General features: G+C 44.0%; 7 protein-coding genes across 8 annotated transcripts in view; 3 read left to right on the forward strand and 4 right to left on the reverse strand.

Annotated features, from left to right (window-relative positions):
- The window catches only part of anos1 (anosmin 1), a gene marked incomplete at both ends in the record, with an annotated part of 42908 nt that extends 39715 nt beyond the window's left edge, over window positions 1–3193 (reverse strand). Inside the window, one exon of the mRNA XM_084442907.1 lies at window positions 3002–3193. Coding sequence (XP_084299033.1) covers window positions 3002–3193 — 192 coding nt within the window. The remainder of the gene's footprint in view (window positions 1–3001) is intronic.
- A 10807-nt stretch (window positions 3194–14000) lies between these two features.
- On the forward strand, window positions 14001–41170 carry tbl1x (transducin beta like 1 X-linked). The gene is made up of 15 exons (XM_084442808.1): window positions 14001–14129; window positions 31270–31374; window positions 31878–32023; window positions 32326–32542; window positions 33329–33461; window positions 33977–34118; window positions 34256–34319; window positions 34532–34629; window positions 35109–35169; window positions 35319–35440; window positions 35585–35659; window positions 35978–36105; window positions 38016–38181; window positions 38277–38378; window positions 38616–41170. The coding sequence occupies exons 2-15, from the start codon at window positions 31317–31319 to the stop codon at window positions 38640–38642; spliced, it is 1539 nt and encodes a 512-aa protein (XP_084298934.1). The 5' UTR covers window positions 14001–14129; window positions 31270–31316; the 3' UTR covers window positions 38643–41170.
- Window positions 41171–42272: 1102 nt separating this feature from the next.
- gpr143 (G protein-coupled receptor 143) lies at window positions 42273–52077 on the reverse strand. 2 transcript variants are annotated; one of them, XM_084443303.1, is made up of 9 exons: window positions 48442–52077; window positions 46977–47086; window positions 46349–46443; window positions 45746–45838; window positions 45108–45217; window positions 44816–44924; window positions 44432–44549; window positions 43959–44217; window positions 42273–42912 (listed from the first exon to the last, which is right to left on the reverse strand). In XM_084443303.1, exons 1-9 carry the CDS (start codon window positions 48695–48697, stop codon window positions 42809–42811), a joined length of 1254 nt encoding a protein of 417 aa, XP_084299429.1. In that variant the 5' UTR covers window positions 48698–52077; the 3' UTR covers window positions 42273–42808. The 2 variants fall into 2 exon arrangements, with proteins under 2 accessions (XP_084299429.1, XP_084299430.1); XM_084443304.1 differs by lacking the exon at window positions 48442–52077 and adding an exon at window positions 47220–47433.
- Window positions 50257–55108, forward strand: LOC311313213 (ankyrin repeat and SOCS box protein 9-like). The gene is made up of 7 exons (XM_084443305.1): window positions 50257–50360; window positions 50484–50563; window positions 50929–51036; window positions 52115–52265; window positions 53844–53978; window positions 54237–54428; window positions 54625–55108. The coding sequence occupies exons 1-7, from the start codon at window positions 50267–50269 to the stop codon at window positions 54780–54782; spliced, it is 918 nt and encodes a 305-aa protein (XP_084299431.1). The 5' UTR covers window positions 50257–50266; the 3' UTR covers window positions 54783–55108.
- A 2949-nt stretch (window positions 55109–58057) lies between these two features.
- mospd2 (motile sperm domain containing 2) lies at window positions 58058–83982 on the reverse strand. Its single transcript, XM_084443326.1, has 16 exons — window positions 83820–83982; window positions 78834–78928; window positions 78635–78692; window positions 77741–77896; window positions 77002–77088; window positions 76678–76832; window positions 75223–75283; window positions 74942–74980; window positions 74707–74831; window positions 74277–74435; window positions 64829–64962; window positions 60853–60946; window positions 60566–60662; window positions 59171–59294; window positions 58772–58874; window positions 58058–58636 (listed from the first exon to the last, which is right to left on the reverse strand). The coding sequence occupies exons 2-16, from the start codon at window positions 78864–78866 to the stop codon at window positions 58484–58486; spliced, it is 1578 nt and encodes a 525-aa protein (XP_084299452.1). The 5' UTR covers window positions 78867–78928; window positions 83820–83982; the 3' UTR covers window positions 58058–58483.
- On the forward strand, window positions 78877–86781 carry fancb (FA complementation group B). The gene is made up of 8 exons (XM_084443325.1): window positions 78877–80474; window positions 80696–80851; window positions 80979–81071; window positions 81330–81458; window positions 81550–81725; window positions 82784–83181; window positions 83401–83641; window positions 83846–86781. The coding sequence occupies exons 1-8, from the start codon at window positions 79539–79541 to the stop codon at window positions 84276–84278; spliced, it is 2562 nt and encodes an 853-aa protein (XP_084299451.1). The 5' UTR covers window positions 78877–79538; the 3' UTR covers window positions 84279–86781.
- Window positions 86782–93103: 6322 nt separating this feature from the next.
- Window positions 93104–106697, reverse strand: glra2 (glycine receptor, alpha 2; the record flags this gene model as incomplete). The annotated part of the gene is made up of 9 exons (XM_084442908.1): window positions 93104–93385; window positions 93659–93808; window positions 96148–96362; window positions 96481–96618; window positions 96729–96811; window positions 100216–100439; window positions 101849–101916; window positions 105747–105871; window positions 106630–106697. 9 exons carry the CDS (start codon window positions 106695–106697, stop codon window positions 93104–93106), a joined length of 1353 nt encoding a protein of 450 aa, XP_084299034.1.
- Window positions 106698–144179: the final 37482 nt, after the last annotated feature.

Genomic DNA, 144179 nt, shown 5'->3' on the forward strand with positions numbered 1-144179 from the left:
CCCCTATTCATGCTCTGTCTTCGCTAATGAAAAACTCCACACATGAGACGAGTGGTGGCTGTGGTTTGATTCCATCCCAAGTTGTTTCATATCAAAGACGATGTAAGGGTGACACAGAAAAACGGCTTGCCCATATTTTTCTTTCCTTTGCTGAAAACACAAGTCTGAAGTGTGATACTTAAGCTTCAATACTCTGCACATTGGGAATGAAAGGGTGAATTTAAAATGTTTTTTTTTTTACACTGTTATAACAAGACCTCATGGACACACCTTGTTTTAGCTTTATAGCTTCACTCATAAATAATCCAACACATGGCTGATACTTTCAGAATGCATTAGTGAACAGAGACCCCAGTTCACTCTTAATATTTAAAAATGTCCAGCAGGCATATTTATGACTGGGTGTTCCCCTCTGTCTATTCTGAGAGGGTGACAAGTCCCTCATAAATTAAGTGTCAATAAATGCATGTATTTGGAAATAGTTCTGCATCAATAAATCTGTAGTTGCCATACATTTAAAAACAAATACTCAAGTCTGTTCCAACTCTGAATCTCCACTGCTTGCTCCTACCTCTCAATAATTCATGATCAGTGCGAATCAAAACAAAAAACCTCTTGGATACTGATGTAGCCAGATTCAGGGCACGGGAGTTAACGGCTGGGAGTTACAATCCCTCCAGTTACATTTCAATTGCTAATAGATTTAACCAAATCTAACAATATTATTAAAGGAAATAAGAAAAGCAGAGAAATTTGAGCTGTTGAATGAATTGTCTGTTGCACAATAGTCACAATAAAGAGCACTCCATACATAATACTTTGTTTGTTCTTATGAGAAATTTCAAAAATCACACACTACATGTCCTTCCACTTGACATACTGCTGAAAGGTTTCATTATCATCAAACATGAAATGTTGTACGTCTTGGTTTCCTTATCCAGTATTAAATGACCCCAAAGCATGGATGCTTTCCAAGTTGAACTAGGAGGTCAGCCTTCTTGGTCATCTGAGTGGAGCTGCTCGCTATCTGCCTGCCGCTGTAACTAGATCTGGCCAGTGGAAGCACATCCACCTGTGGGTGGTGCTGACAGAGCATGCTCCAGGGTTGTGGCAACAGCACATTAGAGCTTATCACATTTAGCCCGAGTGGACGCCTGCATTTAGCAGGAAGGTGACCTCACAGGGACAGCATCAGTGGGTCAGTGTCTCCTCTATGAGTCTACAAGGTGTGATGCTGCAGGGGCCTGGGATAAGAGCAGGGGCCAGGGACAGAAGCAGGGGCCAGGGATAAGAGCAGGGGCCGTGGACAGAAGCAGGGGCCAGGGACATAAGCAGGGGCCAGGGACAGAAGCAGGGGCCAGGGACACGAGCAGGGGCCAGGGACAGAAGCAGGGGCCAGGGACACGAGCAGGGGCCTGGTATAAGAGCAGGGGCCAGGGACACGAGCAGGAGCCTGGGATAAGAGCAGGGGCCAGGGACACAAGCAGGGGCCAGGGGGGGCAGTGGGGTGGTGGTGGTGGTGGGGGGGGGGGGGCATGTGTTTTTGCAGCTGACCAGACCTCCTATTTCCATATGAAAGGCCTGTTGAGAACACAGTGCATTTGACAGTCTTAAAAGAGTATCAACAACAATTGCCTTCTATTCTTAGACCAAGCTTGCTCAACCAGCCCCTTACCACCGGCCAGTAACGCACCTCTCTTTACATAAACACTTCCTTTTCATTTCCTCCACCCTGAATGTACCTGAGGTCAACCACAGCTACTCAAGCACACAGTCAATTATCTAGTCAATGATCTCTTCATTATCGGTGCGCTTCTTCAATTTCTCTTCTGTTGTATTGAGAGAGTTAGCCAGGACAGTGAGTGAGATGTTGCTATTTCTCTTTAAACAAACGGATCAATACCCGATTGCCCTATTCCACCTGTCAAAACTAAATATATTGTTTTTGTGTGTTAAAAAAAAAAAAGAATGTCTTTAAACATAAACTTATCCAATATAGTGATTCTTGGAACCAGCTACTTAATTAAAGTTTCACATTCCTTTGCAATGATTCTTAACACATGCCAATTACCAATAAAGGAAGGGCCAGATAGAAAAACAGAATGAAAGGCTCAACTTCTTCATCCTTGCAAATGCAAATGCAGGGCGGAAAGAAGGCAGCAGATAGAGGTGAAAGAGAGCCGAGAGGAGGGCTCCGCGGCCAGCTCTTTGACCGGAGTCTTCACAGAGAACAGTGTGTCCAGTGAAGGGTGAAAAACAACTTCTGACACCACATACCAAATCACCCAGAGGACAAGGCTAGATCTTCACAAAAAAACTACTGCAAACATCAAACATAGACAGCTTCACACGTCGTAGAGGGACATTATTGTGGATTTATTGTCTGGGTTTTGAAGGTTCTCTGTGAGGCAAGTGAATATGTGGTGGGGAAGTGTCTCATATGGGTAGTAGACCTCAGCTTTGAGAAACAATATACTTCAACCATGGGGTCACAGGTCACACCACGACGTTCTCACACTTCATATAAAAAACATCTCTCAGATTTCTCACACTGGAAAACAAATAAATCATGAAATGTGAACAATAATTTCCATCTGGCCTATGTATATTATCCATGCACATGTTTATGCAATGTTATTTTAAGTGATATAGTTGAATAGACTAGTGCTTACAGAAGAATGCAGACATCAGCCACCATTTGGTAATAATTTAATCTGACACTTTTCTGGAACAGTTTCCTTAATATTAATGTTATAGGAAAATATCACCTGGAAAAAATTATCCATGCTGCTTACTCAAGAATATAATATTTCAACACCACTTAATTATTGTTGTCTATTCGTGTGATGAGCTGCAACGCTTATTTACAAAAGGACAAGTAGTGTGGTACATAGTCGTCTATAAATATACATTGCAAATGAAAGGAGGGTGTACATTTTTTTGTTAGGAAGCATACACAATTGAGTAAAACTTTTACAGACTGTGAGCAACATGCTCCTACCTGAGAGTGCTTGAAAAACGCGGAGATGCGAGTGATGTGCAGGCTGAGACATCTCGAGGCGCATCTCGCTCTGTAAATGCTGCCAGTGAAGAAGGAGTCATCGTGCTTCCTCGCGGACACGTTTCCCTGAGTGGACAACACTATAATCCAGAGACACAGGGTCACACACGCATGTACGCTCCTGGGAAACATGGTCCGATGCTTCTGGTTTTTTATCCCTCCACAGATCGGACTACACTGCGTGTGGACTCCGCCGGAGAAACTAAAGAAACTTCAATTATACACAGGGGAGGAGTCACTGGCTCATGTGCCCTGCTATTGGATGATCGCGGGGTGATTGGCGAATACAGCGGGTGCCGCGGAGCAGGTAGACTAGGCTACTGTCGTAGTCCTGTAGTCGTACTGTAGTCCTCTGTATTGAGGAATAATGTAAATAGAACGATTTATTTTACCTTTAACCTGTTCTTCAATGACCTATACAATCAATAGAAAAGGCACATTATTTCCCAACTTGGGAAATTATTTTAACTATTCAACATCATGATGAGCATATAGGCTATCTAAGGTAGACTTTAACCTGTTTTCATGTAAACTATTTAGGACATTTCGTTCGAATACACTGTATGTGAGGTCTTTTTCCTCGAGATTAATTAACAGAGTTCAGGGCAACACTCATGCCACCAGGTGTAAACTGTATAGCACAGTGAACTGTTATCTGAACAAAACATGCATCATAGATAGTGAGAAGTCAGACCTACTGCTACCTACTGATGACAAACACACCAAAAAAACGCAGAGCAAAGCACACGGAGAATGCGGAGTTGACAGGTTTTCTATAGGCTAGCCTACCAGGCTTCCACATATGGTCCCGGTGCCGTTGCCAGCATCCCAGGGAAGCCCCTCACTCCAGCTTGTGCCTCACCGTTTAACGGTAGCTTAGAAAAAACAATTATATCTGGAAAACAATTAAAACCATCCTTAAACAAATTCCTCAACATGGACTCCCAACATGGCATTGTTCCATAGCCTTAGGAATGGAGAGAATATGACATGTAGGAAAAGGTTGAAATCCCTGCCATTTATTGAGAGAGAAAAAGAGCCTGTATTTAATAAGAAAGTTCCCTAGAGGGTTTACAAGACACTCTTTCTTGCTCTGTTTTTCTCAGCTTATAGACTACTTCCCTGCCACACCATTACAGCAGCGATGTAATGAGCTTTTATAGGTGTTGCTCTTAAACTGTATGCAGAGTGGGACAGAAATGGAGCCTTACTCCATCATTACATTTGGCTGAGGCATGCCAGTATGCCTTGGGTCAACAACACTCCGTGCCAATACTTCAGAACGCTGCCTCTCCAAGGAAATTAATCTGTTAAGATACCCAACCAAGAACGTCCTGGAAAGCACAAGCTGTTTGTGCCAAGGATGTGGATCTCCCTCCCACTCAGATATTTACATATGCTACACTGTGCATGAAATCCCTAGCCTCTACCTGGACCTGCTCAGAGCATCAGAAAGAGGACTGCCTGTAAAAGCAGGCTCTCACAGGTAGGTCCTCCTACCGGACTGTGATAGTGGTCTGACGCTGTTCATTTCCCTGGTGGTCTCAGACACACAATGTAACTCGCGGCGAGAGATCCCTCGCTAGTCTTAAAATATTTAAACGCGGATGTCTGTGTACCTTAAAAACTGTGTAATGGCTTAATTTGTTGGCTTATTACAGCCATGTGTGGTAGGGGGTTTTATGGTGTGTGGTGGAGGAAACGCGGAGCCTGTGTGCGGTCCTAATGTCTCCTGCAGCCTGTGGGACACGCATCCCTTCCACTCCACTGTTTCATTGACTGGGAAAAACCTCTGCCAATAGTGAACTCAGGAGGCCTTAAAGCCGGCACAGGAGAGGAGGTGTTTGTCTGGGCCGAGGTGGGGCTTCACTTGCCCACGTCACTAATCCAGACCATTATTACCGTGCGTCTCTATGGTAACGTCTGTTTACAGGTGTAAACAGACATGCATGTGAGTTAATGTAACCCATGTTAAGGGCCTGGCCAGGGCGGGGTTTGAACCCACATATGACGAGCTCTCCCGCTTGTGAGAGAAACTCTCCGACAGTTAGGCCAATAGGAACGTCCCTCTTGGAGGGACTGTCAGCGCTCCTTTGAGGATGAGTTTCACCAGCTACTCCACGTTTCACTCGGTTACACTCGCCCCTCTAAACTCACTCCACACTACTGGACATCCGGGTCACAGCACCATTGTAACCTATGTTAAGGGCTTGCCCAGGGCGGGATTCAAACGCACGTTCGACAAGCTCTCCCGTTTGTGAGGCGGACACGCTGACAGTTGCACCAATAGGGACGTCCCTCTTGGGAGGACTTTTCAGCGCTCCTTTGAGGAGTGAGTTTCACCAGTTAGGCTACTTCACGTTTCACTCGGCTACACTAATTGGCTAAAGATTTTGTAAGATATGCATGCTAACAGCATTGGCTGCAGTAGATAAGTGTGGAGACACGTTTCTGTTGTTGGCTAAACAATGATTTAAGTCTGTGCCATGTGGTCGTTCTGATGATCTAGAATCTTCGGAAACCTCTTGGACAGTTTACCTCATTATACTGCAACTGGTCGCTGATATTCTTATGAAAGTAAACCAACGTAAAACATCCCCCATTAGCCCAACACATTTTCAGATACCTTAATTCCCCATCACCTCTGGGTGGCCTAATCCCATAACCTGACCCAGAATGACCCCATGCAGGGCTCCTTAACACAAACAGCACATCAGTGTTAACCCAAACATTTAAGATTGATCTGACGTCCCTTATACCTCTAATTGGTTGTGGGGTTCCTTCCCTGGAATGTAGAACGCGCGTGGCTTCACTCAGTTGAGAGGAACCCGCTGTCGTCACACAACAGGCTGTAAATCAGTTTCTCTGGATGCATTTCTCAAGGCGGCAGATTAAGACGTCAATGAGATCCACGGCAGTCCACAGGTTACAATAAATATGGGCTTTTGTCATATGATACGGTAAGACGTATTTGAATTGAAAACACACCAGCAGCAGTCGACGCCCTGTATTTATAGCAGAGGGAAAAGATGAGAATCACATGGGTGCTCAAACACTCAGGAACCTTTGATCCCCAACGGTGCAGGTGTACTCGATGTCATAAACATACACACCTGTGTAGACAGGCAGCTCAGATCAGAGGAGACAATCAGCTATGTTATGGATATGAGCAGACAAAGTAAATATGACTCTACCATTCAAACGGAAGCACGCGATGTATATGGGCAGCATATAGCTGGAACACCTGGCAATTGGCCCTGTTTTTGCTATAAAACCGAGGTGAGATCAACTCAGACTTGGTGTGGTCAGTGGACGTTATAGCGGATGTATATCTCTGAACCAGAGTGCCCTCTGCCACGACCATCAGGGAAACAACATGCAGAACATGTGCGTATGGAATGTTTAAGTCATCTGTGTGGACACCAGTAATAAATACTTCACTTCCTGTGCATGTGTGTGTGTGTGTGTGTGTGTGTGTGTGTGTGTGTGTGTGTGTGTGTGTGTGTGTGTGTGTGTGTGTGCGCGTGTGTTCCTGATTAGGCCACATTAGGGGACAAATGTTGGACATGAAACCAGTTGATTGGGGATGGCATGTCAAATTGGGGACAAAATTGGTGTACCAAATTAGGTTTTGGGGTTGGGGTTAGGTTAGATTAGGTTAGGATAGGTTTGTGCGTGTGTGTACGTGTGTGTGTGTGTGTGTGTGTATGTGTGTGTGTGTGTGTGAAAGAGAGAGAGAGAGAGAGAGAGAGAGAGAGAGAGAGAGAGAGCGTGCCTTCGTGAGTGTGTGTGTGTGTGTGTATGCATATGCACGTGCATGGTCAACAGATTTCTGAAACCACCCACAGAGCATAGGAACATGAACATACAAGCCCTTACTTGTCTGAGAACATCATGAGAGCACATTGATGACGTCTAGATGATATGGAGATACTGTGAAGCGGCACAAAAGCTAAACGTATCAACAAACATTTCTGAATGGTTGACATCATTACGAAAGATATCCATCTACCAAATGAAAGCAGGCAGGACTGAAACCTTGCCATTGAAAACACTGACACAGCAGTGGATTACAATCTGTACTGGGTTAGCCAAGCCAAGACGTCTCTCAGTCCCAGCATGACAGTTCCATTGCCTGCCAGCAGGTGGGATCATTAGCCAGGACAAGTACATGCATGGATGCCTTTTATTTGGCTCCCAAATGTCTTGCCAAATAAAAAATAAACCGGATTGTTTCCCTCATGGCCTAACTATACTCTAAGTTATGTATATATTTATGTGACCAGATCCTATAGTAGTAATTCTGTAATTCGATTGAGGGTTTTGAGGGTCTACGTTTTAATAATGAAAGAATTGTTCATGTGTGCCTCAGTTTCATTCCTGTAAAACTTCCCATTCAAGCGGTTGTGTGTCGTCCCTCAGTGACTCTTCAAGGCGTGTATGTCTCTCTTCGCTTCATTGTTCATTCATGGTTATATGTCAAAAGGACTATATGGACTTAATATGTTCCCAGGAGTTTCCATCATTCGCTATGAAAATATTTATCCTGTATATGAGGCTGGAGAAATGGCTGAGTGTGGAAGAGCATAAACATGGGTGCCCGTGGAACACGTTCCTCCTTTCACCACCTCTTGGAACAATACAGCACTCATGAAGGGACTGGAATCAGCATGAGCTCCATCGCCTCTTCCCAAACGTGGACATTTCCGTTTGGTTCTCAAATAGAACTGTCCATTGACCATATGCAATGCATGAATGTCCCTTAGTGGCAGTTAGCCAGGTAGACAGAGTCTGCGTGTTATTTTACTGGGTGGCCTAATCTTGTATTCCCGTGATGCCCTTTAGCACTCCCTTCATAGAGAAGTTACAGAGACACGGCCAGACACTCAGGCTGGATTCCCATTTCATTTCACTTCATTATGCAGCCGCTTTCCGAGATGGGCGTTGCCGAAGAAGTCCTCAGTGATAAGTTCATCCCCTAACCAATCATGTTGCACAGTTTAATTCAAAGGACACATTCAGAGGACGCTGATTGGTCTGGTTGGAATTCCAACCAAGAGGTCACACTGGACGAGAGCCTTTCCAGACCCTGAATCACTTAAAAAATGGGAAAATTCAGATTCAGGGGCTGGAGCCAAGCCAACACAGACATGCATTTAGTTTCAAGATTCAAGATCCATTTTATTGGCCATGTTTATGGCTCACACATACTAGGAAGGTACAAGGGTAATGGTATAGAGTAGACTGTTGCAGACGACATAGTGCAGGACATGACAGTGCAAATGTAATACAAAAAGCAATGCAAAATACAGTCCAAACAAAATACAGTACAAAATACGATATACTGTTAAAAGGGGAGGCACAAATATAATTTATGTAATATATATGGAATGTGGTGAGTGTATGTACAGTGTGTGTGCACAGTCCTGCCAGAGTTGAGTGGGTCAAAGAGACCGTGGCCGGGATGGGAGGGGTCAGCCATGATCTTTCTAGCCCATTTTAGAGTCCTGTCTTGCCACACTGTCTGTATATTGATATTCAACCAATACACGCGTATCTTATGCTTTACCACTGACTTAATTATATCATAGCATATTAAGGGATACAGTTGTATAAACAAAGCAGGTTAAGATTTTAGTGAGTTAGTAGGCCTACAATGTTTAAAACATGTTTGACCAAGGTTGAATTTTTTTAGGTTGAGGTAATATACAGTACATGTAGTATCCTTATTGACCACTAGATGACAATGTGGCCACACACAACCTTTGGGCCCAGAGGTTCCTGTCTAGTTCATGGCTTTTTCCCTGTCTTTTTTGGACATAATGTGTTCCAGGAGATAATCCACCATTAATTCCCAACAGTGGAGAATTCAGCAGGGGGGGGGGCTCTCGTCGGAGGTAAACAATGTTCAGAATAAAGGATATGATGGAAAATTGAGCAGATTTTGGTGTTTGAATGTGTTCTTACTGCCCCTCCCCCATTTCACGGCTTCCCTTCTATCCCCTTTCCATTTCCTTTTCACACGCGCGCGCGCACACACACACATATTACAGCATGATTTCCGTGATCTATTTTGCAAATCAGATTACATAAACACGATATATTGCTCTCACAGTCATTATATCTCTTACTGTTAAATGATAATCAGGAGAACTTGGAAGCCTCATATGATGACCTGTATCATGATGTAATAAACATGGTCATTTCCTGTGCCTCATACACCCCCTCCCTCCTCACTGGCTACTCTCCCCTCCTGTGCACACATCAACCGATGTGTGTGTTTGAAGGTTGCACAGCCAGTAGAATCAGGCAGGTGCCGCACATGCAAACAGTCCTGTAGGGCAAGTGATTGTCGGGGGTGACAGTTCACTGGGCTGCATAACTATTGTCATTGGCTGAGTGGATGGGCCCATTACACAGCAACTGCTGATATGACAAAGCATTAGCAGGCCGAATCCACCGACACACTGCACAGCCGTAACTAAAGCAGACACGCCCCTCCCCCATCCTTCTGGCTAACAATATAACATCATTCTCAGCCCACATTTTCATCTCCTAGTTTCAGATGATTCGTAGCTGCTGGGTGAGAATCATATCCTGTGGCCTGGAATTATCACTCCATTACAGATATGAAATAGTATATGCCTATTGCCATGTAACACAATAATATAATGTTACTACTACAATGTTATTACATAGCTATTAAATAATAATTATAACTGATATAGCCTACTTGTTTGTTAACATTCACTGTGTATGTTTCACACCAGTTTGATAAGCCTGAACTGGTAATCACCATTTCTATTAAGCAACTGAGTGTGTAGGATGTACACATAACACCCCCGCATTCACTGATGCCAGGATCTCCATGGAAACCTAATCGCTGACATTTCAACAAGCAGCACTTAAAGTCATCTCTATTATATCGGCTGTAGCACACTTCCAGGTGCCAACTGTCCTATGAAGGCCCTGTGCTTTTCAGACCTATTCTGTTCCATCTGTTATGACCATAGGTCAGACATTGCGAGAACGCAACAGAAGATGACTAGCTGCAAATACCTTTTTGTGTTAACCCAGGAAGAATTTTTATGATGAAGCCACTCAATGTCAAGTTTATGCACATTTACTTAGCTATCCACACACTTTATTTGGCATAAAGCTGCATTGCAGCTAGATTCTCAGTTAGGCTACTTGCATACAAGAATGGTGTCAAACATTGACATTAACAGCAATAACATTTTATGTGCACTACTCGGTCTAAAGCATGAAGGGAAATGAAAATCATTCATCCTTATTTGAGGGCATAGTTATTTACTGTAATGAATGGCTGTTCTGTCATTCTAAGGCACTTTACTGTGTGAGTAGATGGTTGAGGGGGAGGGGAGGGAGGAGGAGGGGGGGGGGGGGGTGGATCCACAGGTCATCAACCCTTGACCCCTGACCTCAGCCTGTGAATCTCTGACATCTGTCTGCTTTTCCCGCCTTTCCCTCCTCCCCCTGGTCGGTGAGGAATGTGAACGTAGCTTAGGAAAGAATGTTCTAGACGCCCATGGAGGTATTATCATAGTAAGTAGAAACCCAACAGAGATACTCATACACCAGTGTCAAAATGGTAAAACGCTACGTGAAAACATTGGATGAGCAACTGAAATGCTATACTTAAAGGGAAGGTCAGAGTAAAGATATAATATAATAATCCCCACACGTGAGCTAAGATAGATTTGGCATCTGTAATTATGTTTGTTTTTCTCATATAGTCTGTTGCTTTGTCTGAAACATGGGTGTGAATAAAGAAAGCGTGTCTCCTGCTTGTGCTGGTGGTTGCAGTGGGGGAGGGGAGGAAAGGAGTGGGGGAAGGGTGGTACAGTGCTACAAAGTACACAAAGCTCTCTCTCTCACACTCACACACACACACACACACACGCATACACCTCCAACCATAGAAGGTGTATGTATACACACACACACACACACACACACACACACACACACACACACACACACACACACACACACACACACACTCACACTTCCTGTGTTGGTGTTTTCTTGACTCACAATCTGCTACACCCACGCACACACACACACACACACACACACACACACACACACACACACACACACACGCACAGAGAGAGAGAGAGGCTGTGCTCACATTCTCTTCATAGTATAAATAAGGCAGGAGATCTCAAGGAGCTAAATCCAATATGTCGATGGGCACTGCACAAACGCACAGACACAGACAGACACACACACACACACACACACACACACACACACACACACACACACACACACACACACACAAGCTGGATATTCCCCTACTACAGGCAGAGCTTTCCCCGCGCGCTTCCCAGGCCCTAATAACAGCCCGGCGAGAGTCGTGTGACTGGCGGCGCCCTTCCCCCACAGCTACATATTACCATCCCTGCTCTGTGCTGTCTAGAAAGGTCATGTGACCCTCATCAGTCTCCCGGGTTGGGGGAGGGGAAGCAGATTGAACCTGTTCTTTGTTAGGAGGTCAGCCCTAGCTCCATGGCAGGAAGGGCGCCTACCACACACACCCTAATAGCGGAGCAGCAGGCTCTGAATGTGGCACAGCTCACCTCATACTATGGAGAAATATTGTCCAATTGTGAACAAAATGCCTATAGCCTGTAACGAGAAATAATGAGAGTATAATATCTGCATAATGCAAGGCGACCATTAGTCTCTTTTTACATCAAGAATGTAGATAGATGTCTGGGAGCTCCTAATGGTCAAAGTTGGCCAGGGTTCGGCATCAGGGTTTGTGTCTGGTCAAGGTTTGTATGATAATAATTAATAATTACTGGACCTTGGAGGGTTGTTTATTTACCACGTGGCAATTGCACACAACACATGCGTGAGTGAGGGGAAACACACGACACGCACAAACACATGCATGGAATTCTGGTGGAATTAATCCTCTGCATTTCTCCCATCCAAGCCTTCCTCCTCCTCCTCCTCCAGCCAGGAGCAGTGGGCAGCCTCGTTAGTGGCGCCAGGGGACCAGTCCAAGTCCTGCTCAGGGACAGGACTGAAGAGCATCTGTTCTTCTGCATGTTTTTCATATTGGGGTTCTATGTGGAGGGAACCCGAATCAGCACGGGGAAATAAGCAAACTCAGAAAGGCCCGGGAATCGAACCCAGGACCTTCTTGCTGTGAGAATGATGGTGTAACGCACCGAGCCACTGTACACCCAGCTTAACCTGCTATTCCAAAATTGGTGGATGGCACGCTACTGATGGACACCATTACTCCTTCATCACCCATAGATAGATAAGAACTTTAATAATCCCCGTTGGACAAAATAGCATGTGGGGTATAGCTCTGATCCCTTCACTGCCACTGAGGTTGGCCTGATGTCGGTCATGCTGTGTTGCTGTCATCGTACATTTTGTTTTGTGAAACTTAAGATGACTGATCATTCTAATCCTCACACCTGTCTGTGTTTAAGGCATTTTGTCTTATCTTGACTTTCACATAGTTCTCCAACATGGCCCTTTATTCATTGAAAAACAAGGAAGACTTCATTTTCTGTCTTTGCACTGTCCTGTCTAGTCCCTGTATCCTGTCCAATATCATCTCCATGTTGACCGAAAGCAAATTCATAGTATACGTTGAAAAACTGCATGGCAATAAAACAAATTCTGATTCTGATTGTTTTTCACCACAAGCTAAATTGATCTTTCTTCCTCATCGTGGTATCATTCATGTGGAAACTTGTAACATTAGCCTACTTCATTACCATGTATCTTGCTATTGTGGCCGAATATGTGATTTAGACCAATGTAGAACAACTCACTCCATGTAATTTTAATGCTTTTTAAGATGCATAGTGATCAAATTGCATAATTCTAAGCCCTCGAGTTTCATGTGCGCAAATGTTGCAGCTTTTACGGTAACCAAAGGAATGTGTCACACCAATGTAGAGCCGTAATGATGTCAACTTGTTATTTACTTTCCAAATCTGAATGACTGAGCAAGGCGAAAGGAGAATTAATCAACCACTACGTGACCAGGCAGGCGAAAAATACGGAACCGTGGGGGAGGGGAACCGCCTCATCTCACAGGCCAGATACATGAGTCGCTTTTGCCTCATGCGAGCTATCAGCTACTGTAACCTTCTCTTATATACAGTACAATGTTTCTGTAACTGTGCATTAGATAAAGACTTACATGTTAATTTCAAGAATATATAGCAGGTAGGTTACCTACTGTAGTATACCTTTTACTAGTTGATTATCTTTGGCTGTGATAGCCAAGACTTACAAGAGCTAACCTTGACGATTAAATGGACTATAGACTACATTTGAAGGAACGACATAAATTATATTTAGTGATAATTATCATTACTTAGCCTACATTAAATACACATCTCTGATACAAAATAGTGCCCAAAATAAACACGAGCACAAAAAGATCCCAGTGAGCAGGATACACATTCTGATTCTGATTGACTTTTTATGTCCTCAGACAGTGATATGTAGGCTGCTTGTTTTACAGCAGGTTTAAGGTCATGTACTGATATTTGTGGGTCTCTATCTCTTTCTCTTTCTGTCTCTCTAGCACACGCACACACACGCGCGCGCGCGCACACACACACGCACGCACGCACGCACGCACGCACGCACACACACACACACACACACACACACACACACTCTCTCTCTCTCTCTCTCTCTCTCTCTCTCTCTCTCTCTCTCGGTTTCACCCCCACACCACCACCACCTCTGCCGATGAGTGTCTGCTGCTGCTGTCTCTTACGTTCCATTCTCAGAAACGCTGAAAAGTGCTCTCAAGCCGACATCCTCGGCTTCATAACTTGCTTTAAGCAGGCTTGGCCTCACACGATTCATTAGTCGAGGTGAAATAGAGCAGTTACCGATATAACGTAGTTGGAGACAATACCGGCAGGCTAAACCAGAACTTGAATTATGATAAGCAAAATGGGAGGAAAGTCGCCGCTCGCTCACTGAAGTTGGGGGTTGTTCCTGGGGAAGAGGACTAGGTGGCGGTACTACGAGCTCACTCTCTCAGAGAAAGGTAACTTACAATATCTTGCTCAAGTGTCAAAAATGCATTGTAGCCGTGCAGTATTGTTGTATGGAAATCGCACCATTATGTGGGTTATAGGCTATTCTGTTTATACCGGCTCACACTGCTGTCACTTTACACGTGTGTAGAACCCCCTCCTCACTGGATAATTATATTGTTAGTTATACAAACATCTGCCTTATAATGTCAAGTAACGATCTTCTATTGAATGCCTGAACGCAAGTCAAAGGTTTCACCACTATCACACTTCAAAATACAAGCAACTTTTGGTGGCACGTTGTAGTTCTCTTTTGTAGTCTAATCCGTAAGTAGGCTCTTTTGCCTCATAAACTTTAGATTGAATAACTATAATCGTTTATTTTTAACGTAGCTTTGATTAATTTTCTCTCATTATTAGTTTCAATGAATAACAGTCAACATTTTAAGGGTATTGCCCATGCAGATAGTTCAGAAGTGTACGAGTGGGGGAGGGGCAGTACACTCACCACTATAGTCATTGGTTTCACCAGTAGCTTAGGAAGGGACAGTTATTGATGTTACAGTATCAGTCAAATTTATTATGGGTCTATTTATCATATGCTATTATCAGTCTACCCGATGTCTACTGAGGGTTTGGCGCCACATGCAACTTGGACATTCGTTTGGAGAACATTTTAACATGTTTCAAGTTGAATGGGCAGTATGGCTGACTTCATAACACTAAACTGGCTTCAAATTCTGTATGAAAAAGAGTTGGTGTGTTTTTTCAGACCACTGAAATGTGTTATCTCTAACGGCATGGCAGCCCCCATGATACATTTCACCTGTTGATCAGGTTGCTATTGATTATCATCAAACACTGATTGTATTGCCCTTCATGGAAGTCACTTCAGGGGAGTCCATTGTGTAGGCCTATGTGCTGTAAGTTCTGTTGTCTGACACGTGTAACAATCAGCTCTTTCTGACTCCCCCACCTGGGTTTGGTAAGGAGCACTCACACAAAGTCTACTGACACCCACAAACAGGCTTCATAGGTGTCAACAATCTGGAGGTTCTGCGTTTGCCATGTCTCAGTATGGAGATCTACCACTGTCAAACACCCTGCCTAGGATGAAAAGGAACAACCATGAGCTACTATCCTGCACGTTTTCTTTCCAACCCTAACCTAAAACCCCTGATTGTACTAATTAGTTACTTGTTGAGACCTTGTTTAGCTGATCAGGTGTTCTAGGAAGTTAGGGTTGGGTTAGGTAGTCTTGCATGGCCAGACATATCTCTTATCTAGTTAGTTTACGCTGTGCCAGCACTGGAGATAGGTCTGGCTTGACTCATTACCATTCTGTGATATGGGGGGAAAATTGGTATTTATTTAAATCAAACACAGTTGTCTTCGTCAGAGTGGTTGTTATGTTGTTGTTTCGCATAGTCTGGATTGAATCTGATTGGGCGGACAACAGATTTTGGAGCCACTGATTGGGCAGTAATAAACGAATGACGAGGCTTATCCCCGAAACCTACATCCGTTGAGTCAGACTAGGATTGGAATGAAAACCTGCACCGCTATGGTATCTCTGCACCCCTGAACTATGACCTCTTACTTGTTTTTTATGGCCTTGTTGGGTAGTGGTGAAACCAAATTACAGTCTTAAGAAAAACTGTTTTAGTACCATCTATTAAGAACAATGGATTTTTTATTGCTTAATTGCTTGTCATGGATTATTCTGCGGAATCCACTCTTTTCTATTTCAGGAATTCTAAAACTACTTAGGGTCGTAATGTTAAAAACCATTTGTATGTCTTTAAACGCAAGCCTGGTACAGTAAGTAAACCCTGTGTTATGGTAGTGAGCTACAAACTCAGAACTCTCAAACATCCAGGATACTCCATAGACTTTGAATTAGTTTATGCCCCAGTGAACATTAGGCTCTGGGAGATTATTGTTTTGTTTTGTTTCCCCCCAACAAGCTGTTTCAAAAGATGTTTCACTCTTGACGGTTTACTTTTGAATTTCTTAGAGGGCATACATGGAGAGCACAGTTGGGATGTGGGGTTGAATATGTCTTCCTCAATTTCAATGATCTGATTGGAGATTTAATCATTCGCCTTTGGCTTCAATGGTGATAGTGTTTAAATTTGAAATTAGCTAAAGGGCAACATCGTGTTTCAAATGGACTACTATGTCTTCAGACACATTGTAGTACTTTTTCATTTTGGTCTAAATAAGTCTTTGAAATATATTGGTTACATTTTAACCTTCTATAATTGATTGAGGAAATCAACATGCCATACACTGTGTTGAACATCCCCATGTGTTTAAAGCAGAGATCTATTCTTTTGTTAACAGCAGAACCTGTGGTGAGCCCCATCCAGGGTTATGTGACAACTGATTTGGAGCTCTTTATCTGACTATCCAAATATTTCTGCAGCAATATTTATTTATGATAGAACATGGAAGGAGACGAGCCATTTGCTTCAAGAAGGGATTGCCGTTCACGTAGGCTACTAGCCAACCGGCACACCCATAGTTTCACAGAAATAAGACCCACCAAAGCACAGGCTGGTTCACAGCTTTAGTTATTTATTTAGATTTATTTAGGAAACTATGTTGGCTCTGTTTGTGGCTGTGTATGCCAGTACCTGGACATAACGCTCTGTCTTTAGGCCACATGCGTTGAGACAAGTTGGGACTAACTGCTCTCCTACTGCAGAATCAAATACATTTCTGTTATCGGACCTAAACTGCAATAATTGTGAGTGCCTCTGTAGACAATATTAGACCATCCCTCCTCTTCCCCTCTGAGGAACAAAAGGCATCTAGCCATATCTAATCAGCTGCTCTGTGAATTGGGTTTCTCAGAAGATAGCAGAGCGATGAACACGCCGTGTTAGGAAATGCCAGGAACAGGAAAGCAGGAATCAACTGTGCTAAGGAACAAAAATGTTTGACTATATTATGTACTAATGTTTTCTAGTATCTTATTATCCCTCTCTCTTCTTTGGTGTACCATAACTGTACTATTCCCATGCATATCTAGTTTGTTGTGAATAGACTGCCTCAGTGATTTTAAAGCGTCATCATTCTCAAATTTAGTATCATTGCTACAGGAACAAAATTAATCTAAACTATTCCCTTTAGTAGAAGTAGGATATATGGCCACAGTAGTTAGATAGATAAAATATTGCTCTGGTTAATAATTAATGTTATATTTGTAAAGATTTCTGCTGTTAGTGTATTTATGTAGGTCAGCCGTCTGCGACCTTGTTCATGGACAGCTTCGGTTGAGGTTATCTTGTTTTGAGGAAAACCATGAATAGTGACTCTGAGAACTCTGCTCCGGATACCAGACTGTCTGTAGGATGCCAGTGAAAGTTTCCTTTCTGCTTTGGTTAGCCAGCCTTAATCTCTACCATTTCCTGACATTTGTAGTTGGAAGACCTCTCAGTGCAACAGTTAACACCTTATACTCTGACTCATTTGAGAGACTTGAATTTGAATTAATTTCACATGTAATATCACAAGGAACATCTATACCGATCTGATAAAACATTTTGATCTTGAAACTTATTAAACTGCGCACCTTATAGAGTGTCTGATAAAGAGAGCTGTAAAGCAGTTATAGTTCCTCTACCCTTACAGTGAAATACAGACCTTGTTCTGACAGTGGGATACCTATATAAATAGCTACAGAAATGCATAGATAGTTGTAAATCATTAAAGGGAGGCTTGGTTAATGATTGAGTGAGACAAAGGGGACTGAATAGTAGAAACATTCAGAGGAGGTGCATCCTCCTGAAGTCCCCTTGTTCTTTCTCATAAGCTGCTGCTGATCTGGTTCCTGATGACTCACTGGATACTGAGTGAATTCAGTGAAAGCTGCATGTTGTTAAAGGTAAACTTTCAAGGTCAGTTTCCTGTTCAATGAAAAGAAGTGACACTTTGGCAGGGCTCCAGAGTGCGACTGCGAATACGCAGGTTGCATTTGCGACCATTTCTCTGTTCAATGCAACTGAAATGTTTCATTGGTTGCACTAGTAGTCTAGCTGGCCATGCAGATTCACATTTTTGTGTCTTTTCTTTTTTGGCCTCTTAATTCGAAAACAGTGATTTGGTCAAACAACAACGTTGTGTGCATTATTCTTTTTATGAGTGATTCATTTCAGGCCAGTGACTTTGAAAGCCAGTGGCCCAGGTGGTCAGTATTAAATTGACCTTAAAGAAAACATCTATCGCAGAACATTATTGGGCTCAAAAACGAGATCCACATACAAAATAAATGTGATAGTGGTTACCTTTTCTTCACTTACTCCAAGTAAACAAAATATGTTCACACAGTCGCACTTCCGGCCAGGGACTTTCCACGTCTAAACGTGTCGATACGTTCTGGCATGAAATACTGCAAGGCTACGACCTCTAGGGGGCCGGGGGCTCCAGGCAGACATGCTCGTTATGATTGACAGCCATGATTGCAAATTAGGACCTTTATTTTGGAGCTTGAGAACCATGACAGGATGTGCTGGAGGAGAAAGCGCAGGGCTTTGAGCTACTGTCTGATGTTGCAAAGCTGTAACTGTTCTTCTTGAAGGATACCTTTCGGAAATAAATGTTTCATGGACCACGATTACTGCCTGACTGAGCTAGTCATAAGTAGGCTATGCCCACTGCCTGACAATAGCTACTCACAAATCAGTCTCTAAACACTGCATTCAACTAGAGACTGAGGTCATTCCTCCAGATTTTGTTGCTAAAAGTGGGTGGAAACAATTTGAGAGATTGAAAAGAGCCTGCATTGCAGGCTCCTCCTAATGGGGCGGTGACATGTTTTCATTTCAATGTTTTGATTCTCCACTCCAGTTTGTTTGTGGTAAGGTGGGTCCTTTACCCTATTGGAGTTGGCATGGCTCTGATTGGTAGCGTCAGTTTTCAAACACTGAAGCAACATTGTCCACCGATAGAAGTTGGACATCACTGTGTGTATGACTGATTTAATGAGACACAAATAGACAGATGCACTAATAGACAGTTTTCCGACAGCTTTCACTTATTGTTGATAGGTGGAGCAGCCATCTTGATTTGAGTTCGGTGGTAAGGTCGGGGTAGATTTTCCTCTGTGAATGAACACGGCGGAAATCCCAGTTCAGGGAACGTTCCAGATGACATTTTTGCTGGGGAACTAGGAAAGTCCCAGTTCCCGAGGCAACTGGACCGCAGCATGATATGAGATGGAAGGCAGGCTCCAGGAGAGTGGAGGTTGAGGGTGGGTGTGCTTGGGGGGGGGGGCACTTAAGAATGGCATGCAGCTGTTGACAAAGAAGCAGGATCTTCTAGTCACCATAGCAACATTTTTATTGCCCACAATGGTGTATCACTGTGTTTACAGCTTTTTTATGAAATGGTCAATAAGCCTCTGAGTGAAAAGGACGGGCTCTCACATTGACAAAATGAGGTCACATGGATGGTGTACTGCTTGCTGGAGCAAGGTCTCTATAAGATCCAGTGGAAAATGATTTGTCATGGTTGGAATCAAATTAATACTACTTCATTAGTTTGCATTCTTCTACTTCAAATGGTTTACCTGATCTTTTAGTACTGTAGCCATCATATGTCCTGACAATTGCTTAGGCCACCATTATCCATGGATTGCGGTTGCCGTCGTCTGACGGTTACTTTTTGAACCTCAGTGATGCGTAGATCAAGACCGTCACTTTTTTGTGTGTCTGAGAACTATATATCCTCCTTTATTGAATTTGTTGGTTGGTGCTTGATTGAGTAAAATGCTAATCTAATCAGAAACATTGTAGTCTGGGATTCGTATCATATCATGCAATACCTGTGTTGTAGCCTTTTAATGTTTAAACTTTGCTTTGGTTGTACTGTGACAGATGCATGGCTTATGATCTGAGAGGGAATTAACTTTTTGTTTCTGACTTTACTCCCCTGACTAGGCTAGTAGCTCTTTGACATGGACCTGAGTAGGCTACTACTAGTTCTATGACATGGACCTGAGTCTACTACTAGCTCTATGACATGGACCTGAGTCTACTACTAGCTCTATGACATGGACCTGAGTCTACTACTAGCTCTATGACATGGACCTGAGTCTACTACTAGCTCTATGACATGGACCTGAGTCTACTACTAGCTCTATGACATGGACCTGAGTCTACTACTAGCTCTATGACATGGACCTGAGTCTACTACTAGCTCTATGACATGGACCTGAGTAGACTACTACCGTTTTGACATAGACCTAAGGTGTACATGTGCTCCAAAGTGAAAGAAGATGCATGAATACAGCCTAAAGGGACTTTGACCATGTCAGTTCACATTGAGAAATTATACTTACAATGATCAGCTGCAACATTAAAAAGCACCTAACTGATAGCGTGTAGGTCGATCAGCTGCAACATTAAAATAACCTACCTGATAGTGTGTACACTGTAGGTCCCCTTTGAGCCGCCAAAACAGCTCTGATCTGTCGAGGCGTGGAATCCACCTCTGCAGGGGTCCTCTTTGGTATATTTGGATTTCTGTATCTACAGTATATTTGTATCTGATATTTTGTTATCCACTTTAAATTTGTATCTGATTGTATTACTTGGTTGTCTTTGATGCTGCAACAGTGCAAATTCGCTCGGGGATCAATAAAGTACCCCTACTACTACTACCACTACTACTACTACTACTACTGCTACTACTACTTATTACGTTATTGTTTTTTATTATATAAAAATGTTAAATGGACCACAATATTGGTAGTTTATTACATTGTTAGTTGCTACAGGGCTATTAAAAGCAAAAATATTGTTAGAGGGTGAATAATTTCCACATGATTTAAAAAAAAAACTTGATGGGCTTTGACGGCATGGAGGGGGGACCTACTGTACACACTATTAGGCTGGGGATTTTAATGTTGAGACTGATCAGTGTACATTTGCAATACATTATTGTAATGCTATGTATTAAGTTGAAATAACAACAGTCAACAGAAGGCACCTTGATTGCTTTGTTAATTCTGTCCTGCAGTAGCCAACATGGAGGAGGCTGGCTATGGTTACTGTGTTGCAGTGAGCATTACTGTTCTCCCATTAAGAAATATACCTCATCTCCTGATCCCAGCCCCACAGCCCATGTGAGACTGGGTATTTAGACGGACACTACCCATAGAGAATGATGGATTAAAATGACACGGCTGACTCCAGAGGCTGTAATTGCCCTGTTGGTACTCTTGTCAGGACTTAAGAACGGTTAGCTGTCGGCCTCCCTTGGTTGTTCCGTCAAATGCCAAACGATTAGAAAGGTTGTTGCCGTCACTGTGGGATGCCATCTTAATAAGATGCTAATCAGTTGTGGAGGGTGGTGGATCGCAGGTCCTCCTCGTAATAATAAGTCATGGTGAACCCTTTCAATTAGCCAAGTCACTGTCACTGTTCCCGACATTCTCCTGGGAACAAGAGAAGACAAACTTGTCAGGGGTCCACTCAGGCAGTAAATGGGTCTATCGTCCTATGTATTTTTTTGTGAAGAATGTAGATTATAAATTACATGACAACTGGGTCTTGTATTATGTGTGATTTTTTTTCTAAGAGTGAGGGTATAACAATGCCTAGCCGGACATGGGGAGAGACCTGAAGCAGGGGTGCATCCTCACTGTATCAAGGCTGATTTATTATGGCTCTTGGTAGTCACGTCACTTTGGATAAGATGATATGTTGCAAAGTTTGTCACTTCATCAATGGTTGAAAAGCAGCTGCAATGCTGCTTCAGTGTTGCCCTAGTCATTGTACTACTACTACATAATTATGAGGGGAAGATCTGAAAACAAGCCCTTTAACCTTTACAGTAATGTATCTGTTGAGAGAAACAGTCATGTAGAAACGGTCAGCTCTAGCCAGGTGGGGGAGAGGAGGTTCCCAGGGCCCAGAGAGTAGAGTGGTTTCCAATCAGAGAGTGAACCACGTCTGTAAGTAGAAGCAACCTGGGCAGACCACAATGAGTGAAAACACTTTCCCCAACCTACATTGGCTGTCGCTAAGTGACTCATTGAGAAGGTAAATAACAATGCATAAGTAGTTGTTGTGGCGATCTGTTAGTTGGGTCATTATCTACTACCCCCCCACACACACACACTCACACACACACACACACACACACACACACACACACACACACACACACACACACACACACACACACACACACACACACACACTTCCCAACAGTCCCCCCCCCCTCCCTCCCATCCCCCATGACTGCAGCCCAGGCATAAGCTTCAAAGACTGGTTTTTACTCAGCAGAGCAGTTCAAGAGAAAATGGCTGCTGTTTCCAGGTCTTGTTTGTACATCTGTCAGGAGGTGACTGTTCAGGAGAAAATGGGGTCCTCTGCATGTTAGGATAGATATGCCTTTGCCTTCCTCTCTTTTTTGAAACTTTTTTTTTGTAGTGTCCTGTTTTTCTACATCAATCATGTTCAAAACCTACACATGAATGGTTGGCTGGAGAGTTTCTTTTAGCCGCACTGATCCAGTTTGTTTTCATGTTAGAATATGCAAAGCTCAGTGTTTTCTGACCTCATTTCTGCATTCTTTTATTTATATATTCATTAAAATATTTTTACTTTCCTCTGATAATATTGTTGTATGTATTGTTGTTAGTGAAACATTGTTGTATTGTATGTATGGTGAGAGACATGCACCACACAAGCTGCTTGAAATAGAACAGGCCAGACTACAGCGTCGATGGCAAACACAAGTGAACCAAAGTAATTTGCCTGGGTCTTCCTTTTGTCTCTATGTATCAATGTGGTTATGTTTCCTGTTGTAGTTTTATAATCAGTGCATTCCAGAGAAATGCGCTCATCTGGGAGCGCATTTCTCTGTCCTTGAGTTCCACACCACAAGCCGTCCAGAATCCACATCTATTTTTAGGGAAGATTAGCCAGCAAAAATCGTCCCTTGCGGCTGAGTTTTTACTCTTATTACACAGATTTATAACCTTGGACTCAACAGAACATAGCAGTCATCCTGTCCTGCTTTACAGTTTTAGGGCTGGATTCCCGCACACAGAGGTTAAAATTAGGACTCTTCCTTGACTGACAACAAGATTGTCTGTGAAAACTGTCCCCTTTAGAATAGATTAATTTGTTTGTGTGCTTGATCTCGGAATTAGCTGGTGTGATGACGTGGGCTGTCTCCACAGCCTCAGGCGATGAACTCAGCCATGACCTCGGTTGAGCGGTGGCTCGGAAGGTTGTAGTGGTTTGACGTTGTAAAGTAATCACGGTTACTGTGGTGTAATGATGACCCTAATGAGCCAGAGGCCACGGTTGGGAAGCTCATCATTGCCCAGCAGGATGTGTCTATTTGTCCCTCCCAATCCACTGCTGTTCTAGTGCAGCCAAATGCTTTTATATGGAATGACATGGCACTGTTGGGGTACATGCTGCATAGATGTACTGTAATGCATACATGCATGGAGTAAACTCATATAAATCCTTTGGAAATGGGAATGGCTATACTTGTGCAGTAATTTATTCTCTGTGAATAAGCTCATGCAATCTCACTGCCTACATGGCAATATAGTTTGTGAATATAATCATATTCACAAACTTCCCCTGGGAATTAACAGGAATTTATGGAAATTAATGGGAATAAACTGGAAAACAGAATTTTATTCCCATAAATTTCCAGTTTATTCCTGTTAATTAGAAAGGGTAGGCACACTGGAGCATATAAAGAATGGACTGTTCCATTAGTTTATTTTAATGTTTCGATCATGCAATCTTCATAAGAAGAAAAAATATATTTATAAATTCCCATTGGGAAATTTGGGAAGTTTGTGAATATTCACATAATTTTGCAACCCTGCTTGTGAGGTTAATGGCATTATTATTATTATTATTAATATTATTGCTACGTGCTTATATATACTTGCTATTGCATGAAACAAGTGCTCTAGCATTTGTTGCTCTATGCCCCTAGCTGATATCCCCTTGTGGCAGTAAATAAATGATATGATGCCATTGTGGATTAGCTAGAATGTTTAGTCTCAGCAGTCCGGCCAGTGTCAATACCACTACTGTGTCCTCTACCCCCGCTCCATTCATCTCTGCTGTATTTCTTTCACCGGAAATGAAAGCTTACGATTTCAAACGCAAAAGGCACTTGCCACCAAAGAGTAGATAAGCCTGCCAAACAGCACAAAGCCAGCGTTTGTCACGTTCCCTGGAAGAGGCAGTGATCTGATCTGCCAGGGGAGAGCCTGGATGCCCAGGGGGTGGAGTAATGGATGGTGGCGTCATGTGCTCATCTGATGCATGGCTGCAGTGCTGCTGCTGCGTCCCCGTCCCCCACCCCCGGTGACACTAATGCCCCTCCAGACTCCCCACTAATTATGTTTCCAGATGTTTGGTGTGGAGTGGTGGCGGGCATGGGAGCATGGGCTCCCAGCTTTGTTGCAGATGGCTCTTCCAGGTCCCTATTGTTATCTAATTAACCAAAGAGAAGCAGCGAAGCACTGGTCTCTGTGGGCCACCCTCCCCTCCCATGCCATGGCTGCTGTCTGGAAGAAACAGATGGGTTTATGCCATGTTATTTTTTGTAATGTAGCCCGCTGTTTATGCATTTTCCCACCCACCATAATGTTCATGAAAAAAATTGCCCATGTGCAACTCTGGAATAAGTTCATTCTTTTTCATTTTGAAAATGCTGCATTGAAATGCATTCCTGCCACTGTGAGTCCATCTGAAGAAGGCATGTCTCACTGACTGAGATTGATTCTCACTTTCTCCTAAATTAAAGAACCATATCTTTCGGTTGGAGAATTCATGTGGAATTTCACAGTCCTGCTCTGCCAGTTTTTAAGGGGGATTCATCCAAGGCCAGGTCTGCTGTGGGGCAATAAATCTCGAGTCCATCTGAAAGAATCTCCCAAGGTGAAGGAGTGAATTATTCATGTTGAGTAACATGTTCAACCCTGCTGGCAGTTTGCCCACTTGTAATTGGGACAACACTATTCTTGCTCTATATTGTGCAGATTCCTGCTTGTTGCTATGCTACCAAAGGGGAACTTGAGTGAGGATGTAGAGAGTTGGCAGAGAGGAGGTATGGAGGTGGAGAGGAGGTATGGAGGTAGAGAGGTGGTGTGGAGGTAGAGAGGTGGTGTGGAGGTAGAGAGGAGGTAGAGAGGTAGTGTGGAGGTAGAGAGGAGGTAGAGAGGTAGTAGAGAGGTAGTAGAGGTAGAGAGGAGGTAGAGAGGTGGAGAGGTGGAGAGGTAGATAGGAGGTAGAGATGTAGAGAGGTAGAGAGGAGGTAGAGAGGAGGTAGAGAGGAGGTGGAGAGGTAGAGAGGTGGTAGAGAGGTGGAGAGGTGGTGGAGAGGTGGAGAGGTGGTGGAGAGGTGGAGAGGTGGTGGAGAGGTGGTAGAGAGGTGGAGAGGTAGAGAGGAGGTAGAGATGTAGAGAGGTAGAGAGGAGGTAGAGAGGAGGTAGAGAGGAGGTAGAGAGGTGGTAGAGAGGTGGTAGAGAGGTGGTAGAGATGTGGAGAGGTGGTGGAGAGGTGGAGAGGTGGTGGAGAGGTGGTAGAGAGGTGGAGAGGTAGAGAGGAGGTAGAGATGTAGAGAGGTAGAGAGGAGGTAGAGAGGAGGTAGAGAGGAGGTAGAGAGGTGGTAGAGAGGTGGTAGAGATGTGGAGAGGTGGTGGAGAGGTGGAGAGGTGGTGGAGAGGTGGTAGAGAGGTGGAGAGGTAGAGAGGAGGTAGAGATGTAGAGAGGTAGAGAGGAGGTAGAGAGGAGGTAGAGAGGAGGTAGAGAGGTGGTAGAGATGTGGAGAGGTGGTAGAGATGTGGAGAGGTGGTAGAGATGTGGAGAGGTGGTAGAGAGGTGGAGAGGTGGTAGTGAGGTAGAGAGGTGGTAGAGAGGCGGTATGGAGGTAGAGAGGTGGTATGGAGGTAGAGAGGTGGAATGGAGGTAGAGAGGAGGTATGGAGGTAGAGAGGTGGTAGAGAGGTGGTATGGAGGTAGAGAGGTAGAGAGGTGGTAGAGAGGTAGAGAGGTGGTATGGAGGTAGAGAGATGGTATGGAGGTAGAGAGGTGGTATGGAGGTAGAGAGGAGGTATGGAGGTAGAGAGGAGGTATGGAGGTAGAGAGGACGTATGAAGGTAGAGAGGTGGTATGAAGGTAGAGAGGTGGTATGGAGGTAGAGAGGAGGTATGGAGGTAGAGAGGAGGTATGGAGGTAGAGAGGTGGTAGAGAGGTAGAGAGGAGGTATGGAGGTAGATGGGAGGTAGAGAGGAGGTATGGAGGTAGAGAGGTGGTAGAGAGGAGGTATGGAGGTAGAGAGGAGGTATGGAGGTAGAGAGGTGGTAGAGAGGTAGAGAGGAGGTATGGAGGTAAAGAGGTGGAAGAGAGGTAGAGAGGAGGTATGGAGGTAGAGAGGTGGTATGGAGGTAGAGAGGAGGTATGGAGGTAGAGAGGAGGTATGGAGGTAGAGAGGAGGTATGGAGGTAGAGAGGAGGTATGGAGGTAGAGAGGCATGCGTTCCTAATGCCTGGCTTGGCCCCCAGTCTGGTCTGAGAAGACACCTCCATTTTGATCCCACAGGTAAGGCTGAATTAAGCACACAAGACCCGCGCCATGCAACAGCCTCTTGTCAACGGTTAGGTTATAGATACTACACAGGATATTCCAGAAGTCCAAGATGACGCTGTGCTAGTGGTAGTCATTTCAGCAATTCCTTTATTGTTTTTCTTTTTTGCACTCTTGTATCTATTGTAAATTTGTATTTTGATTTGAAGTCTTGATTTTTCTTTTTTGATGTCCTTTATATGCATCTGCTGTAACAGTACTATTTCCCCTGTGGATAAAGTACCTAGCTACCTATATAGCTACCTAGCTGACTACCTAGCTACCACCCACCCACCTACTGTACCTACCTATTAAGCTAAATTGGCTGCTTGAGGTGAAACATTGTAACCTGACGCACTTTCACACAGCCATCTGAGGAAGCTTCGTTGGAAACTGTTTAGAAAAGGGCAGGTTCTTTCAAAACTACTCGGCAGGGGATTGGATGAACCCCGTACATCGCGGGTAAATCAAATTCTTACCGAGGCCAGTCCACAGAGACCTTCAGTGTTCTTCTATTCTTTCAGTTAAAAATCCTGTCCAGTTCAGATATAGCTGATGTTGTAGCAGCATCTACGCTAACCTCTGCCATTGTTGTTTTAGAATGAACAGTTGCTTCTCTCTGTCATCACAGTCCCACCCGGTGTAGCTGATAGTATCTCCTCATAGAACACTGATTGGCTGATCATTTTCTGACCGTGCACAAACGAGCTTTGTCAGACTGATGTGTGGAGTGAAACAACGTGAGCTCGCGAAATCAGGATGGTCTCACGAAGCTAGAAACAATGTGGTTTGTTCAAGACTAGGGTTGCAAAATTCTGTGAATATTGAATATTGTGAAGTTGGAAACTTTCCACAGGAATTAACGGGAATAAACTGGGAATTTTGGGGTTATTTAGACCCAACTGTTTTTACCTTGTTATATACAGACATAAATATAAACATTTTGTTTTGTCATAAGCAGACATTTCTAATACAATTTTTAAAAATGACATTTTTTTTAACTTTAATCTATTTGTGAGTAGAACTGTAATGGATTCTGCTGCCCTTTTAGTGTACAGGGTGCTAGGAATTAGCTGTGCATACTGTATGATGGAAAAATGCACTGCACATGCAATGGAGTAATTCAGTGTAGAGTGGAATTTCAACTGAATTTGCATTAAACCAGGTTGTTTTAACTAAGATCATGCTGCAAAATCTAGAATTGCATTTCATATTTTCCCCCCCAACTAGGCTACATTTAATTTCCATTTTTATAGGGGTCCACGGTGGTGTAGTGGTCTAATGCAGCGTGTTCCGCTGCCCATCTGGTGGTCTCGCCGGATTCCGGAGGGAGTGAAATTTACCGGATATTTTCCACCCCTTTGCAACCCTGTTCAAGACTAATCAACAACTCCAACGACTTTATTAGTTCCTTAATTGTTGTTTTTAAATTCTGAATCGGCATCCATTTTCCATACGGATGCATCACACACAGACATGCTGCACAGTCTAGGAGGCGGGACCAGGTGCATGAATTGATGTCCAATTATAGCCATTTGAAAAAAAAAAAAAACCTGCAAGCAAGAATAGCGGGGGCCAAGTGCAACAAATGGTGCTGGTGTTCCATCAAACTGTTCAGGAGTCATACTGTGAAAAGACGCAAGCTCAGAAATTTTCCTTAGTGCATAGTGGCTCTGTCTTTTTACTTTTCAAACTTTTGCAGAAATGGAACTTTAGATATTGGTCCCTAGATTGTGTCTACCACAGTCCATGCAGATTGGTGAAACTTGGGTTCTTGATGCAGATTTGTTCCCCCTAAGGAGAGACGTGTGTGCAAAGTTTCACAACTCTAGGTCAAATGGGGCATGAGATGTGCCTGTTCAAAGTTTGCCATTTCAAACGGTTGCTATAGCGCCCCCTGTAAGACTTGTTCCATGGCCTCTTCGCGTGATCCTCTACCCATAGGCGATTTTACCCTCTGAGAGTAGGGGGGGCAACATTTTGACGTGAGAAAAAACAAAAAACAGTTCTGCCATCCCGTCCCATTTATTTACAAAGAATGCCAGTTGTGAACAGTATGCTAATAAGAAATCTGTATGACAATTCAATATGCACAACGATTCAAACTTCATCTAGACACCACAAGCATGTCAATATGACTTTATGACCGAGCACTAGGCCATACCCAACAGCACAACATCAAACTGCAACTGCCTGCTGGTGCTAGCTTCCTTGCCGATGGTGATGGCTAGCTTCGATAGCCTCTGGAGCACTTCTGCATTCGATTGCACTTCTGCATTCGATTGCACTTGCTGCGGGGTCATTTCGAGTGGTAGCTTCTTCATTAGCATTGCCAGTTTTATTTTCTTTTTTTATGAAGAAGTGGTCAATTGTATTTATAGCTCTTTTCGCCATTGTGAGCAGGTTGGCTAGTTGTAGCTTGTTGAGCACTGAGCAATACAGTCAGATCTCATTTTTTGCGGTAACAGATCAAACCGGAAATAGTTGAGGTAGACGGACGAGTTGTGCCATTGGTGGATTATAATTATTTTTTTTTAAGGTAGCCTAGTTTAAGTAATAAATACACTTTTAAAATGAATGATGACCTAACACAAACTGGTACAAACCACAATTATGTATTTAATAATTGTGTTAATTAGTAAAAAAAAAAAAAAAAAAGGTTTTCATTTTTTTCTCAATTTTTTTATTTTTAGAATTTGAGCAGAGTTGGGCTGGCCAATCAGGGGGGGCACTTGACCCCCCCCCCCCTATAAAATCGCCCATGCATCTACCATTGTTTCAAAGTTTACAGTAACATTTAGAGTTGATTTTAAGGTCCTCCTCCTTATACAAAGCCCTTAATGGGCAAGGACCTAGCTACATTGCTAACTCCCTTGTCAACTATGTGCCTTCAAGAACACTGCAATCATCCACTGCTGGTTTACTATGATTCATGTTTTTATTTGTATTCTTTTATGTAAAGCACTATGTGCTACATTGATTTGTATGAATGTTGCTATATAAATAAAATGACATTGACATTGATAGAAGTTTCCAGCAATAGTCGGAAGAAGATTGTGAGTGCAGCCTTTGTCAATTATGGCCCAAAGCTATGGAACACAAAATGTATATCAGGGAAGTCAGTTCGCTGAATAGTTTTAAAAGAAAGCTTAAAACGTATCTCTTCACTTAAAGCCCTACTATGTTGTTGATTTCATCTCAAAATATCAGTTTCAAAGTTGATCTATTGGTGTGCTGGATTATTATAGCGAGAACAGCACCTCTTCCATTCCCACAGAGCGGTCTGGCGGCCTGTATTTGCACTATGTAACTTTTGACCGCGAGCCGTGGTTTTCTCTCACATGAATGTTCTGCTTTACCTTTAGCTCTCCTCTTCGAATTTGCCGGCAGACTCCGTGTTCCTCAGCTTGTCAGTTGTCAAAAAATGCACGTGAGAGGCGTAACAGGCGTCTCAGCGTTTTACGACAATGGTACTGCGGTTGTAATGGCTCTAGTGGCCTTTAGTGCCGCTAAAGTGCACAAAACTGGACCGCTAGCCTACATAATGGGGCTTTTAACTAGCTCCTTTTGCACTTGCGGTTTTCATTCATTTTTACACTGTGTTTTACTTGATTTCTTATCTTGATCTTTTATCGTGTTTTATCTTCTATCTTATTTTCCTGTTTTTGGTTTGTCTATTTTTATGTGAAGCACTCTGTGCATGCACATTCTCTGTTGTAAAGCACTTTGAGCTGCATTTATTTGTATGCTTTTGTACAGCTCCCTCATGTTTTGTCAGAATCACAGTTGCAATGTTAATGTAATGGAGGTGCCAGTAAAGTTTTCTATCAGGAAATTAGAATGAAAAAGAAAGTATTTTTCCCCATCTACATAAGCATTTCGTTTTGAAATATACAAAACATAACCCATATTTCCTATAAACTCTCTGTGATTTTAGACTACTGGGGGACTCTAAAAAGACTCTGTAATGTTGCGGTATTGGTTTGACTGAACACCAAGTCTCAGTGACTAATTAGCCCTCTGCTCCTCTCTGTCTTCTGCTGGATCACCCTAGCCCAACATTTAATGACCCCATCACTTTAACTAGGCTTCCCTCCATCTAGATCCTTGGCTGGGACACTAATGGAAGACGGCAGGAACTAGAAATGGAAGTAGAGGTTGTCTGGCCAGGGCAGAGAGAGACCAGGGCAGAGAGCTGGGAAATACTGGGCTCCAGCCGTGGAGCTGGATTGGCTGGTTAAATGACCCAGCTGCTGACATTGTCAGAGAGGGTAGGATCATGCAGCGATGGGCAAAGGGGGGATCCATACTAATGGTGGCAGGAAGTCAGGAGCATCCCAGGTGCTTTTGTGAGCGCACGACTGCACTGCTAACCACGGGTAGAGACAGAGATTTATGGCGGGGCTTTATCTCGCCAAACAGCAAACAGTGTGGGTGTCTTGTCATCAGCTTGAGCCCACTGGGGACCTACAGAGAGTGTGGTAAATCTAAATGACTAAAATGCTTCTTTGTCTTGTGTCGTGTTCCTCCAGAGTGGGCCCAACCTTCCTACGTACCTCATCCACTGAGGTGGGCTAAAATGAGTATAACCAGTGACGAAGTGAACTTCTTGGTCTACAGATATCTCCAAGAATCAGGTATTACTACCAGCCCAAACAGTAAAGCAACGCCTTCTTTCTGCATAGTATGAAAAGCATGAACATGAACCCCCTAGGTGGCTTGTTTGGAGAGTCAGATTCTATCTCTCTTTCTTTTCTGCATGTCTAGTGGATGCTCAGAATATCTCTTTCCCTTCATGTGTATAGGTGTCAACACGGCATTCATGCTAACCCATTTTTTAGGGCATGAATGAATTATTGAGATCCCAGCTTCTGTATTTCATTACTCTTTTGTTGGGTCAGTCTTTGAAGCTTGTCATTGGAGAAAAGCAGCTCTGATATTTCAACATGTCCCTCCCCGTAAATGTAGACCTGGCATGGTTTGTTGACTTTGGAAATGTTTGCTTTTATTTTTTGTTTACATTGACGTTCAAATATATGATATGACACATCAGACCAGGATTGGATGTTCTTGTTTGCGTAATACACAAGGTCTTTGCTGCTTTCATTTTAGCAAGTATGTGTTGTGTTTCTGTGTCAAGGGTTCTCCCACTCAGCATTCACCTTTGGCATCGAAAGCCACATCAGCCAGTCCAACATCAATGGAACACTAGTGCCCCCTGCTGCCCTCATCTCCATCCTACAGAAGGGCCTCCAGTATGTGGAGGCAGAGATCAGCATCAATGAGGTGAGCTAAGAGACTCAAGGAGATGTTTGTTTTGTTGTCCCCGGATAGTGAAGCACTCTTGTGTGGCTCTCTGCTGTATAAAGTCCACTGCAATCAAAGTACAGATACACACCTCTGTAACATCAGAATCACTGGTGCTGTTCACACGGAGCTGCTCGTACTAACACGCTGCCATGTGTACATTTATCCAAATGGTAAATCTCTAACTAAGACTTTGCTTGCGATGTATTGTGGTGATGACCCAGCAAAGTATTGAATATGGAGAGTGAATAACTGTGTCGTGCTCAACCTTTTCCTGGCAGGATGGTACGGTGTTCGACGGCCGGCCGATCGAGTCACTGTCACTCATCGACGCGGTGATGCCAGACGTGGTGCAGACGCGGCAACAGGCCTTCCGCGACAAGCTAGCCCAGCAGGTGACCTGCCCCATGGCAGCCGGCGCCTCGGGCATCCACGGCGGCGCACCGAAGAACGGGGAAGCCATGGTGAACGGCGAGGAGAACGGCACTCACAGCATGAGTAAGAACGGGCTTCTTCTGTCGCCAAACCAGACTGCCGGTGCGCTATAGAGGGGTGTGACATGCCGAAGCGCTGTGGTTTTACACAGAATGTGAGCTCGTTAGCGACGTTACGTTGCACGCTGGTGAAATTGAGCCCTCCTGCGTTCACCTTCGTTGTTGCTCCTGTAACTGTTTAGCTGGTTCTAAAGTTCAGTCGGTGAAACTGGAGAGGTGTGTAACAGGTGCGGCTCTGGGCCGAGGGAGGAAGATAGCGGATGTTTGTGTCAGCAGATCCTTAGGAATTCCAGCCTATAGCATGGGTGGCGTCAGACAGAACTCTCCTAGTGTAAGTCATGCTTCAGCCGTCAGGAGGCAGCGGTGTAAGAAAACCAGCAAACCAGCTCCCTCAATACTTAATCAATATATTAAGATGCCGAACTCCTCTCCCCAAACGTCTGTTCTTTAATCTTGATGCTGCTTGAAGTGGGTCAATAAGCACTTATGATGCTGTAACTGCACATCTTGGATAACACTGTTTTGTTTGTTTTGATGTGCTCCATTTAATCTCCATTAATGACTGAAATATGGGAAAAGTCAAACTCCTCAAATGCCTGGCAGACATAGCAGTTTAGTAAACATACTGTATATTGTACAAAACTGCCTGTTGGGGTCGGTAACTTTCTAATATCATAACTAATACTCTGTGTTCTGATCTTTAGAGTAGTACTAAGGAGAGTGTGTGGGGTAAGGAGAGCGTGTGTGGTACTGCGTCAGAGCTAACAGTGTGTGGACGCTATGTCTGCAGATAACCACAGCGAGCCCATGGATATGGACGTGGATGTGGAGATCCCAGCCAGCAAGGCCACGGTCCTCCGAGGCCACGAGTCTGAGGTGTTCATCTGTGCCTGGAACCCCGTCAGTGACCTGCTGGCCTCAGGGTGAGTCCGCCCGGGGGTGAGCCTGCCTGGGGGTGGGCCCGGGGGGGCGGGGGGGGAGAGGCCATCATGGCGCTGGCTGCTGGCTTATGCCTCTGCATGTCAATATGGACCAGCCCAGCGGCAGAATGAGATTTCAAAAAGGCATTTTCATCATACAGGAATACTCTTTATGAATCAGAATGAGTATTTTTTTTAGGATTATTCATTCTGGGGGGCGGGCGCCCTGGTGGCTCAATAGGTTGGGGCACGTTCCATGTAAAGGCTGGTTCTTACCGCAGCGGCGTAGGTTCGAATCCGGCCCATGCTCTTTGCTGCATGTCTTCCCCTCTCTCGCTCGCCCACCCCTCTCTCTCTCTCTCCCCTCTATCAGAAATGCCATATAATATATATATATATATATATATAAAAAAAAAAGGAATACTCATTCAGATTCTGATTAGCTTGCATGTTCTTGCGCTCTCACATTCCCTCGGTGGTGTTGCTAGTCATGCGCTGACTATTCCTCCTGTGTTCAGTTCGGGGGACTCCACAGCCAGGATCTGGAACCTGAATGAGAACAGCAACTCCAGCTCCACCCAGCTGGTGCTGCGCCACTGCATCCGGGAGGGCGGCCAGGACGTCCCAAGCAACAAAGACGTCACCTCGCTAGATTGGAACGTAGGTTCTCATTGCTCCATCCAAGTCTGTCTGTCCCCCCTGGAAACACAGGGAAACACAGGGAAGAGAACATTGGGTCGATGTCTTTGCGCACCCGGAAGAGTTAAGTAACACTTTGTTGTTTTTTTCCCCAACAGAGTGATGGGACTCTCCTAGCAACTGGGTCGTATGATGGATTTGCACGGATATGGACGAATGATGGTATGTTAAAGTCAATGTCAGATTTCTTCGTCACATATTACATCACACAGGTACAACGAGCAGTGAAATGTTCTTCCGTTAGCTCCAAGATTGTGCGCACACTAGGTGTTCACCATTCTGTTTTCTTTGTAGTTCCGACTGATGTTGCCCTCTGTGCACTGCAAACGCGTTTATTGGATGTGTTTTTAAGGAAAGTGTATCTCCCAACGCAGGTAATCTGGCAAGCACCTTGGGACAACACAAAGGACCCATATTTGCATTGAAGTGGAACAAGAAGGGGAACTCTATCCTCAGCGCGGGTGTAGATAAGGTATTTCTACAGTATAAAGTAGAAGAGCATAAAGTTATACATGTACTAGTGTACATTCCCTGTCATCCTTGCTGTTTTCTTATGGAAAGCTTCAGTTCAAAACTTGTCAGAATATATAAGTATCAGTGGTAGTGTGAAATGGTCTGCTGCTCCCAACAAAAGGTCTGCTACTACCAAAGTGCCCCAGGTTCGAATCCGGAAGTATGTCCTCCCCTCTCTCTCTGTCTCGCACACGTCCTGTCAATCTTCACTATCCTCCAACAAAGTAGAAATGCACTAAAACAAATATAAAAAAAAGACTTTGATATAAACAGTAGTAGAACTTTTGTTGGGAGTAGCGGACAATTTCACACTACCACGTGACCTTACCCTGGGACCAGCGCCCCAGCATATCAGCGGAACATGCTAGCGCCAGCAGCTCCTCACATGGAAGTATCAGGATCAGAATGGCCGTTTGAATGTCTCTTGTCCATTTCCAGACGACAATCATTTGGGACGCACACACAGGAGAGGCCAAGCAGCAGTTCCCCTTCCACTCAGGTAAGACAGTACAAAACCAGACGAAAGCCACAGTCATGAGTCAAACGCTCCAGAGTGAATAGAGTAACTTGATGATCTGTGTGTGTGTGTGTGTGTGTGTGTGTGTGTGTGTGTGTGTGTGTGTGTGTTTGTGTGTTTTTGTCGCACAGCCCCAGCTCTGGACGTAGATTGGCAGAACAATACCACCTTTGCTTCTTGCAGCACAGACATGTGTATCCACGTCTGCCGACTGGGCAGCGAGCGCCCCCTCAAGACCTTCCAGGGACACACGGTAAACTGAGGACGCAGTCTGTCGGATGCATGTTCTCCGCAGCGAGTGTGGAAAAATGTAAAATGTATATGTTCTGCTGAATATCCTGTGAAAGGGAGCACTGTCCTACATCGTTCCTGATTACTTGTCTGTGGGGTTTTTCAGAATGAAGTCAATGCCATTAAGTGGGATCCGTCAGGAATGCTCCTAGCTTCCTGCTCTGATGACATGACCTTAAAGGTGAGACTGAAATATGAACTACAGCACTGGTGCTTGTTTGCTCTGGCTTTCTATGGACCCAATCTAAATGTGTTGTTGAAGTTCACAAGATAACTCAGAATTAGAATCTTCATCAAAGATCATTTTATTTGCCAGTTTTACACAAACTAGGATTTTGTTCTGGTCAATTGGTGCATAACAGTAATGGATAGCTGGCGCTAATGCTGTCTCCAATCAGTTCTTTAATGCATATTTTGTTCAATTAGTTGACAAATTAAGTCCAAAGGACCTAAATGTCAGTATAAAGCATAATTAAGATGCTGTGTTTTTTTCTCCCAGATTTGGAGTATGAAGCAGGACTCATGTGTCCACGACCTCCAGGCCCACAGTAAAGAGATCTACACCATCAAATGGAGCCCTACAGGCCCTGGAACCAGCAACCCCAACTCCAACATCATGCTCGCTAGGTGAGACACAGCCCCTCTGTCAGTCCCCTTCTCTGTACCTACCAGAACACAGCCCTCTACGTGAAACATGGGCTTAAATTGAGACACTGTTCTGACTTGTGAGCTGAGAGAGAGAGAGAGAGAGAGAGAGCGCGAGCGCGAGAGAGAGAGAGAGCGCGCGTACACCAGAGAATGAGACTCTTGTCAGGGCCTGACATTCAGAAAACGTGTACCAGACAGACTCTGAGGGCTAGTAACTGTCAGTGGCCCAGAACCTTCAACCCCTGACCCACACAAGCATGCAGCATGTGTAAATGTCCCAGTTCAAATGGCACATGCTTTTACAGCCTGCACTGATGTCCCAGGAGACGGCCATGTATTTCACTTTGGGTGTAAAACTGCCACGATGTGCACGGCCTGAGGAATTTTATAATAATCTTATGTAAATGCCACCGTCAAACGCTAGATATAGTTGCTGTCCTCTGATCTTATCGTCTATTTGGTTCTGTCAGAAAGTCTCATTTTGAATGCAGTTTAATCTTTGAGTGTGATTTCAGACTTCGCTGGGAGCAGCACCAGTAGATTCGGCTTAACCTAATAATACCCGTTTTAATGAAGAAGTGTTAATGAATGTCAGTTGCTCAATTCATTATCATTTGCTTCAAGAGTGTGGCGATATATCACAGCATCTCACTTTATGTCACACATATATCTTTTGGCAGATGTGGAATCAATATTTTCCACAGAAAGTTCTGCCCATACAATGATTCTTCAACTGAATATCCTGCCTGCGGTAGGACAACAACCTAGGGCTTGAATGGCTGCATTTGGCGTCTTGTTAGATTAACCTCCTGTCAAACCCAGGAAATAAGTCTTACATGTATGTTCAGTGCTGTATGGTGTCACAATAACCTGTCTTTTGGTTCTGTTATAAGGCCCCAATATAGAAGTGCAACACCCCGGGTGTTATCACCAAAGGTTAAGGCAACAGGCCTGAAGGTGCCACGTTTGTGTCAGAGTAGGTGGAGCTGTTCATGGAAGTGTCTGGAGGCAAAGCTCATCCGTTCTTGCCATCACAGAGGAGGAGCAGGGACTTAGGAACTATTTTTTCACAGGGGGTGTGGGGAAATAAATAAACTGAATAAAACATTCCTGAGAATATAACTTTGGTGTATCCATGGGTATCCATTGAAGACATATTACATACATCGCCCCCTCTTACCCGAGACAGTATTAATTTACTGTAGGTGGTTGCTGTCTACAGCCAGGAGAGAGTTTTTGGTAAACTGAAAATGTGTTTCAGATGTTTGGATAGATTGGGGAGAGTACTGCAATACAGACCTCAGAAAAACAGCGGCTGCTCTGTTTGCGGCTCTGTTTGCCAACCTGTCCCGTTGCCCATCGGCTTGTTGGCTTATAGCCTACCAATTGCCATCATTTGAAACTACCAATTGCCATCATTTGAAACTACCAATCTATCATTTTCATCCAGAAAAAGAATGTGGGCCGAGTTCCTCCGCTTATTCTTACCTGGGGAAATAAACGGTCTGAGTTAATATTTCATATCATGATTGGCTCTGTAATTTGCGCTCTTTTACTTCCCACATGAGGATGGCGTTCTCCTCCTGCACAGCCCAAAGCATTCTCCTCTTTTCCACTCCAACTCTATGTTCATTTATCCATGCTCACCTAGCCTGTTTTTTTATACTTTGGCACAGGCGATTGGCCGGCGTCGCTTCATTTAATTATTCCACCCCTTCACTGGATACACCTCCACTGGCTTCCAGATACATTGTGTCAGCAAAAAATCTAAATCTGACAGCTGTGCCTATTATTACATGTGTATATTGCCAATAGTGCATGACCATTTTCGGGGTGTGAGTGTTTCAGCATGAGACTTGACCATGTTTGTGCTCCGCTCCCCCCTACAGTGCCTCCTTTGACTCGACGGTTCGACTGTGGGACGTGGACCGGGGCGTGTGCATCCACACGCTGACCAAGCACCAGGAGCCGGTCTACAGCGTGGCCTTCAGCCCCGACGGCAAGCACCTGGCCAGCGGCTCCTTCGACAAGTGTGTCCACATCTGGAACACCATGGTGAGAGCCTGGCGGGGGTCGCTGCGTGGAGGGACACGCCCATCTAGCGGTCCTCATAAGACCTGGTTGTGACGTTTTTTGGGGTGTGTTTTCAGACTGGGGCCTTGGTGCACAGCTACAGGGGGACTGGCGGTATCTTTGAGGTGTGCTGGAACAGCACTGGAGACAAGGTTGGAGCTAGTGCTTCGGATGGATCGGTAAGCTGTTTTACGAGCAGTCAGACATATTCATCATTTTATATTTTTTTGTGTTTTTTGTAGTTAATGTACATTTTGACTCCCACTTTACTGTCATAGCCTTCAATTTCTTATTATTGCTTAGTCCCTGATAAGGCAAATGTGATAAGCAAGAAACTAACCGCTGTTGTAGTCTCAAGGCAACCAGAATATTCATAAGCATTATCCAATATTGATCCTGTTATCCTTCCCCTCCAGGTATGCGTTCTTGATCTTCGAAAATAGCATCCTGGTAGTGACTTAGACTTAGACGGACCCTGGAATGTGCATCGAAATGCTTTCTCCTGACATCAGCGAACACACTCTGGTGGCTCTGGCAGGCCTGGCAGGCAGCGTGGAGGAGGCCCCCAGAGGGCCCGCACCGCAGACAGCAGCAACCAAAACCAGCTAAACGTTAGCCTCTGTGCTTGTGGGTGTGCGCCATGACACATTCTCCTGGTCGAAACCACAAAGAAAATCCTCTGGGAAATCCCACAGGACTGGACTGAATCCAACTCATCTGGTTTGACCCTCCTTTATATATATATAAAAATAAAGATGCCTGATGTGAAAATGATGTGACAAGCTGCCTCGCTCCTGGCCAGTGGTCCTGCTGCTTTCTGGCTGAGGTCAGAATCATGTTGAAGAGGGTTTGCACAGGGAGAGGTGTTAAACGAGATTGACCAGTGGTGAGATGTGTTTGGCATTGAATTGTGAAAGAAAGCTTGTGTTTACTTCTCTGAGCAAATGTTACTTTTGTACCTTGAGTAACAATATGAGAGAGTAACATTAGTACTGATGCACTGGCATCCTCAAATGAGGTGATGCTCAACTTCTCAGTGGAGAATAGTTTGTTTCAAGAGTACTTCTTGCTGAATTTTCACAAATGGACTTTTGAAAGTCAGAAATAAATTTCGCTATGAGGTAGCTGAGAGCTCACATGTAATAACACCAAGGTCAACAAAAGATAACTGCCAAGTTTTAATGACATGTTTAATTCACTTGATGAAAAACAGCAATGTTTTGGGTGGGCATCTCTACAAGATGCAAAGAGTATATATATTCTCCCATCTGGATGTAAATTTAATGAATGTAAAGATATGTAAATTAGAAGAATACACAGACTTATATACTGTGTATATATGTTTATATACAATACACGTTAATGTCATCTTGGGGCTCAATACTGGCTAGAGCTCTTGCGTCTTTTCTTTCTTAATACTGGGTTCCAAATCCCTGGATATTTGGTGCATGTCAGACAGATTTTTTTGTCACATTATATGTTATTTTACTCTGTCAATTATGTATACAGTATAACAAGTTGGTTTGTCAAGTCATGAGTGGCATTGAGCCAGAACTGAGGTTGAATGTTGTTAATCACTGATGCTTTTACACGTCAAGCCCTGGGGATGTGTGCATCAACAACACCTGCAGCGAGCCGCCAGGTTCACAGCCTGCACACACACCTGCGTTCTGCTCCCCCGAGCTTTTTATTTCACATGTCTGTGTGGTACGGGACATGGTGACTCCTGTAACACCCTGTCTGTTACCAGCCTGGATGTAACACCTCATCTCTGTTACCAGCCTGGATGAAACACCCTGTCCGTGACCAGCCTGGATGTACTGTAACACCCGGTCTCTGTTACTAGCATGGATGTAACACCCTGTCTGTTACCAGCCTGGATGTAACACCCTGTCTGTTACCAGCCTGGATGTAACACCTCATCTCTGTTACCAGCCTGGATGAAACACCCTGTCCGTGACCAGCCTGGATGTACTGTAACACCCGGTCTCTGTTACTAGCCTGGATGAAACACCCTGTCTGTTACCAGCCTGGATGTAACACCTCATCTCTGTTACCAGCCTGGATGAAACACCCTGTCTGTGACCAGCCTGGATGTACTGTAACACCCTGTCTGTTACCAGCCTGAATGTAACACCCTGTCTGTTACCAGCCTGAATGTAACACCCCGTCTCGTTACCAACCTGGATAAAACCTCTTGATCTGGGGAGCTGAACAGGGGCGACACCACACAGACTTGGCAGGAATAAGAGTCGGCTTTATTCCGTTGTCTAAATGCTTCAATGCTGTTTCGGTAACAAAGTGTCATGTGTCATCTACTGAGCTCCTGTAACAATTCCTCTCTGCTTGGCACCTTTCCTGATCAGTCTGGTAGACATCCAGTTTCCGCTTGGACCAAATTAATAGGCTCTGATTGGTCAAGTGAAAGTCCTGCTGTTACTTCAAAATTGTGATTGGTTTAGTTGGGTTTGAGGTCCCGATGTTGCCACCACCTGATCTAATTGGTCAGATTTGACTTCTAATTTGAAATGCCTGTATTATGGGCTTAGCTTTAATTGTATGCAGTTTGTCGCTTATGCTTACTGGGGTCTGTTGTGAAAGCAGTATGTTTAAACTAACAAGCCATGGCTTTGACATGCTTTTCTCTGGTTCTCTCTTTCAGTCAAGCTAATGTTTAGAGCAATGTGAAGTGCACTTTTTCAGAAGCTAGGGTCATCTTATGTTTGGATTTGTCGAAAGAGGAAGGCCAGCATTTTATTTTGTATCTTATTTCGTATCTTTCCTTCTCTTTCTTTTTTTTCCATAATCGAACGTTGATGGATGGTTCAATGTTGTCTTGACTTTCTATTTTTTTTGCGGAGAGCCATTATTGTCTGTGTCAGACTGAGAATGGGGATGTGGTTTAGGGGCCTCCTGGTGCTGAGGGGCCCGGTGTGAAACGAGCTGTGACGGCTGTCCCTCTCCCAACCCGTCTAGGGCATGGTCACCTGTTTCCAGGACAAAACAATGAAGTCAACATTCAATGTCTCAAATAAATCACTCTATTTTGATATTAGAAATCACTGTCTTTTTTTTCTTTTCTTGAAACTTTTGTTTGACTCGTTTGTTGTTATTTTTGATGGAGCATTAGGATATATATATATATATATATATATATATATATATATATACATTGAATGTGTATTACTGCTGGACACATACTTACACTTTTACATTAGACATTACAGTCATTTAGCAGATGCTTTTATCCCAAGCGACTGAACAATAATTGCATTTAACTTAGATAGTCAAGTGTACTACTACCAGAAGTCATAAGTGCATCTCCTTTCTTAACAAGTGTCTAAGAGCTTAACCAGAACCTAAGTAAAAGTACAAGAACAACTAAATCAAATACAATGGGTGCTAAGAGGAAGGGTCAGGGGGTAGTACGTCTTGAAGAGGTGGAGTTTTGAGCCTGTGGCAAAAGATGGGCAGAGATTCCGCTGTTCTGACGTCAGTGGGCTGTTCTTCCACCGCTGCGGGGCCAGGACACAATTCTTTTTTTTTTTTTTTATTTAACCAGGAAAGAACCCATTGAGACACTGTCTCTTTCACAAGGGTAACCTGGCCAAGAAAGGCAGCAGTCAGCCATAAAAAAAAAAAAAAATACAGAACATAACATAGAAGTGTGGGACATAGAATACAGTAAAAACAATACATAGTCAAATCAACAGTGAAAAAACAGTAATCCAACTCAAACCTGACCGGATCGAAAAGAGCCATGACCGGGTCGATCTGCCATAGGGGCCTCTGTGTGACGGGGCAGCCAATCACCTCGAGGCATCACTTGTTTTCTTACTGCTCCTCCCACCACCGCTGTCGTTCTCATCCATGTGCTCATAACATCTTTGCAAGCTCACATGTTCACTCAAAACCAGAGAATACCAGCACAAGACCAATTGTTCTTTGTGTTTAATATTCTATAAAATAGAACTGAAAAGTAAAAATACAAGATAGAAAACATTCAAAGCACTAAGTAGCCTAGGCTACAACATCTAATCAACAACACATATGAAGTGCTACTCATTCTCTGATGCATTGGTTGTTCATTAGTGTGTATGAGCGTCTAATAGACCTGGTGATGTGTTGAGCTAAATGGACGTTTCTCAAGTAATTAAGGCACAATTAAAGGCCAGCCTCTGGGTTATTAAGTCATATCAGGATTTTTCTATTGTACCTGTATCTACTGTAGTTGATGGTTCAATAATGTGACACCACTGTCTTTAGCAGGCTGATGAGGAGGGCTGAGTGCCTGATACTGAGACAAATTAACAGGCTAATAATTTGGGCTTGCCACACACATACACAGAATACTCTACAAGGGTTGTAGACATAGTGCAATGTTTGTCTGATAGAATATCCAATGTCTAACTAATGACTAATTAAAATCGCTTTACTCCAGTGTACTGTATCTAGAGTAGTATCTGTATGGTCATGCTGTTCCAGCCCTGCATTGAAAGGGACAGGGGTCAACTACACAGGATGTAGCCACCTCAACAAGGACACAGTCACCAAGTCACAGACAGGACGGAGAGAAGAGGCTGGTTGTTGATGCAGCGTTTGGCGCCAGCTAGTGCCTTGCAGAGTTCTCCAACGACTCCCCATCTGCGTCTCTATCCTCATAGTCTCGCAGCTCACTGGAAATGTGGATTTCAATTGTACTAGACTCTGAACCTAGCAAGACAAAATAGGGGAGATAGCTGCGTTAAAGCGGGCATGTTCCCTTCACTGGCACTTCAAAACTACATCTCCCAAATGCCTTGATGAACACTTTGCTGCTACTCTCTCTGAATAAGAAATGTACATTATTTAACAGATGGTCAAGATAAACAGCTACAGTACGAAAAGTTAATATATATGAAGCTCACACATGTACTTGTCATAGCTGTTCATCTTAACCCTCTGCTTAACATTGTCATGTTTATATGACTGACAAATGTATTTTGGGAATTTGAGTTGTCTAGAAAGCCTTGAGTGTTGCCCAATGTTGTACACAATCTGATATCACACATTTCACCAAAAGGTTGGGAATAAGGAATAGAAACTAGATTTCACACGCTCCTGATAAAACATTTACTCTGAATAATGTTGGTCTGGGCTATATTCATGCACAAGAAACATTAACACCTTTAAAGTTGTATTTTATTTCTTGAGGTGTTTTCATTAGAGATGCAGGAACATTCTCACAAATCCTGAATATAGATCAAAACACTGAATAACTGTGTAAACCTGTCAGAGCACAGGAACACCACTAATTCTCTTAAATAGTAGAAAATGGTAGAAAACCTAATTTTCTACCACAAAAAAGATCCCAAAATACATTTCATATTTCTGCCCTCACGTCATAGTACAAGAGATGGGAGAGCATACATATTTTACATTTTAATAAACATAATTCAATATTCCATGTCTTGCTATGAAAACAAATCATTTTAATCATTAATAACACTCTTACAGCACAAAAACAAGTCCCTGTTCATTTCATCCTCTATAAAATAAAACATAAAACTGTTCCTGGAGGATGTTTCTGGAAAATTAAAACTGTGGTAACAGTAAACTTTGTAATCACCAAAGCCTTTGCTACTCAGGAAACCATTGGCTGGTGTGTGGAGGAAACAGTCCAAGAGCACCGTGCTCTGCACTGGTAGGGGAGGTTCACCCTCACCAGCCGTGATATACTGGGGAGCTTCCATTCCCAGCGCCCCACCAAGCCCCATTACCTTCTGAGAGGACGCTGATGGCGTCAGAGGGCGGCTGCCCGTTGGCCGTCATGTTCTTCTTGCCCTCCTGGACGTGGGTCTGGTGGAGCAGGGTGGAGCCCACCATGGGGTTGCTGTAGCCCCCCGGCGGGGCCACGGAGGTGGAGGCGGAGTCCCAGGCCAGCTCCCTCCTGTGCTGCAGGCTCAGGTCCACGTCGAAGCCTGTCCAGCCGTGGAAGGCCAGCGTGTTGAGAAACGCCTGCATCGGGTTGAGGATGCCCTGGGGGAGGACAAACACCCCAACCTCAGTCCTCTGTGGCACGACATGTCCGTCTACCAACCACAAACACAACCATCATGTACTAAACGTTGTATTGTTCTTCTATTTTTTGGAAGAACAACCTCTCTTCATCACAGCTCACTCGATAAAGAGAACCATATCCCAACGTGACTTTCCTGGTTGAATAAAGGTTGAATATATGTCGAACACACACCATGATGAACCAGATGATGAGCGCTGCGTTCCTCACGTTCTTCAGACTGACAACCTTTATGTCCGCCTCCATCTCCAGGTAGAACAGCAGACCCTCATTCACGATGTTGGGGAGCCAGCTAAAATAGCGGAATCAACAACAAAGCTACTATCAACAATAAAAGTACAATAAAATCATGATTAAATAAGCTGTTTTTTCTCCGATGTGAATAGATCTGAGAGTTAAAGTTATTTCTAATGACGTCCTGAAAGGAATTTTGAGGAAATAACGACTTAGTAGAATTATTATTTTGAACTCTCAGAGAGACCAGTCGGATAAATAATCGCATTTATGGAGAAAAGGCAATTTTCTAATAAATCTCTCAGCTAGGTATGTTATACATACCAAATAACAAACACCAGCATGATTTTGAAGAAGCGTATCTTTATCTCTGTGCCCAGGCGCCTCTCATTTTCTGTGTAGATGCCTTGTCGTCCCTTCAGTAACGATGTAACTGTGGGGAAAATATCAATATTTGACTTTGTACGCACACCGAAGTTAAGCACCGTGAAATGATACAACCCCTGTCCCATGGTTGAATATGCTTGTCACATCTGCCACTGCTGAAGACGTTCGTGCTGCGAAAGAGCGGGTCTGTGAGCGAGGACGCGCCGGGGCTGCTGGGTAGGCTACTGACCTGCGGAGACGGTGCGTGTGAACAGCACGGGGTTGACCAGGAGGACCAGCAGCATCGGGGCGTAGGTGGTGATGTAATGGGGCATGGCGTGCTGTAGGCCGTTCTCGCAGCTACGACAGAAGGACAAGACAGCACCGCCGCGCGTCACCTGACAGACCATGCCTCTACCCTCTGGCCACAGAGCACAGCGCGGTATGAGTGAGGCTCACATCACAGTCCTCGGTTGTGAGACGTTTCATTCAGACAAAGTCATCAGAATGGTCAAAAAGCAAAGGTGAGACTGAGGCCAGGACTGCATTGATGCGTATTTGCATGGCTGCGTATATGAACCGGCAACACAGTACGCCATTACGCGGGCGACTACAACGCAGCTCGGGGTGTATTCCAAAGCCTCCGGGTTCCAGGGTCGTTTTTGCCGGGGTAGTGTAGTTGCTCGGCGCAAACGGAGGAAAACGTATGCTTTCTTTCTGCAAATATGCATTAGTGTAACAGGCCTGAAACCTAGCATAATTTCATGATCATTGATAATATCTATCACTAACCGTAAGGCAATAGTTGGCATAAGTGAACAGATCTACATAAGAGTACCACAGCAATGAGACGTCACCGACCCCCCCGACAGTGAGACGCTTCCTTACTTAGAGATGGAGGGGTAATACAGCATGGCCACGCCCTCAACGCACAGCAGCACAGCCAGGCCCCATGTGATCATGTGATACAGGACAATCGTACTGATAGAGAGAGATAGAGAGAGAGAGAGAGAGGGAGAGAGAGAGAGAGGGAGGGAGAGAGAGGGAGAGAGAGAGAGGGAGAGAGAGGGAGAGAGAGAGAGAGAGAGAGGGAGGGAGAGAGAGAGAGGGAGGGAGAGGGAGAGAGAGAGGGAGGGAGAGAGAGGAAGAGAGAGAGGGAGGGAGAGAGAGAGAGAGAGAGAGAGAGGGAGAGAGAGGGAAGGAGAGAGATAGAGAGGTCAGAAATCATGAGACTGAGCTCTCTACACATAGTATCTCACTGATTACACACGAGACAGACTGGTAGGCCAAAGTAACAGGCCAACTGGGGAATATATTAGTTTCCATGCTCCCTCTCTGCTTAATGCGAAAGCACATTTTGATTAGCGATGCATGAATAATTAATGGCAATATTTCATTTTCACCCACATCTGAGGGCGCTGTGCTTTTTAACAGGAGGCGTGAGCTGAAGGTACCTGGTACGGGGTGTCAAGTGTATCTACATCAGCGTACCTTATCCCTGCAGATCTTTTGACCACCAGGAAGACGTCCACAGCATAGCAGAAGGTCCACCAGAAGGAAGCACTGAAGAACAGCTGGATCCACATCTGTTGGAAAAAAATGAGGCTCAGCCAACTAAACCCAGTGATGAAGACTGCGCAACAACAGAATAACATGCATGCATATGTCTGCTAGGGACATAACAAACATGGTTTACTGGAGAATCTTTTTTTTGTAGTTATTCCAGCATGCAGCCTGTCTGTTCTTTGGAGTGAGTGAACTGTTCAATGTAATTTTTAAATCTCTTGGCATGCGTTCACAGCCTGAGGCTTGACCTGAGGCGTGACCTGCAAGTGTGTCATTCAGTGGTGCTCTGAAGACCAAAAACAGGATTAAGTCCATAATACGCTGTCTGTCTGAAGAGTAATTGATTCGGAATTTGAAAGGCTCTCTGAAAAGGTGTTCACGTCACAGTCCTGAGCAAGAGGACTATAAGCAGTAAGACAATCACTCGAAACCACGCTTCGTCATGCAAGTGACTGTCTAATGTAGAATCACGTGGGCTTGCGTTTGCCATTGCTTTACATTTGCCTGTGGTTGTGTCCCTTTTATCTTTTGCAGGGATGGAAAACATACATACTGCACTGCCGACGCAAAAGGCCTGTGGCCAGACGTCGCTGGTGTTGGCCACCGAGATGCGACTGACGAGGCCGGGCAGGCCCAGCCAGATGGACGACCTCACGATGATACCTGGGGGAGATGAGACCAACACAGAGGCTTCAGCACTGACCGTCTCATCCCCACCTCCCTGGACCAATTAACACAAGTGACTATGCACTCCTTTAGTTCTTTGGGCATCTGGAAAGGTAATATATATGAATACCATGCCTTCTTATCATCATCATCACCATCATCATCAATGAGTCTCCCTGATGACACACACACACACACACACCAAGAAAAGCCGTAAGGAAATCAGGGTGTCTCGGAGGGGGATGTAGATATCATGACTGGTTACAATTAACACTGGATACAAATATCTGAACGTGTGCTTATGTTGTACCATTTTACACTTGGTTAATGGGATTCTGTCATGGAATCCTTTTAATTATAGTTGCATCTGATCTAATGGAAATCCAAGCGGCCCCGGGATATGTTTTATAAGGGTCTTTCCACTTCCTCCATCTAATGGAGCTTACCAGCTGCAGAGCACTGGGGTTTGGAAAAATGTCAGGAAATTCATGTCACGTACATACTGCTGTGTGTTTGGGTCTAAATTGTGGCCTAGGAATGCTTAACTTGTTTTTAAGTGCTTTCCCTGGCAGTGGAAAATGATGCGTGCTGTGAGAGAAACTATCAGGAACACACAGTAGCCTAGTCCAGGTTAAGATTTTTCAGTGTGCTGCAACAAGAAACGGTCCATCTTGGTGTAAACTGCAATCACGACAAGACGATACAACTCAACTGATTCATCCTCGCCTTCTGCATAGTCAATAGAGGCTTCCATTGCGTCAGTTATGTTAGTTAACACTCTTGAATAAAATGGAACAAATACCCAATATTTGAATCATTTATTTCTGCGTAGTGGAAATGTCTTATTGGGTGGAATATCTGCAAGAGGAGAGTATTTATTTCACAGCAAACAAGAAAAAACTTTGTTTCCTACAGAGAACATCCTATTTCTGTAAAGGTCTTGGCCTATTTGGGTAGCAGTGGTTCAAAAAGGTTCAAACATTCTCAGTCTCACATAGGTTGAGCACTAACTAATCCCTGAAATTACCTTGAAATTAGCCAGCACCATTGGGCCTAAATCTTGCATCTGAAACACTCAGAAGTCAATTGTAAATTCTGGTTTACCATTATTCTCGAATATTTGGTAGTGCCTAAAACTATTTCTAAACTGTATGCTATATGGTAGAATACCGCATGTTGGCAGCTCCTGCCTCCCAAGATGAAAAATGTTCGTCAGATGTGTCTTCACATATTATGTCTGTGATGACCACCAAAGTAGGCCTAATAATGCACACGTGGTAGGCTAGTCCTATAGGACCGCCAACATCTCCAGAGAAACGTTGGTGGAGCACACAGATAGTATTAGGCCTTACCTGCACATCCCAGTATATCACAGATGCTGATGATGAACAGTATTCTCGACGAGGACGCTGGCTTCGGTAAAGGGTACTGTCCAAGACGTCTGTAGCCCTTGCGTTTGGGCAAAATCTGTAGTATGGAAAAGATTAGACTAAAACTTGCGCTGCCAATGCATATGGCGCAATAGAAGAGAGGCTGAAAAGTTATGACAAATTCGGTGGACGAGTCTCGGTTTGGGCAGCAGAACGTCTCCAGCCTCGGAGATGCCATCACGGACTGTATGGAGAAGAGGACTATGGTGTCGGGGGGAGAAAAGGCAGAGAGTTATGGTGAGGGTCATTCATTTAGTGCATGGCCTGAGCTCAGTGGAATCACGAGTTGAATCATCATGTGCTTCTATTTAATCCTTCCAGTCAGGGCTTAACTGCCCCACGTTGGTTGGAGCCAACAGAAGAATGTGTCTCTCAAGAATGTTAGGGGAAAAGGCTCTTTATTCAGTAACTCAAGTTTTTATTTCAAGTTTTTTCAGTAAGTGATCCATTGTCATTTGATATATAATGCATTATTAACCTATGCATACAATAGAATACAGCATAATATGTAATTACGAGAAGATCCCATAGGGATTAGAAGACCTATTATGGAAATCTGAAAAGCAATAGGGGCCATTATACAAAATCATGAATAGCATTATTAAAACATATGTTGATGCTGTCTTTTAACCTGGTTCTTTTTTAACCTATGGGGCAAATGCGTTGCCTAGTGAAACTGAAAAAATAAACATTTATGGTTGTATTATGTTAGTTTTTCTACTTGTAAGCCTACTCTTAGTTCCATAAATGTATGTATCACACAACAAGGCCTATACAAACTAGAATACTGTGGTAGTCTAATTCATGCACCTTCCCTGATAAGTCCCAAAACTCATTCTAAGGTGTGCTCATCTGACAGAGTTCATCAACACCATTAAGAACTGAAAATTGAATAGAATACTGCAGTATTCCTTCGCTGTATCGCATCTTCTTGTCAGACTGTCCCTTCTGCGCTACTGCCATCTGGTGGTGGAGAATAATTTCGCCACCGTGTTTCCGTGTAGGCTACTGTGTGGGAATCTTGTAGAGAGACAGATAATCATACCACTAGAAATGCTATGGAATCACATTAACTCTCTTATGAACTATCCAACATAAAAAGTAGTTGTTTTTTTGTAAATGTGGCATTCTGCATCTACTTTGGATTGAATAGAAATAATATGAAACCTATGCACATTTCTCCAGTTTCTGCATCTTTAAGAAGTAAAAGTGTGAAGTGAAAGTGTGTCATGCCACAAGCTATCCAAACTAAACAAACAAATGCCTGTTGCATGATGAGAGTCGTCTGTGTCTCACCAGCTCCACCCCTAATCTTACGTTATACCCCTCAACCTCCATCCCAACCCCTGCCTCCTCCCCTTCCTCGTTGTCTCTGGCTGGGGCTGTTGGGTGTGGATCTTGTTGTGGATAATATGTGATGACAGTGTCAAATTACAAACCTGCTAAACAGGCCTGTCTCCCTCTCCCTCTCTCTCTCTCTGCACTACCATTGGTTGTAATAAGCACCATGTCCGCTGTGCTCAGCAGAGCATTCTAACCCGCTTCCTGCATGGCAGTTACACTGTGTCTGAAGGGAAATGACATCACAGAGCTGTGTGAACCTGATGCCAAAAACACGCCAAAAACAGCTCAGCCAACGGCAGGTTCTGATATCATGTGACATCACGACACAGTCCAGCTTCTGAGGTTACAAAATCCGTGCTGCAAGACAAGCAGACAACTGGGACGCTCTCTGTGCTGGCAAACAATGGCACAGTCCACGGGACACAGCCAGAGGCCGGAGGGCAACAACGCAGGCCAAGACGAATCTGTGCTCTTTTTCTCTAACCCTTTGATGAGTGGTAAGTAGTAGCCCTTTGATGACTGATGAGTAGCTGAGTGAATGCACTGAAACGTTCAACTCCAGAAGTCTACATATACACGTATCTGTGAATGGGCTGTGTCTGCTTGTGTTTCCCCTGAAGATGTTGAGGCTGATTGGTCTCCCATTCTGGATGCAGCCTATAACGGACGTGTCCTCACTCTGAGAAACCTTATAGCCCAGGTGATACACACCCTGACCTGTTGCTCGGAGCAATACTGACTGTTTTCATGCATACTCATGAACTGACTTTTCTATGTGGCTGGGCTTTATTTTCAGATCAAGTAACAAAGTCCTACCTTAGTTCGTATTAAGTCACTGCAAATGGGATGTATCATTAAACTGTAGTAGATAGTTCAGTATGACAGGCTTCTATGAGGGTTTAGGTAACTGCAGCAGAAAGTGAATAAATACATAAATAATAATAAATAATTTACACTTTGTTAATCCCCTTGGGGAAATTCACCTCTGCATTGACCCCTTAATATCTCGTGAACTGTTTGTTGTATGTACTGTTTTATTCTTTCATATTGCACTGGTCCTCACAGGGCACCTGTGTAAACACAGCCACTCTGGACAGAGTCTCGCCCCTGTTTGGAGCCTGTCTACAGGGTCACACAACATGTGCCAAGTTACTGATAGACAATGGGGCAAATGTAAGTAAGCCACTGCAATGTAGGCTACTTTCACTCTTTTTGGATAGGACTGATTCTGTTACTCTACTAACAGCAATGATTAATGTTAAATATTCAACAAAATGCTGCTTTAAAGATATCACAGAAGGATGTGCATATCATTTGAATAAACCTATCTTGAGGACAAATATGTTTAACAGGGATATGAAAACAGATCTAGTTAAGACTGAGCACTGTTCGACAACCCTGACAGTTATTGCTGGTTATAAATTATTGTGCGAGCGTGAAATGAGTTGGTGATTAACCACAAACGTAGACACACACCAAGCCTAAACTCAAGAATAGCTGACACATTTCTCAGCTCTGTTAAAAGAAAGGTCACCTGGGAAATGGAAGAAAACTCACAACAAGGCTAACAATCTCGGATTGCGGATGGATGCCCACGGCACAGCCAATCACACGCTGAGCCAGGGTGATTCACAGCTCTCACGTCTCAGCCACCTGAACATTATGGAGTGGAACCATAGACTGTCACCATTACGTGTTGGGAGCAGCCATTGAACATCAAAAATGTGGGTTATTAGGACACATGGGAGCACCAATACCTGATAAAAATGTGGGGACTGCTACAAACCGATACAGACACAAAATGAAATGCATTCACTTAATTGACATATACCACAACCATATTTGCGTAGGCTTACAAAATTAATTTAAGTTGGCTCCTGACAGCCACTGTCCACTACCTGTCCAGTTTTCTGTTTGCGTGTGTGAGAGCTGGGCTGGTCAGAGCGGGGAGAGGGTCATTTGTTATTGGGTTGGTGTTGCAAGTTCATAAGTTGGCCTGGCTTGCGGTCAGCACCGTGGGAAAAACTACAAAGCTTCGTGTCCTCTCTTGCCTGAATGCTACCTTTCATATAAACACTGGGCATACAGATTGTAGGTGAGGCAGAGAAGTATTTACTTTCCTAATATGTCTCTGATAGTTCATAGGTATTTTCTATGTATTGTTTTCACACAAAGAGAGAGAATGGAAGGTACATACTGAATAGAACGGTCTTGTTAAAGCTCATGTGTCATGTTGTCTGTGTGGATCCAGGTGAACACCCCAACACTGGAACGGACCACCGCCCTGTCAGAGGCCAGTGCCCGTGGCCACATGGCATGTGTGACCCTGCTCCTCCAGAATGGAGCCACGCCCCAAGGCTCCAGCTACTCAGACTCCCCCATCCACCAAGCTGCAGCCAAAGGTCAGGGGTCACATTCACCATGACAGACTCTCTGGAAGTCTACAGCACAGCTACGGCCATGACAGACTCTCTGGAAGTGTACAGCACAGCTACAGCCAAGTTGAAGTTAGCCTGTGATAGACGGGTGATAGACAGATGGTTCATCCAATCACCTGCCAAGTACTTTTGAAAGTGCCTGCCCTTTTCCAAACGGTTTCCAATATAGATATAAAGACGATGCTTCTTGCATCCACTTAGGCACTCTAAGCTAAAGAATACATTACTGCTGGTGCATTTTCAAAACATCTGGTGAGCTTAGACTAATCATCAGAATTGTCATTGTTAATAGCCATGGCATGGAGAGGCTCTATTGAACACTGAAATTACAATTTTCCTGAAAGCAACTGATTTATTCACAACTAGATACACAATGGGGCCTACAACCAAGACAGGACAATAATTATTGAACACGATGATGGAAACCTCAATATGGCTCTGCTTTGTTGGGCTCAGAACACATCTAGCAGATAGCTGATATTCCCCAGAGTAGGCCATTCCAAACCGTGAGTCGATAGGAAACGCCTAGACCCGCCTTAGACTGGTAAAATGTAAAGCAATTGGCTCCAGACAACCGAGAGTAGAAACAGGAAATGACATTGAACTGACGTGGGTTCTGTCCATCACAAATAGGAAGTATTTGTTGTGTACAGTATTTAAAAGTTTAAGTACCCTTCACATGTATTAGCAATAAACTATATTCACTTAGTATGTGTATTTCAGCATATAGGCCTACCACTAACAATAGTGATTTCTCTGCAGTTGAGAGGCTGTAGGCCTGTCTGTGCCAGGCACTGCACTGTTAGTACCAAGGTCACAGGGAGGGCTTACTTAGGAAAGAGGACAGGAGGAGACATTGACGAGTGAAGGCTTAGGACAGAAGATAGATACAGAGCTTAGAGTAAGGAGACAGGAGGCAACAGGGGAGTCAACAGGAACAGACAAGGGCTATATAAATTAAGTTGACAAGGAGCCTACAGAACTAATCTAAAAGTTAAAGGTCACCCATTGGGCTGTAGGAAAAGAAAAGATGCAGTGAGATCATGTCTAGAGAAAGAACATGGAACTAAGTTTTAATTAGCAGGAACATATTGGAATGGACAATGATGGGTAACAGACATAAAGAGAATGAGCTTATACAAATGTAAAACAAACTAATTAGCACCAGAAAGCTATCTCGACAGTATATGCTTAGAAAAGACATCGAGAGAAGCGTGCACATGCTAGGCACCAATGTGCTGCTAACAAGCTGAGCAATACATCTGAAACAGCCTTCTGACATGTGTAAAGATATGTTTTATGTTATGGTTTCGGGCAAGTCCAGCAGAGTTCCTACAGAACACTCAACAGTAGCCTATATGGCGCCCTGTGTAATAAACAGTCTAAATTATTCCTGTTGGAGAGATCACATGATTAGGGTCACGAAGCCAGGCTAGTGGATATCGGTCATGTTTGAAGACCAGCTCGTTTGTGAGCTGGTCTTCAAGGCAGATTTCAAGCACCTTTCCTCTGCATTCTGATGATACAGTCTCTTTTATCCAGGTCATCCAGAATGCATTGAGACTCTGGTTCATCATGGTGCAGACGTGGACCAGCATGTTGACCAATCAGGGACCCCTCTTTACACTGCCTGCACCAACCAACATCTGAGCACTGTGAGAAAATTGCTTCAGCTGGGTATGAAACTGATTTCTCTCGTCTCCAGACTATGACCATGCCATTGTTGATTATCCATATGTGACTATTATCAGTAGTCTATGCCTTTATTAAAGGAAGCACAATGTTACATAAATTGCCTCAATTCTACGAAAATATGCAGTAGTAAATGACACGAATTGAAAATATTCTTTGTTCTCGAATGGAGTATTTTGAGTTGGAGGTTGTGTTAATGTAGACTGTGACCTAGATGTGTGTGCGTGTTGTGTCCTGGGGCAGGCGCCAGTGTGAACGGCAGCAAGGACGGAGAGTCTCCTCTACACACGGCGGCCCGTCTCTCCAACTCAGAGCTGGTGTCGGTTCTGCTGGAGCACGGGGCCGACCGCTCCAGCAGGGACGCCCGGGGCCAATGGCCCGCAGACCTGGCCCCTCACCACAGCCCAGCGGAGAGGCTCCTGACACACAGAGGAGGTAGCGCCACAACACCTGCTAACGCCCCGTAGTCTGGTAGGATGTACTTCTCTGTTTCATTTGCTGAAAACAGCCTTGCATTTGGTGTTAATTTAGGATAATGGTGTAGTGGGTCACCACTCCTGATTCAAAATGAAATGATGACAGTACGTGATCTGTTATTGAAATGTTTGTTTCTTCCTTGCTGTCTGGCTAGGAGTGCCCTGCCTGATGCAGTTGTGTCGTCTACTCATCAGGAAGGTCTTGGGGAAGAAGAGGCTTAGTGCAATCTCTGGTCTACATATACCTTTAGAGCTGAAACAATATCTCCATTATCAGTCTAACCAGTGGGGTACATGTAGATCCTTGGAATGAATTTGCCTTCCTAGTCCAAAGCATTATAACTTCAGCTCAATAGGTGGCGCACTAGCATTAACTGTGGAGAAACGCTCCGAACCGTGAACATTGAGTTGATTTGCAATTTTATGTGCTCATCTGATTTTCTCCGTTTTCTTTTTTACAAATGTCACTTGAGAGTGATAACTGCTACATGAATAGATATCGCCTGTTATGCATGATAAAAGAGCATAGGACTACATATAACGGGCCCAGTGACTTTATTAAAGAAGTGATGCAATATTCATTTTCAATCCAATAATAGGCTGTACATTTTGAGGGAACATGAGACAGTGGATGCTCACAAAATGAATAATGCAAAATAAACTTTTGGACAGTGTGTTCTGTAGGCCTACATCTGTCATATACATACACATGCACACGTGTATGCACACACGTGTAGCCTACGTGGCCCACGCAAGAATTTCAACGACAGTTGAAATGAAAGGTTTTATCCTCCGAATAAATATGTTGCACTCTGGCTGTTCAATTCTCTCTCAAATAGAGTTCAACCAGACTCTGGTGAAGATGCCGATCAGGGTCTCCCATGAATAAAATTAACCAGGACAAACGAAAATGGATGTTTGGAGACCCCGAAGTGTCCTGTAACGGGAGATACATTCAGCTAAAGTGATCTATTGATTGCCTTCTCTTGCCTTTGCGCTCCACTGTTTCTATCGGGGTAGACCAGATGATAGCCTACTGACGTTTTAGAAAGTGTCCTTCAAATGGTTTCATCTGGCCAAGTTGAACCTGTGATATCGTAATGTGATCACACATTTGTCTTCCCTCCCTGCCTGGTATTAATTTTAATAATACAGCCAACTGGTGAGGTAGCCTATCTTATGATTATCATTCATTTACGCTATAACTTGCCTAGTATACTTGCCTGTTGCAGACCAGCGTGGTTTGGACTACACAGGTTCCAATTAGCCTATGTCTGTGGACATGGAAGGCGAGCATGACTGTTAGTGTCCCGACATCTCTGGGTCTGACTGGGTCGCCAGGGAAAGCAGCAGTGCGGGGTCATGATAGAGAATCAGAGTTATTTTATTGCATAATTATGGAGAGTAGACTAATCAATGTGATCCTGTCCAGAAACAACGCTGCCTACCCTGTCTGCTAGACGCATTGGCAGATCTTAAAGGAGACAGAAATGTAATCAGGAGCGCTTCTGGGAGAGGTGTTGTGCAATGAACATGAAGATTCTCTCCACTGTAGTAAGGCAACAGTTGCTCAAACGCATCCAAGGGTTTTCACTAGCAATAGGCGACTCATTAACTCTCCATCGATCCGCTCTCCCAATTTGCTGCTGGAGTTAAATCATTGTCCCCTCAAACGTAGCATGAGCACCTGGGGCCAGCCTCACACTGACCACAACTTCGATTTACTCCTATATAATGTTAAATCGATGCTGTGGTGGAATTCCTGACTTCTGAGGCTCAGAAGTGAGACGCCTGTAATTAGTGACATCTGGGAAATCAAGTCTGTCGGTGGGGGAGGACCGTGTCCACATTTTCACATCTAATGACCAACTTGCTCTACTTCAGTGGTTGAGGTGATGGATCGGCGGTGATGATATTGGGCTTTTGACCTTAGATAACCATCAGAATCATGTTCCTCTGAGTGATCTAGGCTTGTAGCCTACTGAGGTATGGCAGCACTTAAGAGCCAACGCCCACCTGTATATGATGCCCAAGCTTTTAAACATGTCCCCTAGAGAGCCAGGCACTGCATTTAGCCCCGTCCTTCCCTTTCTAAATGCACAGGCACTTAGGCCTACTGGCCAAACGGCAGCGAAAGCATTTTTCAGGGCAAAAACACAACAAATAGGCTAATGCAAGTTTTACGCTCAGTGCACATTCTCCTGAAATCATTTACAGCCCATAAAGAGACGTAGGCTACATTTGCGTGAGTTGTGTGAACCTTTAAGAGGAGGAAAGGAGGTTCACAACATCGTGAATGGGAGAAACAAAAATAGCATGAAAAAATAGCATTATTCCCATTACGAAACAACACAGAACATGATCACAAAAGGGCGTTCCAAAAGGTCGCTCGGAGTGCGCCGCCATGCACAGCTCAAATCAGGTTTTCATTGCTAATTCAAAGTGGCTGATCTTCGACATGAAACATGTCCAAATGAATGGAGGTAAATGGGCGGCCATGTTCGGGCAGCACTGTGGCGCGTTTGGGTCGGAGCTCGGGGGCAGTTCAGTGCACTCCAGGCACTCCCCCCGCTCCCCCCACTCCAAAAACATTAACGAAAGCAACACAAAGGCCACTTTCAAATGTGAGATCATGTCATTTTAGTGAGTTTGATTATTAGCCTATTGTCATTATTCTCTCACCATCTAAATGTCAACCAGAACTGCAGGCCAGCTGCAAAATGTTGAAGCCAGCCTTGTACATGTGGCAGTGCCATTCTGAGAGCATGTATCTAATAATATTCTATAGCCTAATTTATATAACCTAGGCTACTCTATAAGACAACCCCTGTGAGTTTTTGACAGTTGATGATTCGGTTGCCATGGACACCAGGCTAAACACAGTGCCCAGAGCCATGAGCCAGAGCTTGTTATACAGTCTAAACTAGACTTAGGTGTGATCCCGGCGCAGGATGATTGCTCTGAGCTGGACCTTGTTAAGAGATATCCAGCCGTCAGCCTGAGCGCCGTGAGAGTAGGCTCTGCAGTCTCCTCATGCTCACCAGTAATTGCCTTGGTATTTTTAGTTTGCCAGTGTTGGGTAATTAAAACAAATAGATAAGGGAGACTAGAGATCTTGGTGGGACTTCGGAGGGGGGTGGGGGGTTAGTGAGGTTACAAACTTCTGTGTTTTCAATTAGATACCTCTGCACTAATGAGGCGTTTATCAGAGAAGCTGGTGTCAGGAGGATGGGACCGCAAGGCTGGGTGAGACTGTTCATGCATAAATCGAGAGAAGCTTCCTGCCTGTTGTCTCCTACGAGACTGATCCCATCGGGTGCTGGACGGTGCTTCACACTCTGATTACTTTTCTTGACAATCATTCCATGGTGCTCCTCTTTCAATGGAACATTCGCTCACTAGGGCAACGCCTTAAGTAAACTGGTATTATGGTTTTGAATATGAACATTCCACGAAAAGGTGAATAACAATCATGTTCTGAATGAGACCACTTTGACTGAAGGGCCTCTAGTGGAGGGTTAGGACACTCCATGACAAGGCACACAAATAAAAGTGCAAGTCTTGTTCATATACTGTATTCAAAAGAAATATCATACACGTTAGAATCAGAAAATAATGACTACATTTTCAACAGTATATGGACTACATGATATGTGACCTTTGTAATAAATAGACTCTGCCATTTATAATTCCATGATCAGTCATAAAAATACACATTATGGATTTCATTTCACAGGATTAAGAGTCTTTGCTACTGTAGCCTACTTTAAGTCTCAAACGCCTGAGAGACGAGAGTGAATCTCTTCCGGGCAGCGGATGACTCGCACGGCCCTATTTCACTGCTACCAGGCAGAGCCTTTCACTTCATGACGACAGGCAGCCCTGGGCGAGGCCTGCTGTGGCTCTACCAGCGAGCTCAGCGGTGGCCCCCGGGCAAGCCTGGCTACCCTCCGGGCTGCCTCGGTCTCTGCCCGCGCTGGGCGGGCGGGGGGGGGGGGGTGGGGTGAAGCCCGGTCAGGATGGCTGCCCTCCGGTGCCCAGGAGGCGCAGACAGAGGAGGTTGAACACGATGAGGATCAACACCATGCCCACCAGGACCTTCTGGACCCACAGACACTCCTCCATCTTCTGCTCCAAGCGGGCGTTGCAGGCCATCACACGCATGAGCTGCAAGGAAGCCGGGAGGGGGGGTGGATTCATTTCACATGGCATGTCAGATCAAGGTGACACGAGACACACAACTCGGGGGAAAAGAAACGGACGGCTCAAATACCGAAAACTAAGAGGCACTTGAGATCTCACCGTCGACTGCAGGTCCGGATGTCCGTTGGTTCCCGCTTCCATGGGGCCGTCCCCCTGGTAACCGGGGCTGGGCTTACTGTTCTCCAGGACGTGACAGCGCAATCTACGGGAAGGAAACCCACGCGTGAGGGAGGGAGGGGGCTGGTCTTAGGGCGAGGAGGAGATTATCAGCCCGCTGGTGCGGTGACATAACCAGGGTGAGGCCAAGGCAGGGATCAACAGAAGTTGAGAAAGCAACTAATCTGCAGGTCATCAGCACCACAGAGGGCAAAGTACGGCAGCGTGTAAAAAGAACGCATGGTCGCGTTTTCCCTGCCACACAACATTTGCTTATCGATAGATTTGTATAAGTTGGATAAGGCTTGACAAGACCATACATGCACAAGTGTAGATCTGTACCTGTGCTCCATGACTTTGGTTTTGGGTATTTCCTTCCAGAACTGGGTGAGATCTGGCGATCCAGAGTTCTGCTCCATCTCAGCAGCCATGACCAGAAAGCGGTCCTGCAGGGAGGCCAGGTAACCTGCACAACAACACAACCACAGGACAGATGGTAACCTGCACAACAACAGGACAGATGGTAACCTGCACAACAACACAACCACAGGGCAGATGGTAACCTGCACAACAACACAACCACAGGACAGATGGTAACCTGCACAACAACACAAGCACAGGGCATATGGTAACCTGCACAACAACATAACCACACAAGCACAGGATAAATGGTCACATGCACAACAACACAACCACAGGACTGATGGTAACCTGCACAACAACACAACCACATAAGCACAGGATAAATGGTCACATGCACAACAACACAACTACAGGACTGATGGTAACCTGCACAACAACACAACCACAGGATAGATGGTAACCTGCACAACAACACAACCACAGGATAGATGGTAACCTGCACAACCACACAACAACACAACCACAGGACAGATGGTAACCTGCACAACAACACAACCACAATACAGATGGTAACTTGCACAGTAACACAAGCACTGGACAGATCTCACATCACTGATACTCTCATGTGAAAGGAGGTTTGTCTTTTTTCTATGCTCAGTGTCTTATTGTATAAAACAAATACTGATATAATTAATCTCATCATATACTTAATATGTTTTGTTGCTGGGAATAACCTCTGTGTCCTCCATAAATAAAGGATCGCAGAAATAAAATAAAATAAATTCATAGAAAATTAGAACCAAAAGAGGTGATTCTGAGTTCCTCGCTCACTCAGATTCAGAGCCAGAGGCCTTATATCCACAAAAGCTGGGAAATCACACAGGCCATAGATGGCGGTGCCAAAATGCTTAATTACTGAAGTTAGAAGCCAGAAAAAGTCTGGAATAGGGCCATGGTTTGATCCATCTGAACCACATCTATCAAGCCCCGGCAGACACGTTCCCGCTTGAATGCCACCGAGCTTTTTATAAGCTCGGCCCCTGCATCCCAACTCTGCACTGGCCTCCCCGGACTGAGGAGAGGTTCCACCTTCGGGCCTCCTGCCTGCCAGGGGAACCAACATGAAGGCTGGCTCAAGAGCTTCTGTATTTACAGTACCTTCAGTTAGATTTCTGAAGGCTCAGTTTAGGGGAGATAAGAGATTACTATTTTATCACTGTTCAAATATGTATGTTGGGAAAAGAAAGCTGCACTTTGTCAGCACTTTGGGAAGTTAACAGACTGAACCTTTGGATCATTCTGCAGTTCTGTGTGGTGCATTTCAAAACATCCGTCAGATAAGAGAGTGGAGCAGAGGTGAGTGCAGTACTCTACCTCCGTGTAAGGACACCACTATGTCCACTGAAGCGCCTGGTTCACAGCTGGCGTTACTGGGCTTCACTCTGTACTTCTCGGGTGCTGTGGTTCGTACCTGTGGAGACACGGCCAAGACAACTAGTCAGGAGGTAACAGTCTCTCCCAGCAGTGGACCTTCTATAGACACATTTTGTGTGAACTCACATCACCATCTCACGCCATACACACACACACACGTGCGCACACATACACACACACACAAACCAATATCACAGACAGCCACACCCACAAACATATTCACTAACCTTGAAGGCTACTTGATGCTTAGACACATTACTCAGGACGATAAGACATTTCTTTTCTGTTTCTTTGGAACCAAAGCTGAGTTCTTCTGCTGGACTGAGGGAGGGAGAGAGGGAGGGAGAGAGAAGAAGAACAGAAAGCATATTAAAATTGAAGCCGCAAGCAGCTATACGGGGTCAAGCTTCAAGCGACCACACTGCAACGACCACACTGCAACGAGGGCACAGAGCAACATGTCATACTATTACAGCACATCTGAGTTATAACATCAATGAAAATACAATGAAAGCGTGATGGGCATGGCTTTGCACATAGTGCATAATGTACTCCCGTCCCGCCTGCACCCCCATCACCAGCTCGTGTAGGCTACTGACCATGTAAATGCTAGAGTCAAGCAAATGCTTCGATGTGGTGCAACATGGTAGTGCCTTCTTCATATCCAGTGAGTTTAATCTCCCTAGATTATTGTTGGACAAAATGATAAGAACTTGAACTTTGTGGCCCAATTAAAAAAAAAAAGAATTTTTTTTTTTGAATGCCAGTTTCTCCGCCATCTTGGATTGGACTTCTTAGCTGTTAACACCCTATAGGGAGACATGCACCTTAACATACCTGTGAAATTTCAGACCAATCAGACTTATGGTTTATGAGAAGAAACTTTTTGTAGGTTTTGCCAAATTTTCAACCTGCAGCCAAATCCATCATGGCGGAGACTATGGCAAATGGCAAGTTTATTTTGCATGAGGAATGACATAAGTGTACCAACTTTCATACATTTTCATCCAATGGGGTGGAAATGGCAAGCATTGTAAGCTAAATTGCTCATTATAGCACCACCTATGGGCGAATCTGCAAATGCTTCGACTTGGTGCAACATGGCAGGGCCATATTCGTGTACAGCGAGTTTCATGTCCGTAGATTATTGCTGTACAAAATGATAAACAGTTGAACTTTGCAGTACAAATTTTTTTTACCTTTTTATTTTTAAATGCCAGTTTTCTCCATCATCTTGGATTGAATCTCTTAGCCATGAACACCCTATAGTGAGGCATGCACCCCAAACATACGTATACAATTTCAAACCGATCGGACTTACGGTAGAATAAACTTTTTGTAGGTTTTGCCAAATTTTCAACCTGCAGCCAAATCCATCATGGCGGAGATCATGGGTCCAAATTGCAAAGTTGTCCCTCATGAGGAATGACGTACGTCTACCAAGTTTCATACATTTTCATCAATCGGGGCAGACATGGCAGCATTGTACGCTAAATTGCTTATTATAGCGCCACCTATGGGTGAATCATGGTGAGTCTTTGTGGCATAGTTACTCATGGTCTGCAGTTGCGACATGCCGAGTTACAGCATTTTTGGTTAAGGACTTCAAGAGTTATTCGAGGGCGTCAAGGAAAATAAAAAGAATACCAACAATTACAATAGGGTTCTATGCACCTTCGGTGCTTGACTCCTAATAAGACCTGATCTATCACACTGCTTGAAATATGAGGAGAAAGCCACGACTGGATATGTGACAAATTCCCTCTGCTATTTTATCGCCCACAATGGCTATCTGGGATTTCAAATAAGGCAATAAAATCTGCATGGTGTCGACAGGAGCTTTAATTTGCTTTACAGCATGCTTTGCTGCTCCTCTTTGTGATATCTTAGCTGTATCGATTGGGTCGGCTAAGCTTCCTGTGCTTAGATGAAGATGTAGCTGCCTGAGAGTGGTATAAGTATCCAGGGACTCGGCTTCAGCTGTTAAACATCTTCTAGACCAGCTGCTTTCATCGCTGGCTTCATCTGGCGTGCTACATTCCTGCTGTGGCGTTGAGCTGGCGTTGAGCTGGGTAGACTAAGTCCATCTGTACCAGCCCGAGCAATGTTTTTCAATGTATCAAACTCTAAGTACTCAAGAATAATTCACAGAAATGAGCCTGTGGATACCGTCTCTTTTCAATATAACAGTTTGAGGTAAACATGCTGCTATAATTTTTTTTCAAAGGGATTATTTCCAGTGCCTAGCATGTCCTGCAGGGGCCTTCTCTCTGACTGTGATGTGCTTCTTCCTGACCCACATGGAGCTGTCAGGCCCTCGGGTGGTCGACGGCAGCCACATCGAAACCCGTTTAACAGGGGAAAACAGAGAATTAGGCTACATCCCATTAATACCCAGGTTTAGGCACAAACACATTTCTGATCTGGCATCAAAGCAGCTGAATCTGGAGCAGAGATTAATCCATGGCCGGAGAGACTGGGCGCCACCAGGCGCTGTGCTTCGCTCTCCAGCGCCCCGCCCTGCCTCACCACCCCCATCCTTCCGCTCTACCAACCTTAAAAACATCCCCAAAGTGCGTGAACAGGTTCACGTTTGCGGGGTAACTGTGTACTGTGTTACGGTCTGCTACTGTAATTTTCAAATCACCAACGGCGTTACAAGTATCTCTCCTTGCTCTATACATTCCTTGGGCTACAAGCTACGAAGGGGAATTGTTCCAACTTCCTTCCTTTTCTTGTCCCCTTGTGTTCTTTGCTCCAGTAGGAGACTGTAGACTCCAGGGAACCTTTGACATGCAAGATCACACCCTCCTGGACTCAGATCAGGGCCAGCACAGCTCAGAAACCTGACTGGACCTAAGCCTCATAAAAATCTGTGCATCACTCTAATACAGTACATAGCCTAGGGCTGTTAAAAGACGTCAATGGACTTCCCTAGTCAATGGAAATTGACTAATGCTGTGTTCACACCGGGCGCAAATTTTTCCGGCCGCACGGCGAGTTTACATAGAAAGTCAATACAATTCGCGCAAACTTGGCAGTGGCGGCGCGAATCAGGCGAACCTGGCGGCACGTCGGCCAGGATTTGCCGCACGGCGACATTCGCAAAAGTTCAATTTTTTTACTTTCTGCGGCAGATACGCGCGGCAACCCATTGATCCCGCGGCGAGATTGGGGCGAACTGGGCGGCACACATTTTCTCGTGTGAACGTAGCATAAGGAAAAGAGGAGCGATCTCATTCAACATCTGAATAACCATTGATGAAGCCAGAGTACATTAATGTACCAGAGCACAATGGAACAAGTTCCAAAGTAAGCTTCATTCATACCTTAAACATGATTGTGAAAAAGACCGTCTTTTTCAGTATGCAATCAACTTCAAGGTGATACTGATTTTCAGTTTCATAATAAAGTGAAGCAACTGATTAAATAATTGTTACTACACGGCCTCTCTGTGTCCTGGCCAGTCTACTGCTCCAATCATTGTCAGGTCATCTGACACACACGACTGCCACACGACTGGCGTGTGTTCCGTGGTGATTATGGGGCGCAATCATCAGTTATCAATGAGGCTGATTGATTATTACGTCAATGGACACTCAATGAGCAATTGATTGTAGCCATCCTTAATTTGTGCTCAGATCCAGGAGAATCAATTGATCTGTCAGGGTGTAAACAAGTCAATACCTTGCTTTGGTTTAAGTCAACACATGAATCCTTCAAATAGCCCAGTATTCTGGCCCATGACAGCTATCTTCACTGTGTAACTAGCCTAGCGGATATAGAGCCTTGGATGTAGCTGATGGGTGTATGAAAGGGTTAATCGGATGTAAAGCCTTGGGTGTAGCTGATGGATGTATGAAAGGGTTAATCGGATATAAAGCCTTGGGTGTAGCTGATGGCTGGATGAAGGGGTGAATAGGATATGATATAAAGCCTTGGGCGTCGCTGATGGCTGGAAATAAAGGGTGAATAGGATATAAAGCCTTGGGCGTCGCTGATGGCTGGATGAAGGGGTGAATAGGATATAAAGCCTTGGGCGTCGCTGATGGCTGGATGAAAGGGTGAATAGGATATAAAGCCTTGGGCGTCGCTGATGGCTGGATGAAGGGGTGAATAGGATATAAAGCCTTGGGCGTCGCTGATGGCTGGATGAAGGGGGGAATGGGAAGGAGAGAGCGAGCTGTCGGATGGGATGTGTACCTAACATGTAGCAGGGGTCCCTTGAAGGTGGTCAGGGGTTTTCTGGGCCCCTTCGTCCGACTGTCTCCTTTATCGTTGTCCTTGTCTCCTTTATCGTTGTCCTCAGACTTCAGACTGTCCTCCAGGAAGTTGACCTGAAAAACAGCGGTCACTGTGTCAGAAAGAGTTCAGGAACAGTTCATGAGATCTTCTTGTATGCAATTAGTGACAGTACTCTATATTCCTAGTCATGTGGTTGAAGTCCTGTCAGTTCCCCTAAAAATAGTTTTGTAGGTAGGAGGTCATTTCATTGCAACACAGAGCCCCCTATGACCCTTGTTCACGGTGGGGCCATGGGAGCACCAGGAACACATATCTTAGGAGAACACAATCAGAATTCTGTTTATTTGCCAAGTAGGACTATATTTTCACATACATTGAATTTGACTCGGTGCATGGTGCACAGAGGACCTTGATCCTGATCTCGCAAGCTCACATTCTGTTTTTCTCACAAATCAGTCTTGATACTCTCCATAGAGCTCCGTTTGTGCCAGATCAGAAAACGATCTTGCCAATCAGGTTCTTAGGAATTTGAAACACAAACAGCTGCGCTGGGCAGGTTTAGGTGTGATGACAGCGAGGTGTAGTTGAAGTTAGCATGTGATAGACAGATGGCTCATCCAATCAGCTGCCAAGTATTTTTGAAAGTGCCTGCCCTTTTCCAAACAGTTTCCAACGGAGAGTTCCCAGATGGTTGTGTGAAACAAACCATCTGGCCTGTCAGGTTATAGAGGACTTGCATAGCACAATAAAACAAGGAAGTACTGTAAGTTAGACATAATACAAGTGTAAAAATATACACAGGCTATTATGTGTCTGTACTGTACTAACATGTATGCTATACATAAATTATAGACTGTGTGAAGCTACATGTACATGAATTAAAAGATTAATGTGTTATAATTAAATATGGAAAATGTAAAGATATGTGTAGTTCAGTATTGCACCCGGGGTAAAGTGGACAAGGCCATAACCACTCAAAAATGCATGACCCTTGAGAACACAGAACCACAACAACACATAAAAAACATGAGAGCACCAAGGCTCCCATGACGATGACTAGTCACACCAAACCACCCTGGAACTGGGCCGCGAATACGTCAGCACTCTCAGTTCAACAACATGCATAAACTTTCCCCCACGTCCGAGTCGTAAGGTCACGAGACCACAGGACTGACAGCACTTGTGCAAGGCTCACAGGAAGTTGGGAAATATGAGGTGAAGGTGAACCAGTGCATCTAGTTAAATCAGTGGTCTTCCATCTTGGCCAATCACAGCTTGTGAGGGACAGAGGGAGTGAGAACGAGGTGTGAGCGGTCGGTCTGTGATCCCTGTAGAAGCACTAGTGACTCAGACGAGGACGGTGTCCTCTGCTGTCATAAGAGCTAACACTTCCTCTCCATGCAGCAGAAGGCTTGCGACACACAGCTGACCCAATCAAGACATCAAAGGACTCTTGAGACTTTCTTAGCTGCTTCTGAAATGTCTTGAATTTTTATTCAATGTTGAAATTAGGTACAGTACAGGTATGAGTCACTAATACTAGCAATAGTGATTAGTGAATTATCAAAACTGACCAAGTTAATAATTAAATTAATTCAAAGATGATTCATCAGTTTAATTCATTACAATGAATACAAATGCAAATATAAAAAAACAAATCAATTGTTAATTATATTAAATGAGTATTATTTGTGTAAATGAAAACAATAGCATTATAAATAGTGAAATCAAAATGGTCCATATTCCAGATATCTATTCAGTATTTGTTAAAGAGATGTAGGTCACATAATACAGCAGGTATTGGAGTGGATTTGGACTGTCTACTGAACAATAATACAGTAGGACAGTGACAGGCAGTACAGTTCTTTTTCTGGAGTCAAGATGCAAAGGTAGTGATCTGTCAGCTGGTATAGTGTACATGGTATTTAAATTAATGGCAATTAATACAGTTGGTGCAAATACGCAGAGCATAGCAAAAACAATGACAGAATTTACTCCTGTTAGAGTTTTAAAATCTCTCTCCCTTTTAGTATAAAACAGTACATCTTTTCAAACGATTGCAATTAAAACAATAGTAGGCTGTGCATTTGAATCAAAATATGATTATGCCAATCTACTCTGTCTATGCTCTTGGCATAAATGAAAGTGCCTTCTTTTCGCTGCACAATATAACCTTACCTTGTTATGTTACAGTTAGATACAATACCTGCTGTTAAAAGTAGCAATACCTTACAGAATAAAAAAACACAGTAATAAAACAGTGTTAGGTGGCTAAGCACAGTATGTCTCTCCAATCTCTTTAGGACATAAAGGCCAAATCAGCAAATCAAGCCAGAAAAGTGCAATTAATTTTCGATTTTGAAATGTGAGGTACAATTTGAAATGTGGCCTATGGGAAGTGAAAGGAGAGGCCTATAACAAAGGTTGAACTTGTCCACGGTGGTGGTGAGTTGGTGACTGAGGGCGACACACCTGCCCTTTCAAACCGCAGAACTCTCCACTGTGAGCCTCGTGTGGGCGAGATCCTACAATGTCTTACCACCAGCCCTTGTTCCAAAACAGAGAGAAAGGCAATTAGCTTCCCCGGAGCGATCGGCAATTCAACACAAGGTTGAAACCAATAGGTATTCAGGTGGGAGGCCCACTTGTTTATGTAGAGCACAGGAATGAGAAGCACACATATGTTGATTGTGATAAGTAAACAGTAAACAGACAGGCTCAATGCAGAAACCAGGCGCTCTGGCTGGCTTCAGTACCAGGTCTCCGCCTCAGTCAGAGCACACCAGGAGATAAGGGCTAGCTCATTACAGTCTCATTAGGAGCACCACACACACGCAAACACACACACCACACCCACGCGTTCACACACACACGTGCGCACACACACACGCACACACACACCATCAGGCTGTGGACTACAGCAGCTCACTCAGGCTCCAGTCTTACCACATATCTAACCCCGAGCACCCCTACAGTTTTTTTGGACTCAACACAAAATGGGAAGGCTGGTGTTCTGCGAGGACACCGTTAAGAGCATTATGTTAGGCCTACAGTGCCGACTTCCTCACAGCAGCATCAGGCTAAACCGACAAGGCTGAAACAGCCCGCAGCCCATTAGCCAAGCGGTCCTGCAAGGTGGGCTGACCCTTTCAGACCATAAATAAAGATGGCGGCACGAAGGCGGGACTGTAGATGAATTTCTGCCTGCGTGTTATGACACCATCAACAACAACATGCCTTTCAAATGAGGGGCTCGTGAATTATTCATCGACTCATTTGCATTATATCTGGGTGTAAATCTAATCTGTTGCGCATGACTAATGTGGCACTCAGTAACAATTGGAGCTTTGCTGTTTGTGTATTCCGTGGTGCTTAAGAGGCTCATGAGAGCAGCTTTGCGTGACGCAGTGCTGCCAGGCCACGAGTGTGTGTGTGTGTGTGTGTGTGCGTGCGTGCGCGTGTGTATGGATGGAGTGTCCTGTGTGTGGAGCAGGCTACTCGGAACAGCTTAAAGGCTCAACAGGAGTTGGGCTGTACAGCACAGCCCCATTTCCCGGCCTGCCACCTGACTAGGACCAGGGACAACACAGCGCCCTAATCAGAGCACACAACTAGAGGCAGAGTGAGAAATGAGTTACACTTAACAACAACAACTAGGATCCATTTATAAACATCTCTGATCAGTGTGCCTCACAACGAGGAGGTACTCGGGATGCGAGGGATCCTTGTCTTCATGTCCACCAGAATCTCATCATACCCTAATACCCACTCTCTATTCCCTCACATGCATGTACTGCAAATCACGAACCAGAAGAGAGACTCTGTAGATTATAACACTCTGGGTGGAGACTAGAGATGTAACGGTATGAAAATGTCATACAGTATCACTATTTTATGACCAAAATTATCACAGTAATCAGTATTATCACGGTATAATAAAATGTGCTGAAATTTTTCAAAAACTACTGATACACACACTGAAATAATTTCACCAAGTTTTAGACTGAAAACCAGAAATAAAATTAGCAGCACTATGCACTTTTTGTTTGCATTTACATTAAAATAATGCGTCTTGGAGACTGTTGCAGCAACAGGACCAGCTACACAGCACTGAGTTGAACATCTGATACACGAGAGTAGAAGAAGAACTGTTGCTAACTTTGGTTGATGCTGGACAGTAGTTACAGTGAGAAAGAATGGGAATCAAACACGGTTTTAATGATAATTGTATCACGATAAATTTCATCAATCCCCCTTGTAAAAGGGGAGGAATGCGTTCAGCATATGCCCAGTGCCATGCCCATTTGAAGACAGCAGAGAGAGGGAAGGAGAGAGAGTGAGAGAGAGAGAGAGAGAGAGAGAGATGACAAGACAGAGAGCAATAGAGTGATGGAGGGTGGTGATGTCTTTATGGACGCTGCAGGGCGTCTTTGTGGCGGTCCTCTGTGTGGCGGTCCTCGGTGTGGCCACCCGCGAGCTAACCAGATGAGACCATCACTGAGCACGAATAACCGGCGCTGATAAACCGCGTGGGCCCAGCCTCCGGCATGGTCAGAGACAACACCGTCAGTCAGAACAAAACCAAAGGCCCTTGGGCAGATTCTGAGAAGTGAGAACAGGTCCAAATATCCCCCCGTGTGAAGCCGGTGTGTGTGAAAGGGTGGGGTGGGGAAACACACTCGCTACATGGAGAACAGCTCCTGTGACAGGCTTGACACTGGCTACGTTTACACTTTACATTTTAAAACTAAAATCCCACGCGAGCGTTTTAACACCGTTTCAGAAATAATCTCCTTCGGGGCTCGAAATTACGACCGTTTTGGTGGTATATGCTCCCGAAATGTAATCTATGAGACCTTGAAATACTGTATAATTGGGAGCATTTGAGCGAGTGCAAATAATTGTTTGGGTGCAACCTTTTTTTTTTTTTTTCCTCCCCCAGTCGAACGTCTCTTTCTCTGTACATTCGCTTATATGCAGGATGAGCCTTGTGAGCTGACAGTGACCATTCTAACCAATCAAACGTGAGCTTGATGTTCTTACCTACTGTACAAGGCTGATTTTAGATTTTATTATTAGCCTTCAATCACTCCCTTTCGTGGCACTCCAATGTCCCGTGACACAAATAGATTACGCGTTAACTAATGTTTAGCTAACAGAGACTCTTCACATTTGTCCTTCAAAAAAGAAGAGAATCTGGCAAAGGTAACCTACATGTTTGCTGCTTATCAATTAAAGCAAGCTTGCTGACTAACTGTCATTCCAATGAGTTTGTAATGTTAACTTGTAAAGCTGGCAAGGCTACAATTTAGATATACAATTAGTTTTCATACATTTATTACAAAGGTAAAAGAATCATCAGACATCAGATCTGCATTACACCCCAACACAGTTGAAGATGTGATTCAAATCAGAGTAGAGGGTCCTCCTCTGGAGATGTTTGATGCCTTGGTCTCAGCGAAGAGATGAATGGAAGAGCCAGGAGACCCTATTTGGTAACACTTTAAAATAATGATCAGTTATAAGGCATTTATAAAACATTTGTTAATAATGAACTAATAATTAACAGATCATTTCTAAAGATGTGTAAAGGATTCATAAATGATGTGTAAATATACTAGTTAAACATTCACAAATGATCTGTAGATGGTTTATAAAAAATTTAATAATAATGAACCAATCATTAACAGATAATTTATAAACATTTGTAAATATTCATAAATGATTTGTAAATATACTAGTTAAAGATTCACAAATGACCTGTAGATGATTTATAACACATGTGTTCAACATTAATTAATGTTAGTTAATATGTAGTAAAACATTTGTTAATGATTTTAAGAATGCCTTATTTATTTGTTTTTCATGTTTATCAAATGATGTGTTAAACATTTACTAAAAGTCTACAAATCATTTGTAGACATTATTGCAGCCCCAAAGACCGTTATAAACTACTAGTTTAAAATTAACTAACCATTAACAAATCAATTATACATGTTTATAAATGAGTCATATATTATTTATAAATTCACTAGTTTAACATTCAAAATGATCTGTAGATGATTTATAACACATCATCAACAGTACTTGTAAATGATTCAACATTAAATAACATTAGTTCATGTGTAGTAACTCATTTTTAATTGCTTTTAAGAATAACATTTACACCAATTACTAGACATCTTTGTTTTTCATGTTTAACAAATGATTTGTAAAGGTTTTTGCATGCGCTAATCTAAAGTGTAAACTATGAATGTCTATAAAACATCTATAAATCATTTGTAGAGGTTTTTTACAAATGTCTTATGGACATTTGTAAAAATTCTATTTTCATCATTCTGTGGTTATTTTTTTATGTCACAAAGGAACAAAGCTGTCTACAACATTTACACATCATTTATAACAGGTGAAGAAAAAGTCCATAAGACATTTGTAAATGATAAAGTTTCAACTTTAGATTAATGCATGCAAAAACCTCTACAAATGATTTATAGATGTTTTATAGACATTAATAGTTTACACTTTAGATTAGGGCATGCAAAAACCTTTACAAATCATTTGTTAAACATGAAAAACAAAGACGTCTATTAATTGTGTAAAATGTTATTCTTAAAAGCAAATAAAAATGAGTTACTACACGAACTAATGTTATTTAATGTTGAACAAATCATTTACAAGTACTGTTGATGATGTGTTATAAATCATCTACAGATAGTTTTTGAATGTTAAACTAGAGTATTTATAAATAATATATGACTCATTTATAAACATGTATAAATTATTTGTTAATGATTAATTCATTATAAACTAGTAGTTTATAAAGGTCTTTGGGGCTGCAATAATGTCTACAAATGATTTGTAGACTTTTAGTAAATGTTTAACAAATCATTTGATAACATGAAAAACAAATAAATAAGGCATTCTTAAAATCATTTACAAATGTTTTACTACATATTAACTAACATTAATTAATGTTGAACACATCATTTACAAGTAATGTTGATAGTGTTATAAATTATCTACAGATCATTTGTGAATCTTTTTGAACTAGTATATTTACAAATCATTTTTGAATCATTTACACATGTTTATAAATGATCTGTTAATGATTAGTTCATTATTAACAAATGTTTTATAAATGCCTTATAACTGATCATTATTATAAAGTGTTACCCCACATGTTAAATCCTGGCCCTAGAATATTACATAAAGCCCCAGTGGTGGCCTACCATGTGTTTTTAAGGTTACTTTCATTGTTTCATTTTTCACTTTTTTTTTTCTTTTTTTTATTATCAATCTATTATATTGTTGGTGCTGCTTATATTGTGGTGGGTGCCCCTACATTTTTGCTGGTGCTCCTAACTTTTTGACATTGGGCAGTCCCTCCAGAAAAACGCGATTATGCGATCGCATAATTCATTGCATAATCAGGCAAAAGGTGCAGATTATGCAAGGGTCACATAATATTAGAAAGAGCGCATTTTCACCGTGGAATATGCGGGGCTCGCTTGATTTCATACTTCCCGCATTTTTCTGTTTCAATGTTTTTCACCTCGTTTGTAGGGTTGCCACCTTCAATGGGGAAAAATAAGGGACACCTTGCCAGCAGTCCCATGCTCACGGAACACAAATCAAGCAGGGGTCTGGTGGTCCTCCCCCATGAGATTATGATTGTCAGACATCTCATTTCCTGCATTCTAGTGAATTGCACCAATTTATGTTTAATATATCAAGTTCAAAGTCCTCTGCTATTCTCATCATGAATGAAGGAAATAAATAGCCAATAAGAGTAGGCTAAAGCACAGCTGCATCGATTATATTAAGATCAAATCAATAAACATCAGATCATAGACATGGGCAAAATGTTTGGTCTGATAAACTTGGAAATAGCAAATGACCTGGACGACCACAGAGACCAGACATCGGGGGTTGTTTATAAGTTCCAATGCTGCCTTTTAAGGCTGCCTTCAATGACGCCGGTCTATACCGTACCTGGTCTAGGCGCTCTCGCATAGGCTATGGTTTTGTTATTTCTCGTATCATTCCAAGCATGTGAAGACGTAGTGTAGGCTATATGCATTAGAGTGGGGTGTGCACGAAAATACAGGACAGTATGTATTGTATTTTTCGCATATTCTCTCAATATTCGCAAGTTCCCGCAACTTCAGAAAATCCTCGCATTTTCAATGCATAAAATCACATAAAAACCCTGCATATTCCATTGCATAATCAAGGATTTTTGCCCGCATAATCAAGGATTTTTGCCCACGTTTTTTCTGGAGGGACTGATTGGGAGCACCGCACCAGTGCTACTAAGTAAAAATATTAATTTTGAGCCCTGTCCTTCCACACTAACCTGAAAACTGCATCACATATCACATTCATGTACACTGGGCATGCATGTGGCGAAGCAAGAAGCAGAGTGTCTATTCGGTTGGTTGCTTACTACGGAGGAAGACCAGAGATCTTTGCTTGGACCATAGAGGAACTGTACTTCCTATAATGTGGATGTGCACAACTTACATTTCATAGTTGATTAATCAATGGTTGGTATGAATGATTCGTCGATTAATTGTTTTTTGCTGACATTCAAAAGATTTGATTCCAACATTAAAAAAGTAAAGACCACAATTCCATTGATTTTTGTGCTTTAATTTAGCCCCAATTCCAATCAATATAGCGCTAAGAATGGATGATGCGCAACATTAATTCCGATCAATTCCAATATTTTTTAAAAGGACGTGTTTATTTGAATGAAAAAAAGACCAACGTCTAAACGTAGCAAAAGTTATGCGTTTCAAAATGAAAACGTATTAGTGTAAACATAGCCGCTCTCAGAAGAGGAGACGGGCTGTGATGTGTGGGTACCAGTGTGCGCAGGACTCAGCTGCAGCAGGAGACATTAGAAGTCACCTTGACAGAGACAATGAGCAGGATCTTAACAGCTGGCGAATCAGGACATTACTGCCTCTCAATTCACTGCGTCTCGGTGGAGGACGCGATTACATGTAATCTCTCACACTAAACCTTAGAAATGAAAGGGCCCGCAAGTGAAATGCCACATCAAAGTGAAGAGAACTTGACTTGAACTTGATATAACATCGCTGGATGGCGTCTTGTTTCACACTGGACAGGAATAATGTGTTTTATGTTAATTAACTAATGCCTACTTCTAAGAAAGTCTACTGTCTCCATGCACTGATCGATCAATCCCAGCTCACTGCCAGGTACTGTATACAGCATTGGCTGGGTTGTTAATGAATGACAGATTCCCACGTCAGGCAGTAGAAACAACATGTTGATGTGTGATATGAAGCGAGATGCGTGTGTATTGTCTCCCTGGCTGCCTCACTTTCAGGAAGGAGAAAACGCCAGTGGGTAAAGATACTGAGTGGAGGGCCGGTACCTTTCTGGGCTTCACAGCGACCTCAGAGTTGTAGCTGGACTCCAGGGACTCGCCGTCTTTACTCTCGCTGTCGTCCTCGCTGATGATTGGTCCGTTCTCACAGACCGGCGTCTGGAAGTCGTCGTCAGGAAGGGGAGGGTAGCTGTATTTAAAGGGGTCCTGGAACCAAGCCAAAACAAATCAGTCAAACTTCTATTGCTGAAGTAATGTTGCTAAGCAACTGTTAATTGTAGATGATTCTCACGTTTTCATGAAAAGTGAGAACAGTCTCACGACAAAATCAATAATCTCTTGACATTACAAATGGACATCATGCTGCAAAACAAAAATACAATAATCATGATGAAACTGCCCGTTTAAAGAGGGGGGAGGGAGGGGGAGAGAGAGAGAGAGAGAGAGAGAGAGAGAGAGAGAGAGAGAGAGCGCCTACCGTTCCACCCAAATGGGACGGTAGGTACTCTGAGCCTATATACATCTGCACTTCGGTTTTGGATGTGAACTTGAGCTTGCTGATGGCGTCCTGACCCAGCCAAGTCTTCACAATCTTCCAAGCAGCTGACAAAAGAAAACACACACACGTCATGTTATTATTACATAAAAATTTAACAACCATAATCATGTGCATTTTGTGAAATATGCTGGGTTTACATAGGAGAAAATCTTACCATTCATGATCCAAGGCATATCCACTATGATCATTTTGGCTGAAATGACCAGACAGACCATAACAAAACAAAACAAACAACAAAACAAACAAAAACAACAAAGAAAACATAAATTGGGGGAGAACATGTAAGTAGAAACCAAAACACAATCACAGAGTATAATTTTAAGTACATTTCATAGGATGTGTCAAAGTGACTGGATATATGTGCCACACAAATCTCTGGATACAGAACATGCTTATTATCCATGTCGGATTTAAACTTTCATGCAGAGTACTTACATAGAAACTTTGGGTAATACACTTTGAAGCAACTAATGATGTACTTCACAAAGTCCATGTCCTGAAAATGAAATGAAAGAGTTGGAGAGTACAGTGCAGCTTATGGGACCTGAAAGCAGGCTTTCACTATAAAAAAAAGCTTTTATGGACTTTCAATAAGGAAACGGTTTGCTCTGTAAAGATATTTACTGCTTCAAGCCATGAAATGACCTAATTCACAATGATGACAGAGACATGCTCAATCCATTTCACTCTTTGAGTCACCTTCCTATACACAAATCATGTGAAATAATATAATTCAGGTGATGGATATTCTTAGGGGATACAGGGAAAGACCGAAACTAAGGCAGCCATTACTCTTATTTGCATAATGAATGGTTACTTGTGAAACTGGATGTTTTACTTCTTGAGTGACCCTGATCTTTGCTGGGAGATAGTTTACACCAAATAGAACACTCCATAGAAAAGGGATAGCTGTGGATGGCACTCATGTGTATATGTCCTTGTGTGCAAATGAGAAAATAGAGTAATAGTCATAGTGTACTTTATTGATCCCTAGGAGCACTTTAAACATTCTAACGCTATCTGTTCCACTCTCACACAAGCAGTATATCAAGAACAAAGGGTCAACCATACAAAACAATAGGTGTTATCAGTACAAAACCCACAATCAGATGAATGAATCACAACTGCCTTGAAGATTACCCGTGAAAGGTATCAATGGAGGAGGTACCTGTAATTACCTAGAATAGTACTGCAGCCTGGCTAGGCTCATTCCTTGCTGACAGAATCATTGCTATGCAGCACTCACTCTGAGGTTTGCGTTTAGAGACCTACTTGTGAGTCTAGGCTTGCACAAACTTCCTTCAAGACTGATTTTCAAAATTGATCTACTTATCCACTAATTCCACATTTGGGTTTCATTGCCTTACTTATTCTCTATGCCTAGATGTGTTTGTTTAATTGGGGCATTTATCCAGGAGAGTTTTGCTCGAGAACTGAGCTTGCATACAGACCCAGAGCTCCTTCTGGGAGCCCACATCTGAGACAAATTCAGACTATGGATTAGGCAGTGTACTTGGATTGACCAACCGGATTTAAAGGTCACTTTAATCTCCAAAGTGTTAAACTATTGCAGAACATCAATCGCTCCAAGTCATATTAAGATGCTCAACAGCACTTCAATGACACTCATAGCAAAACACTGCAGTTGAAAATGGGACAAATATGTTTGGAGCAGCCTAGCTAAAGCAGAGCCTTCTCTTCTCTTCTGAGACTACATTCAGCTAAATGGCAGGGGAATCAAGGCAACAGAGGTACACTGTATGGAAGGCATTTTATTGTAATACCATACTTGTAAGGCTCATGCAACAAGTGTTGCGACAGTCTGGGAGAATCAAGAAAGGGTAAAACCACAATGATGCATTTTACATCATAAGTGCCTTGTGTACTTACAATGTTGCTGATACCGGATTCCGACATGTCAAAGACAACGGTGAGGGGCATCCCTGGCTCTCTCTTAGCATAGCGCTCCAGCCAGAAAGCCACATACCTCTTCTTGTCTACGATCGTCTTTGCATCCTTGGTATGCAGCTTCACTTTGAACCAAACTAAAACAGTCAAGCAAAAACGCAGTGACGGCAGTGAGTTGTCTATAGACGTTAAGAATACATTTGTAGAGAAACTGATGTGTGGGCTAAATAAATTATCACACAACCTGCCTGTGTCCTAGTTTCTAACATATGAAGTGGTTGGTCTGAGTGTAAAATGTCAACGTACAGAGCTTGTTGCCCTCCTTGTCATAACCATGGAGGAAGACAGCACCTGTCTCAAACATCCACATTGGAATGCTGCTCTCACTGAGGTCTGAAATAAAACACAAACCTTTATTACCAAATCTATAACAACATTAATGATGACATTTACAAAAGCGGAACACATACTGATCAAAATCCTAACCTAATCTTTCCTGGACCGAGGTAGAACTGCAATTCCTGTAATAAAAGGTCTTGTTTGATACTTAACCTAAAATCTTGCTCTCTTTCCCACATATGCACTCTCCCTCAACCAGCATCTATTTTCATTGCTCAATTTCAAGTTGGCAAATATGTGCACGTCGTACAAAATTTGTCTTCTCAATATCACCTGACTATTGGCAAGGGATGATGTTTGCATACCCAGTTTCTGTAGGACAAAGGCTTAACTAACTGAGTGTTCACTGGCTCAAAATTCTGTAATTGCATGATTGTTAAGAAAGCAGAGATGGAGAAGACTGGCAGTAGGCCTGAATGGAGACATTGGAGCACAGTGAACAATATGCATCTGTCTGGGAGAAGGCCAAGAATCAATCATAGAGGAACACAAGAACAACCAGTGATGAATCAGCAGGGCACTACATGTGGTGGATATGGAACATAAGTGGATCTTCTTTTTGCTTTTCTTTTTGTATTACAAGTGCATTACCGTACTGTTAATGTTGTACTGTACAGTTAAATACAAAATCCTGAATAATACCTACCATTCAGCCCATATTCTTTTCTCCACTGAAAACTTTCATCAATCATTTTCAAGGCATCGTCTACAACAAACTGTCTCCATGTCAGGTATCCTTCGACCAAAGCATCATCCTTCTGTAGTCTGTCCACATCTCTGGAATCATACTTATCAGATGAATCTGAGGGGAATAAACACAGCATGTCGTTTTGAAATCGTCATCATATTAATTTGCATAACTGTCTTTCTAAACCAGCAAGGTGTCAGCTAGCTGAAAACAAAAAGGGTGCTCTATAGACCCTTTCAATGGAACCAATGGAACTGCACAGGCGAACGACTTCTTGGTCCAAGTAAACTGCACTGTTACTGTGATATTATTGTTTTGGATATGAACATTCCATGAAATGGCCAATAGAACCCTTTGTAACAACAAAAGAACGCTCTGAAAAAAACGGTTGGACTATAGAATCCTAAGGTTCCAGCTCCCTTCTGCCCTACGGTTCTATTTGGAACCCTGAAGGGTTCTTTCTGACATGAAAAGGGTTCTATAGCCATTTTCAGATATTTATTATATGTTACAAATCTTTATATAGCAGTGTTTTGTTTTACACAGCTTGCTAGTTCACCACGACCCCTCACAAGGGCCTTGCAGTCTGTAGGCTACATGGCAGGGCTCCAACCACTCAGGCAATCAGATTGGGACGTAAGCAATAGCATACATTGGCAACAAGACATGTCAATCTGACCTGCTGCGAACTACCAATGTCAGTGACCTGTAATTAATGCTAGCTTACACAAACCTAAATGGCTTGTTTTCCCGTTAGTGCCAACTACACAACGGGTAGCTAACGTTAGATGAACAACAAGATGGGAAACGCACAAAAGATGGGAACTGCTAGCTAGCTAGCCAGCTTCTTACCTTGGACGAACTCATTCTTAAACCTCAATCTTATCTCCTCAATCTTCTTCTCCGTCTCCTGTAACGAGATAAATCCATGCAATTAACGTTAGACTAATGTTAACTGTCTGTGGCTATATTTGCGGCAGCTCTATCTATACCGTTACGTGGCCGTTTGCAACACTTGTTACAGAACTTAATGGGAATTGCAGCGAACTACCTGCAGTGGTTCTTGTTGTCCAGTCTCCGCCATGTTCAGAGAGATCCGCCTGTGTGTACTGTACACACTGTACGACTAGCCGGACAGCTACAGCACTACTTGGGGAAAGTTGAGTTGTGGTGAATCAGAGTTGATTGTGAAACTAAATGCCCGTGCGACACCATGTTAGCTCTTTGCGTAGCCACACCTCTCGGGGTCACGTATAAGGGTGTTTTTTTAGCAAAACTATAGGGCGTTGATTGCATTAATAGAATACCATTGTAAGTGTTATTGTGGATGAGCGTTGGCGTTTAGCATACAAAGATAATCACGAAACGCTAATGCAAACAGCCACAATCAAGAGTCGTTGAAACTCTCCGCCCCTCCGGCCCGTCCTGTGACATACATTGAGCTTACGTTGTTCTCGCGCTGCGTGGCGCGATTCCGAAGCCGACAACTAATAAAGTAGGCTACAGGCTTTATGTGAGATAAGCAATAAGCAGGTAGGCTGAGGCTCCATAGGTTTGAGCTGACATTTGTTTTAATTATCGAAGCTTTTGGTGTTATTTAACTGTAGAACGTGGGGCAAGCAATGGGGCATCACCATCATGAGTTGCTAAGCTAACACAGGCTAGCTAGCTAGTCAGGAAGCTCCTCCGAACTGGCCTTGATTTCAAGCTTGGCGAGCTAGACGTCCACTGCTAAACCCCAAGGAGAAGTACCACGATGACTGAAGAACACGCGCAACGTCAGGAACCTCTAACGTTATCTTTCCTAGGTGGAATGCTCACATTCCAGTGTTCCGTTCCAAGAGACAGTGAAAACCAAAGAGGGTCCGTGTTGACATTCAGTAGACTGTCATTTCAGAGGGATGTAGGCAGCTTCTCAAAGACGCATGCTGGAATGGCCGTCATCAACAGAAAGAGCTCGTCAGATGTTGACATAGTGAAATGCTCTTCTGTTCTAGATGTTAGAAAGAGGGTCACACTACCATGCATTTTATTGACTCAGAGAATGAAGAGAGATACTTTCCAATACAGTCTTCTCACTCTGAACAGCTTAAATACATTAGAGACTCATCTAGAGTTTAAACTGCCTTATCGAATGAGAGATAAGGTTGCCATCCTTCAGGGCCCCACTGTTCTGTGGAGCTATGATGGTTTTGCTTTCTACACTTCCTTGCAGGGAGGTGAAGTTAGACAAATACCCACCAAGCTCACTCTGAACCTAGTTGGCGAGTCTCCTTTAAACACAGGAAAAATATTCATTCTGTGCTCCCAAACACCTTCAAAAGAATCCACCAACGGTCAGTCAGATACTGCAGGCAGTAGTAAAAACTGTGGGTATTTCGTAGAGGATGGACAAGTAGGCCTCTTTGATGGAGATTCGATGTTACCTCATGCATACAGTTCTATAACGCAGTGCATCTTTGTGGTGTCAGCTGAGGAGGCGAATGGTGTGTTGAAATCCACTGTTGTTGCCGCAACCAGTAAAAACCAGTTGGTCTATTTTGAAAATGGGATTCCCAGAGAAGTATGCAAACTCCCATTTGAGGAACATGTGGACAACATTCAGATGGCCAACACTGGAAGAAATGGCTGTCTGTTTGTGCTGTCATTCAACCAAGGACATGTCTGCGCAATATGGATGGACACATTACAGGTTTTGGAATGCAACTTATTTTTAGAGTATCATAAATCCATATCGATTAATGTTGAAATGAAATCTCAAAGTTGATAGGCCTACCTGGGCTTATTGTACAACTAGAAACTTATAATCCAGCTGATAGTCATATGTTTTAAATCTACTACATGGGCTAATATCTGTATATTAAGCTAAAGACCCGTCCATTTACCCATGCTGCATTGCACCGTATCCCTCAGGTGGCGTCGTGCTGGTCAGGTGTGAGCTTCCTGCATGTGGATGACTTCCTGAGCTGTGGAACAGACCAGATACTACTGGTGTTTGAAGTCCAGAGTCTTACTGGCTGCCCATTGGACAATTTCCTCATCACAGACCTCTGCGGAACTACATACTCTGTGAGACATGAGTGGACATCGTTCTATGCATAATGAATGATAATTGCTGCTTGAAAAAAGCAGCTCATGAGGACATCAGATTGGAGAGTTACAGCTAAAGGTGGTGTGTGAACTGTATTATGTACAGCGTGGCCAGGAGAGCAGAGAAGTGGAGAAGACATCTGATATGGCGCAGGAGAACCTTGTCCTCACTGTGAAAGCTCTGGAGTCCAGACTACAGGTAGCATGACACATGCCTATGCCATTAGATTCAGACTATATTATCATGAGCAATGTGCACTTGGAGATTGGAGTCAGTTATACGTTTTACTTAATAAAATAAAACGAAATGCAGTTGCTGTTGTCAAAGTGACTTACAAGTGCATTTTGAGTAATTGAACCAACTACATCTCAGTCATCGTCAGTAAAACCTTTAACATTCAACCCTTGTCCTCGTGAGACTGCGGAATTTAGTTTGTGTTGTATTTGTTGTCTGCAGAGCGGCTTGACGTCGCTCCAGGACCTCCGGAGAGGCGGAAGGATGAAGGAACGGCTCCTTCTGCAGTCAGTCAAAGCTCTCACAGACGTGGTCTCAGGGAGAGAGCATGTTTTGACACAGCCTGAGCAGGTAGTTTTGAGTAAAACATCCAAAACCATTGTCTTAACATTCACAACCATTACTTTGTAGTACTGTACATGTTATTTGTGTTTGTTTATAGGAAGGCCTTGTTTGTCTGTGGGATGAGGATGAGGAGTCAGAGGATGAGGCAGTGGATGAGAAGATGCAGGTTAGTCCAGCGGGGCCACCACCACCACCACTGGTGGAGAAGCTTTGGCATCGCGTCGTGGAGGACCGCTTGGTGGTGGGCGTCATTCTCACCGCAGAGAGCATCGTGTAAGTTTAATAGATGTTTCACTCTTTCAGTGGAAATATCAACCTTATCTGAGATGTCCATTTTCCCACATACACTTAGCGATGAGTCATTGAACACCACATTGAAGCATTTGTTAGTAATGAACTTTGCAACTCCTCTCAATATTTTGCCTATTATAATGAGTTGTAAATGCTCATCTTCATTCTGAAACTGGAGCCATGGCTACAGGCTGTGATAATTTATACGTGTTTATGGTAATGGTTTCCAGTCAAGCGTTGGTTCCTGGTGAGAGACACTCGCCAGCTGTCAAATCCCACTTCTGCTGTCTGACTACACTTGTCCTGCTTAGAGACTAATAAGACCTGCGGTCTGAATATTACTGCTCTAATCCTCTAAATCACACCCCTAAGAGGAAAACTCTCCTCCTGGTCTTGTGAACCACATGATCGATGAAAGTAGAATCATTAGGATTTCACCAAATCAGGCTTTGAAGCGAACATCTGACGATGCTAACGCCCCCTCTGAAGTGTTTCTGAACGCGGGACGCAGAAGAGGTCATCAGTACCGTCTCACCGTCCACCCAGCCAGCCGTCTGGCCACGGCCGTGAGCGTAGAAGAGCTCGGGCGAGATCTCCAGACTCGCTGGGAAACCGCTCCACAGCAGCGGCATGCCTGCCTTGTAACCATAGCAACACAGTCTCAAATAGCTCTCTGGGCTTTTTTTTTTTAATCGCGGGGAGTGAGGAGCAATCACAGACCCAGCTCCTCCACCTGTTTCTCATTTAAGATGGGCGCTTATCTGGAGGATGGAGAGCATCTGCTAGAATGGCTTTTCCGGGCTCTCGGCGCTGCTGTGGGTTAGCATAGCAGCGCTGGTAGAGAGAGAGTCATGTTGTCTCTGCTGTCACGGGACCAGCCTTTTACATTGATCTCTCAGAGAGTCACTCTGCCGCCCACGCCACCCGCCAGCAGTCATCCTATGAATGTACGTTGCAACCGTTCCCCTGTCGTGGCGGCCTCCTCCCACTCCTATTATGTGCGGCTGTTGACGCTGTGTCACGCCCTTGCGTCGTTCCAGGCCGACGGACGGCGTGGGTCTGTCCATCTTGGCGGAGACGGGCCAGAGCCCGGCGCCGGCGGTCGTCCAGACCCACGGCCGAGCGTCCTGGCTCCCTGCGCCCGGCCGCCTCCCGCCTCGCCTGGAGCCCGCGGCCAAGAGACGCAGGGAGGACTGCGCCGGCGATGATGATGATGACGCCCGGCCGGCCAGACTGGCAGTGACCGCTGTGACCTCGCTGACCCCTCTGCTGACCTCTGGCCATGTCAAATGCCCTGTCATGCTCCATTATGTCGCCAGTCAGGGCTCCTCTGCGTCCCCCGCCACGTCCCCAGCAGTCGTCCAGTGTGGTCAAGTCCCCGTGGATATGCGGGCAGAGCACCAGCTCCAGCTGCTCAACAACTGCAAACTCACTACAGGTACAATAGATGAAGAAAAAAATGGTGGTTTGAGAGCAGACGAGGTCTTGATGTCTGAAATTTGCCACACGGAGAAGTAAATGGATAGGTTTCCGCAGTGCTTGTGTCTGTGTGTGTGTGTGTGTGTGTGTGTGTGTGTGTGTGTGTGCGCGTGCGCGCGCAAATCACTAAACTAATAAACACTGTCCGTGGAGCCCGCGTGCTCGTCTCCGTTTCCAGACGAGGCCAGAGAAGACCTGCTGTGCCTGCTGGCCGCGTTGGACGGCTGGACGCTCCAGATAGACTCCCCTGACCGCAGCCTGGGGGACGTGTCTGCCTGGATCAGGACGAGCATGCGCTGCGAGACGCTAGGACTCAGCCCGGACCTCCTCCTGTCCAACCCAGCAGGCCCCTCTGCTGTCACGCTGTTTCACTGGCAGCAGAACACGCCGTTTAGAGGAGAGCTGTCTGTCTACTGCAGGTAACTAGTCTTTGTTTTACTATCAATATACATCAGTTATCATATTTATCCTATTAACATAATAGGAGGTGGTGCAATTGCTTGGTGTAGAGTGCATGGAGCTTAATTCAAAAGGCAGATCACGCTTTATGTGTAATACATAATCTAGATCAGGAGTTGTATGGCAATGTGACATCACCTCCGGACGTTCTTGTTCACCCGTAGCGAGTTCCGGTTGCTCCGGTTCCTGGAGTCTCTGAGCGGTTTCCTGCCGGCTTCCTGCTCCGTCCGGCCCCTGAGACACGGGGGAGGGGACGACTCGGCCCTCTCGTTGTCCCTGTCCCTGGAGAGAGAGCTGCTGTCACTCCGAGACGGTCTCGACGCCCTGCTCTGTGGTGAGGAGGAGAAGGAGGGAGAGAGGAAGAGCGGCAGCGCTAGTCATCTGGAGGTGCCTGACCCAGGCTGCGCAGAGGCGGTCCAGAGGTCCAGGGACCGGTGGCAGAGGGACAGGGAGAGGAGCTGCAGGAGGTTGAGCCCCCTGGTGGACGTGGCTCGCTATAGCAGTCTGACCCAGAGCCTGGCCCGGCGGCAACTGGAGGGGGATGTGGCCGTTCTCCTGGAAATACAGAGGACTTTGATCGGATCTGGCCTGTACTGACATGTACAACTCCTATCGTCTGCCCAGATACGGAGAGCACTTCAGCCAAATGCCAATAACTCTTACCTTTGGTCAGACACCAAATTATTCTATGACAATGATTCAGCACTGAATGCTTCATATCTTGCTGCCTTATCTCTGATGTGTTGTGTTGTTAAATGACATGTCCTCTAGTTTTATGGGGTATTGCTGTTTTTTATGGGGTGTTTCTTTTGTTTTATGGGGCATTCCTCGTTCCTCAGCTAGGCTTGTGTTGTCATGGACAGGAATAAGTGCTAATATCCGCAACGTTTATGAGAAGTGTCAAGATAGCGATGTAGTCGTGCTATTTGTTATGTATGCACAGAGTTCATGTCGCTGTGACTAAAGGCATACGTGTGTTTGCATGTATATGTGTCGTGCGTGCGTGTGTCTGAGCATGCATGTCCCTTACGCTCAACCTACAGTATTGGGTTGTACACCTCTAGTGCGCGTGGGTGTGTGCGTGTGTGTTTGATGTGCAAGTGTGTGTGTGTGTGTGTGCGGCGAATGTATCTCATCTGGACCACGTACTGGGTTGCCCTCTACAGAGGGTGGCGCTCCGCTCCCCTCAGACCTCCAGTCTGTCTGTAGAAACAGTACGTGTGCAACCCAGCAGAAAATGGAGCACTAGGCTATACCTCCTCATACTGAGTGACAGATGTTCTACCATAGACATTATAAAGAACTAGACTGGCCACGCCCCCTTTAGACTTGTTCGACGAGACCGCCATGTTATGCAGGGCATCATTTAGAACATGTTACTGTTGGGCTTCAGAGCTGCTAGTCATTTTGTTCGTATATATTAATCTAAATCTTAATATTATAATCATATTTTAGTATCAGCCTAAATACAGTTAGACTAGCCTTTTAAGGGTTTATGAATACTCAGGCGTTTGCGGGAAGAGAATGGTAGCCTAATATGGGTATTGTAATGGTAATTATTTACTTATCTCACAATTAAATTGCATAGCTAACTGGTTAGGATAACAGACTAGTCTAGCTGCCCTAAGCTAACATTACACGGATAACGTAATTTATTCCACTCACATCGACTATTAACACAGTTTTATATAATGTAGTATCTTGTTTTATGCGGGTATATAGAGATAGTCCCTCATATAGCTAATTGTCAAACTTGTATTTTGCGGCTTAACGGAATTTGTTCATATTTAGGTAAAATGTCCAGTTGGACTCGAGGATAAACTGATTATATTGTGGGGAGCAAAGGTCAAGGGTCACTGACATCACAAAAGGTGTTTTTGGCCTGCTGAACATGATATCTCAAGAACGGCTTGACAGAATTTGTACATATTTGGCCAAAATGCCCAGTTGGATTTAATTAGATTATTTGGATTAGATTTTGGTATTCAAATGTCAAAGGTCAAGGTCAAACAAAAGGCACTTTTGAACGCTAACACTAGCTAGCTAACGCTAACAATAAAGCTAGCGCTAATGCTAATGCTAGCTAGCTAATGTTAATTCTAACACATTAGTGTTAGCATTAGCATTCGCTAGCGTTATCTAGCATTAGCGTTAGCTAGCGTTACAGCTAGAATACCAGCAAGCTAGCGTACACAAGCACCATCCACATCAACACAGGGGCCCTCTCTCAAGACCAACTGTATGTTAACTGCAACTTGCAATGTTGGGAGGAGGCATTTAGCCGCTACGTGGTTTTTCTAGTTGATACTGATGCTAGTGAGAATCAGGGTTCCCATGGTCATCAAGAAAAATCATGGAAAAGTTGTAATATTTATTGGTAAAAATGAATGGGAACCCTAGAGAATACACCAGATACAGAGTAGACCTTAACAGTATACTGGCGGGGGAGGGGGGGCTGCATCTATAATCTCTTGGCAAGTCACAATAAAAAACATTTTTTGTTACAATATAAATATACAAGCATTCCAGCTAATCCCAGTGATAGGAAATGCCACTTATGCACAATTACAGGGACTTTCTCCCAGATGATCTAACATCTACCATTTAAAATATACACAGTGAATCTGTGGGATCATTGACGTCACATAGTGGGATGCCCTGCACAAGATGGCTGCCACGTCGGACGTGAGTCCATTGGAATTCTACAGCACAATGGCCAGTCTAGTTCTTTATGATGTCTATGTGTTCTACAGCATGTGTGACAGCCCTCTGGCGCTCTATGGGTAACCCTGTGTTTGTTTTCCAATCAGGACAATTTGGGGCAGCTGCCCGGTTATCCTGTGTGGCCATAAAGGGCGCTTCAGGCCACACGCTTGCGTGCTCCACCAGCACCATTATTCTGACTTTGTTTTGTTTGGTTATGCTACACCATACAACACCCTCTTCACCATACATTTCATTGCATACACTCACCTACATGCCTGATACACTGATTTTCATACCCCATTAGATTATTGTTTAGTTTTCAGTTCTATACTTTTCAGTTCTATACTATACTATACTATCTTATTCTATTAAATTCTTGATTATTTTACTTGTATTCGGTGTGTGTCTCCCTTTTTGTTATGGCCATGAGCCTGGTCGTAACACGTGTGTTCAGAATAGGAGAAGAGCCATATGGAAGAGTCTCCTCCCTGGTTAGTAGGCTACGTAACTGCAGTTGATTGTGAAAGCTTATAGCAACACCCCCCCCTTATGGTTAAGCTATTTTTGGTTCTGTAAAATGATGAAATAAAGAGAAAATTTACCCATCTCGGATGTTGCTGCTGTTGTGACGTCTCACGGTATAGTTGTGCCCTAGCCGTCTGCGGAACATGGATAGTGTTCTCTGAGGTGTAACGTTACTCAAACAGCAGCGTTGTGGCGTGGGCTTCGCTGGCGCCCAGTCCGTGTTGGATGCGTTCGTTCTGTGACAGCTTGGCTAAAGGTGTCTGTTTCTCTCTGCCAGATTCCTGGCCCCCGGTTGGTGGGGACGTGAGGATGGGAGCGTGTTGTGTTGCCAGGGCCAGTTGCTGCTGAGTCTCCATCTGTTTGTGCCGTTCAATCTGATGAGAGAAACTCTCCCTCTCTTTCACACCTGCGGTGTATCTTATCCGCGATGTCAGACAGACTCGTAGGCTCCAGTGGATTACATGCTTTGGAGCAGTGGTTCTCAACCTTTTTTGAGCTCTGGACCCCTGGCATAGTTTGAAAGGACCCACCACCCCTAGCCTGGGTCCAGACTTTCAAATACACCCACTCCACTGAAGTTGACTGATTCTTGAAGATTACAGGAGTGTTTGAGCTGACATTCTGTCTGATATCAGGCTACCCCACAACAATATAGATTATTTAGTAGCATGGCCGTAGCTATGAGCGGGCCTTAGGGTACCTGGCCCACGCCAAAAGTGCTAGTGCCCCCCCACTAGTGGCCAGAATTTAATGAATTAATTCATCAATACCATGTTTTTCTTTATTAATCGTATTTTTCTGTTAAATTAAAAATACTAACTTTAGATTCCTTACAAATGAAGACATTAAGAAACAATGGTATGTTTTTTTTGGTGTTTGACGACCGCTGTACTGAAAAAGGATGTTACGCAAATGTAGTGGTTACCGCACGTGTGATTTCAGTTGGGAGTCAAGCTGAGTTTTGCACTCCAGGCCATACTAACTGTCATCACACCTTACTTATGGGTTCCCTACCCTGCCCTAACTTAGACATCTACCGCAACGTGTGAAAACTCTTTTCAACACTAGAAATATTTTCTCCAGGCATCAGCATAATATGTTGCACAAACAGAAGTTCAACATACTTCAACAGTCAGAGGGAGAACGAGAGAGCTCAGTATATGTCAGTGCTGCACAAATACAATAGCATATCGTATTATAAAAAATAGTTATAGAGAGCCGATCATGTAAATAATAATTGTGCCCCCTCGTGCAGTTCATATGCACCACATGAGCCCTAGAGACGGGTCTGTTTAGGCCTATATAAGAAGCTATGACAGTCATTGAATACTGAGCATGATCATCTACCATAGTGCAAGGTTTTGGAAAAAACTACCAGTCGGTTATAGGGGCTGCCATAGACTTCCATGGCAGATAAATAATAATACTACCAATTACAGTAGGGTGTCTCGCTCTTTCGTGCTTGGCCCCCTAAAACAATATTTTAAACACTTTCCCAAGGACGCCCGGTTATTATACCAGGGACCCCTGGTTGAGAAACACTGCTTTGCAGAAGCCTTTCTTTTTTCTTTTTCACAAGAAGAACTGGGTTTTGTATGTCTGTAATGTTTTGTGGGCCCTAATGGAGGCCAACAGTCATTGAGGTGGCAGTGAGAATCCTCTTAAAGAATATAGCACACCTCAGAAAGCTCTTTCAGAATAGTATCTATGATACCTCTTCCTCTCCATCACTTTCACACCAATCTCACACTCTTTACCCTCTCTATCTCCCACTTTTGTGCAAACTTTTAGCCCCTCCCCCCTCCCTGTCACACACAGACAGGTTCCTCTCGGGGTCAGGTGCGCCGGCTCGTCCTGACAGGAGACAGCTGGGCAGGATTTCTACTCCAAGGACTCTTTCTTCGCTGCCATGTTGAACAAAATGTATGGGGATATGTTTTGTTACGCCATTATTGCATGTTAACTTTCATTAAGTTTGAGCCAAGCCAAATGATGTCGGGCCATCTGCCCTCCACAGAATAGCTTTCATCTGGATAAAGAACGCTGCCCTGACAGATGAATGAAGTCACTGTGTTATTTAAGTCAAAGTCAATTTGAAAGAACCAAGAACCAAGACATGAATAACCAAGACATGAAGATTTGATAGTTACGTTTTTCCCCCTTTAGAGTAAAATGCTGATACATGGTTATTATAAAGGCATGAAGCCAATTTTCATGTCATTCCAGGTTACGTAAAATCTCTTTAAAATGTCCTCCATATACTGCACCTGAAGCACTCTAACATACTGTACTGCACCCTGTAAGGCTGGCACACTTACAAAGGTGTTGGTGGGGCTTATTGCTGTGATGATGTATTGATGCTGGGTGGTGTTCACCCACGCATGTTAACCTTGAGAGTTTTGGTCTTGACATGCCTGCTGCAGTTATTGACCAGGGTCAGAGGTTCTCCGTAGGAGTCTGGACCTCCACGGGTCAAATACACATACGGTATTATTGATCACTTATCCCAAGCAGATGCTCATAGGCGAAACTCCCACACATGAATCATTCAGTCTTCATTCAGAAACATTATGTATTTCTTTGAGCCTGGTTCCATACCTTAAATCTCCCCAATCCACCGAAGTTGACAGATTCTTGAAGATCTCAACAGAGTCTAACGAGTTGACAATTCTGTCTGATACCAGGCTATTCTTCAGCTTTATTCACATTCTGGTTTCTGCCTGAGTCACAGTAACTAGCTACTTGCTGAACAAAGTGTGTGGGGGGTCTGTTAATGTATCACTCTAATACTGTAATTATAGTGATTGAACACACCCTTTTTAGAGTGTAAACATAGTTTATCAGTGATTGGAGGCAGTATTCTGTATCTGGGCTGTACTGTTGCTATGGCAGGATTATACCTGTACACATTGAAACAGAGGAACCAAACCTGTTCACTTTGAAAGAGGATTCTAAATCTTGGAGCTCAGTAATCTTAGCAAGTCTTCAGAGTGAACTGAAGGACGGTTCATTTTCATTGATTATAGACTAGCTTGAGCCATGACAAAGGGATGGAGATCAATACTACAGCCCAGCCCACACACCACTGAACACTGACTATGAATATCTGCTCAATATCCCCACACGGCCTCAGTCCTACACAGCACTGTGTCTTCTTGGTTTGAAGACTGCCTCTACCAGTAAAGTCACAGAGCTACGTTGGGTGTTTTTGTCTGTTTTTATAGTGTGCTGTGGACCACGTTTATGTCTTTAAGTTTCAGTCAAGGTTATGTGTAGTAGTAGGCTACTAAGGGCTTTGGGTACAGATGAGGTTCTTAACACTGAGGAACGGTCACATGATGCTAGTTTAATCATGGATTTAACAGGAGGAAACAGCGTTCATTTGTTGATATATTAATCTTGCTGACAGACAGCCATTCAGCAAATGAGCTCCAAATGTTCATAACTCAATCAATCCCCTTTTCAATTCCTGTTCAGTTGCTATGGAAACCCTGTAATTTAACTTCCAGAGCATCTTGAAGCTTAATGAATGATGAACTGTGTTTTATCTCAGACAATTAAGACGCTGCTATTTTTACACTTTATGGTGAACATAATTGCCTCTTTTTTTATTTTTCATAAGCTTTCATTACCAAACTGAATAAGATATTTCAAAATAAGCATCGCTACTCATTCATCCTGGAAAATAATGTATAATGCAAAGCTGTGTGTAAAGCCGAATGTGAGGTGATACTTTTAAAGGATTAGAATGATTGACTAGTTTATAATCCTCATTTTTTTGTATGGGTCTTTGATTAGCAACTGTATGAATTATGCTGCTACTGGGATTAGACATGAGCACATCCTTCTTATCATATATATGTTTTCAAGGATATTAACTAATATCGCTCAACAATGTATAAAAGATAAGTCCCCAAAATGTGTACATGACGTGCTCACTCTCGTTTGATTCGAATGACTGACCTTGGTCATTGGTAATCAGGCGGCATGACGTCACCTCTTGTCTTAATAACACTGGAATTTCCAAATCATAATCAACTCAGAGCTAGGGGTGGCAGCTGGAGGCTGTGTGAAGTTGTCTTATAGTATTATCTTCCCTTTCCTTAGAGGCTGGCCTGGCATCTTCGATTCAGGCGATGTCCACACAGGTAAATGCTACCTGGAGTGATCTGCAGGCCATAGAGTGTGAGGTCCATTATCCTGCATCAACGGAAGCCCGATGTCTTCTCACGTCTGTCACTGGAGGCGGCCCAGAGAGATCTAAGGCGTCTGCCGTCACCCTGAGTCATTGGCCAGGTAAAAGGAAAGGACAGCGTTTTTATTTCTCCTCCTTTGGTTGCATGCCTTGTCCCTGCGGGAAAAGTGCTCTGTTATAGTTTTTCACCCACTTTGGAATCCTTTAGTCTGCATGAGCAACATTGAGAAAACTCTTGAGAAAAAATCTCATTGCTAAGTGTCATCAGCTGTTGACATGCAGTAAAATCATCTGAGCAGAGTGTTGTGAAGGCAATATCGTCTTATACATATTCAGAGAGAGAGAGAGAGAGAGAAATGTGGTGCACAGACTCAACTTTATTGATGTACAGTAGAGTAAATAACCTATTTCAGGAACAGCATTCAAGAAAATAGTATTTTACCACAGTATATCAGGAGTGCAAGGCCCAGCAGCTGCTCTCTACAGTTCCTTTGAGTGTTCTATGGATCTCTTGCCTTGTAGTATAACTGTATACAAGTGTTGAGAGCATGCCACACCGTGCCAGAGTACTGATGGATGCATTCAACAGTCCGCCCTGGAATTTGAAGTATACAGAAATCAGTTTTTTAAATAAACATTTGGCCTCAGTACAATAAACATTTCTTTACATTAAATCTACAAAAAACGTACACTCCATCTCTAAAGCCATACCTAGAATACCTGCAATATTGACTTGTGATACAAATTCATTGGCATGTGGGAATATTGAATATCGTAACATTATATGTGTGAGTAGTTTGCCATTTATAAATATACAATAGTTTATGATTGTACATTGTTAGGATTGACCAGTATACCTAATGAAATATAAGACATGTTATATGTCAGATGTTGATTTGACGATAAAAAACAAAAGATGGGTTTTGAGACAAGCAAAGGTTCACTGAATCAACAATGAATTAGTTTTTCCGGTGATATCAATAATGAAATAATATGATTTACAACACATAAAGTGAGACTGAAAAGAACAAGCCACCATCAGACATCAAGCCCTAGACAGAAGAGCTTCAGAGAAACATTGTGCATTCATTTCTGACAGACAGCTGAATAGGAAGAAATGCTTCTTTGTGAAAAATCGGGAAGCATAGCGTTTCATCTCACCAAATCCATGATATCTAAGGCTTTGGAGTGCTCATAAAAATGCAGTATCCAACTGCCAATTCTGGATTTCATCGTTTCATGGAAAGGGCATGTGTGTGGTGCTGCCTGTGTGTGTGCGCGTGTGTTTGTGTGTGCGTGTGTTTTTGTGTGCGTGTGTGTGTGTGTGTGTGTGTGTGTTTGCGTGTGTGTGTGTTTGCATGCATGTGTGTGTGTGTTTGCGTGTGTGTTTGCGTGTGTGTGTGTGTGTGTGTGTGCGCACGCTCACATGCGCATATTGTGCTCAGTGTTCAATGAATGGAAGATCAGTACTTCTCAGTTTGTAGAAACAATGAGGAATTACAATAGTATAAACAATCTTCATATGAAACTTTTCCATCACCACACAAAAGTCTAACTCCACCTGAAATCCAGAATACACTACCATACATATAGAAACCCATGGGATGTTTCTCCATGGCAAGGTTGTACAAAGGCAGTGTTATTTAGCTTGATAAAATTTGGTCCATCTTCACCTGCCTTGCACTACGCCTTTAGACGTAACCTTTAGAAAACATTTAAGAATCTCCAGGAGACAATATGCAGCAATAAGCACAATAACATACATTTGTGTCTCACCAATTTTTTACTTGGTAATCAAAACATGTGCATTTACGGGCTACGATTTTGCATGGACATCTACTTGTATCCCTGAAAGAGCACCACCTACGGCATCACTGTGCATCTCCTCCATGTACAGTCGCCGAACTAAGTCTGTTTGTGCCTTCCAGGCATTTCTCCCGTAGAGAAACGAAAGTGACATGTCCATACAGTAGGTTAAACCTACAGGACAGAGCGATTAGGCTTTGTGGATGTCCTCATGCCTGATGATCTTGTAGGTGATCCAGTAGAAGATGTTGAAGATGAGGAAGGCCAATGGGAAGGCCGCTCTGGAGATCGTGTCTATCCTCTTGGCCCTGTCCACAAACTTCTTCTTTATGGTGTCTGTGTCTTTTTGGACAGGCGGAGGCGGGGCAGGTGCCGGGGCGGCGTTTTTCACAGCGTTCCCGTCCTTCATCGGCAGACACTGAGTCACGCCATATCCCGAGAAGTTGAAACGCCCGTCCCTCAGGTCGTCATCCTGGTGACCCCCCCGCCCCCCCCCCCAAAAAAAGCAAGGGATTGTTGTATCAGCTCAATTGAGAAAAATACATGCGCACACACACACACACACACACACACACGCACGCATGTGTTCACCCGTGGATGCCTACATATCCAATGTTCAGTTCAGCTTTGTGAACACTGGTTACACAGCCGAATGTCTCCCGGTTACCATATCGGGTCAACTCAGGCAACAAAAGGTTTTGTTCTGGAATTGTTTTAGCAAGCGCTTCACAAGATAAGTGTTTACCTTGTGATTCCTCCTCTGTCGTCGCCTCAAGCGAAGGAATTCCTTCTGTTGCCTGGAGACGAAGTTAACACCAGCGTATTCCAGCAGGGCCGCAAAGACAAAGAGGAGGCAGACTGCCATCCAGATATCAATAGCCTTCACATAGGAGACCTGCGACAAAGACAAACAAACTGCTCCATCACATATTCTTATGGAGCAACGCATGTATTAGAGTAGGACCACATACCCGTATTTAGCAGGCCTAATTCTTTGTTAAAATCATACATTCATTGATCTTCCCGTGTGAGGCAAGGTTTGTGAGGCATGTTTTTATTTTTTATTTTTATTATTATACTACTTTTTTTTAGTATATTAATGTTGTTTCAGAATGTAAACAATGTAACATTTTGGGGTGTTTTAAGTGAATAATAATAACAACAACAACAACAATAATAATCAAACCTTTATTTACTGTATACTCGTAGAGCAATTGAGGTTTCCCTCATTTTCAATGCTGACGAGTTAAATTAATAATAGTTAAATTAATAATAAATAATAATAATAATAATAATAATCATAATTTTAATAATAATGTGCATAACAGTGCACCATTCACAGTTCCTCAATGTAAAGTGATGGATACAAATTCTTAATCACCGTCATCGAGGGATGGAGGTAAGCTAAGAAGTGCTTCAAACATCCAAAGCTTTTGGTCTATGAGTGGTAATGACAGCAATAGAGGAAATGATTACTTAATCACCAAGGTAGCACAGAGCAAACTGCACCTGTTATTGTCAGCCTGTATCAGTGTTTTTTATCTTCCTGTATGCTGAGAGAGTATGATGAAACCTCGCCTGGCCTCGAGAGAAGAGGGGGACTGAAGATGAAGGCTGAATATGCTTTCCTATGCATCAGAAGAGGTGCGCCTCTGTCTCTCATCGTGACAGGTAATTTGCATGCAGAAACAACAACTCAGCTTTCTGACTGCACTCAAGATGTATTGACCGACCGTCGACTGGACTTCTCAAAGGCCTCCCTCTAAATATTTATCAGTGTACAGCGTGGCGTCTTTTTCATGAGAGCCTGTCTGACGTGGCGGAGACTCCTTGGTGGTAATGTGCGGGCCAGCGGCTGGGAGAGTAACTGATCATCAAGAGATGACTCACACTGCCTGTGCCCCTCTTGCTAGCGTAAATGTAACTGCCAATTTAGAGAGCTGTCACTCTGTATACACTGCTGCTTCAGTTAGTCATATATTTACCAATAGATATTGATGCCTCAGGCAATATATTAAATTCCAGATCAAATAAATTTTCGTTGCCCATTTGATGAAATATTTTGATGAAATTATGGTTAGGATTAGGCATTACTCTTGGGTGTTAGAGTTAGGGCTAGGTTTAGGGTTAGGGTTTGCTAGGGTTAAACCATAGATATGAACATGAGATGACTCGTAATGGATTGAGCGGCGCAAAATACGGCCGCCATATTGGTCCGGTACCGCTGTCACGTGACAACCGCTCTCCTCAGCAGTTTCAGTCAGTAAAAGTAACCCGGCATCCATAACAGTCAAATAACATAAATAAAATAAAAAATTACAAAGTGCAAAACAGCAGCATCCAACAGTTTTAGTTGTATCTATCAGCTAACAACTACTGTATGTATTTATCATCTTTCACTTAAAAGAGCCGGCACATAGAGCCGTATCGTTCGCGACCGACCCATCAGTAGTTTACTCTATTCATTTCTATTACTCTATTAAGTTCTATTAATACATCCATGGTTTACTCGCGGAGCTCCGTACCGGACCAAGATGGCGGCCGCATTTTTCGTCCGGCAGCAATCAAATCAACATCAATGCGGCGTCTAGTGTATATGTCTATGGGGTTACACCGCCATCTGACTATCCCACCATCAGACTATCCTAACATCTGACTATCCCACCATCACACTATCCTACCATCAGACTATCCAACCATCAGACTATCCTAACATCAGACTATCCAACCATCAGACTATACTTACATCAGACTATCCCACCATCAGACTATCCAACCATCAGACTATCCAACCATCTGACTATCCTTACATCAGACTATCCCACTATCAGACTATCCCACCATCAGACTATCCCACCTTCAGACTATCCAACCATCAGACTATCCCACCATCAGACTATCCCACTATCAGACTATCCCACCATCAGACTATCCCACCTTCAGACTATCCAACCATCAGACTATCCCACCATCAGACTATCCTACCATCAGACTATCCCACCATCACACTATTCTACCATCAGACTATCCTACCATCAGACTATCCAACCATCAGACTTTCCTACATCAAACTATCCCACGATCTGACAATCCCACCATCAAACTATCTTACCATCAGACTATTCCCCCAACAGACTATCCTACCATCTGACTGTCCACAATCTGACTGTCCACCATCTGACTGTCCACCATATGACTATCCACCATCTGAGGAGATGAAGACAGAAGGTTCACCTTTGGGAGGGAGGCTCGGGATCCGGAGCTTTGTGTCGTCATGGTGAGCACCGTGGTGATGCCCAGCGCCACCCTGGCGGGCGCGGCGTCCATGTTGATCCAGAAGGAGACCCAGGAGAGGATGACGATGAGCAGGGAGGGGATGTACATCTGGATCAGGTAGTAGCCCATCTGGCGCTCCAGGTGGAACTTCACCTCGATGCAGGTGAACTTACCTGGAGGGTAAAACACAGAGACATGTCAGGTGCATGTACAACACACTGCGCATAGAGATGTATGGTTCTACAGAGGAAACTGTAAGCGTGGGTGTAGAATGTGTTGAGGTTCCCGGACCGGTGTTGTAGTGCTTGGTGCAGTAGCCCAGCTCCTTCTCATCACGCATGATGAACTGAGGCAGGGTGAGCTCGTCAGCCACCTGCACGGGCGCGTCTCCCTGCCACTCAAAGATCAAATCATTCATGGTGTAGCCAACTGTAGGGGGAGGGACACGACACAGGAAGACCGATCAGATCTCAGACCATTTCAAAAGCGTGGCATTTCAAGTTGCGAGATAACCACAGCATGTAACTGCAGAGACTTACAGCTCTCCAGCTGCATGGTACAGGTCTGGACATCCATGGGGAAGTTCTTCAGATCCATTGGACACGACAGAATTAGAGTCAACCTGTAAGGGAGCATATTCAAAGGGACTGAAAAGGGTGTGTACGTGCACTTGCACTCGTACAACTTAGCAGTTAATGAACTCTGTATTGTATTTTCAACTTGTATTGTATCGTCAAATCACCAATTATGAAAATTGTAATGTTGCACACCAAAGATAATGTCCAACTGTGCGATAAGGCACTTATTCAAGAAATAGAAATAGAAAACTGATAACGGGTTAAAACAAATTATGATAACCAAAATAATTGTACTCCTCGGAGGCTCCTGCTGGTACCTATTTGGAGAGCTGCTACCCTGGCTGCTCTACGACGCACTGTATGTGTGCTAATCGTATGCTGCTCTCCTACAGCGAAGGCTTCTGCTTCCCTCCCAGCTCCTCTGAGGCTCCGAGCCTCCCCCCTCCCACGCGGCACGCGGATCCCCTTCAGCAGGTTCCCATCACACTTTCATTACCGGGGTTATTGTCTCTGAGATGTACTGTCATCTCCAGCCTGCTCCCTCCCTCATCTCGCTCATGAGCGGGGCGAGCAGCGGGGCACCTTTCATCTCCCCCCCTCCGCAAGCCCGCTGCCCGCCTCCACACCTGGGCACCGCTCGGCCCCAATCCACTCCTTAGATGGAGACCAAATTGACCTGTATTATAGTGCTGCCTGCTTCGCCGTGCAGATAGACTGTGTGACCGTGAAGTGATCTTGAACTTAAATTGAATTAAACATACTGTACTTTTCATATCTTGTAGTGCAGATGTGTGCTCATGTGCACAGCTGGATTTCCAAGAGGAGGCAATTGAGGAAAGGTTAGCCATCTCCTGAGAGTGGTCTGCTTTCTGAGGTATTTTGTCTCTCTGGTTTACTGGAATGCTTGGTAAATATTGACATAAAGAGAATGAATACATGAGTCATGTACTTCATACTCTCCCACACTGTATATGGTGTACTGTAATCTCTGAGTGCTCTATTGGCCACCTCTCTTCTGCACAGCTCTGGGATGGAAACACTGCATGGAGATTATCACCAAGCCGCTAAGCAAAGCCCTCCTACAGAGGGAACAGTATATTGAAACACATCCCATGACGGCTGCGTATCCAGACATGCCACCTTTGATGTAGGAACTATTCTCTTCTAAGGATAATTACATGTTCAGGGCCGGAAGCTAGACTGCTGTGAGGCCTTGAATGGGTGCAGAAATCACAGTGGATTTTCATTTCTGCAGCCTTGAAAGATTCATTGTTGACAATTTTTGGGAGAACATTAGAAATGTTGTTTGGAATGGTGTGTATGCTGATGATGACCCAGAGGTTTCTTTCATGTCTTTATGAATATCTTCAAATTGTCAACAGAGCCCATGGAGCCCAAGTTCACTGCTTAAGATGAAACAGAGGAATGAAGCTAACTTGGTGTCAGTAAAATCTTATTTATTTGATGACAGATGACAGAAAAACTGTAAACTGAGTTAAACATGATGGTAAAATGCTTTGGAATACCGGTACGTTGATCATGGGAATGAATAAAGGGTGAGTCAGAGGGTACGTTTTTAACAAAGCCTCTGGATATTGCTACTTTAATAACCTCTTTACTGTATCTGTAAGGTTGATTTAAAGCATAAGTTGTTTTTTGACTGGCTATTAAGGGATACATTATTCCAAATTGTAATGACTCTGCAATGATTATTTTTTAGGAGTTTGTTCTCGGACTGGTTTGCATAAAATAACCATTGCCAGCATTTGTGGTGACTGTGAACATTATTACTCAATTTGATCAAGCAAGAACTCTGGAGAACTCTGATGCTGAAGCCCATACAACTGAACAGCAGAATTAAAGCTCTAGAAAATTGACCAAGCATATGTGTTGGTACTGTAAATAAGTTTAACCCATTTTTTGAAAAATTCTTTCAATGTGCTCAGACCAGACCAGGACACAGTTAATGAGGACAAAGCGTTTTCAATGTGTTGTGTGGGTTCACCAGATATGAAGTCTCCGACGTACTTCAGGCGAGGCATGGATGTCAACGCCGGGCTAATCGGCAGAGGCTAATCAGTCACACCCCGTGTGCTGTCCCACCCACCAGCTGACTGTCAGCTGTCATAGCATTGGTTCAGCTCGCTAGAGCGCATGTATTTAAGCTGTCAAAACACATCATTGTTCGCTCTTGCCATTACTGCTGATCCCTCGTATCTGCGCGCTCGCTGCTTCCGCGTTCTCTGCTCTTGCGTCCGCTCTGCCATTATTGCTGATCGCTCGTATCTGCGCGCTTGCCCCACCTCCTCCCCTGCTCCGCCTGTGTTCTGTCGATGTCGTCTCTGTTGTCGTCGTTGCTCTCTGTTCCGGGGGTAATGCTGCTTTCTTCTGGTATTCCACTATGCGTCGGCTAGTGGAAGCCGGGGAATTACACTAGCTTAGTCTCTGTGGCGCTCCGTGGGCCGAAACATCTCTGAAGGGCCATACAGCGGTCCCTCCGGTCACCATGGAGGCAGAGACACTAGGCTGTATCTCCTTCGGACTCCACGAAGCGCTGGCCCGTGGAGGCCAGGGACTATAATGTACAGCAGTCCTCCTGTGGCGCTCTTTGACGGTCTTAGTGGGCTGAGTTACCTCCGAGTGTCTTCCCGATCGCGGCCCACTCTGATCGTCATAGAGGCAGGGGGCTAGATGCCGTTCCCTCTTCCGGCCCAGCACTCTGGGCCAAGCGGCCCAGAGGGGGGGAACATCTAGATTGCCGCTTTCCACATGCGTGGAAGGCAGGTCGCCCCCCGAACAGATCACACCGCCAAAATTCATATGCAAAAAAAATGTATATGCTGTATATATTATTGCATGCTAATAAATGGGTCAATTTTGACTAAAGTGATCTCGACTGAAATACTTTATACTGTATATCCAACTTTGGTTTAAAAGCCAGTTTGTGCCTTGACCCAAAAACAATACTTTAATATGTATTTAGTTATTTAACTGGATCTGTTCATACTATATTGTTGTGATAATACTCCTGTCCTTAACTTGTTAGCTCCACTGAAGGTTAATTCTGCATCCTTAAGCAGATTTTACCCTTTTATCCACATTCTAGAACACACCCCACATAGCAAATCTATCTATGCATATGATATACTGTATACTGTAGGACCTGACATGTGAACAGAAGGTGTAGCATCTTACTGGCCAGACTGTCTGTACCTGCAGGGCCATAATCAGGAAAGGATTCCAGCAACCTCCTAACCTCATTAACTTCAACAGATTTGGATTGAAATGTACAGCTACCACTTGAATTGTTTATTAGCTTGAAAGTTCCGGAATCAGTACAACCCATATTCTGCCTTAATCAAAGTGAATTAATAGTTAGGCAGATAATAATAAACAAATACTATCTGTATTGCAATGGGTAAGCAAGTATAAATGCCCCAAATCTTACCTGATACTGTAAAGAACAGTGCCATCTTTGAAGATCCGCAGGAGCTTGTTGTCTGTGGTGACATCATGGAAGTTGGCTCCTTTCTCATTGGCGAAGAACAGGTCAGGTTTCCATATGGAGTCCAGCATGGAGGGGTCCAGGTCCAGAGACGAGTCTGGGTATTTGCTGTATGCCAGCCGAGGGTCATTCCACTTCTGACGCAGGAAGATGTTAACTCTGTAATCCTGGGACAATGGAGAGCAGCTTTACAAACACTTTACAGTAACAAATTCAACAAAATTGTATATTTAATACTTGATTACTTATTGTACATGCACACTTAAACTGTAAACCATCTTTTGGGGTATACAGTGGGACAACATTGTCCACAAATATCCGTCTTAGGTTTTGGTTCAATAATAGTGGCATTCAGTGTTACCATGTGACTTGTGTCATCATGTGGCTTACCATTAGCAATCTTACTAAAACTATTCCATTCTGTAATTTACTCTGACAAATACGTAAACAATAACGACATGAACAGCAGAGACATCACTCTGTATTGGTTTCACAGACAGTCCTGCCAGGTGTTTGTTTGACAAACAATAGCATGAATGACCAGTGCATGAATTTAAATGTGCTTCTGTTTCTAAATCACCACATGCCATCATCTACATTCCAAAAATGTAGAGGCGGCATCATATACAATTTGACTCATTGAAGTCTATGATTAATATTGTTGAGAAATCACAATAGAAGATAAATGATGCTTCACTAATGGTTCACTTTCAGTTAGAAGTGGTTGAATTTTTGAGATGCAGCTAGTTGCAAATGGTGCAGATTTCAAGATGCTTAGGCTAATGAGCTTATCGAATGGTTACAATCGGCCTTTTTTCTCCCTCCCAGATGAGATTCAGAAAACAGAAGTATATTGGCGGTTCCACATGTATCTGTCAACATGAAAACTAAGCCTGAAATTTCTGCTCCACTACTGATAAGCAAAAGTTTTCTAAAGTTAATTATAAATGCGTTGATAGTAACGATTGAAAAGAGGTTCAGTGTTGAGTTCGGTATGGTACTGTTTACCCCTTGGGCACTTTGGTGTCCCCAGACAGAACACTGATCAATCTTTTTGGATGGCCAGCCCTAAGCCCCCCACCTTCAGGTATCGGCAGCAATTAAAGTGAATTATTAGCTGGCATTTTCTCTGTGAATTATTAAAATAGAACTAATCTAACATGTGCACATGGGGATGCCAGGGGGACAGCAATCCAAAACTGCCTCCGGATTATGGAAAATATGTTTGATTCAATTGGGAAGCTGTCTGCTGACTACCGTATTTGGTTGTAGAACCTGCCAATAAACCAAGGGGATGATACAAACTGGATCATGTCATGTGAATAAGTATTAAAAAATCCACACAAAAAAAAACATCCCAAAACATGGTTCAGCCTAAAGTGGAGCAAGGCTGGAGCAAGGCTGTATAGTAGGCCAAGCACAACGCCCAACTCACCATTGTAGTTTCTGCTATAGAACCAAAGCTGTTGATAAATATGTTGCAGGTAACATTAACTGGTGGACCTGCAAGTTGGAGGATAAATAACATTGACATGTTTGACACGGCAGAAATGAATCAAGACGCTCAGGGACTTACCATGGTTGTCTCTGTGACAGAGCCGAAACTGTTGATAAAAATATTGCATGTAACGTTTACAGGGAGACCTGTGGAGTGGAATGAGAATGAGGTGACATTGTCTTTATCCCTAATCATCTGCAGTCTTTATCCCTAATCATCTGCAGTCTTTATCATCTGCAGTCTTTATCCCTAATCATCTGCAGTCTTTATCACCTGCAGTCTTTATCCCTAATCATCTGCAGTCTTTATCACCTTCAGTCTTTATCCCTAATCATCTGCAGTCTTTATCCCTAATCATCTGCAGTCTTTATCATCTACAGTCTTTATCCCTAATCATCTGCAGTCTTTATCCCTAATCATCTGCAGTCTTTATCCCTAATCATCTGCAGTCTTTATCCCTAATCATCTGCAGTCTTTATCCCTAATCATCTGCAGCCTTTATCATCTGCAGTCTTTATCTCTAATCATATGCAATCTGCCAGTGATGTGAGGAAGGCATGCACAGGGAGAACTCCAGTGTCTGGTGTCAGTTGGACAAAATTAGTTGTGACTGATGTCTTTCATTATATATCACTTAACATTTTCTTTGTAGATTGTTTCAAAAGGGATATTTTCATCAATGCATCCCATCGATGATGCTTTGTCACTAATTAATCTCTTCAAACAAATGTCTCCTCAAAAGCTTGTCAGATTTGAACAGCAGCTGCAAAACAATGAGATAAGATATTACTGGAAAATGTCACTACTCATTTGGGTTGTTTGGGCTTTTCAAAGTTAATATGATGCTTTGGCATGGAATGTTTTATCTATCATCAATAATAACAAGGGGACGGGATTTTCACAATAATCACAAATAAATAAATTTACTGAGCTACGCTCCTACTGGTATATTCCCCTGTGAAGGCAGTATCAATTGAAAATGTATGGGAAGCACTGGTTTTACTCAAAATACAGTACTTCCTGGTTCCGAAGCATACAGGAGGCGTGTGCCGCCAATCCTAGATCTACGTGGACTGAAGCTCCATATAGCGACTCGTCTGTTTCGCATGCTCTCTGTGAAGGTGTTGCTGCGAGCGGTTCGAGAGGGTGACTTCTGTGCAAGTATCGACCTGAAGCGCATACTTACATACTTACATGTCCTTATTGCACCAAGGCACAGGAAGTTTCTCCATTTCACCTCTCCGACTTGGGGTTCGTGATAAATTGGGAGGAGAGCACTCCCATGCCCAGCCAACAGGTGACCAATTCAAGTCTGCAGCTGGACACTGTGCAGATGGAGGTCCGACTGGCCGAGTTTCACAGGCTGGACCTTCGTTCTGCTCTTGGACGTTTCCGGGTAGTATTAGATGCACTATGGGGGGACCTACAGGTAGTATTAGATGCACTATGGGGGGACCTACAGGTAGTATTAGATGCACTATGAGGGGACCTACAGGTGGTATTAGATGCACTATGGGGGGACCTACAGGTAGTATTAGATGCACTATGAGGGGACCTACAGGTGGTATTAGATGCACTATGGAGGGGACCTACAGGTAGTATTAGATGCACTATGGAGGGGACCTACAGGTAGTATTAGATGCACTATGGAGGGGACCTACAGGTAGTATTAGATGCACTATGAGGGGACCTACAGGTAGTATTAGATGCACTATGGAGGGGACCTACAGGTAGTATTAGATGCACTATGGAGGGGACCTACAGGTAGTATTAGATGCACTATGGAGGGGACCTACAGGTAGTATTAGATGCACTATGGAGGGGACCTACAGGTAGTATTAGATGCACTATGGAGGGGACCTACAGGTAGTATTAGATGCATTATGGAGGGGACCTACAGGTAGTCTTGGATGTACTATGTAGTGCTCCCTTTGAGCCTGTGTCTCAGATCCCGTTGACGATGCTGTGAAGAAAGCACTGCTTCTCGCTTTGATTTCCGCCAAGCGTGTTGGGGATCTGTGTGCTTTGTCTGTGCATCCTGCCTGCTTGGATCAGTGGTGACCTTAGGGCGGCAGTGCTTCCCATTTGTCAGGGTTGTGGTATGCGTAATGTGATGTTCCCTTTCGGGCTTGGCTATTTTAGCCTTTCTCTCTGGACCGTTAACCACGTACAGTATGGCGTGTTCGTGTCCAATGGAGGGTAGAGTATCGGGGGTCTCTGCCCCTAATATACCAATAGGAGCGTAGCCCCTAAGAGGAGTAACTATAGTTCTATGAAGGAGGCGGAGCCCCTTAGGGTTGTCTCCCTCTGGGCAAAATGACAGACGCCAGTGGCTTACAGAACGTAGGACGAGGTTGCTCCATCCTGATTGGCTGTAGCGAGTGTATGCATACATTTTCAGTTGATATCGCCTTTGAGGGGGAATGTACCAATAGGAGCGTAGTCCCTAAGAGACTAGGCCTTCTTTATAGAACTGTAGTTACAAAGCTACAATAACTAACATTTCTACTGATATCTAACAGAGACAATGACAGGACTAATAATAATGAAATATCAAACCAGGGCACAATTGAAAAGTTAGAGAGAAACGAATAGAGGGGAACAAAGAGAACCAGCATTACAAAGGGTGATGTATGAATCAGTAAACCCTGAAGTGAGATTTCAGAGTCAACTTGGACAGTTTCACCCTCCAACATTGTGGATAAATCTTCAGTGTTTCTAAGTGATGTTCTGATGGCAACGCCCTTCCCCTGTGCTTTCCTCATCAATATTGCATGGGACCTGGTATTAATATTTGCCTCAGTTTGTTGTTGTGAGGCTGCATTTAACAGCAGTGGCAGAAAAATGAAACAATAACTCCTCTCAACAGACTCGACAGGCATATGTAGGGCAGCCTTCAGCAATATACAATCAGTATTTTGAGCAACAGTATACTGTATGTAGCCTATAGCAGGTTCTCTAGATGAGAGAGAGGGTGGGGGGATTTAGGAATACTTTAACCTTCACAGACTGATAAAATCCACAAATTTCAACTCTACTTTGTCTGCTCCTCACAACTCCAGCATGTTTTCTTATGGATGAAAATAGTATTAATCTGTCCTTACCAGCCGGTGTAAAACAGGCCCGTCTTCCTTCCATCTTAAGTCATTTTCTGAGATCTTTTCTGCATTTCCATGTACAATAGCCATTTCCCATTCCTCCACATGAGATAGATAGCTCTGGGCCACTGGTTCTGCCTTGTTGACCAATGTATGTGTATCTGTTTACACAGCTGTGTTTGCGTGTGCTGGCCCTCTCCGGTACAACACCACCAACCCCCCAGCCCACCTGACTCTGTTTGGACGGCGCCTGTGTGTGTGCCTGAACCCTAGTTTGCCCTCCCTTCCTCCCTTCACTCATCTCCATCACAGTGACAGATGCAGCGCCTCTCCTCAGCGTCACAACGCCACAGCGGAGAAGCCGAGCAGCCAGCAGCCTGTAGCCAGGGGGGATCCCATCCGTCACCCGGCCTGTCACGGTGGCACCTCTGTTTGCATGGAGCGCTGCGTGATCGGTGAGTGCGCTGCACAGCGTCGCTGTTGTCTCTTTTCCCAATAGCCTACTCATTGACTCTTGGTCTAGACGATGAGGTGACGTGAGGTATAAACCTGTCTAATGTGAGGTAATGGTATTTGCCAAGTTCAAAGGTTCAAACTTCAAAACCCATTATTCCCACTGGCATGATTATGTCTCTGTCTATGGCTAAGATTGACAGTCATTCTTCATTAAGATGTGTGCTGTTTCTAAGGGGCCAGTTTTGTCAATAGTTAAGATGAGAAATCATTATTCATAATCTGGTCTACTGGCAGGAAAGTAGAAAATACCCAAAATGTGGTTATGCAAGACATAAAACGTCAATTTTCCACACCAACACATATGGCCATGAAAAATGTGGGTGGGGGGACATGTCAGCCTAATGAAACCATGTAAAACGAACCTTTGAAGTTCGGTCTTATTCGTGCATCGTAACCAGAGGTTCGACCCATGAGAGAGTCCAGGAAGTCTGAGGGAGACAAGTTCGTAGACGCTGATCTGGATTCATACTCCTTAGCATCCACAACCCTGTGACACAGAGAGAAAACAATACAGTAGGGCTACATCCAGCTCACTCACAAACATTCAAATATTCAGATCAAACAGATGAACAGCAGTTAAACAGAGACGAGACCTTGTCTGAAACAATCGTTTTTTAGACGATGCAACAGTCTGTGAGGAACTTAATCTTCTTCATTGCAATCATATACATTTTGGAACCAATTACTGCGGTAGGCTACTGTACAAGATCACATCTTGACAACGCCCACTGACAGAAACGTCGGCGATTAACTTGGCAAAATATCAGAAATACCGTGCCAATGATATCGATGCGTGGATTTCCCTGCATGACTAGTGATTGATAAACTCACTTATAGACTATACTGCTCACATGCAGACAAGTAGATATTGACATGGCACCACTCAGGGTAATTTCATGTAGATATATGTCACTTTATATTCAGATGCATGGTATCATACATATATGTCACTTTATATTCAGATGCATGGTATCATACAGGAGGAGGGAAAACACTGATAACCACTTTTCAATGTGAACATGTCATGCTTGCCATGAGCCTTGAGCCGCCGCTTCATTATGGTCCAAGAGGATCTGCGTTTGTTTGTTTGTAACTTTGTTTCTATATGGCAACTTTGTCAATTTTGATGATAATTGCTTTGTGAAAATGACACACAATCTTTCAACGACACAATCATAACCCATAGCTTTCTTGTTATATATTCACTAAAATGTGTGTGAAAGAATTTTGCACATACACACATACCTGAAGTTGCTGGTCTCCATCAAAAATGCAAATAAAGCTGTCAATACTTTGATAAAGGGGCGAATCATTCCTCTTGATTTTCTTATTTTCTTACTTTTTTATTTCTTCCATACATACAAAATACTGTTGGTCAAGCACCTAATCCAAACAGCAATATCGTTTTCTTTCTGACCAAAGCGCAGTTGGGTGTTCTTGTGGCACACAGGACGGGAAGATGCATTCCAGTCCGTAGGATCATAGTTTAGTTTGATGAAACACCGATTCCTTGGCGTGGTCAGCTATTCTTGGTGACAATGTGTAAAGAAACATCAATTCTGAATCTCTGACACCCCAAAAAGAACCTGTGGATAAGACGACAGAAAGATCCCCAAGACGCAGGAACGCTCAGCAAGGCATTTCCTTGCATTCAGAAACTAATTCTAAACACATAGGCTATGATATTGCGATAGGCCTATATATTTAGATATTGTTTAAAAAGCTGAAGCTCTCTCTGATTAGAAGATCATCGCTGTTGAGGAATAGGAGACGAGTGAACGCCTTTTCAGCACTTGGACAGCGGTCCGTTTGCGCGCAAGCGCGATGTTTAAACTGGAGGACGTGAGTTGATTTTCAATAAGTCAAATAAACGAAGAAGACAACCCTTTCAAACAAGTTATGTTTGAACCAATCTCGGTTTTCTGAGTAAACTGACTATAGACATGACGCACGCATATAGCATCTCGCAAATGCGCACAATCACAGCTTGTTAAGGGACACAGTTTTGATCAACAACCTACCGGTCTGACACACACTTATCCATAAGGCTCATGATAAAAGTACAATATGGTAATATTTAAGAAAACTGCAGCGCATTATGCTAGCAATGAAGGCACAATTCAGCAAAATAAATGGCAATGTAAGAAATTGAGATTACGCACATTTCACTTTCAGTAGGAATAATGGGGAAAACAATTATCTGCCAGATAGTACTGTAGGCCTACTTAGATGCATAGAATACAATTCAGGGACAATAATTATGTATCTCTTGTACCCTATAAGCATTATAAGATGCTTCTTGTATGTATTTTGTTATGGGGGAAATTATTGTTATAGCCTACTTTTGAATAACATAGCCTAATAATATTGTGAATAGGTGTGAAATAATGTGAATATTTATGGGGGGAGGGACCTACAGTCCTAGGGCACAGTAGCCTACAGCACACAGGCTGATATGATGATAGGGTGTCATTCTGATATAATACAGAAGAGCTTTTGAATTATAAAGTATGTGTACAGTTTTGTCATATTAAAGAAGAGATGTTGGCCATAAATCTCCATATGTAGGCCTACTGTAGGCCTAAAGATGAGATAGCACTCTGTATGTGTGCATCAGTCATCTTTAATGTAATCTTCCATTTGACAGGGTGCATGCTAATCACTGTTATGAAAACATGTTTTGCATGGTGCAATATTCTCTATTAACAAGGAGCACATATCGCGGATCTACTTGCACATCTATAATATTCATTTCCTAGCCCCTGGCTCCTCTGTAAAGCGGAGTGACAGCAACTATCAAGGGAGAAATTTCCGAGCTTTCACTGACAGACCTAGACGGATGTAGCAATCAGTTGCATCAGCCAGCATGCGTCACCATAGGGAATATTGAACCGGAGATACGGAATATGATTCAAACTGGGTTGTTTTATCCGCATACATTAGAATTTCAATTCAGCATAATGAGAGAACAGTTTACTTGCTGAAACTGAAAGCGCAGGAAAATAAGTGGCATTTCTCTGTCAGCATCCACCTTTCATGATGATTGGTCCTGATACAGTATAGGCTAGGCTACAGTAGGGCCTACTGTAGGCTAGACCTATACTGCCAAGCTAACTGCTGAGCGGACACTGACGTAAACAAGTTAGCTAAGCGTAAATGGAATTGAGCTCAATCTTGATTCTCCACTTTCATCCTTTTGACAGTTGCCCAGCTCCCGTGACATTTCTCGGCGAGACAAGCCTGCCAGGCAGAAACCGAGTGTGAGCACTACAGTAGGCAGGCATAGCCTACGTTGGCCAGACAAATGTAGAGTGTGTAGGTAGCCACTGTTTGGATATTTGGTGAATGAAAAAACAGAGCCCAGATCTTGGACCGGAGAGAAAATTAATCAGCATCAACAGGTCATTTTGAGAATTAAATTCCGCCCGATCTATCATAACGACCCCTGAAGAGGACAGCGAAAGCTCAGTGAATCCACGTCGGTAATCAGTGTTTGGTTGTAACCAGTGTAACCATGGAGCACAGTGAGGGGGCTGGACAGGGGATCAGTGGGCTGTCGAAGCTCAGTGATGGAGAAAGACAGAGTCACTGCCACCGCCATGGGGGAGGGCTGTGATTGGCAGATGGGCCCCACTGAGGACCACCTCTCCTCACCTGCCCTGGGTCCCAAGACAGGTCAGCCTCACAAATGCACAGTAGAATTTAGCATTCCCCTTGTTGTGACATAAGATCATTGTGTTTGTCATCCTTCTTTGTGTTTGGTAAGATACTAAAGCCCTATATAACCCTCTATGACTGTGAGAGAATGCTAATGATAAATGTTGTGTTTCTGGTGAATTCATATGTCCTCCCTCTCATCCCTTCCACGGCATGTTTCCACGGCTGCCCCAGGCTCAGCTCAGCATGACTAACCACCATTGTTAGTCTACCTCAGTGGTGTTGCTATTTTCACATCACCAGGATGGATTCTAGAAGGGGAAAAAATCATTAAGTGGGATGAAAAAATAAAATAAAACCAGGGGATCGATGGTGCAACGGATACTCCTCCGTGCGTGGTTCTAGCCGCTCCGCTGCACATGACCATCTGGGTGGCTGAAGTCTTCTGTTTATAGGTGAGCTCCTCCTCAGCCAGTCCAGCTTATCTCCACACTCTCCCTCTCTCTCTCTCTCTCTCTCTCTCTCTCTCTCCCCCTCTCTCTCTCTCCCTCTCTCTCTCTTCCTCTCTCTCTCTCTCCCTCTCTCTCTCTCTCTCTCTCTCTCTCTTCCTCTCTCTCTCTTTCTTCCTCTCTCTCTCTCTTCCTCTCTCTCTCTCTCTTCCTCTCTCTCTCTCTCTTCCTCTCTCTCTCTCTCCCTCTCTTCCTCTCTCTCTCTCCCTCTCTTCCTCTCTCTCTCTCCCTCTCTCCTCTCTCTCTTCCTCTCTCTCTCTCCCACTCTTCCTCTCTCTCTTCCCCTCTCTCTCTCTCTATCTCTCTCCCTCTCTCTCTCTTCTTCTTCTCTCTCTCTCTCTCTCTTCCTCTCTCTCTCTTCCTCTCTCTCCCTCTCTCTCCCTCTCTCTCCCTCTCTCTCCCTCTCTCTCTCCCTCTCTTCCTCTCTCTCTCTCTCTCTCTTCCTCTCTCTCTCTCTCTCTCTCTCTCTCTCCCTCTCTCTGCTTATTGAAGGGGGTGGTCGATGAGAGGAGCTCCTCTCCTCTTGGGAGTAAATAGAAGCTTTCAGCGGTTGACTCCCTCAAGTCTGTTCTCTTGAAGATAATGTCATGTTGGCTTAAGCCCACACTAATCAAGTGGACATGCCCGCTGTGACAGGCTGTACTCTCATAATCGCCCCTCACCCTCCACATAGCAGCGCTGTCCAGCGCAGAGTGATATCGTTGTCGTGTAAAAGTCCACATCTGGAATGTCCTTTTAAACTGAGGGCACTGAGCAGAGAACAATACCTCTTCAGTAACAGGCACACAAACATTTTGCTTTGATTTAAAAGTTAGAGGGGCTGCCTCAAGTCCATGTAGTATAAATGGATTGCACTATAAAACAGAGGAAGGAAACCTCCCAAAGTCCCCACAGAAACAGCAGCCGGTTTCACTTGTATCTCAGACTGAGGCTTTATTTTAATGCTGTAAGAATTCCAGGATGAACGAAACAGACAGTGCGTGTCACAGGATTATTCGGTTTCACCCTTCCAAACGCATGGAGAGATATACCTCCCTCTGGCCTCGATGAGACTGAATACAGTTTCAGTCCCTTAATTATGTGACCCACCTGGCACAGGGTCCTTCCTTATGAGGACTAATGGCCAATTGAGGTCTGTGTTGGTGGTTGTAACACAGTGAAGCCAATTCTATCTGTCTTTGTGACGGAGACTAAATGACAAGGGTCATGAGAGTCCTGCCCCTTACCCCAGTCTCATTATTCATATTTCAGTGTAAATTGAGACTGGATTCATTTAGTTTCTGGTACATCCAGGAGACTTAGTGAGTGAGTGCTTGCTTATGATCATTTTTGCTCAATTTAGGCTTTCATCTACCTTCAGGGGCACTTGAATCGTTCACACATCTCTGGTATTTCATCCTGCCCTATTTGAAATATATTCAAATGGAGAATACATACATATTTGGTAAATACTGTACTGTATTCATTTATCTCCAGTAAGCATGTCCTTAAATTAACTAGATAAGTCTAGCTTTGTCATCGCTGTCTGCCATGCCAGTGAACAAGAGCTCTAATGGCGTAGTAATGATCAACCCATAGCCAGAGGAAGCCATACGTGCTGTGCCATTTTGCAGTCTGGGCCATAGCATTAAGTGGGGGGATGGGGAGTGGAAGGTTCAGTCTCCTCAGGCTCAGGCTCTCTCAGCAGACTGACCCCCAGGAAGCCGGTCAGGTCTAGCGTGCCAGACTGCAGTGTTATTATGGCCATGGGCATGCCAGCATTCAACCATGTGTTGTTCTGAGGAGTCATCTCACAATGCCTACGGATGGCTTGACATGAATGAAAGATGGGCTTCTCACTGTTAATGTCTGCTGGCTTGCCCAAGTGGAATGAATGTCATTCAAGCTTATGGACCATGAGACACTTGCAGCCCACTTAAGGGCTTATCGAGACACAGTTAAGATAATGGACAGGTGTTTTCATTATCACGACAATGGCATGCTCTAACAAAAACAGCCATGGTCACGTGTTGCTGAATTTTCTGTGCTGAACTGTCTATCTGTCTGTGTGTCTGTCTGTCTTTCTGCAGGTCTATGTGTGTCTGCCAGTTATCCCTGTAGCCAATCTCTCAGCATTTGCAATGATACACCTTGGAAACTGTTTCCAGGGCAACCAGGGTACCAAATACATTCCCAGAGGCTTCTCGTATCTTTTGTTTACACCATATCTGACTGATTATTCTATATCTATATTCTATAATTATATTATTATACTATATTCAATTATTGAGTGAAATACAATTTCATACACCAATTACTGTGGAGGTATACTAGCCTACATTCATATGGAAATAGTTTTTAGATTTGACTCCATCCCAGCACAGTAACCGTTCTACTCTAATATTCGTTAGTATTAGCATCCTGGGGTATTGACTCCTGCTTCACATGTTTGTCATGGTCCCAACAGTCAGGAAATTACTCCTATTGCATTCAGACTGTATTCCCAGCGGGCCTACAGTACATATGTATCTCGCTTTTCAGTGCCCATCTGTCTTTTCCCAGTATCCATGGGTGTACTGTATTTCACTAATCAAACTAAAATTCAACCTAAAATGATTCTTCTATTATGGATCTAACTGCATGCAAGGAAAATCATTCAATATTGTCGCTATTAGTACAATCTCTTAAACACCTCTATGATCTCCAAAACACATATTGGTTGCTTATTGTGATATCTTTCTCAACAGCACAAGAGCATTAATCATCCCACTATATAATCACTGAGGCTAATTAAAGGGAATGAGTTCTAAAACACTTCTACACAAACTAAGCTACGGCTACCAAACTATTATCATCTGAAGTACAATCAGAGTGATTGCAAGCTTCACTAATTTATTTCTATCCACATAACAATTAGAAACCTGAAGTATTGCAAACGTAATTGCCTGCTAATGCATTCCTTTATGAGAATGAAAATAGTTTTCACTGACTTTCATGGAAGTTTTTAATGCAGTCTGGAAATGATACTCACTGTGCTTCTTATGGTGATGGTACACTTACTAAATAAATGCCTCCTCAGTTCAATATCTCTATGGTTTTAGAAACCCTTGATATTTGCTTTGAGGTTTAGCCCTATGGAAGATCACCTGTGTGCAGGGCTGTCAGCTGCAGAATCCCTCTTTGCTGAGACGTGGAGGGTGTCTGGCAGGAAATAGATCCGATGCACTGTAGGAGACAGGAGGTCCAGTACCTTGCACTGGAAACAGGAGGTCCAGTACCCGGCACTGTAGGAGACAGGAGGTCCAGTACCCGGCACTGTAGGAGGTTGGAGGTAGAGCTTCAATAAGCCTGGGTTCACACCGCAGAGATGTCCAAAGACAGTGGTCAGAATATATGAATAATTTAATGAATACAATGAGTTGAATGCATTTTGAATTTGTCCCTATTTCAGATAAACAATGGTTAGTAAAATCAACACTAGGCTACTACACACTACTATTTTTAGTGCTGTGTTCGGTGCTGTGTTCAGAGCTGTGTTCAGTCAGTTCTGTGTTCAGTGCTGTGTGTTCAGAGCTGTGTGTTCATTCAGTGCTGTGTTCAATGCTGTGTTCAGAGTTGTGTGTTCAGTCAGTGCTGTGTTCAGTGCTGCTGCGTGTTCAGAGATTTATGTTCAGAGCTGTGTGTTCAGTGCTGTGCGTTCAGTCAGTGCTGTGTTCAGTGCTGTATGTGAACATCAGATTGCTAAAAAGAAAAAAAACACACGATATGACATAAAAACAAGCAGTGGTGCAGACAACACCATTTATTTTATTTCCTCTAAGCATGTTGCTATGGGAACACAGAGGGCTTTTTCTACCCTGGTGGGTGAAATACCATTTTTCATTCCCTTCATTGTTTTTTGTGGTAACACTTCATTGGTACCACAAAGTGTTCATCTCCATCCTGAACTTTCAAAACAGGCTACTCCCCTGATCCGTCACACCCCTAGACCTGCTGAATACCCAGCACAGCCAACACCTGGAGCATGAACTGAAGAGGGAGATCTTCAGTCTGGGAGAATTATGCAATTAAAAGCACAATGGATCCCCTGGACAGAGTCATTTACAGTACAGCGACAATCTATCTGGATGCCAGGTTTGGGAAATATGCCAGAGAAATACACATTATTAACCAAGAGAGAAAAATAATGCCAAATTTAAAGTGGATTGCCCAAAGGTCAACTTCAATTTCTAATTTGCCTCTAATCTTAATTGCCTGATTGCACCTTAAGGACCACTCCGCCCTTCATACCTGTCAGTCTCTACCATGGACTGAGAAAAGCTCCACTTACAATAATTCTGCAGCAACAGGTCATCACCAAGTAACTTTCACATTTTAAAGGAGACTGAAGTGATTCATCTAACACGTCACTATCAAACCAAGTATGTAAAGAAGTACTAGGCTCGGTTTTGCTGGACCTGTTAGCATGTCCCCTCAGTGAGCCACCCTTAGCTCCGTTATCACTTTGGAACCATTTTTAGAACACGGTCGGGCAGTAAACACAGTTTCCATGGAAACATGACCGAGACACACACTGATAAGCGGATTGGTGCGATGGCTGCACTTCTCTGATGACGAAGAAGAAACCTCAGAAGCTTCAACTATTTCAGCAAGCATAATTAAACACTGGCAAGGCATTCCAACAGAGATCCACGGAAACCTTTGGATCCTCATAATAGAGCAGAGATAACAAGCAGCTCTTTTAATTTATTTGGTTTGTTCTGGTGTCTGTCTGCCTCCCTGCCTCAGAGAGCAGTCACCAATTTGTTCTAAATTCCAATTATTTGCTTTGGGAATCGGTATATTGACATGCTGCTTTTCACGCTAGAATCAACAGACTCAATTATAAGGAGTAGCAGACATGCAGAGGACTCAGACAGCGAACACACATCTCCCAAAATACAACACAGAGATGTTTTGGAGTGAATGGCTTGGATACATAGGTAAAATAAAATACATACAAGTACAGTACATTGATTGTGATAAGATAAGGTAAACTTTAATAATACCCAGGGGAGGAAATGTGGGCATTACAGCAGCAAGAAGGTACAGAACAGATAAAGAGTAAATAATATACATAGAGGCAAGTATATACCTACCTACGTACATAGGGGGCCGGTGTGTGTTTGTGTGTGTGTGTGTGGGGGGGGGGGGGGGGGGCGGCGGGTTATCTAGGATAGACTTTAGTTTGTCCTTCATCCTCCTCTCTGCCACAGACTCCAGGCTGTCCAGTCGTTGCCCCACGATAGAGCTGGCCTTCCTCACCAGCTTGTTCAGTTTGTGTGTCTCCCCAGACCTGATCCTGTCTCCCCATCAAGCCACAGCAAAGAACAGTTTGCTGTCTACCACAGACTGCTAGAACATCCGCAGCAGCCTAATAAAAAGGTATTCATGTATGTACAATATCCCAAACAAGTTTTCACAGTCATTTTACATTTAAATCTATATAATGTGATTTAATGTGATTTAAAGATACAGCCATTGTCAAATATTGTCACATTTATCTAAGACCCTGTCAGATATTTATGAGATTAGATTTTGTAGTACTTCGTAAATACATCATATTAAAGTTGCAAGCCATGACGAGGGAAATAATCTAATCAATCTAATCACGAGTTGCGCCTGTGCTCTGAGTCTGAGGCGAGACTACGCTTCACAGAGAGGGTAGAGAGACACAAACTTTACTCCAATGAGACTGAGAGAGGGTAGAGAGAGGCGAACCTCCTGAGAGAGGTTGTACTTGATGGCAACACAGCACCCCTCAGTGATTTTTTCCCAGGAGAGCTGCAGAAAAAGTACCAGACTGCTGACCTAAAAACAGACATTCACCAGCCTTCTGAGGCAATAAACAACCCAAACTAAGAGAACATGGAGAAGAGGCAAGGATTGGAGTACAGGTGGGCACCCACCCCCCCTTTAGCATGCCATTATGGGACAGAAGGTTCACAGAGCTGTGTGCTCGTTTTGGAGAACTGGAGGATAAGATAGACTGAGGGTAAGGACCTGTAAACATACCAGAGGCATGTCACTTTGGTTTGTACCTGCCACAGTGTACACAGGATGACCTGCTACCTACATGTAAGACACACACCACATACACGTACACGCACGCACGCACATCTATCTATCTATCTATCTGTCTGTCTGTCTGTCTGTCTGTCTGTCTGTCTGTCTGTCTGTCTGTCTGTTTATTTGATCTAGTTTAATCGATCAGAGCCCAGCTCAGCTCACAGTGGAGCCTGCAAGCCCTTAAGGGCTAGGAGTATAAAACATACTTCCTAATATTAACATTTCAAAGCACAACCTACAAATCTACCCCAAAAAATCTAATTTTAAATAAAGTGCAATCGGCCATTTGACAAAAGATTGTCAATGGGAATGAAACGGGTTGGGTATAAGTACTGTAGCTAATCTTTTAAAATCTTTAAACTGTATTGTCAATTCAAACACAAATGAATACCTCCTTTCCTGTAACCAAGAGATTCAAATAAGCTGTGTTTAAAAGCTTCAGTCATCCATTTGTGAAACAACTGAAAATGGCCACAAGTGGGTGCTTTTATTGGGTCAGCATGAAAACAAACAATGCTCACATCAGCATGAGAGCCCATCTTTTCTCTTCTGCGCTTGTGGTGGTCTCAGCAATGATGCAGGCCTATGTTTGTACTGTACTGCAGGCACATGTAGCCTACTGTAAGCATATAAACATACAGCAAGCCCAGATAGCAAGCGGATCTGGGCCATATACAGGCCAGATCTGGCCCTTGTGGCTTAGTTTTGGCCCATATATGGCCCAGAATCATTACACATCCGCTTGCTATCTGGGAGAGAAACAGCGAAGAAAACAAACGAACTGGGTAGGATATCTCCATACATACAGCAAGAGGAACAGCAAAGAAAGCAAACGAGCTGGGTAAGATATCACCATTTGATTCTAACAGATAGAGTCATGAAGCAGCCAGTACAATCATCACAGTAATTATGACAAGCCACAACAGATGGGCGGCAGACCTGCCTGGGTGACTTCTTCCAAGCAAACAGTAGACAATAAAAGAGAATAGAGACAGCCAGCACTATGTGGACATGATCCATGTGGCAGAGACAGTAATCACTCCACACAAACGGAAGGAGGGCAAACTGCAGCGTAATGATTTGTGGCTCACTAACAGCCTTTAATTCTAAGAGTTAGCCTACAGATCTTGACGTGAACTCTGGACAAGGAATAATCAAGCATGATTTTTTAAAACAGCAATGCTTAGAATAATGTTCTACAACCCAGGGAATTAATAAAATATGAGATGGAACAATTAACCTCTAATTAGTATTGACATACGGTATTGCTTTGGAAATGTTGCATTCAGTCTGCTGAAGACTTATGAGGTGCTTAGGACTGACACTGTAATCATCCTGAAAATGGGGGGCGTGGCACATAACGTCAATACAATGACAGCAGAGAGAACCACTAATCAATTTGATAGAGTTGCCCTTTGACTGAAACCGATTTAAAGATAATGAATTGTTTCAATATGAATCCCATACTGAAGAGGACACACAACTTTGAGATATAGATATAATAGATATAATGTAACTGTTTCAACTTTGAGCTTTATTAAGGTTCAAGGTTCGTCTTTATTTGTCTCCCGACGGAGAAATGTGTCTTGGAGTCAAAAAGGCTAAAAGCTGCAGTACAAGAATACAAACAACATACAAGATACAAAAAACAGTACATATGACACATACACTAACTAACTGAGGTAGTTACAGGTTGTTACAGACATTCGTCTCAGTGCAACAAATGTCTGTAACAACCTGTAACTACAGTACCTCAATCAATTAGTGTATGTGTCATATGTACTGTTTTTGTATGTTGTATGTTCTCTTTTGTATTCTTGTACTGCAGCGTTTAGCCTTTTTGACTCCAAGACGAATTTTTCCTTCGGGAGACAAATAAAGCCGAATCTTGAACCTTGATAAAGCTCAAAGTTGAAACAGCTACATTATTGGCAGAAAGTGTGATGTTTGATGATATTACCTCAGACACAAGGTGACATCTGCTGTGGACTAATGTCTCTCCCAGATAATCAGCCCGGGGGGGCAGAAACCAGCAGAGATGGATGAGAGGATAGGGAAGAGAAACACCCAGCATTAGGAGATGGAGGGGGTGTAAGGGCATCCGGTGTTCCATCCTGGACTTATTATTATTACACTTAAAATCAGGCCAATATGTCTTTGTGAAAGTAGATGTTCATGTGCAATCCAATTTACACTTGAAAGGGATGAATAATGCTGGTTCTGATGATGGATATTACTTGCCAACGACATGTCAGTATAATAGAGGTTTTCCCGCGTTGTGCCTTCAGCCCCTTTCTTGCTCCATATTCAAACCGATTCCCCCGATGCAGCTGCTGTAGTGAGCCGAGCCTGCGGGGGGCCCATCTCGAACAGATGACCGTCTCTCTCTGCCGCTGGGTCTATAAAGCCGTCAGAGATCCTGAGCTGTTTTCCTCTGTGCTGAACTCGCTCTGGGGGGGGGGGGGGATCAGACTTTCCACAAAGGACCACCGGTTCCTGTTGAATCTGCATGAAATGCCTATCATTTGCATTACTGCGTCTTTGGCCTATGTACAAGACAATTACAGCACATTCCTATGAGGGAAAACATCTTAAGGAACAAATTTGTTGTTGTTATAATTTCATTGGCACTCTGTACCAAAATTCTACTAGACAGCAACTCAAGAAATGCTCTATCTTGAAGATACTCTCTCTCTCTCACACTCTCTCTCTCTCTTTCACAACAACCCCACACAGTAACCCACTACCCCCCCCCCCCACACACACACACACACACACACACACACACACACACACACACACACACATACACACACACACACACAGACACACACACACACACACACACACACACACTAGCTCGATTCAAGAGATGTGAAGCTGATGAAACAGGAGAACAGTTGCATGGAGGTGATACAATTCAAATAAGTCATCCAACATCCAATGAATTGATAATTCCCCTGAGGTAAACTCAAAAGCAGTTTATTAATCTGTCCAATAACATAACATAAAACCTCAGGATAAATGCCAATCTGGGCTTGCAATGTATGTGAAAAAAACAAACATTCTAATACCGCATGACTTGACTGATGTTCCTGCCGTCTGATGTCATTAGCACACACTGGTAGTCTATTTAAATAAGGTCTGAGTTAGGTTGAGGTCCATCTGCAGACTCAGTCACCAGCTACCATTCAGTCGCTTCAAAAAGGTATCCAACAGTCATTTGATGAAGTAATCTTACAAACTGAAAGATTTGTTCTTGTCTTTAGTAGGCTAGTAGTACAGAACTGCTTGTCTCAAGAACGTGTGGAAGTATCTGCTTGTAATGTGTAATTCTGACAGAAGATGGCAGTATAGACTAGTCTGACAGAGACCAACATGCCTCTGCAAATTGTTCTTGGGGGATTTTATCTTAGCCATTTAATGACATACTGTTCATGAAAGGAAATACTATGCTTTTATTACAAACACAGTTTTAAATTATTCTGTTTAGAATCTGTTTAAACATGTCTGAAATAATTACAAGCAAACTCATGTGAATTTTAAACGTATCAGTACCATGACCTAAAGTCAAAATGAAACATAACTTTGCCTGGCAACAATTTAACAACAGGGCAACAAAGCAAACACACACAGTTGGTTGCTAATGGTTTCAGGCTGCCTTGTAAGATGCAGTCACATAACACATCACTGATCTGTTTACAGTGAACTACTTTCAGGTGGTTTCTGCCTATATGGTCATCCCCGCTGAGAACAAAATGAATGGGTACAACAGAAGTGCATTCAGTGTTTATATGCTGCAAAACTAGGGCATCCTTCAGGCTTGCCTGAGCATGAGTGAGGAGGCACCCAAGTCTGGCTGTCTCTCTGAATTCATCCATAAGCCTGGTTGTCCCCCTGAATTAATCTATACCCATTTGCTCATAGGTGAACTGATTCAACTGCAGATTCACTCCTGCCGTCCCAATTATTGTTGTTGCCTGAGTGTCAGGCATGCCCTTGGGCATTCTACCCAAATTAGATTTCTTTATGCTTTATTTCTCATTCTGTGTCAGCTAGTGAGTTTGGGGGGAGTTGCAGTGGCCATTATCTTTGGAGGCAGAGTCACAAGGACTTTTCTCTTAGTTTTTTCTGTTCTCAGAGCAAGGCTGTCTCTCTGATGATTGCTAAGAATGAGACCGCTCCCAGCTCTCTCCCCCATACTGCACTGCACATCAAGGACAGCAGATGAGACAGGACTTGTACCGTTGTCACATTGCTTACAGTTAGGCTTTGTTTTACTCCCTCTGGCCTTAAAATGTATCTCTTGGTTGTAACATTTATCTGACTTTTTAATGAGTTTTTACAGGGAAAGAATGGATAGACAGTGTTCCTTCCTGATGGACTAAAGGTACCCACAGCATCTTTACCTCTGCCCAAAATTATGTCCAAGGAGTAGAGCTATGTTTTCGGTGCCATGTTTTAGCTATCAGTTTGTCTGTCAGCAGGATTACGCAAAAACTACCAGACCAATTTTGATGAAACTTTGTGGAGGGATGTACAACGGGGCCAAGGAAGAACCCATAGAATTTTGGAGCAGATCCAAATCACGGGGCAGATCCACAGATTATGTTTCATTAACGTTGCGGGTTTAGTGATAGGAGTTCATTAATTAATACTTCTGATCGAACACCAGAGGGCAGCAACGACTACCTCTCTCCATAACACTACACTTGTGTGTCGAATAGTGTCGAATTAGTCAGTAGGGTTTTAGTTTAATCATGGCATGATGGCGAAGATCAACTGCTTTGAATTAGCTAGCTAGATTACTACTGTCGGTCCTGTCACATCTAGTTAGGTAGCAGAAAATGGGCCTAAATCAGAGAGCAGAGCCGAAGAGCACCCATTTGGCCAAACCCCAGCTGTGTTAAACCCAGCTGCTCATGTTAAGCAATGTAAGCAATGTCATGAACTGCAATGGTGATGCACCACCAGTAAATTTTTGACTTTTGTCTCCTCTAAGTATTGGTACCCTAATGTCACTGCACATGCTGACGACATGCATTTGTGGGCGGTGGTCTGCCCTCTCTGACTGCCATTGTGGTTGATACTCAAACCACTCATTTACATTGTAGGCTATCGCTCCAGTCCAGATTTTAGTCATGCCCTTCATTTTAAACATTTTAATCCCAGGGGACCCTTGCAAAGCTTTCCTCATGTTATACGGGGAATGGATGAGACATGAAACTAGATATGACGTTCTCTAAGTCCCCAGCCCCCTTTAGAGAGGTTGTTTTCTGAGTGGCCCCCTCCCTGGGGCCAATGCGGGTGAAAAATGACATCAACTCAGTCCAGCATACATCCACCACTTCCTCTGACCTCCCGGAGTATGCCACCATCCCCTCTGGCTGTTTGGACATTCATGGAAAGGCCATCTCCAAATGTTCCTTAAAGCCCTGCAATGTTCCCCTGTGCTTTGCAGGATACATCACATAACATTTCCAGATATTCATGGAATTTTGTTTTGCCGTTGGAGTCGCTTCCCTTCCAAAACAGACCTTTTTTGCAAATGAAATATATGCCACCATTTTGCATCATGAATCTCGTTCTCCTACACAGATCAATGTCTCCTGATTATTCCACATATTAGTGCCAATGTCAAAGGAGTCCCCTGTTGGTGTTTGGCCTGTTCCTCTTTCTGGTCCCCCAGCCTGCAGCCTCCCCTCCCATGGGTACCCCCCTGACCGACTGACTTACTCCCCAGGGAGCCAGTGGGAACTCATGCTGGTGTTGACCTTGTACCTATGCGTTTCCTACAACAACAACAACAACAACAACCCACCAAAATGATACTTGGTCTCTAGGTGAGTCTAATAAGACAGACCATAATAGTATGTATCTTATTCCTTTATTTCTATAGAAAAGGCATGTAGAAAACAACATGCAGAAGTCGATAAAGGCTGACAATAAAGATATGCTAGAAACGCAACATGTTACATCCTAGGAAACTGCAGTGGAATTAAGTTAGTTGAGTCAAGTTAGTCAAATTACAGCCAGTATAATGAAAATGGCCAACACCCCAGCAACAAATGTTCTTTTTCTTTCTTTTTATGTTTCATCATAAAGCAAGGTCTACTTTTATAGGTATCTTTAAAAACAGCCAGCAACATGGTTTCTGCTCTTTTGGTTGTGTTTTGTGGTAAGTGATAAACAATATGGTTCCTCTATATCTGGATTCAGATGGCAATGAAATCTGCTTTTCCACTAGGTCTAAAATGTTATACCAGATGTTGGTGTTTCACATGATACCGCATATGTTGTTGACTTCAAAACTAGGTCAAAGCCTTTCAAAGTGTACTCATATAATACAAGAGATTCAGAAATGTATGCATATAAACCTTATTAAAATATTTTACATTAATAGTATCCTCTAGGTTTTCCATTAAACTTTTCATATGTTTGACTGATAAATATGGTCTTACTGAATTTTAGAGCAAGAAAATTGGATTGAAGTGATGTAGTATGCATTGGAATAAACTCCCCAATTTTAATTCACTGTGGTGATTTAACCCTCAAATTGAGATTAGTTCCACCATGTTTGGTCTTCAGCTGCCTGCTACAGTGGCCTGATCATGAGATGTGTAGCCTCAGTAAAGGCCAGACATGAAAGTCCATCCATCCATCATCATCCGGGGCCAGGTCACGGAGGCAGCAGTTCCAGCAGGGAGCCCCAGACATTCCTTTCCCTAGCAACATCAACCAGCTCTGCCTGGGGGATCTTTAGCTACTCACAGTCCAGTGCAGAGATGTAATCCCGCCACCTGGTCCGGGTCTATCCTGCGGCCTCCTCTCAGCTAGACATGTCTGGAACACCTCCCTAGGGAGACACCCAGGAGGTATCCTCACTGGGTCCTTTCAACGCAAAGGAGCAGCAGCTCTACTATGAGTCTCTTACAGATGACTGAACTCACCTGTTCTCTAAGGGAGACACCAGCCACCCTCCTGAGAAAACTCATCTCAGCCGCTTGTATCCTTGATCTCGTTCTTCGGTCATGACCCATCCTTCATGACCATAGGTGAGAGTAGGAACAAAAATAGACCGGTAGATCGAGTGCTTTGCCTTTCGGCTCAGCTCTCTTTTCATCACAACAGTGCAGTAAATCGATTGCAGAACCGCTCCTGCTGCTCCGATTCCATAGTCTCCTCATTCATGAACAAAAGCCCCAGATACTCAAACTTCTCCACTTGGGGTAAGGACTCATTCCCTACACGGAGTGGATAATCCATCGGTTTTCCTGCTGAGAACCATGGCGTCAGATTTAGAGGTGCTGGTTTTTCATCCCTGCCGCTTTGCACTCGGCTGCAAACCGATCCAGAGAGTGCTGGAGGTCACAGGCTGATGATCACATCATCTGCAAAAAGCAGCGACGTGATCCCCAGTTCACCGAACTGCAAACCTCCCTCTCCACGGCTACGCCTCCATATCCTGTCCATTAAAATCACAAACAAGATTAGTGACAAAGCGCAGCCCTGACTGAGATCAACCCCTACCGGAAACGAATCGCGGACACAGCTCTTGCTCTGGGTGTACAGAGATTGGATGGCCCTGAGCAGAGACCCTTTCACCCCATACTCCTACAGAACCCGCCACAATATCTCTCGAGGGACCTGGTCATAGTCTTTTCCAAATCCACAAACACATGTAGACAGGGGATTGGCCGCCCTAGGTAGGAAGACGATTGGCCGCCCTAGGCAAAATAACGAGTGCGTCCCCGACAAGTTGTTGGGCAGGGGTGGGGGGTGCTAGCGGACAATTCAGATTGTCGGAGTATTTGTTGAGCGGGAGATTTGTGCGCCCCTAGTGCCTCGGCGCCCTAGGCAATTGCCTTGTATGCCAAGGCCCCTGGACAGGCTGAGCAAACTCCCAAGCCCCCTCCCAAGATCCTTGCGAGAGTGAAGAGCTGGTCGGTGGTCCAACAACAAGGACGGAATCCGCATTGTTCCTCTTCAATCTGAGATTCGACTATCGGCCAGACCCTGCATTCCAGAACCTTAGAGTACACTTTCCCCAAGAGGTTGAGTAATGTGATGCCACTGTAGTTGGCAGTTGGCAGTTTTTTGTATAGTGGGACCACCACCCCAGTCTGCGACTCCTTTGGCACTGCCCTGGACTTTCACACTTTCATGTTAAGAAGCGTGTCAACCAAGACAGCCCCTAAAAAAACAGCGCCTTCCACATTTCTGGACAGATCTCATCAGTCCCAGTGACCTCCAGGGAAATTGACAATGACCCCCCATCATCTTCCAGCTCTGCCTTGATCGTAGAGGGTGGATTTGTCGGGTTCAGGAGTTTCTCAAAGTGCTCCTTCCACCGCTGACGACCTCCTCAGTTGAGGTTAGCAGAGTCCCATACTTGCTGTACACAGTTCGGATGGTCCCCTGCTTCCCCTTCCTGAGGTGTTGGATGATTTTCCAGAAACACCTTGGTGCTGACCGAAAATCCTTCTTCATGGTTTCTCCGAATTCCTCCCACAACCGCTGCTTTGCCTTAGTCATGGCCGATGCCGCATCCCTCTGAGCCCGTCGATACCCTACAAGTGCCTCTGGAGTGTCCCAGACTAACATATCCCACAAGGCCTCCTTCAGTCAGACGACTTCCCTGACCACTGGTGTCCACTATGGTGTTCGAGGGTTACCGCCCCTTCTGGTACCTATGGCCCTCAGGCCACAGCTCCCTGTCGCAGCTTCAGTGATGGAAGCTTTGAACACCGACCATTCCTGCTCAATGTCCCCAACCTCCACAGGTATGCCTGAGAAGCTCCGTCGGAGGTGGCAGTTGAATTCTCTCCAGACAGGCTCTTCCTCCAGACGTTCCCAGTTCACTGTCACTACATGCTTGGGTTTGCCTGGTCTGTCCTGGTCTTCCCCCACCATCTAACCCAACTCACCACCAGATGGTGATCAGTGGACAGCTCTGCCCCTCTCTTCACTTGAGTGCCCAAGACACGGCTTCAGATGAGATGATACGATAACAAAATCGACCATCAACCATCGACTTAAGGTGTTCTGGTACCAGGTATACTTATGGGCATTCTTGTACTCGAACATGGTGTTTGGACAAACCATGACTAGCACAGAAATCCAGCAACAAAACACCATTCGGGTGCAGATCATGGTGGCCATGCCTCTAAATAACACCCCTCCAAGTGTCTCCATCATTGCCCACATGTGCATTGAGGACCCCTAGTAGAACAATGAAGTCCCCCGCAGGAGCCCCATATAGGACTCCATTTAGGGTCTGCAAGAAGGCCGAATACTCCAAACTGTTGTTTGGTGCAATCAAACAACATGAGCTCCCCCCCCCCCCCCCCCCCCAGCCCTAAGGCATAGGGAGGCGACCCTCTCATCCACTGGGGTAAACACCATGCAGCGGCACTCAGCTGGGGGCTGGATAGCATGCCGATACCTGCCCTACATCTCATACCATGAGCCACTTCGGAGAAGAATACAGTCCAACCCCTATCCTGCGTGGAAGTGAGCCCCATCAGGTCTAATCGGTATCACTCCACCTTCCTCACAAGCTCTGCCTCCTTGACCCCAGCAAGGTCACGTTCCATGTCCCCAGAGCCAGACTCTACCACCCGGGTCCAGTCCATCGGCACCCTCCGCCTTCACCGCCACCTTGGTGGCAGCGCACCTGAACCTGACGGTTCCTCCTGTGAGTGATGGGTTCATGGAATGGAGGAGGAGGAGAATATGTTGCCATGTCGTTTCTTCAGGCTGGCCCGGCCGGGTTCCTTGGTAAGCTCGGCCACCAGGCGCTCGCAGGCGGGCCCTCCGTCTGGGGCTGAGCTCCAGGCAGGGGCCACAGACTTCCTCCGGGCCAGGTCTCTCTTCCCCCTATGATCTTGATCCATCAGGCATGGACCAGGGGTGGACATGAAAGTCATACTGCGTAATAGGTAATACGGTATCTTACAGCTGGGTTTAGTACAGTCAATTCACTAGTACTTGCATTAATGGATTTTAAGGGTTCAGATAACTGATCACAGTAGCTTAGTTCAGATGAAAGGCTGAGAGAAAGGTGTCCTTATGGAATTTATTTCAGATGAAGTATAAAGGCAGAAATAAAGGTAAGAATTGGAAGAAATATGTCCACACAGGCAACTTCCTGAAAGATCTTGACTCGTTCTAACGCGAAGGGTGCATATACAAGACGTAATTGGATGTGTCACACAGTCCATGTTGTAAGCATCTGTTTGCGTGGAGAAAGAATTCCAACTAGGCTTGGAAACATTGAAAAACCCATTTAATTTGAGTCGTAGATTAGCACACATTTTCACCTATTAATAATGGAAAGCATACTCACAGAGGCCAGCTGCAGTCTCATGGAGTTTTCCTGAAATGGTTCATGATGAACCAAAATTTGTGAGTCTGGCTGACTGTTAATTGGTCAACTGATTGTGTGCTCCCAATTATTGATGATGAGACCCAGGTGTGCTGTGTCATGTGGCCACTGAGCCTACAGGTATATATCACCAATGCTCATGTGCAAATAAATTGATTGAGTGTTTCACCAGCATCCTGTCTCCACATTGTTTCTTTTCTCAGTTCATGTTTTAGCCGGTATCTAGCAAGTAGTCAAGCTCTGTTTAACAGGTTATGGGCCCAGATGCGTTGGCGTTTGTGGAGAGATATCCGGCGTGAGCCATCAAGAGACAAAGTTTGTACTTCCATTTGAACGTGTGTCTCACCGTTTGGAGTACCATGAGCGAACGTTCAAGTATGAGTTCACGTTGGTCTCGTCTTATTTTTGATGGAGACGAAAGGAACTATGAACTGTGGGAGACAAAGTTTTTGGGCCATCTGCGGTTGCAGAAGCTAAAGGACACCATTTTGAATGGGCCCGCCGAAGGTGCAGATGCAGATGCACTGGCTGAAGACACAGCAAAGAACGCCGAGGCGTATGCTGAACTGATCCAATTCCTGGATGACAAAAGTTTGTCCCTGGTCATGCGAGAGGCAGCGGATGACGGGCGTGGAGCACTCAAGATTTTGAGAGACTATTATGCAGGCAAGGGTAAGCCGTGCATTGTTAGTCTTTATACAGAACTGACCTCTCTGCAAAAGTCAAGCAGTGAGAGTGTGACAGATTATGTCATACGTGCTGAGACATCAATCACAGCTCTGAGAAATGCTGGTGAAGTGTTGAGCGATGGACTTTTGGTTGCAATGGTTTTGAAGGGGCTGCCAGAATCATTCAAGCCTTTTACTATTTTTGTCACTCAACGTGATGACACACTCTCTTTTGCTGACTTTAAGACTAAACTGCGGAGCTATGAGAGCACCGAGGGTATGCGCACAGCTGTGGCCAACGACAACGTCATGGGAGCCCGAGTACAGCCGAGGAAGGCTACCATGGCGGGCGCTAAGGAGCAGGGCATTGAGAGCATGGACATTGTGTGTTTCCGGTGTGGTCAGAGAGGACACAAAGCATCGGCATGTCAACGCGGCCAACAGTGGTACAGCCAGGGCAAGAGTACTGCACGACGGGGGCGGAGGCAGCGGCAGGACAACGCACGTGGAGTGTCTGAGGAGACGGATGACAATACCTTTGCATTCGTGACCAGCGAGCCTCAGCCAAGGCACAGTGTCATGAGAAAGGGCCTGATGGTGGACACCGGTGCGACGTCGCATATCATCACTGATCTGGAAAAGTTCAAGAGCTTCGACGACGGATTCCAGGCTGAGACTCACTGTGTGGAGCTGGCCGATGGCACGAGATGCAAGGGGGTCGCGGAGCGCAGAGGCGACGCGGAGGTGTGTCTGGTCGAAAGCAGGGGGCGGCACCTCAGCACCACACTGAGGCAGGCGTTGTACATCCCCTCCTATCCTCAAGACATCTTCTCTGTAAGAGCGGCAACTTCTGGTGGGGCGACTGTGATCTTCAGGGAAGGAGAAGACGTCCTACAGTGCAGAGACGGTACACGTTTTCTCATTCATGAACATGACAGATTGTTTTATTTGCCTACAGTGCCAGTGAACAAAGACTGTAATGATCAATGTGTGAGCTGTCATGATATTCAGACGTGGCATGAGATTTTAGGACATTGCAATCATGATGATGTCCAGAAATTAGAGAATGTTGTGGATGGTATGTCAATCAAGGGTAAAGGATACAAGTCCATGCAATGTGAAGTGTGTACTCAGGGGAAGTTCACTCAGAGCAGGAACAGGAAGTCTGACGTGAGAGCCAAATCAGCTTTAGAGCTGGTACACACAGACTTGGCAGGCCCTATAGACCCAGGCTCCAGGGAAGGGTATAGGTATGCACTATCCTTTACTGATGACTATTCGAGTGCAGTGTTTGTGTATTGTCTGAAGCAGAAGAGTGACACAGTGGAAGCCACAGAGAGATTTCTTGCCGACATAGCCCCATATGGGAAGGTTAAGTGTAGGTTAAGTGTATCAGGTCAGATAATGGTACTGAGTTCACAGGACAGGTCTACCAAGCACTACTTCGTAGGAACTGCATTAGACATGAGAAATCAGCACCATACTCACCACACCAGAATGGAACTGCTGAGCGTAACTGGAGAACCCTTTTTGATATGGCCAGGTGCATGCTCTTAGAGAGCCAGTTACCCAAGGAACTATGGCCATATGCTGTCCAGACAGCAGCTGTGGTGAGGAATAGATGTTTCAATAACCGCACCAAACAAACACCTTATTTCATACTGACAGGAAAGAGACCAAATGTGTCCAGGATGCAGAAGTTTGGTACTGTGTGTTATGCCTACAGGCAGGACAGGAAGAAGCTAGAGGCCAGGTCTGACAAGGGCATCTTTGTTGGCTATGACAAGAACAGTCCGGCCTACATGGTCTACTATCCTGACAGTAGAAAAGTGATGAAACACAGACTGGTGAAGTTTATGACCGACATGGTTGAGGGAGAGCAGACTGACGTGTCTGATGATGATTTTGGTGTGCAGTATAGCACAACCATACTTGACCCTGACAGACTCAAGCAGAGTGAGATCCCAGAGGCTAGGCCAGGTCCAAGCCACATACAGACGGGTGAGGCCAAACAGGAAGCACATGAATCTCCACAGCGATATCCTGCTAGAGAGAGGAGGAAGCCAGACTTTTATGGAGTGGAGAATGACCAGGCTCAGGTCAACATAGATTATTGCTATAGGATGGTTTGTAATGTACCTCAGACTTTCAGAGAAGCTGTGACTTCATCCAACTCAAGTGAATGGGTAGATGCAATGGATGAAGAGATGAAATCTCTGAGGGACAATGACACATTCACTCTGACCACCTTACCTGAGGGTAAGAAAGCTGTGGGGGGTAGGTGGGTGTATGCTATCAAAAGCAATGTTGATGGATCTGACAGGTACAAGGCCCGTTATGTAGCCAAAGGATACAGTCAGGAGATGGGTGTAGATTATGGAGAAACGTTTTCACCTACTGCTAACCTGACCAGTGTTAGAGTTTTAATGCAGAAAGCTGCCCAGGAGGATCTAGTTTTGCATCAGATGGATGTTAAGACCGCCTATCTGCATGCACCTATTGATTGTGAGATTTACATGGAACAGCCAGAGGGTTATGATGTGAAATCTCAGACAAATGACAAGATGGTCTGTAAACTGGAGAAGTCACTTTATGGGCTTAAGCAATCAGGTCGAAACTGGAACAAAATGTTGCATGACTATCTGTGTGAAAACATGTTTGTACAAAACCCAGCTGATCATTGTGTTTATGAAAGGGAAACAGAAAATGACAAGGTGATCATACTGATCTGGGTTGATGACTTGGTTATTGCTGCTAGTGATGAGAGAGCTTTAAAAGATGTAAAAGAGATGCTCACAGTAAAATTCCAGATGAAAGATCTAGGCAGACTGAAGAATTTTCTTGGTATCACTTTTGACCAGTATGATGGATGTATGACTATGTCACAGCAGAGTTATGTTGACAAACTGCTTGACAGGTTTAACATGCAAGATTGTAAACCTAGGTCAACACCTTGTGAACAGAAATGAAATCACACTGACGATGGAGAAAAGTTGACTGACCCTAGAAAATATAGAGAGGCAGTTGGTAGCCTAATCTACCTAACCTCATGCACTAGACCTGATCTGAGTTTTGTTGTTAGCAAACTGTCACAGTATTTCAGTGAACCAACAGAAGAGCAGTGGACAACTGTAAAGCATGTGTTCAAATATCTTAAAGGCACAAATGACAAAATGTTGTGTTACAGAAAATGTGACAAGGGCCTGAGATTGCTAGCATACAGTGATGCAGATTGGGCTACTGATGCAACTGACCGGCGTAGTACAACTGGCTACTGTATTAGCCTGAGTGAGAATGGTCCTTTGATTTCTTGGAAAACCAAGAAACAGCCAACTGTAGCACTTTCAACGTGTGAGGCAGAGTACATGGCATTAGCTGCCACTACACAAGAATGTCTGTACTTATCCCAATTGCTAGAACATCTTGATTGTCAGTATGATGTACCTAGGATCTATGAAGACAACCAAGGTACAATTGCATTGGCTAGGAATCCTGTTAATAGACAGCGATGTAAACACATTGACATCAAATACCATTTTTTGAGATCAACTGTAAATGATTGTAAAGTATGTTTGGAGTATTGCCCAACAGATCAGATGGTAGCTGACATGATGACAAAACCAGCTACTAAAGTTAAGCTACTTACATTCTCCAAGTTCCTGTTTGGGTGATAGCCAGGCATAGGTGAAGTTGGTTTGTATAGTGTTCTTGTTGTTGTTGTTTTTTTTTGTATAATGTGTGAGCATGTGGGGGTGTTAATTGGTCAACTGATTGTGTGCTCCCAATTATTGATGATGAGACCCAGGTGTGCTGTGTCATGTGGCCACTGAGCCTACAGGTATATATCACCAATGCTCATGTGCAAATAAATTGATTGAGTGTTTCACCAGCATCCTGTCTCCACATTGTTTCTTTTCTCAGTTCATGTTTTAGCCGGTATCTAGCAAGTAGTCAAGCTCTGTTTAACACTGACAGTCAATACATAATTTGACTATTGAGGTGAACACAGTTCAACACCATTCAAGTGGAGTCAGATGATCTCCAACACATATCACAGTTTGACCACATGTAGCCTACAAACAAGGCCCAAACTATATAGCCACGACGATGCAATGTTCAGTCTGAGTTTTAGTCCAGAACTCTAGTGGATGAACACACATAGTATGTAATGCCTGGCAGTTGGAGGCAGTCTGTATTCTTTTCCTGCCATTTTATCAGTGGCTCTGTAACCCTGGCAATGATTGTGTTTGGCACTGCATTCCAAAAGCTTTTTGTTTGCAATTAAGAGCTGCAGGATGACCTCAGCCCTCTCATGGTCCCCCCCCTGCCCCCCATACTTAGATTGGATAATTAGAATGAATAATACAGGAGGACAGTGTGCTGTGGAAATACAAAGCCTCACAGCAGATGAAAAAGTTTAATAATGTCCTGTAGGACCTTATTCTGTGGCTCTTTAATCCAGTATGGAAAGCTTTCCTTTCCATACTTTCAGTCCTACCCAGCTACAAACTATTTTTCACAGAAAGGTTTTACGTTTTAAAATGTGCATATTTGGTCTTGATGAAATTCATGGTCCCATAAAGAGAGTGTTTGATAAGTCATGAAAGGACCACCAACTTGGTGAATGAGAATACTGTTAAGACCAATTGATCCTTGGTCTCTCTCTTTCAGACGATGTGCGATTCAGCATACTAAGTAGTCTGTAGTGTACTACTACTGTAGAGTAGTAATTGTTCATGGACGCCATTTGACAAATGTCTTATTGATGTTGTTCACAAGCTGTCTGTACTTCAGAATGGAGAATCAATTAGATGGGGTGAACTGCTCCCTAACCCTGCGGTGAGCAAAAACTATTTGCTTCCATAAATAACTATTTCCTTTTAATTTGAAACCAAGTTGAGTGCGACCAAGTTGCCCTTAACAGTATTCTCATTCACCAAGTGGAGTTTTGATTTGTGATTTATAGTTGTATTAAGTGAACATTTGACAAAAAACAAGATTCTAGAGATACAGTACATCAATTTGTGAAATGTAATCCTTAGAATGTTTTGCCTATTCCCCCTAATCAGTATCTAGGCAAGACTGTGTCCAACAATAATAGTTCCACTGGGGAAATTCATGATTTTGTTCTTGGTTTTCTATTCTCACATTTTTTACTGTACATCCATCACACAATAATCAAATAATTTGCTGTGGAGCTTAGTTCCACTGTGACGGATATCCTGAATTCCTCCTTCCAGGAAGCATCAGTTCCAAAGGAATGGAAAGAGGCTATAGTGGTCCCTGTCCCTAAATCCCAGCCCCCCGCATTTGAGGAACTAAGACCAATCTCTCTCACACCCCAGCTCTCCAACCTTGCCGAAGGTTATGTGACTGACTGTATATGGCAGGACATTGAAGAACATCTTGACCCAGAACAATATGGATGTAGGAGAGGGATATCTACAACTGATGCCCTCACCAGCCGTATGGACTTCCTACATAGATCCACAGATACTGTAGAGTCAAGACCTGCTGTACTCTGGTTGTCACAGACTTCCCTGAGGCTTTTGACAAGGTCGATCACAACATCACTGCAAACTGTCTGATTGACCTGGGAGTCCAGCCGGAGCTCATTCCATGGGTCTTGGACTTCATGACTGATCGCAGACAGCAGGAGATACCAGAGCTGTCTGTCTTCATGGCTCCACCTGACCTGTGGAGAAGCACAAGTGACAAAGCTGGGACCAGTCATCTTCCTGGCTGTTATTGACAGTGCCCTGCGCTCCCATGCAGCCAGGTGGAAGGTTAATGTGCTTAGCAACCCTACAGTTACTTCACATTGCAGAACTGCTTTCCCGCTGAAATTGGCAAAACACTGGCAGTGTGTGTTAGCCATTTTATGCCCGATTGCTTTTCCAACCTGGGTCAGCACAATGCAGGATTTTCAGATAAACTCTTTCTGAATGATCCAGCAATTCCAACTGTCCGTGGAAATTATGCAGAAACTCGAAGTAATTATGCTGTGTGTTTGTGTAGCCAAGTGGAAAATAGATGTGAACCAAAGCCACTAGATGGCGCTGTTCTTTTCTGGGCCTCCCCAGCGTGAGACATGCACTAGCAGAAGTAGCACATGAGGTATCTGGAAGAGAATCGTCTGTTTGACAAGGTCGCATGTGCTCTCGTGGAGAGATTGCCGCAGGTTTCGTGGAGTCTGGATAAAAGTGGTAAATATTCTATAGTGAAACTTAAATATTGTAAAATAATTTAAAGATGAATACTAGTAAACTTGTATAGAGTATTAAATTACATGTTTACTTAAGTTGGTGACGTAAGTAGGTCTGATGTTTGCAGATTGTATATCCATACAGTACGTGCGGGAAATTGAGAACTGCATGCACTGCAGCTTGTGAAGACCATGTGAGTGCATCATTAATGTATGCAAGTTCATGTACTTTCTGTTATCAGTGAATGTTAGGTACATATTTGTAATTGTTCTTTTTGTTTGCATAATAGCCTACCTGAGAAGAGTCAAGGACCTGCCATCACTTGCAATTTAGCTAGCAGCACCAAGATAGGATAGCCTACAGTACGTGAGTATAGAGAAAGGCTGCACATTTAAGTTGCTGTTAATGTAGGCTACCACATGTTTTATGTTCTATTGTAATTAACTGTGGGTGTTTTGGGTTTGATTTCTTTTGTTTTTGTCAATAGAAGAACGACCCTACAGTTATTTATTCATCTTACATTACCTTAGCGTTATTTATACATCTTACATTACCTTAGAGTTATTTATGCATCTTACATTACCTTAGAGTTATTTATGCATCTTACATTACCTTAGAGTGATTTATGCATCTTACATTACCTTAGAGTTATTTATGCATCTTACATTACCTTAGAGTGATTTATGCATCTTACATTACCTTAGAGTTATTTATGCATCTTACATTACCTTAGAGTGATTTATTTATCTTACATTACCTTAGAGTGATTTATGCATCTTATATTACCTTAGTGTTAGTTATGCTCTGTGTGACTCTTAGGTAATTTTGTTTATTGCAGTCAGCTCAGATCTAGGGAGTTTATATTAGCCTTATCACTTTGGGAAGACCACACTTTAATTTAATGACATTTTGTTTCTTTGCAAAGTGGTCGAGAATAAAGAACCCATATTTTTTTGTTGTGTCCTGTGGTATTCAATTCACCAGGTTACATTTGTTTGCATATAATACTAATGCTAGCTAGCTAATACGAACAAACTCCCCTTTTGCCTCAACCCGGATGCTCATCTCATCATACAGCATGTTGGAGAAACGCTAGTGGAATGAAATTGGTAGATTTCTAGTTCATCGAGCGGTCATTAAAAATGATCAAATGTTATGAAGTGGACATTATTTGATTCCCCTCAGCCTACAGAATCTAGCTTTTATTGTTTGTAGTCGAATGGTGTCACAAAGCCTGGTCGTGTCTAGCTAGCGAATGTAGCTAGAGGTAGGTAACAGCATCCGTGGAGATAATAACATGGGCACTAATGCTATTGTTTAGTGAGGGGGAGTGGACAATGACATTTGTCACAGTGGCATCGAGTGTGGATGGTCCAAGCTAGCCAGCTATATTTGAGCGCCGTCAACAGCCCTCGTTGTCTAGCCTGCCGACTTGCTCTTAGCTGAGCTCATTTGCATATGAAAAAACGCTCAATCCACACAATTTGATCTCGTGGTCAAGGGAGAGGTACTATAGAGGCATGCTAAAACGCTTATTCTGAGTGGTATTCTCAGCAAAAATACGCAACAACATGTTTTGGCATGCAAAGACTTATATTAAATTTTTGAAAATTAGCATAATAGGACACCTTTAAAGCGAAATCATATCTATAGTCAGATCAATGGTGGTTCAAACAGAGTTGTAAGTGTTTCTTCCGTTTTAGGTGCAATCGTTTCAGTTTCAAGCATGAAAGAAAGAAATATTTCTGGTGTATGCCAGAGGTGTTGAAGTGAATTGTAAATTTTAACAGAGTTAGTCAATTTATCTACCCCTGGCGTTGTGAGTATTGCTTTCTATAGCCTACATGAACAGCCCTGTAGAGTTTGATGTATGGGTCACAGATTTACTCCCTGATATTTAATTGACAGACAGACAGACAGACAGACAGATAGATAGATAGATAGATAGATAGATAGATAGATATACTATATCATTGGTGGGCGACATGTTTACTGTCCGCTTGTGCTGATATGCATGATGTTGTAGTAGGGTCCACCCCAGTAACAGTTGCATAGCTTCTGTCTGTCAGCTGTCTGGCTGTACCAGCAAGCTAATCTCTAATTTTCCCAGAATTCCTAGCCGCCTATTTACACAGACACGTTATAGAACCTAATAAATACAAGCAGCACATCCACACAGCTCACTGAGCATGGATCCTGGTGGGAGTCTTAATGATGTTCTGGAAATTCTCTATTAATGATGTTCTGGATATCAGGGAACAGCTTTTTTTCACAACAGCTGCAATGTATTTTGTCCACCTCCTGATGGAGGCTATTAAAACAGGCTCTGTCTATTCGTCCGTCACACAAGATATACCGGAGCCCACCACTGGAGGTGCTAGCCACAGTTTTTCCCCATTGCCAATACATATTGCCATTGTACACATACAAACTATGTATAAGTTGTGACTCACTAAAAGTTTAGTCCATTCTAATCATGGGCCCTTCTACTTTACAAATCCACAGTTATGAAATGAATTCCACATACACTATATAATCATATATTGTGAATATGTATATACATGTGACATATACTGTAAAACAAAGTAAGTAAAATGGTCCCTTTGCATATATGTGACATACTGTATATGTCCAAATATGTGCAATAGATACACTATTCATATTACATGGATGCTTATGTGACATACAGTATATGTCCAAATATATGGTACATATATGACTCATAGTATTACTACATATATGGCTACTTATATTATTTAGTTATTTACATATATGTGCGCATACAGTATATATGTAACTTATATGGCTTATGAATGCATTGTAATTTATGATATTGTTAGGATAGTCATTTGAACAATCATTTGAACAAAAATGAAAAAATAAACCACTTCAAATGAAATATTTTATAACTAATCATTTTAGGTAATGCTTTAGAATAACCCTTGTTAATAAACAATTTATAAAGCATCTGTTCACAATTGGTTCATCCTTTACCGTTAGGGTTTGAGGCTGGTGGAGGTAGGACCCAGTAGCAGACGGCAGGCAAGCAGCGCAGGTTCCAAAAATATAGGTTTTAATATCCAAAAAACAAACAAACAGAGGAACACTGGGAGGAAACACTAACATTGACAATGAACCGACAGAGAACAAAGGAAACAGGAGGGCATATATGCTCTGGGAGAACAATCAAGGAACAACGTACAGGTGTGCAACAAGACATAACAAGACACAGGTGCAGCCAATCACCCAGACAAGGACATGGAGGGATACCAACAAGACACCAATATAAGTACAGAGGAACAAGGACACAAGGGAAGGGAACGAGGCTGGGACAGGGAACTAGAGGGGGGAACTAGAGGGCCAGGAGAGGGACTGGAGTGACGTGGGACTAGTGAGGGGACAGGTGTCTAGAGCTGGGAGGACACAAACCAACATACAAGACAAGACAACGAACACAAGACCGAATACACAAGGAGGAAGAACAAAACCAAGTGACAAAGTGTACAAAAGTCTCTGGGAGTAGTGCAGGGGCAGTCACTGGGAGGGGAGGTGCTCAGGGTGAAGAATCCAGGCCGGGAACAGGGGGTGAGCAGGGCGAACCAGGGGTCTTGGGCAGGGGCGAGGGTCTGGACCGGGAGCAGGGGGTGTGCAGAACAAACCAGGGGCCCGGGGCAGGGGTGAGGGTCTGGACCGGGAGCGAGCAGAGTGGTCCAGGGGTCCGGGGCGAATCAGGGGTCTGGGGCAGGGACGCGGGTCCAGACTGGGAGCAGGGGGTGAGCCGGGGCGGACCCGGCCCGAACCATAACATTTACAAATCATTATTACAACATTCATAAATGTTAGTAAGCTGTTTATGAGTAATGTATTTATAAACATGTTTCAAATGATTTTCTAATTGTTTATAAGGTATGTGATAATGGTCCGCTCACCATTTATGGGTCATTCTGATTAATCTTAATGCATTGTGAATAAAAGTTTGCACATGTACAGTAGTAATGCCTCAGTTGATGCTTAATACAGGTGTTTAGAAACCATGTATTAATCATTAGTAAAGTGTTTTGCAGTGATTGATCTAAAGCAGACATTATCTGATAGATATTTATAAATGGGCCTTATTTTGTACCCCCCCATCCCCACCCCTTGCATCAATGTATTATCAAATGCAAATAGCTCCTACATTTTTACACTCACTTCTGTAACCGAGCATTGTCTGTGCAGACATCGAGAATGGCTGACCCGGTGTTTTGGTGTTGCATGTATTCTTTTTTTTTTGCAATTATATATTGTTAGTCACAATTATTTCTGAGACAATTAATCGTCTACCAAAATGTTTAATTGTTACAGCCCTACCATTGACCTAAAGAAATCCCTAGTGTGTGTAAACTACCGTGGCAATAAACTAATCTGATTCTGATTTTGACTTGGTTAAACTCAAATACATGACATTACATTACAGTCATTTAGCAGACACATTTATCCAAAGCGACTTAGAATAATTGCATTTAACGTAGTGTACTACTACTTGCCAGAGCTTACAAGCACATCTCCCCTCTAAACAAGTGACTAATAATCTAGTCCTAAAGCCAAAGTGAAAGAGTAGCAAAATATAAATACAATAGGTGTTTAGCGGGAGGATCCTGGTAGTACTTCTTGAAGAGATTAGTTTTGAGCCTGTAGTGAAAAATGGGTCGCACTTCTGCTGTCCTGACGTCAGTGAGCAGTTCATTACACCACTACCGGCCTACAGTAGGACAGAAAAGAGCCATGACCACATCGATCGACAGCAGGGGCCTCAGAGTGACGGGGCAGCCAATTGCCCCGAGGTAGCAGAGCGTAGTGGTCGGGAGGGAGTGTAGGTAGGAGGTAGGCCTGGAGGTAGGAGGGAGCTGTTTTTTTCATGCCCTGTAGGCTAGTACCAGAGCTTTAAGCGAGATGTGAGCTGCTACAGGGAGCCAGTGTAGGGAACGGAGAAGGGAAGTTGTGTGGGAGAAGTTGGGGTGATTGAACACCACGCAAGCTGCAGTTTTCTGGACAAGCTCCAGATATTTAATGGCTGATGCTGAGGAGGGAGGCAAGGAGGGAGTTGCAGTAGTCCAGGTGGGAGAGGACAAGAGCCTGGATGAGTACCTGCGCCGTTTCGTTAGTGAGGAAAGGGCAAATCCTCCTGATGTTGTAGAGCAGAAATCTGCAAGAGCGTGTAACAGATGTGATGACAGTTGGTTGTCCAGGTTGTCAATGGTGGTGGCCAGGTCACAGTGCGGGCAGCCCTTTCCCAGGAGGAACAGCAGCTCAGTCTTGTCCAGGTTGAGCTTGAGGTGGTGTGTCCCCATCCACTTCGAGATGAGAGCCCAAAACGCAACTGTGCGTGCCTCCACTTGTGTGTCAGAAGGGGGAAATGAGAGGACCAGCTGGGTGTCATCGGCATAGCAGTGATAGGAGAAGCTATGCGAACGAATGACAGAGCCCAGATAGATAGATAGATAGATAGATAGATAGATAGATAGATAGATAGATAGATAGATAGATAGATAGATAGATAGATAGATAGATAGTTGTTCAGGTGCTCTCCCAGGAACTTGTATGAGTCCACAATCTCAACTGCCTCCCCCTTGATGGTGATGGGGGTTAGAGGCCTCCTGTTCCTTCCGAAGTCCACCACCAGTTCCTTGGTTTTGTTAATGTTGAGTTGGAGCTGGTTCTCCTCAGACCATTCAACAAATCTCCTGACCACATCCATGTACTCCTCCTCCTCATCTGCCCTGATGCAGCCCACAATAGAGGAGGTGTCCGAGAACTTCTGGAGGTGGCACGCTCCAGAGTTGTGGCTGCAGTCGGAGGTGTAGAGGGTGAACGTGAAGGGGGACAGGACTGTTCCTTGGGGGGCACCTGTGTTACTAATCACCACGCAGACGGACATACTGTGGCCTTCCAGTGAGGTAGTCTGTGATCCAGGTCACCATGTCGTGGTCAGGTAGTCTGTGATCCAGGCTACTGTGTCGTGTTCAGGTAGTCTGTGATCCAGGCCACCATGTCGTGGTCAGGTAGTCTGTGGTCCAGGCCACCATGTCGTGGTCAGGTAGTCTGTGGTCCAGGCCACTGTGTCGTGGTCAGGTAGTCTGTGGTCCAGGCCACTGTGTCGTGGTCAGGTAGTCTGTGGTCCAGGCCACCGTGTCGTGGTCAGGTAGTCTGTGGTCCAGGCCACCGTGTCGTGGTCAGGTAGTCTGTGGTCCAGGCCACTGTGTCGTGGTCAGGTAGTCTGTGGTCCAGGCCACCGTGTCGTGGTCAGGTAGTCTGTGGTCCAGGCCACCGTGTCATGGTCAGGTAGTCTGTGGTCCAGGCCACTGTGTCGTGGTGTAGTGTAGAGGGAGAAAAGAAGAAGACCAAGCACAGACCCTTGTGGAACTCCCATAGTCAGACCTGTATATGGTTCTGACATGGACCCTCTCCATGTCACCTGGTAGGAGCAATCCGTCAGGTAGGATGCAAACAGGAAGAGTAGAGCCTGTGATGCCTTTCTCCTCGAGGGTGGAGAGGGGAATCTGGTGGTCTACTTTGTCAAACACTGACAGCCCACCCGCACTATTAAATCGCTAGCTTCTGGGGCGTAGAGGGCTAAAGCTGTTTGAGAGTTGGTCAGGTGCGTTGAAGGACCCCACCTGATACATGTACACTGCTTCAAGGGAAGACACATGGTGGGGGACAACATGTTGATGGGCACTTCTTTACATTGCATCTGCAACTAAACACCGTAGAGCCACTTTAATACCCTCCGACACTACTACTGGAAAACTAGATGTAGACCTACTAATAAAAAGAAAACCATATCAATGCACTGTGTCGACGTACTGTATGTGTGACCAGTATAGCAGTGGATTTTTAGCTGGGAGTCAAATGATTTGAATGCTGTTGTCTTTGCCCTGTTGGGCGGAAGCCTTGCTGGAGGATGAAACGTTCCATTGAGAGCGGGCCATTTGGCGGCCGGTGAAAAGACTGTTGCTGGAGAGAGCTCGGGCCTCCTTGGATACCGGATACCAACGCATTGGATCAATGGTGATTGGCATGGCTTCCATCCCTACAGTGGCCCCAGCATTGTGAGAGGCAGAGAGATTGGAATTTACCCGAGTGGTCAGCCTGAAGGGGGGGAAATTAAAGGAACACAGTCCTCCTCCTGATATACAACTAGAAAGAGCTGAAGTCCACTGGTATGTTGCCATAATTCCTGTTCCTTTTGTGAGGATAATTGTACTATTTGCACAGGTATTAGACAGGGTCTGGTGGATTTCACTGACTTTGCTGCTTTGAAACAGACTCCTATGGAGACCCTCCTGGTTGACACCTGTGCACAATAATATCCAAAACAAACACAGACCTTGGTGAACTTAAAACATTGACAGACAATCCTGCAGGTACGTATCTTATTCTTTCTTAGAGTAATTTTTATATAAAGGAGTGGATAATTTCGACCATGTTCTTCAAAACCATTTCACTAGAATATCTAACAAAGGTCCATTCTCAGTCAACAGGATAACCCTGAATATCTGTTCACAACTCTGGCTTGTATCTTGACTAGCAGAATAATTTGTGCATGTTGCATGACAGGGCTGAACAAGTGTTTAGAGATAATGTATCTCTGGGTTGAATGCAGAGCAACACCTCGCCAGTGTCCTCTGGAGGGTCTAACTGAGAGGCACTGCTGTTGCAAAGCGCTAACAGCATAATCCCCCTCACGGTGACGTCACTCAGCAGCCTGTCTCCAAACGGGACGCGGCGCAGAAACTCCGTGGACTAGTTTGGCGTTCGCTGTGCATCCCCGGACCAGCTGAACTTTCACCAGACCCCTCAACTCCAGAATCTCTGGGAAGCTGAACAATGGGTATGTTTTGACATCAATTCATTATCTAATTGTTTGAAATGAAACCTTCACCATAATTTCCCCCATAGGCAACCAGTTAATTTAGTTTTCGTGTCATTCGCGATGATTTGTCATCTGCATAACTAAAGATAAGCAACTGATCCCATTGTTTTCCATGCGTGTACTTCAATGTATTTTTATCTGACCTGGTTTGGTGCGTATCAGCATTAGGTGTAGGGTTGACCAACTCGTGGAACGCGATTAGAGATAGGTTAAGTCTTAAAGGATTTCCCTGTCGTCACGCGCCACTCGGCATGGGTTGAGCAGTTTCAAAGTTGTTAAAGCGGGCTATAGTCCCAGCAGTGAATGTGCATTCATTGTTTAAGGAGATACCCGATGACTGGCTGGCTCTATTTAATCACATTGCCATTCCCCTGCTTTCATTGATATTGATGTGAATGGTGAACATTATCATTTAAGTTTAAGCTTGTCAAACTGATGCTTTTTTCTCCAAAAGGCTGTAATGTCTCAAGAGTATGGTGGGTGAGGTTTCTGCTGTATTGTAACCTCTCGAGTCGGTCCTTAACAACATAAAGGTGCAGAGTGTAAGCAGGCCGTGACAAAATGCTTTTGGCTTCATAGGGTGCCGTATCCTATGGACTATTAGACCTACTGTTCTGGCGAGCTTTTTCCATGATAGATACATCTCACTTATATGTGACGAGTGTGACTGCATCTCCCTTAACACACTGGAATGTATTCGTGTATAGAACAACATCTACAGTTTATTTGTAGAAATTCATAGTCTATACAATTCAAGGTTCAATCGCTTTATGGATTATGGAATCCCATTTATGGATTATGGAATCCCTCCCCATTCTATGGCATCCTACAGGCTAGCTGGTCTGTGCTGCCCTGTGAGGGGTTGAACTGGAGGCTGGAATGGGTGTAATTCCTCTGTCCTGCCCAATTCTCGCTCTGACTCAGTCCCAAATGCTGGCCATCTGTGTTCCCACCCTGGGGACGCCCCTTGGGAGGGGCGAGGCGCCAATGCCACGGATGTTCAGCACTTCTTAAGGCCTCCTGGTGGACTCATGAGCTTGGGGCGGTAGGAGCCTGTCTGCCAGATGGGACAACATAGAGAGGAGGAGCACTCAGCCGCCACACTGTTCTCAATTATACTGTACAGCTAGGGAATTATCCCTCATATTCATATCATACCATAACGCGTGAGGAGTGCAAAAACCTTCTCCATAACGCAGGTGGTAGCTTGTTGATGCCCCCTGAGGTACTGTTTTGGAGGAGAGGATTCTCAGCCAGTGTTTTTCCCAATAAGGACCCTCCGTTAGCTGAGTTGCTTCTCACAGGGATGAACTCTAACAGAAAGTGAATGGAGTAGAGCCCTCACAGATGCACGTTGATTTACAGTGGTGCAGCTGAGGCTGGGGGGGGACACTGATAGTGTGAGAATGTGTGTCAGCATTCACAAGGTCCCTCTGAAGCTCCCACAGTGGTGTCTTTGTGCTCCTAATTTGGACCCATGCTCCTTTGTGCGACTTCAGTGGCTGTTAATGCCGAGGGAAGTTCAGTGAATTGCAAGTTGCGGAGTATAGACACCCTGTTTTGCGGCCCCCTCGTCCGGTATCTCCCAGAGAGGATATTGCCCTGCATGGCAATTGACTATTGTGTATTGTCCACTGGCAGAGACTCTGTTCATATTGAAATGCTCTCTGTGGGACCTTAAAACAAGGACTCTGGTGGACGACATGGAGATTTTTTTGTCCCTTTATCCTCTTAAATCTATCTTTGAGATTAGTTATTCATACCGGGCCCCATGTAAAGAGGTACTGGTCATCTTTATGGTGGGACTTTTTCTGCAGTCACTTATTAGCCCTAGATTAGACGTGATTCTATCAACAAGACTAATGGCTCTGATCTATCAGCTTGAAATAGGTTCACTAACATTGGTCCGTACTGGACTGTCAGTGATAAAGAACTCTTGCAGCTGTGCTGGGTACTTGTTGCTCTCCCTTTCCTCCCAAAAAATATCTGATGTGGATTAAGTGAAGAATTTGTGCATGGACTGGTGCAGCCCAAACTAAACAGGACGTCTTGAGACCATATTTCCATGGAAAACTGCTGATGTCCCACTGAAGTTGTAGACCTGAAGATAGCTGTCTGTCTAAATGGATTTCCCGGTCCCCTTCTGTTGGAGGGAGAGTGTCTTTGATTAACAGTGCCTTGGCCTATGGGGACACAGGAGGATACTTGGCTCTGGACTGGATGCCCAATGTGGTTTTTGACTCTGTAAGGGAGCAGCATGGATGGAGTTGAGATGTCCACAATGTCCTCCCAGATTCTACTCCTAACAGCATTGACGGAGTTGAGATGTCCACAATGTCCTGCCAGATTCTACTCCTAACAGCATGGATGGAGTTGAGATGTCCACAATGTCCTGCCATATTCTACTCCTAACAGCATGGATGGAGTTGAGATGTCCACAATGTCCTGCCAGATTATACTCCTAACAGCATTGATGGAGTTGAGATGTCCACAATGTCCTGCCAGATTCTACTCCTAACAGCATTGATGGAGTTAAGATGCCCACAATGTCCTGCCAGATTCTACTCCTAACAGCATTGATGGAGTTGAGATGCCCACAATGTCTTGCCAGATTCTACTCACTGCAAATCATGTGACTCTCACCTGCCCACTCAACAGCCCCCGTTGCCATGCACCTCCTCTATAACAACAGCTCGGAGTCTCAGACCATGTGGTCTCAGTTCTATTCTAAGGTAACGGTCCCTCAAGACATTAGCATGATGTAACAGAGAGAGGATACAGTGCAAGTGTTCCAAAGTGAGGATCATTCTAATAGACCATCCTTGGCAGTGTAACAATATCATTTGAGGCACCAGGGACATTTTCACACTGCTGATAACATTCATCTGAGCAGAGTTTTTTTTAATTTTTTTTTTTGTATTTTTATTGTTTTACTGTACAGTGGCGATGGAGTTTGCTGTCAATAAGCTTTTCCTAGTATAGACCACTTTGAGGCTGAATGTCATTTGAGAGAGATGGAGGCACCAAACAGGAAAACCTACCAGCCTGTCAATTTCGCTTTTATAGAGAAAATTGAATTATAGGTTAACATTCAGGGCTGTCTTGTGACTGGTTAAGGCTAATCAAATACAGCAAATTATGGCCTTGACTCTGAACAGTTCCACTCTGTCCCTCCTCGAGCCATACCCTGATAGCTAAAAAGAGTCAAATTGTTTTTCCTCATGGAAACTCTTGAACCCTCCTCTCAAAAACACTTTCCTCCAGTATTTACAACCATAGCTCTGCACTCAACACAATAGTCCTCTGGAAAGAGTGATTCAACATTGGCCTCAAACCTCGTGATTTAAACGCTACCCTATTGTTCAT

This window comes from Borostomias antarcticus (assembly GCF_949987555.1).
Source record: "Borostomias antarcticus genome assembly, chromosome: 9".
Classification (NCBI taxonomy): Eukaryota; Metazoa; Chordata; class Actinopteri; order Stomiiformes; family Stomiidae; genus Borostomias; species Borostomias antarcticus.

Coding starts and splice junctions, on each gene's coding strand:
- gpr143 (XM_084443303.1), bottom strand. CDS start 48,697: ATGGCATCTCCGAGGCTGGAGACGTTCTGCTGCCCAAACCGAGACTCG. Junction 45,839..46,348: donor AAAAGATCTGCAGGGATAAG/GTACGCTGATGT, acceptor TCTCTCTATCAG/TACGATTGTCCTGTATCACA. Junction 44,925..45,107: donor CACACGCACCGTCTCCGCAG/GTCAGTAGCCTA, acceptor TTTTCCCCACAG/TTACATCGTTACTGAAGGGA.
- LOC311313213 (XM_084443305.1), top strand. CDS start 50,267: ATGGCACAGTCCACGGGACACAGCCAGAGGCCGGAGGGCAACAACGCA. Junction 50,361..50,483: donor CTCTAACCCTTTGATGAGTG/GTAAGTAGTAGC, acceptor TTTCCCCTGAAG/ATGTTGAGGCTGATTGGTCT. Junction 51,037..52,114: donor TGATAGACAATGGGGCAAAT/GTAAGTAAGCCA, acceptor GTGTGGATCCAG/GTGAACACCCCAACACTGGA.
- fancb (XM_084443325.1), top strand. CDS start 79,539: ATGACTGAAGAACACGCGCAACGTCAGGAACCTCTAACGTTATCTTTC. Junction 80,475..80,695: donor TATGGATGGACACATTACAG/GTTTTGGAATGC, acceptor CGTATCCCTCAG/GTGGCGTCGTGCTGGTCAGG. Junction 81,459..81,549: donor TTTTGACACAGCCTGAGCAG/GTAGTTTTGAGT, acceptor GTTTGTTTATAG/GAAGGCCTTGTTTGTCTGTG.
- tbl1x (XM_084442808.1), top strand. CDS start 31,317: ATGAGTATAACCAGTGACGAAGTGAACTTCTTGGTCTACAGATATCTC. Junction 33,462..33,976: donor AGTGACCTGCTGGCCTCAGG/GTGAGTCCGCCC, acceptor TCCTGTGTTCAG/TTCGGGGGACTCCACAGCCA. Junction 34,320..34,531: donor ACGGATATGGACGAATGATG/GTATGTTAAAGT, acceptor CTCCCAACGCAG/GTAATCTGGCAAGCACCTTG.
- mospd2 (XM_084443326.1), bottom strand. CDS start 78,866: ATGGCGGAGACTGGACAACAAGAACCACTGCAG. Junction 75,284..76,677: donor AATCCGGTATCAGCAACATT/GTAAGTACACAA, acceptor TTTCATTTTCAG/GACATGGACTTTGTGAAGTA. Junction 74,832..74,941: donor TATGCCTTGGATCATGAATG/GTAAGATTTTCT, acceptor TTCTTTTGTCAG/CTGCTTGGAAGATTGTGAAG.